Source organism: Ischnura elegans (genome assembly GCF_921293095.1).
Source record: "Ischnura elegans chromosome 13 unlocalized genomic scaffold, ioIscEleg1.1 SUPER_13_unloc_1, whole genome shotgun sequence".
Lineage (NCBI taxonomy): Eukaryota > Metazoa > Arthropoda > Insecta > Odonata > Coenagrionidae > Ischnura > Ischnura elegans.
The window spans coordinates 8,184,004-8,316,179 of NW_025791657.1; the positions used below are offsets into that span (position 1 = coordinate 8,184,004).

General features: G+C 38.0%; 2 protein-coding genes and 1 long non-coding RNA gene across 14 annotated transcripts; 2 read left to right on the forward strand and 1 right to left on the reverse strand.

Moving 5' to 3' along the window:
* Positions 1-19,489: 19,489 nt before the first annotated feature.
* Positions 19,490-57,513, reverse strand: LOC124172557 (zinc finger and SCAN domain-containing protein 2-like). The gene is made up of 10 exons (XM_046551999.1): positions 57,067-57,513; positions 56,842-56,979; positions 52,316-52,489; positions 51,458-51,574; positions 49,861-49,980; positions 45,137-45,256; positions 44,122-44,241; positions 31,666-31,738; positions 19,997-20,958; positions 19,490-19,498 (listed from the first exon to the last, which is right to left on the reverse strand). The coding sequence occupies exons 1-10, from the start codon at positions 57,232-57,234 to the stop codon at positions 19,490-19,492; spliced, it is 2,001 nt and encodes a 666-aa protein (XP_046407955.1). The 5' UTR covers positions 57,235-57,513.
* On the forward strand, positions 25,849-30,309 carry LOC124172249. 11 transcript variants are annotated; one of them, XR_006868097.1, is made up of 8 exons: positions 25,849-26,235; positions 26,536-26,599; positions 26,680-26,807; positions 27,047-27,261; positions 27,527-27,727; positions 27,814-28,243; positions 28,498-28,694; positions 28,834-30,309. It is a non-coding gene; the product is annotated as an uncharacterized LOC124172249 (long non-coding RNA). The 11 variants fall into 11 exon arrangements; XR_006868099.1 differs by having other exon boundaries at positions 26,541-26,599; XR_006868103.1 differs by having other exon boundaries at positions 25,849-26,133.
* Positions 57,514-58,061: 548 nt separating the features above from the next.
* Positions 58,062-83,441, forward strand: LOC124172372 (zinc finger protein 501-like). Of its 2 annotated transcripts, XM_046551814.1 has the most exons (3): positions 58,062-58,466; positions 58,583-58,719; positions 81,827-83,441. In XM_046551814.1, exon 3 carries the CDS (start codon positions 82,018-82,020, stop codon positions 83,329-83,331), a length of 1,314 nt encoding a protein of 437 aa, XP_046407770.1. In that variant the 5' UTR covers positions 58,062-58,466; positions 58,583-58,719; positions 81,827-82,017; the 3' UTR covers positions 83,332-83,441. The 2 variants fall into 2 exon arrangements, with proteins under 2 accessions (XP_046407770.1, XP_046407771.1); XM_046551815.1 differs by lacking the exons at positions 58,062-58,466; positions 58,583-58,719 and adding an exon at positions 68,045-68,083.
* The last annotated feature ends 48,735 nt before the right edge of the window (positions 83,442-132,176 follow it).

Below are 132,176 nucleotides of genomic sequence, written 5' to 3' on the forward strand. Positions count from 1 at the left end.
TTCATACTTTCAGAATTATCACCAAAAGTCAGAGTAGTTAACTCATCCAACTTTTTTCTGAAGGTTAATATGTGCTCCAATATACGGTGAAATAAAAATGGTGGTGTTTTGACTGCCACTGTGAGTATTTCAGGTTTTACTTTTTACTGCCTCCGTGAGAGGGATTTTGGACACGTACTGTAAGATAATAAGTCATATCTTCATGAGGATATATTTGAAATAATGGTCGGTAAATAGAAGACCAAACATGCAGTCTAGTGAATGTGGCTCTTGTTCATATATTTTTTTAAGAACAATACGTGGCTTGTGCCAGCTGAGGGGGAAAAAAGTCCAAATGGCTCAGAAACTAAGAAATGATGCCCCTTCCCTGGAATTTATCCATTTTTCAAGTGTTTAGTTTATGGAAAAATGACATCAACATATATTTAGACTCTTGCTGTGCAATAGGGGATAAATGGAAATAATAATTTAAATAAATTTCTTTAAATAATACACTTAAATCATGAAACTTACTTTCTAAGAGATGTGAAATGAGTCCGAATGAACTGCTGTTGCACACGTAAAATTGTTTTACTTATACATATGCAGCAGATTGTCAACAATTTCCACATTCCCTGATGGCAACTGGAGTATTAAATTTCTATTTCACTGGGAGAGATAATGCTGACATTATGTGCTACATTGTTTTCTCCCTGCCGAAGAGGTGGCATAAGCATATATGCTCACTGGCAGCTGGGCCGTTGCCCAGAATAAATAATGCGGTCTTAACTGGGAGAGTCGCTGTTATCTACCATGGCTTAAAAGTCAATTACTTACGTTCTGCAGTACAGGATTATTTTAGTACAGGATTTTATGGATTTAATTTTACTCTTCTTGCACCTAGTGCGCAAAGCACGAGCTTTACCTCAATTTCTCCTTCACTTACCCTTAAAAGGGTATTATATTGTAGCGACCGCAAGTAAAGCAATCAATTTTTGTGTTGTCGCCAAGGAGGCCGGGATTTTTGCTTATTTATCTACTACAACTACTAATACTACAGTACCAATCAATTTGCAATTGACCCACTGGTTTCGAAGTTGGCAGAGGTTTGCGTTGTTTATAACAACTCCGTTAATTTTAGTGGTATAACAATTTGTTTTCGGTTAATTACTAGTAATAGATGTGGCTTTGTTATGACAAAATTTCAATTTACAGGATCATAAACTACGGGAATGCCAGTGTCTCAAACTTGGGCAACTTGATTTTACACGCAATATACGGGTACTTTTGTGAGAAAAAATTGAGTGCAGGAAACTTTACGAAGCCCAAGATTTTTTAAAGTACACGATACAACGAAGAAATAAATTTTTTTCGTACGTTTTTGTTGCATTGTAATTGGTTGCTTTGTTAAGACGCTATAGCTCTTCAAACTCGGGTATCTTGCTTTTTTTACAGACAGTACGTCAGAGGACTGCAAATGTGAAGGGCCTTGCTTAATGATCAACACAAAATTAGTTGTATAAACACGGAGTTATTCTGATTTTATCCATCTCCAAACAATTCTCCTTTTCTCTCTTGAAATGCCATTACCCTCTTTGCGATGTGTAGTGAAAAGGTAGTTCAGTCGCACCGACGCTTTGCTTACTGTGAGGGACGAAAAATCCCAATTTATTTATTAATTACATAATACAATATAGGATGCACATTACATAAACCCATGATGAAATACATATCATATACTGAATGTTATGCACTCCAGCCTTGCCTACGAAATGAGGAGTGTTGCGTTTTATAAGGATGACCACTCATGGCTGGAAAATACTTTGTTCGTGTAATTTTCCAATAAAATGTTTCACAACGAATATTTGACCCATCAACGCCGTGATGCGCACCGAGTACGCAACATATAATTATGGTTCCCACACAACCGTGAATAAGCCGTGAATTTCGTCTACCGTGAAAATAACCTGGAAATAGCCGTGAAATTCTTCGTAAAGCCTTTAGAACTTCTCAAACTTGATTTTAGATCTACGATTGACGGGTCAAAAAAATAAAGGTCAGTCACTCGCAGATAATGTACACGCATTTATCCGCACACGTATATTCGAGGCGCAAATATTGGTCCGTGTGCTATGACGACACACAGACCTTAAGGCTGTGATTTGACGACCTTTAGCCAAAGCGATCATTTGCCCTGGCGAGAAATCAGACACATCTTTACTTCCCTGTCTGCCTCCATTTTCTCGCTCACAACCTTTAGCCGGCCCTAAAATTTGCTAACGATAGGCGACGTCATGAAATCCCTTTCATTGCTGCGTTTTGCATTCCCGGCGTTTATCGCGTTTGCTATATTTTTAGTTTACGTGCGGCCAGTGATATTAATGTGATCAATATTTATTTCTAAAAGGGCTCATTAAAAGGCCGTGAATTTGACGCAATTTAGACCGTGAAAACATGAAAAAAACCGTGATTTTTATAATTTAGTCTGAGTGTGAACACAGATATAGAGGATGTTAATCAAGCATCTGAATGTCTCTTCGTCCACAGAGTATTCAAGTGTGTTTATCAAAGTCGCCACTCGCGTCGCTGACGGAGAAAATTAATCCGAGTTTCACGGGGAAATAAGGTGTAATAAGTGATGACAACCGAAAGTCACACCAATGATGGTATTATCTGATAAATTCATTACTTTTCATTGCTATTACTCGCAAGTTGAGTGGATCGCATTGCACGCATCGCAGACTGTTTTGAAAACAGATTAAAATGGAACCGATGCAATCAGATCAACCCTTTCCCATCTCTTCCGCGCGGTGTGTTACTCATAATATAATATATCATGGGTGACCGTCAATATGATATAATTATAGCAGTGCATGCATGAGGCACAGAGCTCAGGGAAACATGTCTTAATCACCTAAACATGCCTTTGGTCGGAGAGTTTCCTTCAATTTATAGAGAATTTATAATCCTTATTTAAGCCAAGCGCTACCTGCTAACAGCGGTGCTTATTGCCTCGCACCTAGATGGCATCACACAGCGGCGTCAAAAACCAGGATGACGTCACACGGGCTTTTCCCAGCATTCATACTTCGCCGTCGCGTTCTCGCGCGCTTGAAAATTTTCACATTTCATTTGACCACTAAAAATAGATATCGTCATTTAAAAAGCTAAAAGCGTGAAATACGTTCTCGGAGTAATCTTCCGATTTAGGCAATAAAAAATGAAATACGAAATCACCCTTTTTTAAATTTCAAATCAGGAAATTATCTAAAAAAATATAATTTTAATATCTTCTCTAACATTTACCATTTCCGAGAAAAAGCCATTCGAAAATTAGCTGCGAGTGTATTTTCTCCGCTCTCCGAACATTATTGAACGGTTCCAATTGCTAATAAAAATACTATGAAAGGTTGCATCTCATAAAAAATGTATATTTTCATCTTATAAAATATAATAATGCATTGTGTTTCTATAGTCTATAGTTTGGTGAATTTTTTCCTTGAAACTGGGCAGGAATCTAAAAAGCCACCAAAATAACCTTGTCGAATAATCCTTTCATAAAGTTATTCGGTTCTCGCCTTATCAAAAGATAAATTAAAACACTTATATTTATTTATTTTTTATACAGCAACTCCCGATTATCCGGGCCAATAATGAGGATGAGCGACACGAATAATCGGAAAATGCGGACAATACAAACTTTCACTTAAATTTCTTGTAATTTTCATAATTTATACAAATCAAAAAATTACAACAAAACAACAATCATTAATGGTAAATGTTAGAGAAAGAAGTACACAAACAATTTCGTATATATCTGGTCTACAATTTCGATCTGAGCTATTTTTATTGAAAAAATAACCGTTTTGCCAAAAAATGCAAAAAAAAACTCATTTTCGTGACCTTTGACCTTGAATAAAATTCTTTGCACACACGGGATCGATGGGTTCTTTTCAGGATTTTATTAGAATTCTATTCCTAGCGTTTCTGTGAATTTTTAGCTTGTTGGGAATTTATGCAACGGTCGATGTCTATTTTGACCGGGCTAATAATTTTTAGGAGCATATATATTGTAGTTTCAACTTAGGCGTATCTGCATGAGGTCAAGGTTGAACAATTTTCGCAAAAAAGACAACCAATGTCTATGGAAGTACCCACTACCTACTATGAAATGTTCGCAGACGTATCCTAATGTTCGTGCAACCTCAATGGCTCAATGTTGTTTTTATTGCATAAACACAAGGATTAAAATTTGGAAGTAAAGCTCGTTGCGGATATAAAACTTCTACAACTACATAATACCCTGCGAGCCACCTCTAGGGTGTTTGGCAGGGGGTGACCAATCGCCAACATGCAGCATGCAAGAGGACCGCCACATGTACACCGCAAGGTCGTAGAAATATTACGCATGCTAGCAAAATATACATGCATGTTTATGCAAACAAAACTTACCATTGAGGAGTAGTTCTCGGGTTTCCAGCCGGGTCATAGGTTTTTTGGAACCCTAGGGCCCAGCTAGAAATCTGAGACCTCTTCCTCCAGTCTATTCGCCGGGTAAACCTTAGATCCTTCAAAGCTTAACAAGGGTTAGTATTTTCTATTGCAAATTCATGCCAGGTTAGAACCAAGGGAAAAAAACATGTAATGAGTTATCCTAGCGAGTTACGCCATCAATGCTATTAAAATACTGATAAATAGACGTTTCAGCCGTAGTGGGTCTATTTCAGAGCGTTCATTGATTCGTTCATTCAGCGTTTCTTCTTCATCATTTTTCTAACTTTCACTCTCCTCTGGATCACTTGCTAAAAATTCTTGAATAGTTCGATGTAAATTGGAAATTGTAATATTTTAATGCCGCTGAAGCCATTACGCGGTGTCCATATTTTAAAAAGAAACACGCACAGGAAGTAAACCCGACGAGAATCACAACACACAGCCTGAAAGAGAACCACACAGCAGGAATGGTTTGGTGGACCGAAAAGCATGGTTTCGAACTCCATCGAGAGAAGTGTAAGAGACCGAATGCTGGCTCTTCATGTTCGAAAGCACCTACCTAAGCATCCCACGCTCTCTCCGTTCTTTTCCTCTGCTTGCACCTTACCTGCACATCCCTCTGGTTTCCGGTCGCTCCTTTCCCACCAATAGGTACTGCAGCATCAGCGACCTACGAGCCTCACACACCACGGCGATGGCAACGAATCGGAGAGGTGAATGCCCATCACGTGGGGACGCCTAAGGTGGAATTGGGAGAGTAAGCAGCTTGGCAGCGGGGAGTCGATCGCGGGATGTAGAGACAGCAACATATACTTGGGGATCAATAAAAGACTGGTCTTAATCTCTCAAAATCTTTCAATTCTGCTCCCTGTACTTCCTCTGACGGACCAGTAGCGGTCGTAAATCTTAAAGAAGAAAAAATATCCCGAAGGAGCCGTAGTACATGCTGACTGTTAAGAAATTCTCGTTGATTACTGTCCGTGAAAGAAGAAATGCAGATCGAACCACGTGGTCCCTTCGCTTAAGGAATAACGAAGCGAGCCCAACACACTAGGGCCTTGAGGTGATGACACACAAGAGAGGGACAAAGCGAGGACAGTGAGCTAATGAGGAAGAAATAGTGTCTCATGCTAGAGGAGCTGACCCTTCCTGACGTCTCCCAAGCAGAGTAGCCGGCAGTTTTCAAGGTAGTAAAGTTTAAGAAAGGCTTTTGTATGATGGTAGGCACGATATGGTGGAAGTTCGTAATATTATTGAAATGACACATTGCAATATTTCCACTTATAGAGTGGAAATATTGCAATGTGTCATTTCAATAATTTAAGAAAGGCCCCTTATTTTGGGACGAAATTAGTCAAATCGCCGGTATGAAACGGAACTTCATCGAAACATTACAAAAAATACTTGAAGAAATAAAATCACGATGAAAACCGTATAGAAAAAAAAACATTCCTTTAAAAAACACTGTAATTTGTTATAATTTAAAATAAAATATTTGGGGGAGAAACTTTTTCATGAAGAGGATCAGTAAGCGTAGTCGGTGCGCGTCACAGCGTTGAGGGGTCAAATATTCGATGTGAAACATTTTATTGGAAAAAAATACAAGAACAAAGATGCCAGCATTTTCCAGGCATTAGTGGTCATCCTTATAAAACGCAACACCCTAATTTCGTAGGCAAGGCTGTAGTGCATAGCATTCAGGATATGATAGGCATTTTATCACGGGTTTTAGTAATCTGGAGTAATATTTCATCACTTCTCTAAATGTTGGTAACATCGATTTAACGTCGACGAGGTCCAAATAAGGTACAAGTCGTCTCACTACGCATCGATTTTTACTTTCTACCATCTTCCGATTTATATAATCAAATATGAACGCCCTCCTAGCAGCACACGCGGGATGAATTTTGCTGCATTCTAGGCGTGGGAGGGGGACAAGTGAGCGGGGAGGGGACGGGATATGCCTGCCGTTCTTGTATCCGCGACGCTGCGTGGGCGTTGGGATATTTTCTTCACGGGCTCAAATTAGACATTTTGTGGCTAAACGGTGGCAGATACGTCAAATGCACAAATTTTTTTTCGAATCATGACCCTCCCCACCAAATTGCATTAGAGCGAGGGTCAGGGGTTCACCTTTAGGTCTCAAAATTTTCAGGCCTTATTTTTGATCGGTCCCACAACTTCATTTCACTGGGCCATGGATTTGAAAAAAAATCCATTTTTCCGATCCGCTCTAATGTGCAGCTCATCGGCGGTTTATTTTTTAACAAACATAACGAGACAAATGTACGTAGTGGCGAACACATTGATAGTGAGAGGTCAAGGACTGGCATTATATTCTAGCACATAGTTTTCTTAATCACCCAGATTCTCACTTACCCCTTTCACTGCTGTGAGCGTAGCTGGTGCGTTCGCACGGCAGGCTGCTGTGAACGTACTTTTTCTTCTTCCCTGCCATGCAAAGCACTTCAAAGGGTCCCTAATCCAGGACCCTTTCCTCGACGAGCTCACCCTCGCTGGTCCCTCTCTTCAACCCTCTGAGCGGGGGGCCTCCCTCCCCAAAAGTGACCGCTCTGACTGCATTTTGAAAAGCCATCAATCCATCCGATCGTCAAAAAATGATTTTTTGCATCGCACTCCTGCCAATCAAGCAATCAAGTACGTCTTTGAACCGTGTTTCTGCGATGAAAAATAACAATTTTGTTAACTTTGCTAAAATTACCATTTTCCGGTGCTCCGCAGCCGCTTTTACAGTAAAGTAAACGGAGTCGTTATTTTTCGTCGCAGAAACATGGTTCGAAGACGTACTTTATAGACAGGAGGGCGATGCAACCAATCATTTTTTGATATTCGGATTGATTGATTAATTTTAAAAATGCAGTCAGAGCGGTCACTTTTCGATCCCGGCTGGTAGGGTCGATGAGACGGTCCTCCGTGGGTTAGCTGGTCGAGGATGGGGTCCCGCTTTAGCGACCCATCGTTGAAGTACCTGCTCCATGGCCCCACGAAACGCATTTTAACCTTTTCGCCGCAAGTGAGAAGGTTTTCAGAGATTGAACAGCAGTGAAAGGGTTAATATTATTAAATTGTTTCTCTTGTAATTGTGACTCCTCTGTAATTGGCCTCGTGCTGTTTTTTGTCTGAAATAAATATTTAAACGATTACAATCAAAGCCGTTAATATCCGATCAACTCTTTGTCGACGATGATGCTGCCATCATCGGCTTTTTGATTCATTAATGCGAACTAGACTCTTGAAAATACGATCAGTGGAATTCATCTGCATTTCACGAATCGAGCGGCACCTAACTCCACCGTTGTTTTGAACTGGATGTCACGCATCCTCCACTTTCGAAGGAGGAGGGATTTGTAAGCAGCATGCTCAACTACCATAATGTTGTAATTACGGTGCCAGTTTGGGCATTTTTTGCGTGTATGCATAAGGTTTAAAACCGTGTTTACACGATGGATTCTCCCGCTAGAGTAGATGCGTAAACATGTTTACCGTCATAATTTCCCCGTGTAAACACTCAAAATTGAGCGAATGCAAGTCCATAAAATACCCCCTCTGCTAATTACGTGCATCAAACAGAGTAATAGTTAAGTGACCAGCGAGAGGGTCACTTTTCAGCGGGGAGGCCCCATGCTCGGAGGGTCCATGATACGGGCCAGCGAGGTTGAGCCCGTCTAGAAAAGGGTTCTGAATAAGCGACCCTATGGAGGGTGTACCACGCCCATCCTGGAAGTACCTGCTCCATTGCCAAACGAAACGCATTTTAACATTTCCGCCACATTTGAAGAGAATGTTTTCGCAGATTCAACAGCAGTCAAAGGATTAAAATGGTTCCGAAAAGATCTGTTTAATTCATACAGGCACAAATAAGGAATTAGGGGGAGGAGAGCGCGGGGAATCCTCAATTACCATTAACTAATTGAGTGTTTACGATTATCTATACTCTTTAAATTGTTTGCAATGTTTATTCAAAGGAGTCTATTAATATCTTTTAGACTGTCCTATGGCATTATTGATACGCTTTTCGATCCCAGAACTCTCATTAAAAATATTTTTTCCTTTTTGAAACAACTCCACAACACACATCTCGATTCACTGGATTCGAAGATGCAACTATTTATACTTTTGAAATTTTCTTCTCGTCCCAGCGGTGATATTATATTTTTTCTTATGATGAAAACCTTTGAACTGCGTTCAGAAATGACATAAGTTAACGATTGTTCCACTAAAAATAAATTTTCACCTCTTCCCCCAACTTGAGACGGAAAATAAAAGGATCCATGACGTAAAGAAACGGAAGTTAGTGAGCGACTACTTTTTACCTAGCAAAAATCCAAATTTTCTTGTCCCTAAGAGTGCTACGTCGATATAATAACATTTTAACGTAAGTATTTAAAAAGTGAAGACCTCCAAAGCGAAAAGAGTATGAAGAATTTTGTGTGGAAGATTCAATCCAATATGAACAACGGTTATACGACAATTACGAGAAGAAGATAAAGTAATAAAACACCTTTGAAACGGAAATTTAAGAAAGTTTTTATACATCCTTTTCTATAATTTTTATCGAAAAAATATTGGCACCAATGAATGCAGCGTCTCTTTCTAGATAGGAATACAACGTTAAACAGTGCAAAGCGCAATGTTAATTCTCATACTGCTATTGAAAACACAGCGTTCCTGGCCTTATGGAAATTAACATGGGAAACGAACCCCCATAAGAGCCCACACTGACAACAGGGTGTGGAACGCAGTATACCCTCGTCGAAAAAATTAAAGGGGAGCAGATATAGTGCCTTTCGTCCGAGAAATAATATTCGTAGTTGGTCCTCTTTTTATTACGCTGGAATAGCTACGGAAGATTTTGGGAAGTGGCGAGTCCATGAGCTAGCTTGAGCTCATGATCCAGCTGCAGCTTTATTGGTTACATGCAACCAATAAAGAGTTAGGGAATATTATGCCCTCAAAATTTTAACCCTTTCGCTGCTGTTCAATCTCCGAAAACCTACTCCTCACATGCGGCAAAAAGGTTAAAATGCGTTTCATGGGTCCATGGAGCAGGTACTTTTAGGATTGGTGTGGTACACCCTCCGAAGGGTCGCTAATCCGCGACCCTACCAGCTGGGGGCCTACCTCCCGAGAAGTGGCCGCTCTGACTTCATTTTGAAAACCTATCAATCAATCCGATCATCGAAAAATGATTGTTTTCATCGCACTCCTGCCAATCAAACAATCAAGTACGTCTTTGAACTGTGTTTCTGCGTTGAAAAATAACGATTTAGTTAATTTTGCTAAAAACGTGGCTGCGGACAACCGGAAAATTTAGCAGTTAACAAAATCGTTTTTTTCATCACAGAAACACGGTTCAAAGACATACTTGATTCCCTATTCGGCTGGAGTGCAATGCAAGTAATTATTTTTTGATGATCGGATTGATTGTTTGATTTTCAAATTGCAGTCAGAGCGGTCACTTTTTGGGAGGTAGGCCACCCCGCTGGTAGGGTCGATGAGACGGTCCTGCGTGGGTGAGTTGGTCGAGGATTCCGGGTCCCGGATTAGCAACCTTTCGGAGTGCTTCGGCGAAAGTGCTGACCGCATGGCAGGGACGACGAAAAAGTACGTCCACAGCAGACTGCCGTGCGGACGTACTAGGTACGTCCACAGCAGTGAAAGGGTTAATCTATTTAGCAGTATAACTATGTAAAGTACTTCTGTTGCTGGTACAATCATTTTTACTACAACATAAGCCTGTTGAATAAAATTCCATAATTAGGAGCGAATTATGTTTGATGGATTCAGCTAGCAGCTGCATCACTTGGTTCTCTGACAATGCAAGCGAACACAACCAACTCAACTGGACTCGGCTTAATCTTCCGCCTTGAATAATTTTGATCATTATGAATATTCCACCTCTAACTCATGATTCCAATCATTGGGTATATAAATTAGTCGAATATGATCACTCGATGGGAGCGTACCGTATGCAACAGAACGAAGTCTTTTATTTGCCTCACTTATGATCCGTGGTGATCAGATGTGATCAAGACGTTTCTACGGTCACAAAAATGGGAAACCCCGTGATGTCGGAGCACTCACTTTCTCTATGAGGTACGACAAGCGCTCAGTGTGGCAGAATTCACCCATTATGTTCTTACAATGAATTGCTCCTTTTGAATGATTTGTTTATAAAATGTCACAGCTGCACTGTACTTGTTCACGTTTGATCAAGTGAGGGAAAAGGTGGTGTGCTTCTGTCCAGTTGTAAATGAATGGTCCACCAAGGAATGAATTTGTCTCGCAGCCAAATTGCACTAAAAAGTCAAGAATGCATTCTCCGAGTCATCAATTTAAGTTTACCATATGATAAAATAAATCTGATAAAATCTAACATGACTGGTAGGTGCCACGTCACATTGGGTTTTGTTAAGGCGTTTTCTAAGATTTTCCGAGAATATTACCTCGCCTGAACGATTAGCAGTCATATCAGATTCCATTTTTTCAATTTCTAGTAAGTATGCATGGTAAAGTAGTGACAGCAGAGTGCATGCTTTCAGGCAGCTTGAGTGTTCATGTACCCACAAGGAAAAAGGAATCGTTACAGACATACATAGAATACAGCGGCATGAAGCATAATTACAATAATCGTTTAAATGAATAAACTCGGAAATCAGAATGGCAAAATCAAATCCTAGCATCAACTTCTTTGCCTTGAGAAGCAACTGAGGCATAGGGATGCATAACCCACAAATGATAAATCATTAACCTCTCATTGCTGGCATATGTACCCAGTGGGCCACCTCTTAGTTCAATTTTCCACCGTTAAGCGTACTCAGTACGCGTCTTGAACTTCTGTATCTACGGATTTATCTTTTCGAGTTAAGTATTTCAACTTAAAACTAGGGATGGTCGGATCTGATACCTGGAATCCAAATATTCGCGGATACTGCACTTCATCGGATACATCGGATCCAAAGATGCGGATGACATCGGATATGGATCCGAAATTTTGAATAATAGCTTCAGTGCCCGTAAGGGTGGATATAGATTCTATTCATAATTATATCTTCGAATGTACCGTCGCATTCAATGGTTGTCCTACACATGAATCGTTTTGTTTGAAAGCTCTCGCAGAGGTTACGTAGGAGAATTTCAGCCGTGGAAAATAAAAAAAGGCAAAATACGGCTGGCACATAAATTGACTCTTCCCAAGATGTTGAGCAATCATCGGGGGAATCTCAGCGACAGGAATTTGAAAATGCATTTTTAATCCGAAAATATCCAATCCGAAAGATCCGGCTCCGAAAATCAAGGATCCGATTCGAATCCGATAAAAATCCTGGATTCAAATATCCCTAAACAAACTGATTGCTTCGCTTTTTTCAAAGAATGTTTTTCTTCTAATAAAATCTCATCATGATTTATAGGTGTTCAGGTTTTTAAAAATATTTTGATGAAATTATGTTTCAAGCCGGCGAGTTTACCTAGTTGATCTTCAAAATCACTGCCTTTCTTCAACTGCACTATCTTTTGAACGTCAGGAAGGGTCAGCTTCTTGAGTTTGAGGTACAATATCTTCCTTTGATGTTCAAAGCCTTATCTATCTTTTCCACGCTTCATAACCTAGAGCTAGCCCCACGTGAGTTTGGTCCACATCATTAGTTCACTCAAAGGGGCCATGCGCTTCGCTCAGCATCTTTTTCTTCTATCTTGGTCAGTAATTATCAAAGATGACAGATCCTCTAAACAATGACCATGTACCAGGACTCCTTTGAGATATTTTATAGTCTGTAGAAGGGATTCAAATAATATGCATTTCAGTACGGGAGAGTGGTGCACCTTAAACCTACGTGTATCTAGGAATTACGATGTTCTCAGCAATATTATGTTGGTAAAAGAGATCATCTGAGCAGCACAACATAACGTCGCCGCAAGAGGTGTCTGCGAGTTTGTGTTTGTCTGGCAAGTAACACTAGTTATTTTTTAAATCAAAGGAAGAATTTCATCCCCAAAAAGTATTTATGCTTCACGATTAATGTAATCTATTACAATGGTTCCCAGTAAGCAGTGAAACATAAATTATGTGTTAATGCCACTCTTTTTGGTCATGATAACATGTGTATAAATGGGTCTTCAGTTAACATATAAATTGTTGTCAATTAGGTTTTGCAGAAAGGTGCAACGGTGAACCTCGGTCGGAGTCTGCACTTAGTCCGCACGGGGTACCCTCACAATTCCTTCCTGAAGACTCCGATGAACTCCCACAGTAGCACTCACATTTTCACTCCAATCACTTTTTCAGGCCTTAAATCAATTTACTCATCAAAGAAATCATCCACACAGCACTCGTAAAAATTTACAAATCTTTTATAAATTTTCTGCATTGGAGTTTGTCGTGGAAATGATCGTTAAATATTTTGAACAAAATCTCTTATCTCTAAATTCGTTCAAAGTCCCTTTTCGTGGATCCACGTTTTTCCCTTGTACCTCCTGTATTTTTTCCAGCAGTACTCTCCGCGATAAAATCAACGCCTAAATTCTCTTGTTCGCAAAGGCTACACAACAGCCTACACGCTAGAAAAATTTCATTTTTAATTCAAGGGAAAACTAACGATTCAGTATCTCCCCTCATCTCAAAACTATTTCTAAAAACGGAAATAAATGACGCCAAAGTGCCAAATGACTAATCGTTGTTTCTGTGGTCGTTAGGAATTATTGAGTCACAGAACCACAAAATTTATAGTTATCCAAACTCATGAACTTCCTTGCGAGATCACTAAAAATCACAAAAAAGTATAACCAACTGAGTACTTGTCAATAAGTGGTGGGCATCGACGGAAAGCGCGCAACTGAAAGTTTCAAACGATTTCGACCGAAATTTGTAAGAGTTAAAAAAGACAATTATTCCATAGGGACCTGGGTCTTCCCCAGTATAACTTGGAGGGGTATGGCTGGACCGCATAGTAAGAAATGTGATATATTTGAATTGATTCCTGATTACCAGGTGGTCGACAAGTATCCAATTTATAAATCTCCAGCTCTTCCCTTATAGTAAATCCGTTAGCTGCAGAAGAACCACAATTTAAGATATTATTTTAATTTTGAATATGACCTGAATCAATTTTCATTAAAGCCAAGGTATTAAAAATGTAAAGCAATGTACAAAATTGGAAGTATAGTATCCTAATGAAAAAATATACCTAGCAGTTTTAAGTTAAATTACATCCAAATTATTCAAACTTCTCATATCCACCGTCAATTAGGGTGATGCCTTGTACTTCATTGTACCTCCTTCAAAAATTTGTATGGAACTATAGCCTTGAAATCTTAGCTACGAAGAATAAGTAAGCTTTTGGGCGAATATGCATTCTAGCGGCGGACCTGCAATCAAACCCATCCAAGTGGAAGTAAATGGAAGGTAAAAACCACATCTGTTAACACTAAAATTGCCGGAGGTGGACAATTAATCGTTCGCGATTTTATTTCGCGCACCTTTTTGTTATTTTCCGACCGATAACGCTGAGATTTTTGACTTCTGATATTTCGGAACACATAACCTGAAAATGAAGTTTTTTGAGTGGAAAAAATTCATGTCCAGATTAATGTCAGCTTTTACCTAGAATGACCGTGAGCGGTCAATTGGCCGTTATTGTATTTAATACCGTAATTTAGCTCACTTTTCCCATCCTTGGGGTCAGCTTCATCAAATTTCACAGCGTGCACTTTAACACACACGAGTGGTACTCAAGTTTGATTCTCATTTCCTTACGTATGATTTTACAGTTTATGTGAAGGAGAGACACATATGCAAAACCATAGCATGCGTCGTCGTAAAGAGTCACCACTATCCAAGCCTAATAGGCATTCTGTGGGCAGTGATAAACAATCATTTGGCTGAAATTCATTGTTGCGTTCGTACCGCCCGCCATATAAACGATCACGGAAATTTCCTACCACCTCCCCGTCAACTTGTTCGCTTCCACTCCGCCTTGCTTCCCCGTGATCGCTGCTTCTTCTGATGGTTTCCCTCAACATTCCTCCGTTCTGCACGTCCCATAGATATTTTCTTCAACGCTCTCATTGAACGTGTTTGAATATATTTCTGGGTCGATCGGTTCTCCCGATGTCACTCTCATTGTCCCTTCGCGCTTAGTCTCTAAAAGATATCTCACTAGGAGATTTCAGTTTAATCACAAACTCAGAGGATCGATAAAATGAAATGCATAACGCCACATTCCGAAGGCTTTCTTTTCTACCTCCTTGAGATTCAAATACGCGTCTCAATCTACAACTTCGATCACATTATATAAGCGCTGCCTCTTTTACTGTCTCGTAGTCTACCTTGGTGTTCTTGATTCGTTCAAGATTCGAGTTTGCAAAGAGTTGTTTGTAATAGGGTGACGACAGTTTCTCCTGGATCCCACTGGGCCGATATCGGCATTTTGCATCTCATTTGTACCACTTTTTCTGACCCAGAAAAATTCATCGCGTTTTTTATTTACATGGGCAAAATTTAATGTTTCTCGATGTCCCAGAAAAATTATTTCACTTGAATACTAATGAGTATTTCCCAAATACATGTTCGAACGCCGTGAACGTAATCAGAATATTTGCAAACGTACTAAGGAAGTAAAGAAATTCATACCTTGAGACCAAATTTGTAGTGCTTCATATTAATGCTGTTTTTTATTTTCTCTGATATATGTTTTTATCCCAGGAAACTTGAGTAAATAGCGTGTTGTGAATTCTTACTTGAATTCAAAAACACATGACGCATTATTTTTTAACTATGCATGTGGTACTCGTTTTTATTTTACAGAAATATTTTTTGATGTAATGGATATTTTTTGTAAAGATCATTTTATTCAAACACTAAATCTAACCGTAAAACTAATTAGAACATGAGAAAGTAATCAGAGTGTTTCTATCCTCGTTACGTAAAATACGAAGGGAAAACGAATGAGAGAGCGCTAGAAAAGAGCGAACGGTCAATAGACCGCTGGCGGTCATAACAGGTATGCGGCTTGCCCCGGTAATTCTAGTGTTAACACGTGTGTTTTACTTGCAGTCAAACTGCCTATAGTGTAGCAATCAAGTCAAGTTACGTGGTGCACCACTGTGAAATAGCAGAATGTCCCGACTGAGGACCGCTTCTTACTTCCCTTGGGTGCAGCAAGTGTTGAAGTTAGGGGTCTCCTGCCACTTTGGATCGGAAGAAATAAAAGTCAACGGTGGGTGTACCCAATAGTAGTGCAAGCAGCCTGTCGTCTTTACATCAAACGATTACCAAAACGCGATTGAAGTCGTACATGCATGCGACAAAAGAAAATATTTTCCTCCTCCTCTCCGTGTCAGATATTCGCTTTACATCGAGAAACACAATAATTTTATCGTTACATTTAGTAAGTTTGGATAATAATAAATTATGAAATAATAATTAAATGTTTAACTTCTTTTTATAAGTGATTGAACGATAAACGGCTGTTGAACTGTTGAAAGAGAACAAATTCCTCAAGGCCGTACTCTTTGGTGGGCAAAGTGGGGGTTGGGAAGAGTGTGTTTGTGAATGAGACCTTAGCGGAATTTTGTTCCTTAGAGCAAATCTGCAAGGTGAGTGTGTGAGTAGCGCGATTGTTAAGTTTCACAGTGTTTTAGCTTGATTTCCGTATTAAACTCCCCCTGTCAGCCTTTTAACTTCCCAACCCCCTCCCCACTTTGCCCACCAAAGAGTACGGCCTTGGGGAATTTGTTCTCTTTCAATTTAACTTCCTACTTTTTTATTCCTTTTCAATGAAATATAAGAAAACACATTTAACCACGTGTCCACATGCTCGCGTGTTTACTCTCAAGCGTACGGTGGATACGAAAATCGCTGTTATTCGGTTACTTTCCAATACTAACAGCTGCTTTCGTTATTATGTCTTTATAATACTCTACCTTATTGTCACAAACTTAGGTTTCCGCGGAAATCCACGTCACTCTTTTGTAACTCAACATGAACGCGATTTTTTAAAGACATTCCTCTTCACTCACTCCTGCAGCAATCATCAACATCCCTCAAAGGTTGACATCTAGATTTTAAGATGGTATAAATACTATTTTCATACAGTACGAAGTTCTTTTGTTCAAAATTATTGGCGCAGTAGAGTAAAAAGCATTATCTAAAATATGTCATTTTCGAAAAACAGAAAAAGCATTTTTCCGGAAGAAAAGCGCAACAATGACGCAAAATATTTAAGTTAACGATTTTTTATAAAAAGTACGCATAAGGTGGGGTGCACCATATTGCAACAGAACTCTGATAGTAAAAGAGGATTTCTGAAAAGACCAAAAACTTATTTTTGCCCACTTTTTTCTGGATCCGCACCACTGTGCGGCACTCTCTCGCACCATTTGGATGTCCCGTTGTGCTTTGCATTCCTCTCTCTTCTACTCCCTGTTGAGCCCCACCTACCGCTCAATATTTAGTCCAGAGGCCTGTACACTCGGGTGGATCGCAAAAATTGATTTTTTTTTCAAATCCATCTGGCTCTATGAAAAAAAGTTGTGGGACCGATCGGAAATAAGGCCTGAAAAATTTGAGACCTCTACGTGAACCCCTGACCCTCGCTCAAATGCAATTTAGGGGGGAGGGTCAAAATTTGAAAATTATAATATTTTATGGTCATTCCCTATAGATTTTGCCGAGTTACTGTCCTTTTAGGGAAAACATTTCGTGCATTTTGACGTATCTGCCACCGTTTAGCCACAAAATGTATTTGAGTGAGGGTCAGGGATTCACGTAGAGATCTCAAAATTTTCAGGACTTATTTTCGATCGGTCCCACAACTTTTTTTCACTGTGCCAGATAGATTTGAAAAAATCGATTATTGCGATCCGCCCTACCGTACACGGATAATATTTCATTGCCTTATTTAATTGTGCCCATTAAGTTTCACAATGTAGCTCAGTATCAAGTCTTCCGAGAAAAAAACATTGGCGATATTAATTCTCAATTTTGCTTATGTTCCAGTACCGCTCTGCGAAAGGCTACAGTTCTTCATCAAAGGAATCATTGTTTTTCATAGTATTACCATGCTAAATATAAAAACCACTCCAACCCTCATTCGATATTCGAGCATATCTCCTGTCACAATTTCGTAATAATCCGTGGTGGTCGAGTAAATATTTTCGTGGCTCTATTAAATTGATAGCCTATTCGTTTCGCTTATGAGTATATATATTTATAGCGCCCAAGGTCCCCTTAAAATTCACTCCCTCTTCTGCCTGGCTTTCAGACTTCGATCTTTGAAGTAGGTACATTAGGTCGTTTCAACACTTGTTCACAGCTGTATGTTGTAAAACTGTTTAAGTTACAATGATGAAAGCCAAGCAGAAGAGAATATCGATGGATTCGTGGAGGACGCAGCTCGCCAAGCGTGAAAGAAACCCTCTTATAGGACCCTGCCGCAAGGTTCCGATTCCGCATGCTGATAGGAGAGAGACTATTAGACTATTCTCTCGGTCCGAGGCGAAGATCGTCTTCCCTCAGCCGGAGGCGATGAAGACGGACGGAGAGTTTGGAAATGGGAAGGGAGTGAAGGAAGGGAAAGAAGAGAGGGAACTAGAACGACCTTGAACGATGGAACTTGTCGTGTCCTCCGTTTCTGCGTCGCTGAGGGGTCCTGGCTGGAATCGGGTCCTCATGGGTAGACTGGGAGAGATGACAAAGGGAAACAAAAAAACCACTACAATCTGGGTTGACCCAAGTGTATTTGGTCGCTTGGTGACACTTTGTGGCCCACTCTGCGTAGGCTTTATCAAAACAATATTAGTTTCCCTGAAGGGCTATCAGACCGCGGTCGGCGGGCCTAGTCGGTCCTGTGCGCTGGTCGCCTGGCGGGCCGCTTTCGGGGCGAGGGCCCGACCAGCCTCCTCACCACCCTCGGGTCGCTGATCCTCCGGGGTAGCCTGGTCACTGTTGCATACGGGATGAGCGGCGAGTCGAGTCGCAGTTCGTACGTCGGCGGCGTAGGCGGCAGCGGGCTGAGGAGCGGCTCGAGCTGGTGCAGTGCGTGCGGCGGCGGCGTGGGCGGCAGGCTGGACCCTCCAAGTCCTGGTTGGTGGCGTGCGGCTTCCTCCTGTCGCTGGCGGGCTCGGGCGGAGTTCCGGGCGAGGCGGGGTCGTCTCGGCATCCGTCCTTTTGGAGGTCTGCACCGTGGGGTGAGATGCCGTGTCGCCAAAAGTGCGAGTACGGCGCAGGGGTGAGGATCCTCTCACTGCACCCCCGTAGTGGCTGAAGGAGACGACCCGAGGCTGTGCGCACTGCGGTCCGACTTCTTGCCCTCCCTCCTCCGTTCTGCTTTTTCGGGCCCTGGGGCCCCCTTATATTTGGAGCTGGGCCCTGCTGCTAGCCAATGAGCGTTCGTCTTGGAGCCCGGGGTAGGGGAAAAAAGAAAGTCGCTGCGTCGTTGGCGTGGGTGGAAAGGGAAGTGAGGAGAGGTGAGGGGAGATTCGGGCTTCCCGGCCACGTGGCCCGATGACGTCCACCCGTCCGCTCCTTCTCCTTGGCGTGGGGGGTGGACGGTGACGCAGGGGAGGTTAGGGGGAGGGTCCACGTGGTCGTCCTTAGTGCCGGGAGGTTTGAATTTCTTGGCGCGGGCTTTGGCCATGTTGGTGGCGCACATCAAACTCTCGCCTCTTGCTCGCAAGTCCGAGGCCATCTATCGGCTTCTTGAAAATAAAAAGTAAATACGATTCCCTCCTATGCCGTAAGCCCTCTTCATTATACTTACTCTATAGTTAAGAACTCTCTTAATCAGTCGTACTATATCATCAACTTGATATTTTCATAAAAATTACATAGAAGCACTACATGAACTAACATCGATCACACACTCTAACATTAATTAACCATATAATTAGAACTGATACCACATAGAAAATTATTCTTAGGACTAAATGCCTTAAACTTTTATCAAAAGTGTTGAGATGCATGGCTTCCAATTAAATTCCAACACTTTTCTACCATTCACTCCATCTACCATTAAAAATAGCAGTTAAAGATAAAAGAATGATTTATTTTATCCTTGAAAATAAAGTAAAGTTACTTGAACATTGAGAAATTAGATCAAAAACCTAAATGAATATTATTGTATTATTTTAACATTATGAGGCAATTCTTTCATTTCAAACATGCAGTTATCGTAGTATTAAGAATTATTTACCTTGATAGCTAATGAACACTAATTTATTGGAATCCTAACTCTGTGTTTTTAAATGACAGATAATGTGAATCTATTGAGAGAAAGTCTTTTCATAATCAATGCAAGAATGAGGCTTCTTTCCTATGTACACGCATGTGTAAGACAAGCTTTTGTTTGGTAGTATAAGACTTTTCACATTCACCGCAGGAATAAGGTTTCTCCTTCGTATGAGTCCGAATGTGATAGTTTAGGTGACTCATTTGAGAGAAAGACTTTTCACATTCAAAGCAGGAATAAGGTTTCTCCTTTGTATGAATCCTCATGTGACATACAAGGTTGCTCCTTACAGAGAAAGACTTTTCACATTCACAGCAGGAATAAGGTTTCTCCTTTGTATGAATCCTCATGTGACACACAAGGTTGCTCCTATCAGAGAATGACTTTTCACATTCGTTACATGAAAAAGGTTTCTCCTTCGTATGAGTCCGAATATGTCGGATAAGGTCACTCTTTCGAGAGAAAGGCTTTTCACATTCACCGCAGGAATAAGGTTTCTTCGTCGTGCGTGGCCTATCTGTGCACGATTTTCCATCTACAATGGACCTTTTCCTCACTTTCATCACATTTTTCTTCTCCGTCGTTCCTCCAAAGTTTTCCTTAAAAAGCCCATTTCCTTTTTGTCTCACCCCTTGCCTTTTACAAAGTAGCTTACTCAAACTCTTGGAGGAGGAGGGCTGAAAAGACCTATCAGTTTCTCCTCTTAAGACAAGGGTTTTGAGGGCCAAATGTTTTCCGATTGACAAATTTGCATCTATATCCAAACTGCCAGAACCAAAATGAATCTTTTGGTGCTCGATGAGATCATATTTGGCATTGAATGCATCTCTGCAGTTGAAGCAATGATAAGAGTTGTCCTTTGATCTGGCACGCTTCCCAGGATTTTTGATCATGCTAGTACTTATCTCTTTGTTTTCTTGCACGACTGCCTTGGGGCCACTCTTTTCACTGTCAGTGACCCTGAAAACCTTTGTGGTGTCTGGATTATCACAGCCACTTATTTCCCCCGCATCAGCCGTTGTTGCTCTATCTCCTCTGATTTCAGACACGCGCCTAGATTTTGAATGAAACTGTCCATCACCAGGAATTGAGCACGAAGTTATTTTATCAGCAAGCAGGGACCCACATTTTTCAATGTCTTTATCCATCACCTTCCATGCTTTCCTTGAATGTGACGCTCTAGTTTTTTGTTCAAGGAGAGCAAAAAAAGCTGAGGCTCTTTCAGGAACTGGGAGATCTAGAAAAGAATTCCACATTTTAATTAAGTAAAGTCAGACATGTAATCTATGATTTTTTTGCCTAATTTATAATAGCCATTAGACAGATATCAAAGTAGCCACTTCAACCAATGTTACAGTTAGATGCTATGCCCATAACAAAGGTGTGAGTTAATTTTCCAAGGTGGTTTCCAAACGTTTTCACACAAATTGATTGGCGCTGCTGCTGAGAGAAATTCAGCAAAATATTACATGCTAACCTCAAATATCTACTTCAGAAAACACCCCACTGCACCATATTATGCACATTAGTAACCATTAAGTCAATTTACAAATGGCATGACATACACAATGTTAAATTAAAACAATTGCCATTATTATTAAACAAAAATATGTACTTCCTTGCAGTACAAGACTTACAATATACAGAATACAAACGGACAGGAACTGCAGGTGCCAGAAGGTAATTAAAACCCACAAACAAATGATTGCGAGCTTAACCCTCATATGGATTCTCTGCGCCTTAGCGGCGCTCGTGGTTTTAAAAGTGGTGTAAAAATTTTCCTTTCCAATGGATCATTCTGAAATTTTCAGTAGTCTATTTTTTCTGCCTTTTTCGTCTACGTATAAAATTTTGTTAGCATAGTGTCGATAGTTTACATTTTATTGGCCTCTAATGGAAAAAGTTACGTCGTTGGATTTTCGGCGCCGCTGCGGCGCTCAGTATTTCCTCGTCGCTACGTCATTGACTGCACTCCCAATGTTAATGTCAAATCATTTATGTTTCGTATGAAATGCTATAATATATTTATTATCATATTATTTATATTTTTAAACATTATAAACAAAATGAAATTGTTAAACAAAAGGAAAATTTTACCATACCTATTTTGCTTTCTATTACAGCTAAAAATCAAAATATTTGCCTCAATATGATGTTCATTGACAAAACTTCATCTTTTTACAAAATTATTCATAAAAACCTATGGCTAGTCAAAGTTGTTTTCTCATGGGCCTCCGACTTAGTTTTTCTTGGGCCGAGAATTTCCTCATCGTTACGTCAGGGTCTGCACTCTCAACACTAATGTCAAAGCAATAATGTTTCATATGAAATGCTATAATCTATTTTAATCCTATTATTTAATTTTTAACTTATAAACCTAGTGAAATTGTTTAACAAAAGGAAAATATTACAATACCAATTGTGCTTTCTCTTTTAGCTAGGAATCATTACGTTTGCTTCGTTATAATGTTCATTGACAAAACTTCATCTTTTTGCGAGAATTATTCATAGAAACTCATGGCTATTCAAAGTTGTTTTTCCGTGGCTTCCGACTTAGTTTTGCTTGGGCACCTTCTCCGCTCCGCGTCCACGTTACTGCCGTGGTGATAGTCAGCTTTGGGTAAATACTAGAGTGACTCTGTTTAGAATTACTCCAAGCAGCAATTCTAAGAAAAATTTAACACAATGCATTATCCGAATTCGTAGAATAATGCTTCCTCACCGTTGTGTGAATATTTCTCGCTGAATGAGTAACTGTAACTTACCAAGAGATTCAGAAGTTTCACCGACTACCCTTGAAGAACACATCGCACAGTTATTGTTATATGTCTTGTACTTTTCATTCGAAAAAAATCCCTTTGCGGCTACGATAGTCTATACAAAATTGCTGGCGTTTATATAGCTACTGATGACGTGACAGTTTACCATTGAGGTGAAATCAAGATAACTACCCAACTAATTTCGTGATAGAAAATAATTTCTCTTTCCTGACGATGAGTTTAGACTTTACATGGTAAAAATCGTTTCATTATGAATAGATGAAAAGACAATTTACCATGAGGTAAAAATTTGTAAACATATATCTCGTTTCTATGTGTACTGAAATGTACAGATGTTTTATGCATTGGGGGTGTTACTAACGTAAAGGGATGAGTGAGAAGGACAAAGGAGAAGGAATGCCAGGAGGTTGTTTTGAGGTGAAGGAGCGGTAGTGTGTAGACTGCCAAGGATCGGGGAATACCCAGATCGTTAGGACAGGTAGGAGTAGAAAATCCTTATCGCAAAAAAGGTTGGGAGTGCAAGGAGGCAATTAGATACAAAAGCCTGCTTTTTCTTCATCCTTCTAACGCTGCATGAAGGACAGGGAACAAAAGCCCTGTCAAAACGCCCCGCGGTGGCCCTCCCTTCATTCCAAGAAGGTCCAGCTCGGTGGGTCATTAGGGTGGTGAGAAGTTCAATCAAGTTTTGTGGGAGGGGGTAAGAAGGTGGTGAATGACGAATAAGGGAGCTTAGTGGGAAAGTATGGAGAGTCTCAATGTTTGGGTCAGTGAAACGCTAAGAAAGGAAACGGAAAGAAAATGTAAGGGGAGTCCTTTCAAAGTGAGGGTATTTTTGTCACCCCAGAGCATTCTTTCAACAGTTTCTCACGCAGGGCTGGACGAAAGAAATAAGGCAGCTGCACCTTCTCCCCTACCACCAATAACACATACTTCTAAGAATTTATTTTTTTTGGACTTCCCACCAATCCAGGAGTAAAACCTAATCTTATGCACTCCCACGCAAAACATTTACCCGTCCATATCTAAGGAAACCTTTCGCTTGGGCTACACGTCCCCAGTGGGGGAATGGGGCTCCGTGGTAGGAAAAGAGTACCGACTCTTCTAGCTCTATATCCAAAGAAGCGTTGAGTTCTTTGACACGCCGCTTATCATCCCATATTATTTATATTTCAAAAGCCATAAGACTTGATTTTTTTTAATTTCAGGACGTAAGCTCCCTGAATATTCGTAAGATTTGTCTTGAACGCCAGAATCTTGTAAAAATCACGAACGTTACACTCGTCTCTTCACACTTAACCTACATCTGTTCCCTTATTAACGTTTAATAACTTATCCTTCTATATACACTGCAAAGATATAACATGTGGGTGGACGCATTGAAGCAAAATTATGTCATATGGGCATAAACGAATTTTATTTGGTCATCATTTTTAGCATTTAGATACATAAAATTATAAACAATATAAACATTAAAAAGCGGAGTTTGCCGAGCTCTGCATATCAGAAAAATATTTCAAACAACAATTACTCACGAAATTAAAACTTTCACTCAAAAATAACATACAAAGGGAACTGAAATAAAGAGCATTACGGCAAGAAATGGAAAAGAATGCAGCGTTCAATTTTTTTTTGTTATTACTTCAACAATAAGGGTTTAAATCTAGCAAAACACGGTAAGAAATAAAGATAATAGATGTATTTACCATTATCAATCAAAAAACTTGTAAATTCAGGCTAACTTTGAAAGATAATAGCAAAAAATGACGCGGCGCCGCTGCGGCGCCGAGAATCCAACGACGTAACTAATTTTGTAAATCCATATGAGGGTTAATAAATCATTGAGGGGAAGATAGATGGGCAATAAAAAGGTATATTATACGATTTTACCTCCAAGGATAAAACGAATTCAAAAACGAAATATTTGAGGTGCATAACCAAGGACAACCATGGCAAAAGTGACGATCCATTTCTCCGCAGGGAAGTCCCTTCAATTTCTAAAGAAACTTAAGTAACCACTGTACCTTGCAATATTGATAAATTTCTTTCAAGTTTAAAAGCCTAGGGTATTATTGATCTCATACCTGGGTTAACATTAAGGATGGTCAGATGGGATTCCATATATCCAAATATTCATTGATATTGCCATTCATCAGACACATCAGATCCGAATTTGCAGATGGCATCGGATCTGGATTCAAAGTTTTAAGTTATAGCTTCAGTGAATGAACGCCCCATTAGAGTAGAGTGAAATGAGTTCTGATTCTCTCTTTGAATGTGCCCTCACAGTGCCGCCCCTATCTCTTTCTGCAAGTCTTTGTTTTAGAGCATGGATGGGTCAGGATGGATTGGTTTACGTCAGAACAGAACAGTTATGCATAATCTTAAAATGACAAAAAGCTTGTCGTGTTTGAACAATGCTCCCACCATTTTGATAAAAGGCTTTGCATGCAAACAGGAATTTAATCGGCAAACTGCAATTCGTAATGCATTCAAACCACATTACTTCCCAGCTCCATCCTAGGGCGACCTAAAATCGTTCGTTATCACTGGCAGGGTTGAATTCACCATAAATAAGGTATAGCAAGCAATCACCCTAAATGCCGGATTCATGAGTAAGTCTGCAGGAATATCTTTTGTATTTCCTCACTGTCGATTTATAGACTTAATTTGAAAAAGATAAAAAAGGCAATGATTCCTGATTACCAGGTGGTCGACAAGTATCCAATTTCTAAATCCCTAGGTCTTCCCTTTTAGTAAATCGATTATCTGCAGAAAGGACCACAATTCGAGATATTATTTTAATTTTGTATATGACCTGAATCAATTTTCATAAAAGCCAAGGTAAAGCAATGTACAAAATGGAAATATAGTATCCTAATGAAAAAATATACCTAGCAGTTTTAAGTTAAATTTTATCAGAATTATTCAAACTTCTCATATCCAACGTCAATTAGTGTGATGTCTTGTACTTCATTGCACCACCTTCAAAAATTTGAATGAAACTATATCCTTGAATTATTAGCTGCAAAGAATAAGAAAGCATGGGCTGGTTCCCAGCCAGCACACTCGCCGACGTTTATGTAAACGTCCAAGACAACGAAGCGGCAACAGTTTATCCTTTGACGTTGCGCCGTGGATGATATCAACATGACGGCAACGCGTTGCCGTGAAGTTGCTCAGTTTGGAAGGCTGCTTCATATCCTATTTTATGTGAATGCATTCGCTCTAATTAACGATCTGCTAGAAATAAAAGGTTTCACGACTTACGTAATTAACTTTGCATAATGTGTTTTATGGGATAAGTGGTATTTATTCGACTATTTTGTGGATTTATAAATTAATATGTCTCCAAGTCACTCGGTGGCGATGGAAAAAGATTAAGATAATATAATAAGCGTCTCTCAAGGTTGACGATTCTCTGGATATTTATTATCGGCGAAGTGAAATTGCTAAAATACCATTGATAATTAAAGGCTGTACCATTACGATTTCCTCCTTCGCATGAAATTTTACGCTCGATCATATCGTCTGCTCACGACAGCGAGGCCATGCGAAACCATCGTGCGCGCAATGCGAAATGCACTTTGGGAAGAACCCGTTATCCGCCGTTGCCGGTAGCCATAGTAACTTTGGTACATAGCTTTGTTGATATGTGAATTCATGCTTTGTGTTCGTCGTGATGCTTTTCTCCTTTTTGAATGGTCGAGGGACGGTTTTCGTTCACCAAACCTTTAGTAAATAGATTTTTTCAAGAACTTTAATTTTACTTAAATTGTTCATTTACTTCATCCGTCAAACTTAACGTGGTTTCAGCTTCTCCATTTTCACTTTTCATTTCATTTCACCTTCATATCCGATTATCATGTCCACCCGTCGTACTCTGACCTTATTGTATTCCTAATTTTCACTGACGTGAATCTTCGTTTGTAATTTTCACTAACTTAAGTTTTCGCGAGTGATTTTAACTCTTGTTAAATCGTGTTCTTAGTGAGAAAAGGTGTTCAGTGGTTACAAGTTTTTTGGGCTTTGGCTAGGGCAGTGCAAGTTAGAAGCCTCTTCGAGGGTTCAACCACCGTATTCCGCCAGGATTCGTGAAAGGTAAGTCTAGACTCTGTTTACCGTCGTTCATTATGAAATTCATTAACAGTACACTTAAGTTTTCATTACCATTGAGTTAGTTCTGTTGTGTTTCTATAGTATGGATCGATGTATGTCTGGTGGGTGCTCATACTTCGAGTTTGTGGGTGCACGATGGAACGCTTAAGTTTTTCATTCAATGGAGTGCAACGTTCAGTACTGCACGTTGGTGAGAACTCACCCCCTACCAAACACTCTTGAAATATTGAGTTGAGCAGTAAAATTTAGCATAATCGCAGAGATATTTCCTCAATTACTGGAGTGTGCAATCATTTAATGCATCACTATTAACTAGTCTTCATATACAATAATTAACTTTACTTTCAATGGAATTTTATGATCTCATGTTTTTAAGTAACTGAAGAGTGAACGCCTCATAGTCATGATTTTTTTTCCTCTTTTTTTCAGGATGCCTTGGCAAGTGTTAATATTTCTTCCACATAAAATTTACTGGCCTCACAGTGCAGGCTTTTGCATAGTCATGGGTAAAATTGGATGGAGATAAGATTATTGAATATTACCCTAGGCTATAACTGGTCTTCAGTGTCACAGGTCATAAAATGGCTCTCGACTCAGTGAGGAATGGGGTATCTTGGGCGTGAAGTTCTGCATGCCTCCATTTGGTGAGTTTGAAAAAATATTTGTGAGCATTTGTTTTGATTAAAGGGATGGTTAACATCTTTGACTTGCAAGGGCAGGGTGCCTTTTAAATGTATTCAAAGGGGTTGTTTCATGGTGTGTGTGTGTGAGAGCACTGACTTGGTTGTACATGTTAAACTAGTTCTCTAAGCCAAGTATTAAATATTTTTATTTTAGTTAATTTTGACATTGACTTCATGCTTTGAAATGTGTGGCTAATGGTGGCATTTTATAATAATCATCTTCCAGAGACTGTAGTGGCAGCTGTCGCTATTGAACAGAGATGGCTACTTGTGAAGACGGAGAACAGACATGGAGGCATTTTAGTCACTGAAATCAAAAAATACTGGGAAAGGAAAAGGACAAAAAAGAATTGAAAGTATCCTGATGTAAGTAATTCTTCATCTATGGAGACTGATGATGACAGAATACTGAAACCACCATCACCTGGTAAATGTTTGCATATAAGAATTTGCTTTTTTGAGTGCTTTATCATGTGCAAATGTAAGTGTAAAGCTTATCTATTCTGTTTTCAGTTGCATGAGTGCCTCCTAAGAAGGAAAGGTTGCACTTAAAGATTCCTCAAACAATGTTGGAGTGAAGGAGCCTTAAACTTTTCTATAGAATTGGAGTGTTATTTCTGAAGAATCAGTGAAGTCCAATTGTTAGCACTTGGTGCACCCAATGAGGTCAGAGGTATCGGGGAAGATTTCTCAGGATTTGCACCAGGTAAGGTCCTCCATTTCTCCTTCCAATGTTTCCGCAAGCAACTCACCAATCGTCTCCAGGGATTCTGGAATCCAAGGTTGGATTCCTAAATCGTTTGGTTCTTGAATCCCTGAAGACGATGGGTAAGTTGCTTGTCGAAACGTTTGAATGAGATCTGGAGGACCTTATCCAGTGCAAATCATGAGAAATCTTCACTGCTATTGTTTGCTGGGAAAGAACCTGAAAGAAGAGTATTTGGTTGGTATTTCATTTACATTGTCAACTGTTTGACTTCATAGCCTCCTAAGTGTTAATATGCTCATGGTACTTTGTATAGATTATCACTTTGAGTCTTAAACTTAAGTTATGGTACCATCATCACCTCCTTGTTGATATTTAATTTTATGATAACTCTGGGATGTACTTAGAAATTAAAAATGCTGTGCCACTATGTTCAATGGTTCTCAGCAATTACCATAGATAATTAATTATCTGGTCATCTCATTTTTCAGATTTTATTTCATGAAGGAAAGATCTTCGAACATCATGTTTAAGAGCAGTCAGAACAATCAAATGAGGACTGGGCTTAACAAAAGTCAAAAACAAGTGTTCTACCCTAACATAGAATGAGTTAGCTGTGTCTTTCTGTTTGAAGGGACACTCAGAAAACAAGAAGTGCATTTTAGCTCCATTATAAATGTCTCATTTGGTAAGTATTTTTTAATCATTGGTGCTTTCGATTTACTCTTCCCTTATCTTGGAATACAGTTGAATGAAAAGAGCTTTTCAGCATATGTTCATATTTCATATTCAGCATAATATCTAATCCAATTATGATTACCTTGCAGGGAGTGTAAAAGCCAAAATAAGCCTGATTTGATACTATCAGTGTGAAAAGAAGCATCAGGGAATGATCCCAGGCCTCAAAATACAGAGCAGAGAAAGGGAATAAGAAACGAGAAAGTGTTCTGAAAGGCAATTCAAAGGGGATCTCGAAGAAACATGATTCTTCCAATTTGCCTATCTCAGAACCTGTCAGTGTGGAAAGGCAGTTTTGTTTGTAGTCTCATAACATGATTGTGGGATAAGGTGAGGTCAGCGACTGATCACTGTTACGACAGATACAGCTATGTCATTAATGCTCCTTGATTTTTGCCTGACAAGGGAGAAGGAATGTTTCTTCACCTTCTTAAATGCCCTATTTTTTATGATTTTTCAAAATGCCAAATGCTGCTAGGAATAGGTCCAAGTTTGGTTGAATAGCCTTTTGTATAGCTGAAATAAATTAATTTTACTTCATTTCTTTCCTGTGAACCTAGCTCAAATGCTATAGAATGCCCTACCCTTAAACAGCTCCATGGAGTGGTGAAGCTTACGTCTTATTCCATATATGGAGGCATAAAATGCTGCAGGAACGCTAGGGTGTGTTAGCTTGTGGTGATCAGCTTCCTTATTGTCATAGAACACAGCAATTTAATAATAGGGCATTCATAATAGGGCATCGTGCTTGCTATGGCAGTGAACAACTGAATGTGTACATTGTATGAAGAAAACTTCTTTAAAAATAACATTTCCTAATTACCACATGCTAATGTTCCCTGTCACCACAACCTTGAATGTGTATGTCCTTGTATGAAATGGCTGTGTTCCATGGTAATTAAGTAGTTGACCACTAAAATGAGAGGCCACATTAAATAGTGCACACTGGTGTTGCTATTGCATTTCATGCCTCCGTGTTCGGAATAAGACTTCAATATGTTATGTCAAATATAACTTTACAAAACATTCCCCTGCCTGTTAGGATCTGCTGCAACAGAAAATTTGAAAGTAAATTAAATCTAGACTCCAAAAAATTGAATGCAAGTTTCTGTTAAGACCTCAACCCTTACTATGTAATTAATGATGTAAAACTATAATTTGTTTATTCTCCTATTTTGATATTGGAGTCATGTGTGAGATTGATATTTTTCGTACTGTTCCTCGTGGGGGATCTATTGTGCTTGAGGCTTTAACATAAATATTGCTGTAATTCTATAATTTCCACTTGAAAATAATCATGCTATCTTTTGGTTACCATTATATTTTGTTTTGTATTGATGGAGACCTATTTCTTTCCATTTTCGGTTATGAACTACCCTGTAGCTCATTGTTTTTTCCAACTGTCATTTCCCCAGGTGGGGCTGCTCTGATTACAAAATCAGTTGCTCTGTGGTGTGTTAGGTGCTTTTGATATCATTGCTGTTGTGACCTCTTAATACCGTTTGCTTGAATATCTAATGGATTTTAATGTTTGCAGCGAAAATAAAAGTTTATTTTCAAAATTCTGTGAATGATTGATTTCTCTATTAAACCCAGACCTATCAATTATTATTTGAATTTATTGGAATACCCCGCCATGGTAGCAGTATCAACGTGGTATCAAAAAATCCCGCTAGATGGCGCCACAGTCGCGATGCTGCCCAGTTAGTTCTTGAAAGTGCCGGTAGGTGTCCCTTGTGTCTGTGACGTCACCGAAAAGAAACTGTTGCTTTATCGTTGGCGACATTTAACGGCATTTTTGCCCCTTCGTTGCTGCCTCGTTGCCGTCATGTTTATAGCAACGTATTCAGCCGTTTCTTTATCGTTGATGGAAAGTTGCCGTAATTTAAGGGGCAACGTCCTGTTCTGTGCTGGCTGGGTTGTTTACGGTCATTACTCAGCAGAACTATAACTTTGGCACTCAAAGTATTGAAATTGAGTTTAGCACATTTTTAGCCCAATCAGTTTTTTCCCATGTTCACTTCTTCCATGAATAGTAGTTTGGCCTAATAAAGCACAGTTGTCATGAGCACTAAAAAGTGAATTGGATGGGGTGTGTATCAAAGCCGAATTTTCCCATTATTTTAAAACTGAAACAAACCATTTGTGCTCATTTCAACAAGTTCCATATCAACTTTGTCCATGGACGCCACAATTGACATGGGAGCTGGAATCTCATGCTTAGTATTCTTAACAAGTGATTTTTAGTACTTTTTTTCTATTGACAAATATTAAAGGTAAAATTATTAGGTAAAGTACGGGGGAAATCCCATGTGAATGCATATGACTGCAAATATTGCTTTCTATCACTGAAACATGAAGAAATTTCTAATAGACAATTGCAGACCTGATTAAATTAACCAGCAGAACTATTAACATAAACTAAAGAAAGTATAGAAGGATGACCAATTCAGATGCTACATACTTCACAAGTGGAGTGTCTGAAAACCTTGAGTCAGAGTTCAACCAAATTTTGTTGTTATAGTCCATTGCGAGTTGTTCTCAAATCATTCCCCATATGGGGTTACATGTACAACCAATATTTCAAACTACAAATCCAGTTAAACATTTGCAGGTCAAATGTATTCATGTATAGGAGCCACTCTGCTAAGGGTGAGCTTTAGTCTAGTGCTTAAGCTGTTCAGTTGTCATCTAGAGCGCCTGGTGTCAAGCCACACATAAAAATAAAATTTTCAGCTATATTTATAGAAATATTGACGAATAACATGCTTCTGTGGAATAGCACATAGAATGAAAGCACGAAAAATTTCATGCAGGGATCACAAAATTTGAGTGAATTCTGAAATCCAGTTTTGGGACATTTGCCTCATCAGAATTAGTCTTTTCTGTTAAGTCATTTTCAAGAACTTAAGAGCACTTACCCAATGCCTCCGTCATAGTCTCCATGGCCATTGTCTGTTTCTGAATCAACTCTCCATTCTCCATAGAAGTAGGCTGAAAGTAAGCATCAAAATATAAATGACAGGGAATTGGACCTACCTTGGCAGGTGATTAAATACAGCTACTTCTTAAGCCACATAAACGCACATATTAGCTTATATTTTCCATATGACCAAGAAGTAAATCAATAATATTTATGATAAAATATGAATTCTCTATGGATAACAGCAAATGTAAATAAATCTGATTTTCCATCGTTTCAAAACGATAAAAAAATCATAAACAGCAGTGGATACGTAATCCAATTGACTCTGTGGTCTACACCCATTACATTCCATTGTATGCCTTCTGTCTCGACTTCCATACTAAAAATTGTATTTATTTATACATGTATTTATCCTGTGAATTGAGAACTCTCAGAAATCGCATTACCTTTATGACATACCTTGTGACTCTCAAAACACTTTGTCTACATATCGATATCACTTTATGCTTTTTTTAGGAGGGAATATGATAGAGAACTGAAGTTTTTCAAAATTATCCATACAAATTTTGGCTATGACAGGTAACCCCATAGCTACACTATCTAATTGTTTGTAATGCCTGCAATTGAAGAAAAAACTATTTTGATATTTGCACAGCTTCAGGAGTTCACAAAGTTCACTTGTCACTGGATATGGTGTATCTGACATGATGAGGGTGATTTTCACTAAATGCACTACTTCCTTTCTTGGGATATTCGGCAATAGATTCACTACGTCCAATGAAACTAATATGCAACATGTTGTAAGTTGTTGTGAGAGCAGGCTTGCAAGTTCATCGTCACAATAAATCACTATAAAAATTCTTCCACTCACACAATAAAGGATTTCCACCAAGTTTCAGCGCTATTATAAATTATAATAATATTACACTTGATTTAAAACAATACTATTATCAGATATCATTTATAGGTTCCACATTTTACTTAGTAACACATAAGCCAAATACAATGCATGCATGCAACAATAAAAAGAGACAATCAACTTGTCTTGTGATGTGAATGCACCTCCAAGAAGTCATTTAGGCTGAAGTAACTTAAACCACACAAAGAAGTTTAATTTTATGCTTGAACTCATGTCTCAGAGGAGTATAAGTGATGCTTCGAGGCTTCACTTTTGCTGCCACATGAAAGGGTCTCTTGCTGTATACTGCTGTGTAAATGCAAAACATGAATGCATCCTCACCATGTTGAGTCAGTTTCCCATGCACTCGGGCAATGGAGATGAGCTGTTACAAGAAGTATTCTTTGAGTATAAGCAGAAGAAGAAGATGTATGAAAATAGAAACAAAGCATAAGAAGTTTAATGGTATGCATAGGACAATGTTGGCAAGTTTGAATCCATTAAGCTTCTTAAAAACCTGTGTAGGAAGTATGTATGAATCTAGTTCAACCATTAACAGTACTTAAAATTCAGCAGGTCTCCCAAACATCACTATCATCAATAAATTAAATTATGTAAATTTCATCCATATTTCATCATTATTCTCCTCCCAATATCCTTTTATGTACAGAGCATAAGAAGTTAAATGGTATGCTTAGGACAATGTTGGCAAGTTGGAATCGATTGGGCTACTGCAAAACAATTCTTCTCGACCTCTAACTTCGATAAAGTGTATTGTAAATATCATTACTTTCGATTAACAGCATTAATTGTTGCTTAGTTTATTTAATAATTAATATTTAATATGCATTGTTATCGCAACGATATTGAGCAGATGAAAACGCTCATCTATTGGCTCCTCGGTATGTGACGTAATTCTGTACTATCTCATCAGCGTTCAAGGTGTTTATCGTGTTATGATCGTGTTTATGATACAATAAACTACGTGTGCATTGGAAAGGTTGGTGGATCTGATCTGTGTAAAGGGAAATACGTTTAAGTGCTTATGATGGAATCAGGTTTTGTGAAGTTTTCTTCAAATAATACCCCGAAGGTGGATGCTTCAATTATTGACCGTGCTGATTATGTTGGACTATACCTACATGCCTCGGCACGAAGTTTTAATGTTGAACTGGATCTTTTTTGCTGTGGTGCCTCATTCATAATAAAGAGCAATCGACGGGAAATCTCATCGGAAATTAGGCCTAAGTGAATTACGTAAGATTGTTTACAGTAGGTAATTGGCCAAAAATTTGTTAGCACTATTCAAAGGTTTACGGAAGTAAAAGTGCTGGCACGTAGATAACAATCGATATTTGCATTATTATCATTTCTAATACCGATCATAATTTAATTTTTCTATTTAACTATTTTCTATTCTATTATTATTTAACCTACTGACTCGCGAAAAATAATTTTCCATATTCAGTTATGGCCCATGGTGACTAGATGAATATCCATAACTCATTATTTAATTTCCGCTACTGAGCTGGGTTCTTCTTCTGGGCTATTTAAGGTTTGAAACGTAAGCACAAATAACTGAAGTTACATTTTGGTCCAGTCTAAGCAGTAATCTGATCGTAATTTCTTTAGAAAAAACGCACTTATTTTATCGACGTATTTGTTTTTTCGTAGAATTAATGTATTCAAAAGCAGAGTTCTGATTATCTCAATGTTTCTACAAGTTATTTTCATATCGCTAACAGAGATATGTCAGTCAGATATACATTTGCTTGGTTGAGGTTTATGAATAGCATTTGTGAGGTATAACTAAAAATAATGTTATTAAAAACTTGGTCCGGATGAATGATGGAAATCTCTCTGGCTGGAAATCAAATGTTGATAGTTAGATCCCACGATTACTTTTCATTCATTCAGTTTCAATATGCTTCTCGAAGCATTTTTTGGTACAATAGAAAAATTGGTTCATTTTACATTTCTTCTCCGCATAAGTTTATTGGTTTTCAAGGTACAACTGTCTGGTTATGACTATCCATTAAGCGAGGAATCCCTGTGTGCGGCACATTTCCAAAAAGTAGTCCCGACTTGTGATACGTAATAATGAGCTTATTTCACATCCGATTTGGAAAATATTATCATCACTGTGTTTGGAATTAAATGTCTAACATATTGAAATGCCAAACTCGCTTTTTATCAAAAATTAATTTTCCATTTTTTAGTTAGTAGTACGGGTACTGTTACTAAGTTAGTTAGTTACTAATTAGTGACTAAGTTTTCACGTACTAACTAATACTATTTTCAAGGATCATCAATGTTTAAGTGCCTCTATTAATTTTAATGTCACTGTAAATCTGCAAACGACTGCAAAAGCGAGAACCGAGGAGTGAGAAATATGAATGGGTAGCTCAAGGTAGAAAAGTTGATAAGTCTTGTCGTCAGGGTAATCAAGAAATAAATTAATTAAAAGATGTAGATGATGGCATGTACACACTTTTTATCTAGTTCGCAAGCCATTCCATGGCTTGTTTCCGAACTCAGTATACGCTGTAGAGGGGCTCACCCTAAAAAACAAGGTATGCTTAAGAACAATTCGAACAAAATGACGTCACAGCCTTGAGAATATGGCCAACTGGTGTTTCAGCGCATCATTAATTTAGCAAATTTTAATAATTAACATCTCACTTAAAAAGTACCTCTCTGTTCTCAGACTCTGAATTTAGCCTAATTGAGGTTTAATTTTTTTAGATCACTTCCCAAAAACGTGCACATACTCTATTCAAGAAAAATCAAAACCCAATGGAGACTTGTCTATGATTAGGAATGCATTTCTTCAAGGACTGCAAGATAAGAGATGACAGTTTGTGACACTACCCACTACGTGGAAGAAATACTCATATGTCACCTAGATAGAGTATAAGAGATAAGGTTAACTGCATGGAGCCCATGATCTCTACTTGGAGGTGGACCAAAATCAATGATATCTTGCCATACAAAGGGTCCAGCAGGTTAGGATTGTCACAAGTGCCCCCAGATATTTTGAAAATTGCAGGCTCAGATTCTCACAATTTCTGGCTTGCGTGAAAGAATGAGAGCTTACCATATACATAGATTATAAATTCAACAAAAAATTTAATGCAATTAAAAAATTAACAAGGAAAAATACACAAATTACATGAAATTATTGCCCAATTATCTTTACTTTAATCACACTACTGGCAAGTGAAAAGAAACCAAAATCAATCAAATTTTCACAAAACAAATGACATCAAAAAATAATTAAAAAATGAAACAAGAATCTTCACTTCTAATGAATCTCTGGTGTAAATACAAATACAAATGAAGAGCCCAAACCAACATCAACCCAAAAACTATCCAATAATACATTATATCCACAATACTAAAATATACACTCAGTCGTGGGGAAAACAGGGGGGCCAAAAGAATAAAAAAAACAAAGGAAAATTTTTGTAGGGCAACGGGAACCCTTCACTGTTAGTTCTTCTAATCTTGATTGGGGAATATAGGGGAATTCTTCATGAATCTTTTTACCTTTAATAATAATAGTAATGCGGGGTAACAGTTTTACTTATTGACTCTCGGTCATGGATGGGTATGACATCCTTGGCTGGTTCCTGTCAGAGTTGCTGCATCTTCATTCACCGTGGGATGAGAGAAATGTAATAGGGTAGTTTCCTTCACCAAAGAAAACGAAAGGCATTGATTGCGATTCGTTACCCACCATTACTGTATTCATAATATACAAATTATTTTGTTTTAGAAATACTGGTTCATACGAATGGCAATGGTCCATTTTTATCCTCATTTAAAAAGGGCCAGATTGGCGCCCATGCGATGCCACTCCACGTGACGTCACAGGGACCTAGTTTCTGTACGAAAAGATAGGAGCTATACATCGTCTGACATTACCAATTCATGCATGAGGTGCAGAGCTCAGGGAGACGTGCCATAATAATCAATTATTAAAACTGGCTAAGGTCAGAAAGTTTTCTTCGTTTGATAAGGCATTAATAATCCTTATTTGAGCCAAGCGCTGCCAGCCAGCAGGGTACTCAGCTACCCACTAGCAGCCTGCATCGTATCAGCGCTAAGCCTCGCCTCAAGGTCACCTCACAGGTCGGCAGCGGGAAACAGAAATATGTCACACGGAGAGATTTCCTGGCATTCATACTTACCCGTCGCGCTTTCGCACACTTGAAAGTTTTCACTTTTCATTTAATCGCAAAAAAAGATATCGTCATTTAAAAATCTGAAAGCATGAAATACATAGTCCAGGAGTAATAATCTTTCGATTTAGGCAATAAAAAAATAGGAAACCACTCTATTATGGGCATTGTGGGTTGACTTTATTCCTCTTGGTGCAGGAAATCTACCCTTGTATTCTCCTGTTTCCTCCTTTTCACCATACTTCTTGATCTGTCTTCCAACATTCTCTTCTCTCTCTACTTCACCTCCACGTGACAGGCAAGACGCCTTCAGCTCTCCAGTATAGCCTTCGGCCGCATTATGAAGCTGAGGTCAATGCGTCTTCTAGAGATTCACATCCTATTTTCACATCGGAGAGATGCTTATTATTCTGGGTTTGGAGCAGGTGGGGGAAAAACAGGTAGAAGTGTGTTTTCTTAGAATCCTCAACATGGGGGTTGGCAAAGCATGTGGTCATTTTGTAGAGGGAAGGGGAGCAGATTACGTCATTCTCCATTCGCTGCTCACAGGTGCTGATTGGAGGGAGGGCATGGGGAAAAATGTGGACCTTTCACTGGTCACGTTCACAAAACCAAAGTCGGGAAGGCACAGAATCGTTGGGGGAAACACAGGTGACAGTGTGTTTTCTTTGAATCCTCAACACGGGGGTTGGCAAAGCATGTGCTCATTTTGTAGAGGGCAGGTGAGCAGATTCCGTCATTCTCCATTCGCTGCACACAAGTGTTGTTTGGAGGGAGGGGATGGGGAAAAATGTGGACCTTTCACTGGTGACGTACAAAACACCAAAGTCGGGAAGACGCAGAATCGTGGGGGGAAGGGGGAAACACTTTACTCTCCATTCAGGCTCCATTGCACACACACACACACTCACATGATATTGTATCAGCTCCCCTTCCCTCGTGCACACCAATTTTAAATTACCCATGAACAGTGCCAAGTGACATTGGTTAAAATATGTTTGGCCATTTTTGATAATGATAAAGGTGTCAATATCTGGACTCAAGAAGCCCATGTTTACAGTATTTAAAATTGAGGATTTCTCCCAAACATCCCTTTCTTCCAATATTTTAATTGAATTTGAATTTCGTACATACCTCAGTGGCATCAGTCTCCTTGGCAGATTATTTCTCAGCCAAAACCGGCATAGTGTCCAGGTCTATCACAATCGTGAGAGACGTGAATCTCACTACTTTCCTCTTGCCTTGGGCGACGTGGAACCACTTCTAAAGAGGATTCCCGTTCATTATTAGAAACTTCACTTCCTTCGGACACATTAGCCGTACTCCTAGCCTTACGATCCTCGCCCGTGGTTAAATAAGTTTTTTCGTACGGGTTGTCAGTACCTCCAGGCATTTTGAAAAGTGAAGTGACGACAACGACAAAAAGAGAGAGAAAGAGCGAGAAATAAAACTATCTCTCATTATTGGAAGAATCCAATAAGACAAAAGGGGTGCGAGAATAACTAGCTGCTATCCAAACTATCAAGAACATTACGAAAAAAAATGTCAAATGGCATATGACCACGAGGAAAAGTCGGCAACACTAGTCACGTAATCCCACACGAACCAAAAAGCACTTAATGGTACATAAAAGGACTCACTTTTAAGAAGAGAAACAACGAGAAACTGCAAAAAGTGGAGAATTGTCACCATTGTCTAGCACTCGGAGACCTCGACGAGAGGACAGGAAATAGAAACACGCTCTCTTCTACCAAAATATGCGGCGTTACGTCGTAAATCTAGTTGATTTTTCACGTAGGCCCAGACAAGGGAAATACTCCAACCGTCGGTCACAAGCTGGATCAGGGAAAGACTCCACAAACAAGAAAATCAGCTCACAAGAAAAAGGTAGCCAAAAATAATTTACGAGTTGTAACCGTTCGATATCTATTCAAAGTAGAGTATTCAAAAATCAGAAATATTACAGAAAACAATGATAGTAATTCATGATCCCAAAGGAAACATTACCAGCTAAATACCAGAAGAATAATTACTCTAAATTTGCCATGTCTCACTAGACATGCGTCTACGACCAGGCCACGAGCAGAAGAGGGCTTGCCTATTGCAAGACGAGACAGGATTTGAGGGGAGGGGTTTTTCCAGGGAGTGGAGGGGTAGACAGGGCGAAGTCTTGACTGGTGCGTCACTGCCCCTGTAGACCGACCGCTCCGCAAAACATCATCCCCTGAGTTTGAGTGAACAGCATACCACCCAGAATTTTCCCCTCAACTTCTGGGTTTGAGACATCAGTCGAATCAGAGGGATATTCATTGGAACACATGGAGGGGAAGGAGATTATGGGGTGAGGTGTTGGAGGGAGAGAGAGTTTTGATAAGACAATGGAAAAACTTCTCACTCCAAAGTGCAATACTATAGACTTAGCACCGATTTCCCCTTGCTTGCCAAGGAGTAAGTATTCCTCCGCAGTAGTCCTATATAAGTCATGGATTGCAGGTAGGCTGGTTTCGGGGCTCTTTCGAGGCTGTTTCCGGGGCTGTTTCCAGAGGCTGAGTTTCCAGAGGTAGGGTTTCCAGAGACAGGATTTTGCGAGACAGGGCCTTTTGCGCGAAAATCCTTTGCGCGAAAAACCTTAAGGACCAAAAAACCGCTAAGGACTTTTCGCGCTATATTCTGCGGATAAGTTCGGAGGAAGTTCGAGGTTTTCTGGGGGGGGGGGGTACCAGAAATTTTGGGGGGGGGGGAAACACTAAAAAATGCCACAGAGTGGTTCCGTACTTTCCAGGGTGGGTTGACTTAAAACCGGCGAGTGTATTCCGTGTGGGTTCAATAGAGTCCGGTTTCATTTTTATTACTTTTATTCTTATTCGTCTTCGGACCATGGCCCTTCCGAAGACACGCGTGAGAACTTTAGACTGAAAATAATTTAAGAAAAAGAAAAGAATTCGGACTAGAAATGCGTGAATATTACAGCACGCCTTGGTATGTCCGCTGGTACATGACGGAAGGAGTGGGGGTAGAGCGAGATCCCCCATGAAAACAACAAGTGGGATGAAGCCGAGGATCAGGTGGGCGTGCCGCTGACGTTTAACGCTACATTGCCTCAATCATATTAAAAATTTAATTGCAAGAAAGGAACATTTCAAATAATAAACTCTTTTTGGCCTTCGTGATCCATCTCATAACCAATCACTGCGACGGCGAAATCAGTTGTTTAAGGCATAACACGCACATTTCTCTCGTAAATACGTGTACTTGAAATGGCATTTGATGGATAAGAATTTTTACATCGGACAGAAACGCATAATAGCAGTGAAAATTCCGAGTGGAGTGAAACATTTTTTTAGCAAGGCGGCGTTCCTTCAGGAAATTTGAAAGAGATATAATCCGAATCAACAATATGGCCTAAGTGTTTCGATAAAGGAATAATATTCCTGTAATCAACTTAAATCTTTTGAATCCATTAATGAATGTCATAATTCGCAAAAATCCAGCGTTTCCTGGGACATAGGCAACCCGGACAAACATTCCCGCATTCATAGTTTTCCCGCAGTCATCGTTTTTTTCATCCATCCCCCTGAAAAACGATAAATCGAGGTTACACTGTAATTGTTTCAGGAGTAAATGCACTCAATTCATGATTAATTTTAAACAACAAAAAATGATAATTCTAACAATTTAATATAAAACTCCACCACTGATGAAGGTTACAATACCGCACGTCATTTTTAAGAGCATCTTTATTCTTACAAACAGGCTGATATGTTATGATTTATGAAGCTTTGTCACCTGTGATGATGAAGCGAGAAAGAAATAGTCAGTATAAAAGCACAGGCACAGAGAACACTAGAAAAAAGAAGACTCCCACAATTGAGAGTGCCAACACCAAAATAAGGAAACAGTATATCTGATACTACATTTCGAGCATAGTAAAAAATGGTAGCCAGGTTTCAAAATGGACAGCTGCAGTAAAGTCAAGATTGGAAGCTTTCAAAATGTGTTCTACAAAAGATCATCGATGATAAAAAAAAATGAAAACAAAAGAAGGAAGTAAAAAGAAGAGTGGGAGGAAAGAGAAGTCTTCTAAAAATCTTATCCTATTTGGCCACCTCATTAGATGAGATGGCCTTATAAATACAATCGTCAGAAAAAAAAGAAGAGGTGGACAGGTAGAAGGGAAAAGAATAGTTCTGAAAGTTCTTCATGGCCCAGGTTGATAAGGATATAAAAGAAAGACCATATACATGAAAAGATAAGCAGATGTTAGACAGGAATTGAGGGCTTTATGAAACCAATTTTCGTTTTGCTGACTTATGATGGTGCTACAGTACAATGTAAAGTTCATTAATTGTATTACCTCATCAGAAGAGTCTTGATGAGATCAGTTTGCTTGAGACACCATCAGAGCAATCATTGAGTACATGTCCTTCTTCATCATCGCTAATCTGATATTCTTTAACAGAAGAGCACTTGTATGATACCAGATCACTCTATTGGAAAGAGGGACAATGATGGATACCCATTTTTATCAATTGGTACATGAAGAAATGGTGTTCATGAACAAAGCTTGAATTACACAGTGTATGTATAAAATAAATTATTCCTGATGAACGATTCTGGCCTTTTTGTAGAAAACAGATTAACTTGATAAACCAAAAAGATTCAGCCAGTAAAATTCTTATTACTTCTCAAATAATCTAATAAGAGACATAGTATCAAGGAGACACATCTTTATTGGGAAAATCTAGGGAATAAATAGCTTTTTAACCCCTCAACGCCGTCATACGTACCCAGTACGCGCCCTTTAAATTTCGTATGCCGCCGTCATGCGTACCCAGTACGCTTCCTGACCTACTGCTTATAATATTTTTTCTCCGCCAGATATTGTATGTTAAATTAAAACTAATTACTCTATCTTTTGAAGAAATGTTTTTCCTTTCCAATAAAATATTCATAGCGGTTTTATGCCTTCAAGGTTTTTAAAAAATGCTTTGATAAAATTCCGTTTTAAACCAGCACCTTAACGACTTCGGTCCAAAAACTCATCGCCTTCTTTCAGCTGTTCTATCATGAAAACTTCCGCCTATTCTGCTTGAGAGACGTCTAGAAGGGTCAGCTACTTTAGCTTGATATACGGTATCTTCTAAGCTCAATGCCATCTCTCCATCTTCTCCTTGTTTGTCGTCACCTCGAGCCCCAAGTGTGTTTGGTCCGCCTCGTTAGTCCTAAGCGAAGGGGCCATGTGCTTCGCTCTGCATTTATTTTTTATTTTTTTCTGGACCGTAATCAACGAAGATAAGATTCCATCTAAACAGTCAGCATATACCAGGGCTCCTTCGAGATATTTTCTCGTCTCTTGAGGGAGCTTCTAAACCACGAGCTTCAGTCCACCCAGTCCACCAGAGTCATTCATGCTGTGTGGTGTTCGTTCAGGGAGTGTGCTGAAATTCTCATCGGGTGTACTTCCTGTGTGTGGTATTTTTTTATACTTGGGGATCCTACGAAATGGGAATAGTATTGAAAGGCAAAAAAGAGACTCGGAAGTCTGTTTGTATGTTAGGCTATAGTAAAATCATTGGTGGGGTGAATTTCAAGGACCTGTTATTGCATTCGTACGTAATGGAAAGAAAACGCCATTACAAGTGATGTATGAAGTTATTTAGGAGACTATAGAATGAGGCAGTCCTAAATTCATATGTTGTTCACAGGAAAAACACATATAAAAATTTGACTTATCATTTCGCGTGCCATTGGGCGAGATAATATTTTTGAAATATCCAACGTCATACGAATTGTTTGGACTTGGCCGTCACTCATTACACAATTTTATTACCACGACTCACAAAAATTGATTTCCTAAAGACAATTCCTGCAGCTGGGAAGAAATCAAAGTCTCAAAGGAGTTGTGCAGTTTGTGCGTAACATGGGAAATGAAGAGTTTGCGTGTACTGTTGTGAAAAATGTGCAGTGGGATTATGTTTGGATTGCTTCAAATCATGTCAGAGCAGATTTTCTAAGGTAAATCATTTGAATATTTGGATATTGACGTTTGAAACATTAGCATGGTATTACCTATATGAAATGATACGGTAATAATGGAACAAAGTCAGAGAAGTGGGCGGAGTGGTAAATTTTCAAGTAGGCGAAACGGGTAATCCTATCGAAAGTATCCAATCTATTATGAAATTTTCAACCCCAAATAACTAAATTACATCATGTAATTGTAATTTTTAAATGCATGGAATGTCAGAGATCTCGTACGAGATTTCGAATAAGCTACGTACGAGAACTACGTAGCTTATTCGAAACCAAATAAAAATCTTTCAAAATTGAAAATTTATTCATTAGTTCATAAAAAGAGATAAAAAAAACAATAAATATTTTTTCCAAACGATCGAAAAATTATATAAAATAAAATATAGTAGGGCATTATAATACGCAAGTTTACAAAAATTTTCAACGATACTGGTCGTATATTATGAAAGATATAAATTATTGAATGATAGTATACCAAAAAGGCGAAGATTTTTAAATCTCATCCGGCCGCTGAGATGGGATTTAATTAAATGCCTGCCGCGCTTGAGGGGTTAAGTTGTGAACTTCCCCGATCATCAAAATGAATTACCAAAGGGGAACAAGGCCAAGAGCACAGACTTCTAAAAAATAGAAAAAATCTAAGAATAAGCAAAATCTTAATATTTCATTAAAAGTGGAAGGGTTTCAAGACTATGAACATCAGCAGCAGAAAATTCAGTCAGAGTAAAGAAAAATCAGTTCAGATCAGTAAAAATTGATATCTTTTGGCAATCAACTTGCATTCAAAAATGGTATAGAAGGTTCAATCCCTAGCCCACACTATAAATTCCTGTTTGATTTCATCACAAAATCCAAATCTGCAAAAACCCGATTCCTATGAACACCAATCTCTCATAAGGAATGAGAGTTATTTAGTTGAATCTGATTAGCAGCTGCATCATGATGTCATGGTCATTCGGTCAGAGTACCAAATTCAACAGAACTCAGTAAAACTCTCAATTCTTTACCCCCCTTCTGTTTCGTGGCGAATGGATGTGAAAACTGTGTGTGTGTGTTCACAAAAAATATAACTGCTCAGTGCGGTGATGATGGTGAGCTCAATTGTCCAGTGAGTGAAGCTGAACTGTCAGTTTGGCAACGTACACCAAATGTGTCCATAGCAATTAATCATTCATTTTAAAGAATTCATTCAGGAAGGCTCTTTTGTATTTCTAAATGACTGATCAGGTGATGGAAATTGCCGTAGGTTTCTGCTGAGAGGTGTTGCCAATATTCCATTGTGGAAAGACATTGTGCCCTAGAAAAAAGGAACTATACAAGGCAAGAGTTAACTCACCAATTCATCAGTTGCCAATGGGTCTGATACATCATTTGAAATTCCAGCTGGATCTGATGTGTACAGCACAGGATAAATCTCCTCACTGAGGTGATCTTGGTTCTCCTCATTAACATGAAACTAGAATAGAACAATGGGTGTCACTAAAAGGTAAAACAATAATAACCTCATTTCAGCACAAAAAAGGAAACCAAAATAAGATCATTTGATAATAAAAGCTTTTCTTTCACTTCCAGCCACCGAATCTGGCCAACACCATTATAATTATTCCAAAATGATTTGACATTAATCTCTATAAGAGCACTGATTTAAAAAAACTTGAGATCTTTAGAAAAAATTTCTTATAGATCTAACAATAATAATACTAACTTAAAATAAAAAAAATGTTGAAAATGTTTCAAAACTTTGAGTACCTAACAGCAGCAGAAAATTGAGTAAAAGTTAATCAGAAACAGTCCACATCAACAATAATTAATATGTTTTGGCAGTGCATTGCCAACATCCAGCAACCCATTCAAAAATGGTGAAGAAGGACAGAACCCTTGTCCTGTTAATAATTCCTGTTCACTTTCAACACATAATCCAAATCTGATTCCTGTGAGTATCAATCTCTCATAAGGAACGATTTTTGTTGTCAGATTTGTCTAACAGCTGCATCACAATCTAATTGCCAATCTATTAGAGAGTACCAAAGTCAACAATACCCTGCTTTACTCTCAATTCCTAATCACCCTTCAACTCTGTGGTGAACAGAAGTGAAAACTGTTTGTATATTCACAAAAATAATAACTGCTCAGTGACTAGATGACAGCAAGCTCAATTGCTCAGTGAGCGAAGTTCAATTGTCAGTTTGGCAAAGCACACCAAACATGTTCATAGCAATTGTTCATTCTTATTAAAATATTCAAACATGAAAATGCTGTGGGTGTCTGCTGAGAGGTGTTGGGAATAATCCATATAGGAATGACATTGTGCCGTAGAATAATTAAATTTTACTTGGCTTAAGCACACTCACCAGGTCATCAGTGGCCAATGGGTCGGAGGCATCACTTGAGATTCCAGCTGGATGTGACGTGTCGAGAACAGGAGAGTTCCCTTCACTCAGAGGGTCTTCACTCTCATCTTTTACATGAAACTAGAAGTGAACAATGGGTGTCACTCAATAGAAGCAAAATATTAATAACCTCAGTTGATAATTAAAACTCCGATTTTAATTGAGACCACTCCAGTTGGTCAAAATACTCATGAGAATCTTGCAAATCACAGATCAAACTCCAGAATATAAACGCTCAACTAGGGAGGGGAGAGCTACGCCACCAACATCACATGGTTAGAATGTGAGTATTGGCCACTTACAGTAAGGGCACAACAGTGGGAACGATTCATGGAGGTTCCACCGTACATTGAATTGTCTTCATCATTTCTTCACCTAGGCTTAAAAAAAGGATCCACAATAGTTTATGCTGGTTCCTCAGTTGAAACAATGGAGGATGATGGCTTGGACAAATTGAGGGCAATCATGAGACACAGCCTTGTAATAGCCACCACTAATGGCTTGAACAGAGATCTGACAAGGGTATCCAAAATTATACTCCACGGGATAAGAGACATTTCTGTCAACAGATTATCAATGCTGTACAACTGCTATTGACTTTCATGAAAAAACATTTGAGGTTTCACTTCCTGCCGAACTAGAAGAGAAACGAAACTAGAAGAGAACAATGGGCGTCACTCAATAAAAGTAAAACAATAATAACCTCATTCGATAATAGCCCGGTCAAAATAAACATTAACCCTTGCATAAATTGCTAAAAAACTGAAAATTTGCATGAACTTCAAGAACATCACTCTGTAATCCTGAAAAGTCCCCATTCATGCATATGTCCCGTGTGTGCAAAAAATTTTATTCAAGGTCAAAGATCACAAAAATGAGTTTTTTGCATTTTTTGGCCAAACGGTTATTTTTGTAATAAAAATTGCTCAGACCAAAATTGTAGATCAGAAAATTATCTACAAAACTGTCATTTCACTTATTTCCCTAAGATTTCCCGTTTCTGAGAAAAAGTCATTCGAATATAGGATGGAGCTGTATTCTCCGTAATATGCGTGACTACATTCTTGCGCCCCCCGAACATTATTGGACACTTAACTCGCATATTGGTTACTAGCTCTCCCCTGTCCATCTGCCAACAATCGGGACAGAGGGTTTAGTGTTCTCCATACGTTTCCTCGCCACCTATGTGGTAGTGTACAAGGAGCATTTTTTTAGCTTAGTTTCCCCAGTAGGTCTACTCCATGGTTTGTTTTACTCGTAAATCAGGTCTTATTGAGCTTCTCCTCATTTATTTCTTCTTCCACTGTTATCTTCTTCTTCCTCTACATTCCCGTGAGTCGATGTAACTCGTTGTAACAGCAATGCTTTACCTGTTTGGTCGTTGATGTCTAGACTTCTTATGTTGAAAGTTCAACGTTTGAACATGACTGGGCTTGACGACTGATGCTTGCCGTTGAACAAAATAAGCCTACTTTTTGCAACTAGGTTTTGAACTACACCCTTCCTGATGATGTCGATGAAGGATGTCATGATGGTCTCATGACATCCTTCATCGACCACCAAGAATCTTTTTGTCCACACAAGCAGAAGGAGTACAGAAATGTTGATTTCATCTGTTAGAGATAATCATTATATTTTGATTCAATCAGAGTTCACTGTAATAGAAATAATAATAATATTTAATGTGAGATTTGGACTAGGAAGTCCCATCTACCATATAACCCATAAATCCATGCATAAATAAAAAATTCCCTGAAAAGCTATTCCGACCTCAGAGAAGAAGGAAGGATAAAATTATTGACTAAATAAATATGGCCCATCAAGTTACTATGCCATTTCAATTAGCCATAGGAAAACCTTCCTTAGAAGGAAGAACAAATTTATCAGCGATAATTTGAGACATGATGATCTCATGACATCATTCATCGATAACCAAGAATCTTTGCCGACACGAGCAGAAGGAGTACAGAAATGTTCATTTCATCTGTTAAAGATAGTCATTATATTTTATTTCAATCAAAGTTGAACGTAATAATAATAATTAATGAGAGATTTGGACTCCGAAGTCCCATCTTCCATATAATCCCTCATCAAACATGAAATTTATGCAGTTCAATACATAATCAAGTTGCTCATGAAATTACAGTCAGAGAAATTACATCAATAGACATAGAAGTTCCATTTTCAAACAAAAGTCAACAAAGCAACCATTTACCAAGTATAAATAGATGTAAGCAAACGTGGGAAAAACCTGAGGATATTGACTATCGTCCTTTTTGAAAAAAAACCCACAGCAGGAAAATGCCCACACAAGAAGGGGGCGTGAGAAATCTTGGAAAACCTACCAAGAAAGAGCTGATGTAAACCTGGGTATCAACAAATATAAGACATTACAAGAAAATGTCACCCAGTACAAGGAAAGAAAAAAAAATTAAATGAAGCTGGAGGAGATAAATGTGGAATCTTTCCTTCTGATCCAATGATGTTACCTCTCTCGTTGTTGTTCTCAAAGAAGTTTTCGGTGTAGTGCCTTTTTGAAGGAGCCGAGTTATGACGATTTACGTGGCGGCAAGTCAATTTTAAGTCTGATGCTTTCCCGGCGAACATATTCGAAAAAGACTAATCGGGCTTTCAGCCTGGTGGTCTCCCTCCATTCTGCTGAAATTTTGGAACACGAGTCGGGTTCCATTGTCATCCTGTTAGCCCTGAGGATGGAAGCCAACTCGTGTTCTGAAACGTCGGCGGATCGGAGGGAGACCACCTGGCTGAAAGCCTGATTAGTCTTTTTCGAGATAGTCAATGTTGTTCCATTTGCAAAATGCAGTAAAAATGAATGATTTATTGACTCTGACTAACCGGTGGTGAGGTATAACTAGTTTTTCATTTCCCCTAGTATTTGAGTCATGTATCCCACTAAGTGTATGCATACAACAAGCTCCATCAACAAATTTATACCTCTCTACAACCAACCTGGTTTGCCAACATCCAATACCCTTTTCAAAGATGGTAAAGGACAAATCCTGAGGCCCCGTATAATTTTCCCTAAACAGTCTTAAGCTTACTCACTCACATTTGAGACAGCATAAAGCTGTTGTTTTTCTCGTAAAGCCTGAAAAGCCTAAGTATTACTACAGAGTGGGTAGCTAGCAAGGTCCATTTCAGACACATGTATGACGTGAGGTGGAAAATTTAAATATCAGGGAGCCTCAGAAGAAAATTTTTACAATGTATCATTATATTTAACTGTTTGATCGCATTCAAGTCATGTGACACATTTCTATGTTACCAGTGAGACACTAGATGCATGTTGCGATCACGGTAGTGACATCATCTGCCTTGAATTACAATCCTTACACCAATAATAAGAGTGTGGCTTGGATGCTACCAATGCAGCGAGTATTTGCTGCTTGATAGTCAAAGAGGCAACATGAAGGAGGTAATATTCCATCATGTAGGAGCTTGATTTACAAGGTCATTTATAGTGCATTACAGTGAAAAGTTAAGCTGATAAGAGAATTGAGTGTAGACGTGCATGAAACCAATCTTAAGATTATTGATCAGTGATGACGATGATGGGAAATGCATTATAGGTAAATGTTTTTCAATAATGTCCACACATAGCCATTGGTACAGAGTGATTGGTGTTTTCTCAAAATTTGCAATGGAGTGGAGTAAAATACTCAATATCTGCGTTCCTAGTTTAAGATAGAAAAAAATTCCAGAATTCCACCATGAAATGGTCTCCTTAACCACTCAAGTGTTCACATGGCAGCAGATGCATCCTCGCTATTCTGTTCCCATACAGTGCTTTAATCATAGGCATTTATATCACCCAGGGTGCTTTTATTTCAGAGGCATTGAAGCTTTTGTGCAGACATTATTTAAAATATTTTTAGCACCGTAATCAATCTCCACAAAAATTTAAAAATTAAATGTAATCTCTAAAAATTGTTGGAACGTGATAACTCTTAATCCGTACTTACAATTTTCAGTGCCATTTCCTTTTGCCTGCTCTCTGTTTAAAGAGTCTTTAGTTGTTATGAAGTAAATAAAAATCAGTTCACATCACTAACAATTGATGTGTTTTGGCAATCCACTTGTACTGCCAACATCCAACACCCCCCATTCAAATATGGTAAAAAGGGCAAATCCCTAGTCCCCACAATAAATACCTGCTCACTTTCATTGCAAAATCCCAATCTGCACAACCTGATTCCTGTGAATAACAAATCTCTCATTAGGGACTCATTTTGTTGTCAGATCTGGATAGCAGCTGCATCATGATGTCATGGTCATACTGTCAGAGTACCAAATTCAACAGAACTCAGTAATACTCTCCATTCCCTAGCCCCCTTCTGAATCGTGGTGAACGGAAAAGAAAACTGTTTGTATGATCACATAAAATATAACTCCTCAGTGCCCTAATGACACAGAGCTCACTTGCTCCATGAGCAAAGTTTACCGTCAGTTTGGCAAAATACACAAAATCCGTTCATTACGTAACATTGTACACTGAATCACTCGTTTTAAATAATTATTCATTACGGCTCTTCTGTATTTGTAAATGACTGATCACGTGAGGGAAATAACTGTAGGTTTCTGCTGAGAGGTTCGGTGAATATTCCACAATGAAACGACATTGGGCCCTAGAAAAAAAGAACCATACAATGCAAGAGTAAACTCACCACGTCATCAGTGGCCAATGCATCTGACACATCACTTGAAATTCCAGCTGGATCTGACGTGTAGAGCATAGGAGAGTTCCCTACACTCAGAGGGTCTTCATTCTCCTCTTTCACATGAAACTAAAAGTGAACAATGGGTGTCAGTAAAAAGCAATACAATAATAACTACCTTTTATAATAAAAGCCTCACTTTTACTTGCAGCCACCCAATCCGTCCAAAATCATTGTAATTATTTTCAAAATGATTTAACATTTAACACTATAAGGGCACTGATTAAAAAACTTAAAATCTTCTAGAAAAATATTTCTTAAAATCTAAGAATAATATTATCTTACAATAAAAAATAGTTGCAAATGTTTCAAAATTTTGAATAACAGCACTAGAAAATTGAGTAAAATTTAATCAAAATCACTTCATGCCACCAACAATTGAAATCTTTTGGCAATCGACCTTAATTGCCTAACCCTGGTTAAAAATTCCTGCTCACTTTCATCACAAAATCCCAAGATGCAGCAATCTGATTCCTGCGAATATCAATCTCTAATAAGGATCAAGGTTTGTAGTCAGATCTAGCTAGCAGCTGCATCATAATGTCATTGTCACTCAATTAGAGAGCTCCAAATTCTACAGCACTAAGCATAACTCTCAATTCCTTTCCCCCTTCTGCTCCGAGATAATTGGAAGTGAAAACTGTGTTTGTAAGATAACAAAATTAAAGACTGCTGAGTGAAGGGATGGCAGAGAGCTCTCTGGCTCAGTAAACTATGTTGAGCTGTCAGTTTGGCGAAATACACCAAATCTGTTCATTAAAATGAATCAATCACTTTCAATAATTCTTTCATTAAAGCCCTTTCATGGTTTCTCACGATCTGGCAAGAAAAATATGCTGTTGGTTCTGCTTAGGTGTTGTGAATTTCCACTTCAAAATGACATTACCATAGCAAAACAGTACAGACAATTAACTAATAATTGATATTTTTGGGAACTGACTTTCATTGCTTGATGTCTTTTATCAATCGACTTATAATGCCAACATGCAACACCCTATTTAAAAATGGTAAAGAAGGGCGTATCTCTTATCCCCACGATAAATTCTTGTTCGCGTTCATCACAAAACCCAAATTAGCAACAACCTGAAGCCTGAGAACATCAATATCTCATAAGGAATGGGAATTATGTAGTTGAATCTCGCTAGCAGCTGCATCATGATGTCACGGTCAATCTGTTTCACTGTACCAAAGTCAATAGTAATCAGTTTAACTCTCAATTCCTAACTTCCCCCTTCCGCTCCATAGAAAACGGAAGTGAAACTGCGTTTGTATGATCACATAACAAATGACTGCTCAACGCCGTGATGACAGAGAGCTTACTTGCTCAAAGAGCCAAGTTGACCAGTCAGCTTGGCAAAGTACACCAAATCTGTTCATTACATTTAATTTAAATGAATCAAACATGAAAACTCTTCTGTAGATGTTCATGATTGAACAGGCAGGCAAAATGCTGTACGTTTCTGCTGAGAGGTGTTGGGAATAATACATAAAGGAATGACATTGTGCCGTAGAAAAATTAAATTACACTTGGCAAAAGTACACTCACCAGGTCATCAGTGGCCAATGGGCCTGAGGCATCACTTGTTATTACAGCTGGATCTGATGTGTACAGCATGGGATAATTCTCATTAAGTTGACCTTCATTCTCATCTTTTATATGAAACTAGAAGAGGATAATGGGCATCACTCAATAAAAGCATAATATTAATAACATCATTCGATAATAAAAACTCCTATTTTAATAGAGACCACACCAGCTGGCCAAAATACTCATGAGATTCTTGCGACTCACAGATCAAACTCTAGAATATTAATGTCCAAATAGGGAGGGGGAGCTACATTACCAAGATCACATTGATTGAGAGTTTTGAATGAGAATTTTGGTCACTTACAGTAGGGGCATAACAGCGCGAACGATAGATCGAGGTTTGAGAGTACCTTGAATTATCTTCATCTTTTCTTTACCCAGGGATATAAAGAGGTACCTAAACAGTTAGGTGATTCGTAAGTTAAAATGAAGGAGGAAGACGGCTTGAACAAACAGAGGGCAATCATGAGAGACAGCCCAGTTACAGCCACCACTAATGGCTTGAACAGAGATTTGACAAGGCTATGCCAAAAGTCTACTCCACGGGATGAGAGACATTTCTGTCAACAGATTAGCAGTGTTGTACAGCTGATACTGACTTGCATAAAAAAAGATTTTAGTGGTTCGGATTTCTACCTTATGTGTTACTACTAGAAAAGTACAACCACTGAAGGTTGCATATACGTTAGTGACTTCCAGTTGAAATATGTACTTACCTTTATGACGGACATACTATCTTTCTTCATACGACTGAGAAATTTGTACAACTGAAGATGGATCAATATAGGTTTCCCTGTGTATAAGAATAAAACTTACCAACTTGTCATCCCTGGGCAGTAGGCAGTCTGGCACAGGAATGTATACTTCAGTCATTTGGGCTGAGCATGTGAGCTGTGAATTGTTTTCAATCACGTCTTGAATGCAGTCCGTAGTCTCCACACTGGCCTCAGGCCCCAAATTGTCATCAACTGCCCCTCCTCCTTCAAAACTCTGCAGACAAAGTAACAGTGAAAAAACACTAATCTCCTTTAAAACACATACATGGGATGCACAATACCATTACAAAAAAGGATGCTAAACATAATGTTTCTGCTTTCATATAAAAATGGAGAGGTGTCCGCATGCCTATTAATCAATCACTGAAAAGCTACAGCACCGACTGAAATGAAATTTAGCAAGAAGATCCATGATATTCTGAGTTCATGCAGCGTCTTTTTAAAATTTATTTGGGCCATCGTAGCTGGCCCTTCACTGCAAACTGTACCATAGACAATGTAGATTCAGATGCATCATTTGTCAAATTATGAGAAATCAAACTACAGATTAATGATTCAAATTTTTGCTGTGAAAAACGAAATAATCGAGTTTCATACTGTTACACACAATTTGTTTCCGCAGTTATAATTTTTGGAGTAGTGGCTTTTGTTAGGCCAAAATCACTATATATTCTTTTCTCAACAGTACAGCTGAGGAAAAAACATGTGGAACATGTTTTCAATGCATTTATTAAGTTCTAGGCCTCCTGCTAATATTTAAATATAAACTCTGGAGGAGAATACTGGGCGTAATATTTATGCAGAAAGAAAAGAAGCCTCAAAATCATCTTGTTTTCCAAATATTTTGTAATGAAACGGTTTTTTAAATAACACTGATACTATAAGCCTTAAAACAAGCAAAACCAATCATGCAACAATTATATATAATGCACTTTGCAAAGTTCTTGCTGTCTGTAAATAGATAGCTATAGCACTGATTGCTGGTAGTTTTTGAAATAACAGAAACATCATGACTCAAGGTTAGATATTTTGTAAACAAACTGCTCCACATCAATGATGAATTTATCTTGGTAATAGATACTTGGTGTTGTGAGAAAATTTCGAAGTTTGAGCCAATTAACTATCATTTGTGGGAGGAGTTGATTTCCTTCTTTCATTCAAAGAAAACAGGGGATAAAGTGCATCTAGAGCTCCATTAAGTTAACCGAGATGCTGCTCTAAAAGACACAACGTTAAATGATTGGTATCATTGTTTCAAAAACCATAATTCCAATGATGACGACCGTCCATTTGAAGGAAGACCAAAAGCCTTCAATGAAACTTTATTGGAGGTATTGCTTGAAGAAGACGAATAGAAAACTCAAGAAGAGTTTGCTTTGTATTTGGAGTGGCCCACCCAGCCATTGCATGCACTGGTAATTTAGTATTAAGCAAGGAACTTGTGTTCCCAATGATTCAACAGTAATTCTAACGAACATAAATGCTCCACCTCACATTACAAAATCCATTAAAACCTAGCTGGAAATACTCAAATTCAAAGGCCAAAAGATCCCCGCAAATTCTCCAGGCATTGCACTGACTGATTATTACTTGTTCAATTTGATGGTACATGGTCTGACAGATCCGCAGTTGCACCCATATAAATGCATTGAAAAATGGCTTCATGCATGCATAACCTCTAAAGATGATCACTTTAACCATTACGGTATTCAAGCTCTGCCACAATGATATAGAAAAATTGCATCTGACAATGGACAACTTCCTTCCTTTTATATGTAACCCATTAGAAATTTGGATACATAGCTCCGTTTTTATCATAGGGTGGACAGAATCTTATTAATCACCTAGATTTTTAAATTATTAATTAAATGAACTATTAAAATACAAAATAAATACATACACCAAGCAAACAAAATCTTTAACTCTACAGTTACACGGAAAAGTTTCTCAACAGTTATCTGCATAAACTCAAAGGCACACTAGAAAAATATGAGCAAAAAACATTAACCATTCCAACAAGTACTTAGAAAATATTTCTGTCACCACACTTCACTCAAAGAATAAAATTCATCCACAAATTAAAACAGTGTCCCATTCAAAATATCACACAATCACTACACAAATGTCATCAAAACATAAAAAAAAGGTTTCAAGAAATTGACCTCAAAATAGATTATAGAAATTTAAATACTTTGATCATACATTATTACAACTTAATAAAGTCGATGGCCCCAAAAAATTATGCAATAACCTTGCCAGGCATGCATATCATATAAAGGGTTAACACAGGTTTTCCAAGCGTAGAGATTTGTGGAAGGTTACTCAGGAATTCCACCGGGTAAGGGGCCGTATTCCGTATCTCCAAACCAATCTGTGCTGCCCCGATTCGCCCGGTTGCACATCATACAAACTCATGGGAAGTAGTCCTGCGATTCTGTATGAAGCCGATGGGTGCAGCACTGAGGTGAAAATAGAAGATAATCGCTAGCCATACCAACACAAAAAAAATGTGTCTATACGGCGACTGACTAGTCGGTTTCATGAATACCCCATGCAAATCGTGTGTTTTATTTCGTTTTCCTCTCAACACTGAGTCATTAAAGAGGTTTGTCACAATTTATCTCTTTCTCCATTCCATTTCTATTTATCTTTTTCTTTTATTATGTGAAGGGAGTAAATAAATTATGATAGAGCGAAATAAAGCCTATTCCAAGTGAGTGACAGTGGTATCATTAATGAGAGAAAGTCATAAAATGGTGGCAGACCTCATTTTTATTAACCAATATCTTATATTTATATTAAGGTAATCAATAGTTGATGATACAGTGAATTATACTGGCCCATTTAAAGGTTGGGAAGGATTTAACATTGAGGCAAATCTCATATTTATTTTTTGATGAGGGAAAAACTAAATAAAACATACAATGTGCACGGGGGAATTCATGAAACCCCCTACTCGGTGGCCATACCAATACATTTTTGGTGTAAGTACAGCTACTCATTATCTCTCATTTTCTTGATTGTGCTGTACCTTTTGGGTGCATACAGAATCGTATGACTGCTTACCGGGAGTTGGTGTGACACCCCACCCGACGATCAGTACCACACTGATGGGTTAGGAGATACATAATACTGCCACTGGAAAACTCAAACACAGAGACATCAGCCGAGATGGAGTTGGAGAATCTGACCAGGTGTAATTACTGGGTAACATGAATTTCATATCTTTGCCACGATTTTGAAGACTGTTACATATGAAAATCTCAGTACATAAAAATGTATTTCAAAACACATGTAACCTTTAAACTTATTTATACTAACGTCATATTTTAAGTTGTTAGCCACAAAATGCCGAGGAAACTTTTAAATTTTATAATGCATTTTTAAAATCAGAATATAGATTTTACCTGAAAGATTAGTAAAAGAAACAGTTTTTATAACCACAAATACAAATAATTCTAATATAGGCACAAACAGAAATGGTTTTACCCATATATGTTGCGATCTAACTAATCAGAGTTGATGCAAAAATAAAAATAATATTAAAATATAGGAAAGTTTTATATAAAAATGGAGTTCACAGTTACAGATAATATATATCACATCAAAAATCCTAATTGCTTCCTAATTTTAAACCTATGGATGAATATATTTTCTAGGATAACTTTTGCACACTTAAACTAATTTCTAATACTTTTCCCATCATGCTTTCATTGTACCCACCATGAAAAGTCTTGAACATAAACAATCAATTTCCGAAACTTCGCAAAGATGCTTTTAATTATAAATAACCTTAGCCTCATGAGATCATCGTTAAAGGTGAGGAAGAGGCCCCGAACAAAAGAACAATAATATTTTTACATGCATATGAGACTTCATTTGACAACGCATAAACAATGTCCGGATCACTGACACTTCATTCTTGCAAATCGTCAAGGATTTGTTTGTTCACTTAAGCATGCTCCGATTACGTAATCAGATACTTAAAAAGGTAGTGTGCTATAGCCTAGTGGGTAGATTGCCTTTTTGAGTTGATAAACTGTGAATTTCAATGCCATACGTTCCTGGATATCACTGTATAGAACACACTTAGTTTTGCCGGAAGACAAAATGTCTTCATTAGTTGCCACTGAAAAACCAATTGCAAAATTAATTTGACCTTACCAAGGATTCACAGGTGAGGAAAAACCGTTTATGGGAAATAGGACTAGTATCACTTTTCCGTAAACCATGTTTGAGGGCATTTCATGTCCCCCATTATTGTAGATTAACAAAAGGTATGCTAAATTATCTTTTGACCGTTAATCGAGGTGCCTTTTTAGTTAATATTCGAATCATTGGCCACCGGCAGTTATAAAACATTATATTTCTCCAATTGTGTCACCAAGCGACTAATCTATTACCATATTGAGTTAATCCTTATGAATTTATGCTATAACTATTTCAGTCCACAGACATTTTCTTCCTAGATCCCTAACGTTGTAGCCAAAACCAAAAAGTGTGACTTTTAACTCTGCAACACTTATACACCAGTCTTCGAATAAGAAAAAATCGAAACGTACTCACCCTGCAGCAACCTTTCGGCAAACTTTTTCGCAGAACTGCGTTTGATTCTAAACAAATCTTTTTGAAAACACTGAATTCCGTCAGTTTCTTCAAACACAGCGGACACACGGTAGTGGGCAGGCCATCTCCCACAGCAATCTGAGATGTTAATAAACAAGTTATACATTAACAGAATTGGGAAACAGCAATGTACAGAAAATGGTTAACATATAATTCATAACTTACATGTAAACCGACTAAATCATGTAGGGCATCCTTCACAGCTATTTTGCATGCTACACTCGAAGAGAATATGTTGTAATAATAATCATGATTCTTCATACAAAGTCTGCAATGATCAATTTCTGAACTCCTTCCAGAAGAATCCGAGGAAATCCCACTGGCATGACTCATGTTTTCGCTTCAAAATATCAATCACTATTTAAAACAGATCTCTCGTCAAAGAAATCATCCACTCAGCATTAACCAACATCACAAAATCCCGCAAGGAAACTGCATTCACTACGAGTATATGTGAAAATGAAAATACTTTACAATGCTCAACGAAAGGGACATAGAAGCAAACAATTAATGAATCGCCTGAAAGATATATCAGGACGCAATAGCAAGGACTGAGAATATTTTCAACAATTTTTGACACGATTACAAATTCCGTGGACACAACATACGCAAATATTGATCCACAACGTTACTTGTTAATATAAGACAATACAATCAAACCTCATAAGGAGTCGAAGTTTTCTAGTTGCTATTTTATCCGCGATTAGCGTATCTATAAAACAGGCCAAACATCCGCCTTTGAAGACAATTTTCTTTCCATTTGATATAATAAATAGACACTACATTGATATTGATAGTTTTTTTTCGATTTATTGTAACATAACTGTTTTTGGTTAATAACTATTCAATAATTTGTCCAGAAACGGAATTTAGGCCCAACTTCGGATTGCGCACTGTCATATTCCATTTACGCTCTTTAAATCTGGTAATAACTGTAAACTTTCTATGATGTAGCATTAATCGTTTAAAAAATATCCATGAATCAAACATCTGAATAAATCCCAATAATATGCCACCATTCGTTGAAAATACCTCATTTTTCGATTGTAAGCCTGTTGCATACGTTATCCTCTAGTAGTACAATACGCAACTAAAGTCCGGTATCTGAACTAAACCTCGTTTGTCTGGTCAGTTATAAACGTTATAAAGTGCGGCGTCAATAAGCTTGAAATTCTCGTAAAATGTTTGCTGTTTACTTTGCTGCTATGTGATTTCTTTGTGAGATCCGACTTAAATTTGAGCTCATTACGCCCTTTTCCTTGATAAGTCTAATGTTTTTGCATTGGTGTACGTCATGAAAATGATCTTACTGTATTAGGAATTTGGAAATCACTGAGTGATACGTGGATGATTTGTTGGAGTGAACTGGTTTAGAGATTAAATTTTGCAGTGAAAGCATGAGTTTTACCATTGGGGATTTCTCGGAGTCTTCAGGAAAGTATTCGGAGAGTACCCCGTGCAGACTTTGCATGAAGAAAAATGATTATTATTACAACATATTCACTTAAATTGTGGCACGCCAGATAACTGCAGAGGATGCTTTATATGATTGAGTCGACTTGAAAGTAAGCGACGGTTTACGTTTGATTTATTTCCAGAGTTCTTTTTTTATTCCGTTCTATGAACTTATTTTCCACGATTAGTCTGAAGTGTCTTGCATATATTTTCATTGATTCCTTAGGTTGCTGTGGGAGATGGCTTGCCTGGCACTTTATGTACACTGTGCTTGGAAAAGCTCGTCGAATTCAATGATTTCAGAAATATTTCCATAAATCGGACGCAGAACTGAGAAATTTATCGTGTATAAATTACTTAAGGGTGAGTGCATCTCATTTTTTTCATTGGAATTCTAGTGTAACTTACAAATAGTGTGAAATCATTCACGTAAGTAGATATTAACTTGTTCGTGTTAGTTTACCGTGTAGCCAAGACTTCATAGTTTCACGTTCATATCGACGAGATTGAAAACTTTGGTAAGATGTTTGTATTTGTGGGTTCAACAGGTTAACACAATAACGTGAAAAAGTAACTTAATCGTGTATTTGATGAAACCTCGACGGGCAAGATATTAAGATATATGTCTGCATTAAATTAGTACATGCAAAATTTATTAAAAAGCATAGGATACAAAATTTATTATTAGGATTTTTGATTAGGATATAAAAGTTAATGGAGTATTAAATTAGTTCATTAGCAATATTAAATGATATGAAAGGACCTCGCCAATGATCGACGGAATAGTGAAATAAGTCCAGTTTGCCACGTAGTATTTCCGATTTTGGTTATTCAGTAGTGAGGACCGCAGACGTTTTGTCTTTTCGTATAACTATATGTTTAAAATTCAATCCTAGCAAAAAAAAAGTGGGTATTTGGAATTCAACTATGACCTACGAATTAAGGATATCAATAAATACGAATAATTTTTTGGGATGTGTTTTCGATATCTTTCTCTTAATTTAAGCCTCCTGTTTGGATTTAAATTTGAAGTCTTGAAGTTTAGGTCATTTATAGAATCGTATTTGCGGACGTTTTCAAAGTTCATTTGCCAGTTTAAAGTCGTATTAAACATTAAGAGATGAGAGAAATGCAAAAGTATACAAGTACTAAAAGGTAAATTAGCTACTCAAAAAGTATCCAATGAAATATTTCAGCAAAAAGATTAAAATTTGTAAGAAGAATATTAAGAAAAATGATTTGACACACCATGGCTATTTAGTGTACTTGTCCGATGTTATGTTAAAATATTATATAGTTGGTTTTATTATATATGTATGATATTTGAGTGATTTGATAACAAAATATTATTTGCTAAAATTATCTATGTCAGTGTTTTATAAATTTTTTATGTGCTTGATTACAAAAACCTTTATTCAAATTATTCTATGGTAAATAATATTTTTTTTCACATAATTAAGGTGTGGTAAGTGCTACCCCTAGATAGCATATATCAACTCTAAACTACCAAAGGAAATGTTTCTAGGCTTGTTAAATTCCTCCGATTCATTGTAAATTGTATGTATTAATAACCAAAAAAGTTTTGGATTTACATGCCTCTCTGTGTAAAGTGGTAATTTTATAATTTATTTCGTAAAGACTTCTCAAGGGATCGCATTCTCCCCGTGTATTCCTTGCTCATGATGAGAGGTAGCCAGTTCATATTGCATTTTGTTACTGTGGTAGACTACGAGCTCATCAAACAATACTGCATATCTCAAAAAACATGCAGGCCTGTCAGATTCCATTTTTTGATGTGGTGGTACATATGTATGATGAAGCAGTTAACTCCTTGGTTACATTTCATACGTGCATGCTTTCAGTCACGTTTATTGGTCACCACTAAGAAAGGATTCTCAGGAGCACTTTCAACTGCTCGATCCATCATTGGCATTGGGTTGCTACTAGAAAGGCTGTATTGCATTACTATCAGGTATATTTGCAACCCTCTCCAAAGATGCTTTTGTCACCCAATGGTGGATAGAAACTCCTATAAAAGGAGTTCCCTTTTGGTCTATGGTCGGCAATTTTACTTTCCATGTACCCTGCAATCTTAAACCTTTACATATCTCTGGTTGTAACCTCTAGCGTTCTCTGTCTATACCTATAAAAATTACCCTTCCATCATCATTTTCGAATTTCCAGTAAGCCCGTATATCCATTTTATTTATTATTTATCACGTCTTTATAAATAATCTAGAAAAAATATATCTAATTTTTCTCCATTGCCCAATTTTTACTGTACTACAATCATACTCTTATATTTATTGTTTGAGCAGAAATGAATGGATGCATTTGTTTTTTTTAAACCCATAGCATAAAGAAATTTCATGCCTTCATTCAAATTTGCCAAGCGTTTAATGTTCTGCCAATAGGGGATCTAACCAGTCTTTAAGTACTGATACACCATTTGCAATGCAATTCACAATTTTTACATTTTATACATTTCTTCAAGCCACAAAATAGTAATGATATTAGGCAATGAATGAAAACATTTGCATTAAAATGATTATATAACTATACATAACCACAAAATAGAGTTTTATAGTGCTCTATTTATAAAGGGAGGGGCCTAATTTCTCTTGTGGAGCTCGTTGGAGAATAAATATTCTTAACTCTCTTGATGCATATGATTGGCACATGTTTCAATGGGAGTGGTTGCCAGCTTCCCCTGTTCTACTATTCTCTTATTACGGTCTTTCTATCTAAGATTGAGAATGAGGTATGGATGATAGGTAACAGTATTTTCAGTACTATTGGCAAAAGGACAACATAAAAGGGGCCCCATTCCATTGTATACAAGCTTGACTGATGTTGTCATTTAAGGAGCATTGTAAACGGTTAACAGAAATGTCTGCAGCATGGAAATGAGAGCAGAGAGAGACATTCACTCCTGATATTTGTAACAGAATAAACTCCCAATTACCTTTGCACAAATTTTTGAGTAGTTGATGGACAGAATTTAAATAAATCTAAAATGAAACTGTCTTCTACAGTGAAGCTGAATGCAACTTCAGCATTTAATTAACCAAATGCTATTTTTCTTCCTTCATTTAAGCAAATCAGGACATATTCACGGAAAAATTTGCATCATCGAGTTTTAGTTCTATTTACAAATTAATTACACATGATTTTCAATGAGAAAAAATTCCCTTGGACTGCTGCAAATTAACCCTTAAACAGCGGAGTTTTATTTTGTTTTTCCGTTATAAACTGCTTAATTACTGCCCAAGCATTCAGAATAACCCTTAGTTTTAAAATTCTGTCGATTCGTTCTTGCTAGAGGGGGTGTGCCCATATGGGCACGCTAGCCGTTCCGGCCACCGGTCTGCATTCTGCAGAAGATTCGCTCGAATCATCATAGTTCTCATTTTTATCGTGATATGCCATATATTTTTGCATCTACCTATAATACTTCTTTTATTTGACAATTTGAAGTAATTTCATATCATTATACTTTATTTTTTTAGGTTTAAACATTTTTTTTGGCTGTCCATAGAAATTAACAGTATAAAACTCAGTTTTGAAAACAGTTATTGAATGAAAAAAACATGTTATCAATGAGTTTATTAACAAAATTAGTCATATATTGCTGGTACAGTCTTTGACAACTATAAATTGGGTTTTCAATCGCAGAGTATGATAGTCAGAATTCCATTGAAGGCAAATACCTGGGCACTTAGCATATTCTGAGTGCGTGCGGGAAGAATATTTTTCATAAGAAAATTGGCGTCTATGAAACGGGACAAATTGGTTATCTCTGTCTTAATACCTTATGTCATCAGACTTTCTATGATTAGTTGCACTTGATAGGGAAGGTTAAATACGACCACCAGGTCTGGGAAAGGTACATGTTCATTACAAAAACACTTGTGCAATCTCTCGCCTAAGGCTTCCTGCGGTATATTTGAACCAGAATTTTCCGTACAGATCCAGGCATTTACAATGACAGCATCAAGGAGATAGCTTCAGGTGGACCATCACCACTTTTTCCTCTGATAACATTCCTGTATCTGTTGATATTTTGATCCGTGGGATCAGTTCCGCCCATCTAAATATTGTAGCTAGAGACCACTGCTGGCTGCCTAACTTGTACAGTTTTTGAGGTAACACGTGGGAATCTCGTGACCTTTGTGAGTGGGTGCACACATTGGCAAGGTGACTTGACAGTCACTACCGAATAGTCATTCTATCTAGCAACAACAATATTCCTTTCTTTCTCCGGTGCGAAAGCATGGGAGCAGTGGGGCTGTTTAGCTAGCTGTTTTTTCGATCAATGGGAAACTTTTGGGTATCCTTTTTCTCAGAACCCTCCCAGTGCCCTCATATCCTTGAGATTTTAACTGACTTATGAGAGGAAAGCTGGTAAACCAATTGTCAAAATTAATGGAAAACATTTATTGCTTTCTCTAGTAAATTGTCCAACATGATAAGCCAATACGAAGAGAATTTACCTACCAATTTATGGTAGTTATTTTTCTCTTCAACACTCAGTCCCTGCTATATGCTGAAGTCCACCAAGTAATCTTGAGGAGTATTCAAGCACTCAATACTATATTTTAAAGCCGAAACTTATAGGTTCACCCCGTATGAACTGTTTGCAGCCATGATTGCCAAAATATTTTTTCATGGATTTATGGTATTTTAGCTCGGGGGTTGGCACATAGTTTTCTGAACAAACGTACTTAATCATATTTATTATTGGCCTAAGTGTGCACATTTTTTCACTGTTATCGTTGTGATTATTAGCTGCACAGTGAAAAACCCTCATTATATTTTGCAACCTTGTGAATTGCATTATACACCACAGTGTCTCGGACATCATCGCCACTCTCCCAAAAATTCTCTTCCTGCAGACAGCAATAACCACTCAGAAAATAATTGAATAGAACAGAGAAAAATAAATTTCTTCCGTCATGAACATTTCGGAAACGTCAACTAGGAATTTACTGGAAATTCAGCGAAATTCATTTTGAGGAATATATTCTCAGCGGATGACCCGTCATCTTGTGCTAATGTGTATGTCTCGGTCATTTTACTGTCTCCTCCATCCTTTTCAGGACTAAAACTGATGGAGCTTGAAATGGTTGCTTGTTAACTTTCGCCTTGATTGTCTCCTTGCGACTTACAACCAGGAATTGGACTTAGTTGGAAAATTTGACCACGAGTTCAATGTGGTTGATGTGATCAAGGTTCAATCTACTTTTTATTGTTACAAATTTTTATATGCGATACAAAGCGGTTACAATGAGCTTCATCATTGTATTTATCAAACATCCTTTCCCCTTCCACCATGCCCTTGATTTTTGGGTATGTATACCAGTGTTAGAAAATAGCCCTATCATTATTCATACTAGATAGTTGAGTAAAGTATAACGCAAGCACGATGAATAAAGGTGTTGAATAGTAAAAAATGTATTTTTTGCACCAAAAATTAATGGAAATATTACAAAGAAATATTGATGCCTATAAAATCTAGTGACATAAGAAAAAAATGAAAGATTGACAAAAACTTAGCGTTTTACGTCGAAATTATTTGATTACAGACCCAATAACAACGTTTGTAGCAAAGGACACCCTCAAAAAAGGCACCCCCGGCTACCGGCTAGCGTGCCCATATGAGAACACCCAAAAATAAATTCAAATTCCTTGTCTCATATGAAAGATATTACTATGCTTGCAAAAGAAACCGAAGTTGACATCATTCATTTTTAGGATAAGATTAAATACTTAGTCAAGTATAAAAAATAAAAAGGAAAAAAAATCGCATTTTTTGAAGACACATCGCTATTTTTTTTCTTTTCCCTCCTCGAACAGAGTGAGTAAGAATACCTATCATGCCATAGTCAACTGCTGGTATAAATGCTGGCCGTAAGCACACGAACCGAATAAAGTGATACATTGTCATCATTTTAGGCAAAAACAGCATGCTCCTTATTGTTTGGGTTAGAATTTATGCGAAATTCTTTAGACCGCTGCAGCTGTGCCCATATGGGCACGCTAGCCGTTCATGGGTTAAACCATTGCTGGCTGACAGTGCAGATCACAATGCAGATTCCTAGTGCAATTTTACCAAACCTCATGGTACTAGGTGTTAGGCGCCCACGGTTTATCAAGGATGGCAACACGCAGGAGAAAAGACTTAATGAACCCACAACCGGTTGAGAGCCTCATGAAATCCTTTTCTTCTTAAAACGAAATCAGGGTCACCCACAAATAATTCTTTCAATCTAATATTTGTAACAGTAACAGAAATTCCCACTGAACACTGCAGATATCGTCCCAAAAAGTGCCATGGTAACTGAGAGATGCATTATTTCAGACATTATAATTTAAATTCTGTGCACCATAGGATGAATTTACTGTGGCTATTTCACAGCCATGCACATAAAATAACCTTTATCATCCTTGCAGTCCCAAAGAGGACCACCTGATGGTTTCCTTTATGACCCTCCAGACCAGGGGCATATCCAGGATTTCTTTCTGGGGCGGGGGGAAGGGGTCATAAGCAAGGCCGTATCCAGGATTTTCTATCCTTCTTTATCCTAATTTATACAGAGATATCTTCCATAAAAAAAACTTGATGCTATTTTTATCATTAATTATTCAGCTTCTACACACATAAGCTATTTGTTACACACTTGTAAATTAATGTATGCAATTCGAATACTGTCACCATCATTAGTGAAACCAATTTCACTAAAATTCTTTCGTGTAATATCTAATTCACCAGAAGATGCAAAAAAGCCACTTCCAATACCTTGGGGAAGGTACTGGAAGTCATTGGGTTTTTAGTCAAAAGAAATGATATTAGACTGCAATTCTAAAGTTGTTTTTATAAACTTAGACCTAAGAGATTATTACTTTTAATAAGAGGCTTTGAAGGCTACTTGTTTACTTAGCATTAGATCTTAATATAAATTAATTACCACAATTAGAGGAAATCCTGGTATTGAAATCAATGCTGATATGAATATTATTGATTTATTGTTGTTTTGATTTATTCAAATTGTAGATATATTGTTCGTTGTAAATGCACTATAAGTTATTCGTAGATAAAAATATAATGTAATTATGGTAGTTATGATTATTACAATATTCAATAAAGTTCTTTCAAGTAATAGACAAAAACTCCAATACCTTGGATAAGGTATTGGAAGCGGTAATTGAATTTTTCAAGAACGGTTAAACATAAGTTGGTACCTTAAACAGCAATGTAAAGCTGAATATCTGGGCAAACTGCACTGAGCGCATGTGCCATGTAATGTGGAAATATATTGCACATCGGCCATGGGACTCACTTGCCCCACGCACGGGGAAAGTGCGATCCCTTAAGAAGGCTTTAAGAAATAAATTATAAAATTACCACTTTACACAGAGAGGAATGTAAATCCAATACTCCTTTTTGGTTATGAATACATGTATTTTAAAATGACTCTGAGGATTTTAACAACCTAGAAAAATTTCCTAAGGTAGTTAAAAGTTGATGTATGCTATCTAGGGGAAGCATTTACCACACCTTATTATGTAAAAAAATATTATTTACCATAAAATAATTTAAATAAAGGTTTTTGTAATCAAGCACATAAATTTTTTTATAAACCACTGACGTAGATAATTTTAGCAAATAATATTTTGTTATCAAATCACTCAAATATAATACAAATAAAAAAAACCAACTATATAATATTTTAACATAACATCGGACAAGTACACTAAATAGCCATGGTGTGTCAAATCATTTTTCTTAATATTCTTCTTACAAATTTTAATCTTTTTGTTGAAATATTTCATTGGATACTTTTTGAGTAGCTAATTTTCCTTTTAGTACTTGTATACTTTTGCATTTCTCTCATCTCTTAATGTTTAATACGACTTTAAACTGGCAAATGAACTTTGAAAACGTCCGCAAATACGATTCTATAAATGACCTTAACTTCAAGACTTCAAATTTAAATCCAAACAGGAGGTTTAAATTAAGAGAAAGATATCGAAAACACATCCCAAAAATTTATTCGTATTTATTGATATCCTTTATTCGTAGGTCATAGTTGAATTCCAATTACCCACTTTTTTTTGGCTTGAATTGAATTTTAAACACATAGTTGTACGAAAAGACAAAACGTCTCTGGTCCTCACCACTGAATAACCAAAATCGGAAACACTACGTGGCAAACTGGACTTATTTCACTATTCCGTCGATCATTGGCGAGGTCCTTTCATATCATTTAATATTGCTAATGAACTAATTTAATGCTCCATTAACTTTTATATCCTAATCAAAAATCCTAATAATAAATTTTGTATCCTATGCTTTTTAATAAATTTTGCATGTACTAATTTGATGCAGACATATATCTTAATATCTTGCCTGTCGAGGCTTCATCGAATAGTTTAGACTCAGGGCTTTAAGTGTGTATCTTACCACTGGAAGGCTACATATACAATGGGCCTACCATCAAAAAATGAAGAATTCTTCCTTTTGCATTAATTAATACTGACATACAATTAAGGTTGATTGCATGAGTTCTGACATGGCTATTTTGAAAAAACATATTTGAACTTTAAAATAAATATATTTGGAATCCTTTTGCTGACAAAAGGGGGTTAAGCAATGTATGGGAGCTGAAATTGGACTTAAATTCCTTTCTGGTCTTATATATATATACATAATCGTTACAAAAATAATAATATGATAATTTACAGTTAATCAAAGGAATATTCGTGAATTTCAAATGAAATGACCATTTGATACACGTAGTCTTCAAACTTTGGCCAATTATATAGGTATGCTCTCAGCGGAGGAAAAAGCAACTATAAAACCGCGATTCTAAACCAACCTTGTATACATGGTCTTACATTAATTAACATGGTTATTTCACGGATGTTGTGACCGTGTCAAATGATCATGAAAATCGTAAATACTCTACACTTATATAGTAATATAAACTCTATGTTGAAAATTGTTGATAAAATTCCCTATCCATGCTGTTGCAACGTGATATATATTTGAGGTGATTTATTCATAGCTGACTTTTATGGACCTTTCCTTGAGTATTCCTCAGTGTTTTCACTTATCATCCAAGTGAAAGTAGTTTCCTTCTGGGGTTTTGTGATCATAGTCTCCGTCAAATGCATAGGTCCTATTGCTTTCAGGTAGCTCAGCAGCTAAGGCCTTGAAATTCATGAAACGAATCATTGTTGAAATAACAGCAGATTTAATAATAAGACTGGTAATAACAGATGTTAGCACCCAGGCTGTTTAGTTTGTTTTGAGGCTGCAATGTATATGAATTCTGAAATGACCGCCGCGCGAATTCTAATATCGATGTGTTGATACGTTTTGAATTCGACTTTTGAGTCGATAACGTCGAGTCGAGTGGCCGATCGATTAGTTCGTGAGAGGGAGCATGTCGAGAAAATGTGTTTATGACGGAAATAAATAAACTACCTATTTTGTTTGCTTTGAGAGGTAGTTTTCTCGTTATTAAACATTCCTTTTGGATGTATTTTGATTCCGGAAATCTTTCTAGTCGAGGTTAGTAGTTTTTTGTTTGTAAGATTTTAGTGGTAAAGCTATGAAAGTACCTACATTAATGTGTTGTTGTTGTCCCCAAACTAAAGACGTTATCCTGCTTTTTTACTAAATAGGTTTTAAGTTGCTGCTGGATCCTTTGTTTCCTGTGAAGTAAGTTGATAAAATTTTTGGATAATTCTTTTACTGTTATGCCCTCGCCCTGAATTCGTATTCGTGTATAATATCCATATTTTTGGCGGAGATTGATGTGTATTTGGTGGTGTGTTTGTATGATGATGGGTGCCTTAAAATGCACAATTTCATGTAAGAACATCATAGTGAAGTAATGTATACAATTAATCTCCTACAAAGGTTATATTCTTGTTGTGATTAGCTAGTCTATGTAGCCTATATGTATGGGTATGATGTGAAGCGACGGTTCGATTACTTAATGAAAGGGAGTTTGAGGTAGCTTTGTGTATACCGGAGAAGAACAAAATATATTTTTTGTGTGCGTTATAGAAGATAGAGTTCTCATAATTAGACATTCTCGTTTGTACAGGACTTCCTTCAAGTCGACTTAAGTAGTTTTCGTGGGTGAACATGTTAACGTAATTATATGCATGTGTTAATTTTGTCTTTATACAAGAGGACTTAATATATCCGTCTTATTAGCAAATTAGATATTGAGGTGGTGCCGAATCCGTATTTTTTTATATGGAGATATAAGAGATAATGTTCTGTTTTCATGCCGTCGTCACTGACTTCTTATTCGTGTATCATATCCAAGAACCCTACATGTAGGCTTCTTGATCGTAGACATATTTATGGTGGAGAATACGGCGCGACTTTCTAGTGTGTTCTGTTGTTTATTGTTCTCATTAAAAATGCATAGTTACATATCCCCACCTCATAGTAAAATCATGCAAGTGGTCTCTCATGTATCGGGATTACTCTCTTGGTGTGATAGCAAGTATTTCATCTTCTAGGTAATGTTATATGCATTTAGGAGTTGTTTGGCCCTGTCGTAATGATATTATGTGTTCTAAATGTTCGCAGGTATATGTACTACATGATGTTATCATACTGTTTTGTCTTATCAACTTTTGTGTCCTTAAATACCATTATTGCTAGGCATACCGTGTGTATTAAAATCCTCTCGCGGCGATTGAAGTATCACATTCTTCTCTGTCAACGTCGCAGAAATTTTTAAACCCTCGCAATTTAAGCCTTAAAAGCTTACTTAATTTTTATATATTGGCTTTGTATGATCTTTGGGAAAAGTAGCGAAAATATGAAATTCTAAACCGGAAAACTCAAACTTCAGCAAATATAATTGATTAGAGGCGTAGTTCTCTATGAGAAGTTTCAAATCTGATTCTTTTTTTTTTATAACATAGAGGTTTGTAAGTACGTAGGATCTGTTTTGGGATGTGACATCCAAGAATATAAAATGTAATTCGAGTTTGTTTTGAACGTTGATATCTGTTTCTCCGAAAATTTGGATTTAACCTCGACAGTTTTATGAGTGACATGTTTTAGGACGACTTATTGTTAGTACTTAAGTCTGGGTATCATACAAGAAAATATAAGCTTTATATATTCGGTTTAATGTATCAAGATGCTTTATATGGAGAGCATTGGGGTTCCGTAGCGTATCCCGTTTAAAAGTATCTGCTGACTTGATATCAAATAACAAGCGAACAGAGATGACGTAATTGGTGATGGCAAAAGTTCGTTTATTAAATACAATTTATGGCTGACTTGATTTTACGTTTCATTGATTAGGATGCCTGTTTATTCATGGCAAATTATTAGGGAGTATCTTTTCAATAGTCATCACGGAGTGCCTATTTCCAATTGTTTAAATTGCTTCTTTTAATGTTGAGTTTTGTGGTATCACCATGACATTTGCTTTTAAGCTGCCCATTATTATTTTGTGCTGGTGACTTTGCTTTTTCGAGTGGTGGTAGATGCTTTTTCTAATTCCCATCATGAAGTATCTATTCCTATTTGTTCATAATGCAATATTAGTGTTGAGTATTGGGTATTCTAATGACATTTGCTTTTGGACTGCCTCATGATTGTGTTCTAGTGAACATGCTTTCGGACTGCTGATAGACGTTCCTTTTATTGTCATCATAGAGAAACTATTTTCGTTTGATCTTAATATTTATTTTAGTGCTGATTTTTGCAAGATGCTCATGGCATTGCTTTTAACCTGCATGATCATTTTGTAAAATTGAACGTTCTTTATTAGTATTAATGGATACTCATTTTAATTGTCATCATAATATCAATAATGTATTCGTTTTTATTGCTCTATTTAGTGCAAAGCGTATGAGGTTTCCAATTACAATGGCTATATAAACGAATTTTACAAAAGAAGATCTTCTAAGTAAACGAGTTTTCACCCACCATGCATTTAAATGGGTTTACAAGTCTCCACTCACGTCGGTGACGAACTAATTGATACAAGTGTCATGGGGAAATAGGGTGTAATGAGGGGTGTAAACCGAAATTTGCATTCAGGAAGATGTTATTTATCAAATGCATAGATCTTCAATACTGTTCCTTGCATTTGCAATTTCCATTGAGCAAAATATTGGGAAAATCGCATTGCTATGCAATCATCACAGCGGACATTTTTGAAAGTCGATTAAAATGTGACGGAATGGCAATAGAATGGACTTCTATGGGATGGAATTGGGCACCCTCAGTGCATTCCTCTTTTTTTAGCTGCTATAATATTTTGTATAATAGAACATGCCTTTTTAGTGCTCATAGGGGCTCTTTTCAACTGTCATTCTGAAGTACCTTCTTTCCAATTGCTCTTAAAAAGCTCTTTTAGTGCTGAGTTGCTAGGAGTGATCATGATATTTCCTTTGAAGAAGCCTGAATATTATGAATGGTGAATTGGCTCTCCAAGTTTTTAAGGATGCTCTTCTTCATTGCTCACATGATGTACCTATTTCAAAATTTTCATATTGCTGCTTTTAATACTTTGACTTGGGCGATGCTCGTAACATTTGCCTTGAAGCTGCGTGATTATTTTTTGCTTCCGATGATCCGCTTTCCAAGTTTTTTAAGGCTTCTTTTAGTGCTGATTTTTGGGTGATGATCATGGTAACTGCTTTGAATTGCTTGATCATTTTTTTCTCTTGATTATGCTTCTTGAAAGCTGATAGACTTTTAAATTTCTGTTCTGGAGATATCTGTTTCTATTTGTTCATAATTCTTGGTTAAGTGTTCATTATTGGGGGGTATTCATGGCAAATGCTTTGTTTGGCGTGATCATTTTGTGCTGTAAATATGCTTTTTTTATTTCTGATAGAGACCTATTATTTTCCATCCTATATTTTGATAGCTGAAGTAGCTCATCAAAATATTGACGAATTTATCATAGATCGCTCATCTATATGTCACGGCCGCGAGCGTTTACGGCAGTAGTACGCAGCAAACCTAAGCAGAGCATTTGTATTGAAAGATCTGGATGCAGTTACCATTTACTCGGACGGTATATTTCTTCCAGCATTGATGGGCAAAGAACTGGTGAATAGGCTTCCTGTCATAGCCACCAGTCCGAGAGCTAAGCATTTACTTGGGGTTACAATTTCATAATTAGGCAGTTGGAAATATCAAGCCGTTGCCGTTTATCAGATGCTGAAGGAGTGGAACCTACATGAAAATGTCCAAGTATTCTACTACGATTGTACTGCGACCAACATTGGGAGACTCAGTGGCGCATGCGCCTTATTAGAGCAGCTTCTCAAAAAGGATAATTTGCTTCTACCATGCCGGCACTACATATAAAAGCTGGTTTTAAAAAGTGTCTTTGACGCGAAGATCGGGAAGTCGTCGGACACTAATGTTCCTCTATTTTAAATATTTCAAAACCTATGGAGAATATATCACTAAGACCAAATAATACCCCGTTTTGGCAATAAACAGTGATAAATATAGCATTAAAGGTTATATTGACGAATATTTAAGTTTATTTAAAGAATTCTATGGTTTTACGATGAGTGAGAATGATCTAAAAATGCTGAGTGTATGCAACCCGCGTGCCACCAAAAACGTCTGCCTAGGGTGGGGCGCGCTCACTCTTGGGGCCGTATCTCGGGAACCACTGGTCACAATTGGAAAATATTTAAGGGGAATCATGCCAACTGTCCATTGTATAGTTAGTTGCCATAGAAAATCAGTTGAAAAAAACCAACGCCTACTTTTCGGCATTCATATCCGAAAAACAGCCGAAAATACCAAAATTTCCAAACTTTGAGTGCGATGCGGCACGTTTTCCCGTGATCCAATTGCTATAATATTTTACAGGATATGTTTTTACACCAATTAGCATGAAGTGAGGGGGTGTCCCGAAAGAAATTCGAAAAAATCGAAAAATAAGGACCACCCTAGTTGCAGATGGCGTGTGTCCTCCGTCTCTTTGCTTTTTAGCTGCTATAATATTTTGTACAATAGAACATGCATTTTTATTGCTAATAGGGGCTCTTTTCCACGGTCATTCTGAAGTGCCTTCTTTCCAATTGTTCTTAAAAAATTCTTTTAGTGCTGAGGCTCTAGGAATGCTCATGATATTTGCTTTGAAGAAGCCTGAATATTATGAATGGTGAATTGGCTTTCCAAGTTTTTAAGGATGCGCTTTTTAATTGCTCTCATGATGTACCTATTTCAAAATTTTCATATTGCTGCTTTTAATACTGTCTTGGGCGGTGCTCGCGACATTTGCCTTGAAGCTGCCTGATTATTTTTTGCTTCCGATGATTCGCTTTCCAAGTTTTGTAATGCTTTTTTTCATTCCGATTTTTGGGTGATGATCATGGCAACTGGTCTGAATAGGCTTGATCATTTTTTTCTCTTGATTATGCTTCTTGAAAGCTGATAGACTTTTTAATTTCCGTACTGGAGATATCTGTTTCTATTTGTTCATAATGCTTGGTTAAGTGTTCATTATTTGGGGGGTATTTATGGCAAATGCTTTGCTTGGCGTGATCATTTTCTGCTGTAATCATGCTTTTTTATTGCTGATAGAGACTTCTTATTTTCCATCCTTAACCCTACTACTGCCATCGGATCGATGTACCGGCCCTAGCTGGTTGCGTGAAAACTGCCAGGGGCCGATTAATCGGCCCGAATTATTTCACTTTATTGTCGTAATTGTGGCGTTTTCCACGGCTGTAATTAACGTAAACCCATATAATCTATCCATGGTTATAAGATGTGAATGTATCTTAAGAATTTTTAAAACAATCTAGACGTAATTAATAAAATTAAGACAATTCTCCTGCAAGTGATCAATAGCCTTAATCCCTATATTCTACTCCGGGTTACAGTCGTTACATTAAATCCTATCTCCAATTTTTAACTCTGGACAACAATATTTGACATTTTCAAATTTGACCATGACCAAGCATTCACCTGCTTTGCACTTTATTGTCGCGTTATATTTCTCTAATTTTAATCTCAAACTTTGAAGCCTGCTTGAGATTATTTTATCAATAGCCCTAATCATGATATTCTACACTGGTATATAGTCAGTGCATACCAGTGGCACAGCGATGGGGTGTTTTGGGGGATAACACCCTCCCAGAGCTCAGGCAATTTTTGAAGTTCAACATAATTTATTTATTTGGATTAATATTACTTGTAGAATAGTGCAAGGATTAATAAAATATCCCTCAGAGGCCTTAAAACTCACAATTTTTAACTATTTATCTTAATTTTTCTGGCAGAGGGCCTTCGCACCTGCCGATAACCCTGTCAGGAATGCCATACACCCAGGCGCCTCAGTAATAGTTGCGCCTGAAACCCCCCCTAGCCCTAATTCCTGGCTGTGACCCTGGTACATATTACAAATGGATGTCCATGTACCATATTGATAAGCTTGTTAATGCAGTTTTCTACTCTTAAAAATTCTTTTTCCACATGTGTATACTGCTGTTATATGAAATTAATAACAGATCAACTTGTGAAATGTGGCTGATTTTTCATTTGTTAGCCCTAACCCTAGGATTGTAGTCTCCATTTCTGAAAATGAGCGTTTGAATGCAAAAAACTTAAACAAATAATAAATGGCATTTTTGGAAAATAAAAGGACTGAGACTAAATAATTTGATAATCAAAATGAATATGTCACGAATATTGAAGTGTTCGAAATTCACTTACAACTTATGTATCTCAATGTTTTCACTGTGTTTTATATAAGGAAGGTTTTAAACAAACAAAGTAATATAGTTACAGTTAATACATAAATATGGTTAAGAAACATGAATTGGGGAAAAAGCCAAATATTTTGTTGAAAATGTTATAATATGAGAAGTCCTAACTTTAATATAATTGTTGATATTAATTTATTTTTAGTACTTTTAAAATTGACTTACCAACTGAAAATAATTCATTTTGTATAATGTCAGCATGTACTAAAATGATTAGAAGAAAATCGTATATAATGGTATTAGATTGTTCTTTCCAAGTTACTTTACATAGAAAGAATAAATTGTAATAAATTGATTACAAAGGTAAACACTGATGCATACAGGGTAATTACTATTGATACATTATCAACAGAAAAAATATTCTGAAAATTTGGACCTGACAGGCCATCGATTGATGGCCTGTCAGGTCCAAATTTAATATAATTGTTGATATTAATTTATTTTTAGTACTTTTAAAATTGACTTACCAACTGAAAATAATTCATTTTGTATAATGTCAGCATGTACTAAAATGATTAGAAGAGAATCGTATATAATAGTATTAGATTGTTCTTTCCAAGTTACTTTACATAGAAAGAATAAATTGTTATAAATTGATTGCAAAGGTAAACACTGATGCATACAGGGTAATTTCTATTGATACATTATCAACAGAAAAAAATATTCTGAAAATTTGGACCTTACAGGCCATCGATTGATGCATTTCTGTGCATTACAATATCCTTTGATAGATATCATCACGTTTTTACTCATTACCTTTTCCATATTATTATTACCCTGGAATTTACTCTAAACTCTGTCCACTTTAAAAAGCACCCTCATTGATACAGCATAATCAATGGTAAAGGTGGCAGATAGCAATTGTCCTCTGTCTCCTTTTTCCCAAGAGCAGCCATCACTGCTCTGGACTACTCCCAGCTTTCTTCCTTTACATTGCTTTGCTTAATTGCATCTTCAAATTTGAGATAAGGGATGCGAATAAAATGCTTCTGCAACTTATCATCAGCAATTCCCAACGCAATTTTCAATTCCCAGTTCAACCATCAAGCGATTACAATAGCATTATAATGATGCAGCCCTGTGTCTGGCTTTTGGGATTGGGTTGCTGTTCCCTTTTTCATCTATTTAATACAAGTTTGTCGACTTTGTAAAATAATCAATTGCATAGCTACCGTTCCCATAGATTTTTGCCTTTATCTCTGCCTTTCTTCTTCAGTCTTATATCAGCACGCTTCCTGAATATCCATACCTTCTAATTTCCTCTTTATTTTCCCCATTGATAATAACAGTCACATTTCCATCGTCATTTACTGTCATAACTTAAGTTTTCACTACACATACTTTCATTCCTTCCTCTAAACTGTTCCTCCTCATTTTTTGATGTTCGCAATTGTCATTGGCGAGAATCTCCATGTCGACGAAAACCTTGATGATTTTTTATTGCATCCTCCATACCCTTCTCATTTTTCACTTTTCTTGGTTTTTCTGACCATCTCTTCCATGCATGTGTTAAGTATTGTGAGTGAAAGGCAGCAGCCCTTGCTTACTGCCCGGCACAATTTCATACTTTAAACTTTCATAGCCACCGTCTGGTTTTGTACAATTCCCTAATCAGCCTACCATCCCTCCAGTCTACTTTCTTTAACTTATGAATACCCAATAGCTTATCCCATTTTTCCCTGTAAAATGCTGTTTCCAGGTCCATAAAGCCAACCTTTTCCTCTTCCCCAGTACATTTCTCCAATGTTCATAGATGTGCAATAGTTTGTATGGTATCCCTACCTCTTATTAAGCCAAACTGCTCGTCGCCAACATTCTTTTCCGTTATTCGTTCAAGTCTCACAAGGAGACATCGCCAAAGTGAAGATCGGGATCTGGATGCGGATGTTATTTTCTAAAACTATATAGGTAAGATAGAAAAAAGTTCACGGCTTTCTTCCACATGGGCCCGGGTTCGAGAGATATTTGCATGTAAAGATTTTGCGCAGCAAGACGTCCCTTGAGTAAGCTCTCCCTCGTAACTGCGGCCGTGGCGGTGCGATCTAGGGCGCTAATCCCTGTAGCGTTCTCTTAATTATAAAACACCAACTCCGGGTTCAACAATGTATTGTCACTGAATTACATCGAGGCAAGACGTTGAGTTGTAGACTGCTCCCCGTCATGCCGGGCCACGGCCTTTTATGCGAACGGCAGGTGATGACGCACAGGCTCTGCGTTAGTCAGCCGCCTCAGTTGACTGTCTCGGCCGGCACTTGGATCCCAACACCCTCCCTTCTCTGCAAGAGAGAAAAGTGTTAGCCTCTTATCTCTCACACATGCATATTGGTTTTCTCACCACCCGCCCGCTTCTTGTCATTATTTCACCCCGCTGGAATTCCCCCGCTCCGGACCCGCTGCTCTGCGCCGCCGATTTGGCCGCTACGAGGAACGCTCGATTTCTCCGAACAACGCCGCCGTCAACTTCCACATCGTATGACCTCGGCTCGTTGCGTCTGTTGACGATTTTCCCGTAGTGTTTCCTATCACTCCCCCAAACTCGGTCTTGTGGTTTCCGCTCGGGCAGGGGTGGAGTTCGATGTCTTCTATTGTAATTCTCGGCAGCCTTTGCTTTCTTTATTCCCATCTTTTCCCGGTGCCCCCTCAGGTTCGGCCACGATGGCTGCAATGAGTATGAAGAAATGGGAAGGTTTGTGCGTAATTTTCTTCCCATTAACAGCTCTGCTGGGCTATATCCGGTTTCCAGGGGTGTTGACCTGTAGACAAGTAATCCTAAATTTGGGTCTTTCTCCTTCAGTAAAATGTTTTTAACTATTTTTACTGCTGACTCTGCTTAGCCATTGCTTCTCGCTAATAATGGACTGCTCGTTATCAGCCGGAATCCGTATCATTTGGCGAATTCCAACATTTCTCCTCTAAAGTGTGGTCCATTATCGGATCTAACAACTTCTGGGATCCCAAACCTAGCGAAAATCGCTTTGATTTTTCCGATGACTGCTGCTGCGGTAGTGCTTGTTAACCTCGCCACCTCCGGATATCTGGAAAAATAATCTACAACAACTAAAAAGCTGTAATTGCGGACGGTTAAGATATCCATTCCTACCATCATCCAGGGTCTTTCCGGAACTGCAGTTGGCATCAGGGGTTCAACGGGCTGTGGACGCCTCTCCAGACATTCTTCGCATTTTTCAACTGCATTTTGTATGTCTGCCGATATTCCTGGCCACCAAATTGCATCTCGTGCCCTTTCTCTACATTTCCCTATTCCTAAATGACCTTTATGTAACTTATCGAGCATCTCCTTCCTTAACTCCTTCGGAATAACAACTCTGTGTCCATGCATAAGCAATCTTTCTCCCTCATTGAGATATCCTCTTTCTTCATAATATCTCCGCAGCGGCAGGTCAAGGTCTTCTTTGTGCGCAGGCCAGCCATGACGAACGTATTGCTTTATCACTTTTAAAACGTCGTTTCTTTCTTGCTTTTCTCTGACTTCTTCCAGCCTGGTGTCTGACGTTGGTAGAGCCTTTATTACTTCTTTCACCATCGCTTCATCCTTTTCTGCCATAATTATGTCCTCATCCCGTGGTCTCCTGGCCAGTGGTGCTCTGGAAAGCATATCTGGGGTATAAAACAATTTACCAGGAACGTGCTCAATAGTGTACTGGTAGCCCAGAAGTCTCATGCGAAATCTTTGCAATCTCGCGGATAAATCACTTAATGGTTTGGTACTCAATAAGGGCACTAATGGTTTATGATTCGTCCTTAAAATGAAATGGGATCCTTGGATGCATGAGGTGAATTTCTCACACGCCCAAGTCAAAGCCAACGCTTCTTTTTCTATCTGCGCGTACCTTTGTTCCGTGTCCGTTAGGGATCGGGACGCAAAACTTACGGCTTTCCACACCCCGTTTTGGTTCTGCTCTAGAACGGCCCCCAAACCATACGATGACGAATCTGCCGACACTCTGCATTTTTTGTTTGGATCATAAATCCCCAATGCGGGCGCTTCAGTGAGCCTCTTCTTGATCGCTGCAAATGCCTTATCGTAAACTTCAGTCCAAGGAAGTTTCCCTTTGCAAGATAATAATTCTCGTAATGGTTGTGTCATGTCTGCCAGGTGATCCAAAAATTTTAAGTGGTAATGAACCATACCCAGAAAACGCCGCACCGCTTCTGTTGTCTTGGGTCTTTCCATCTCGCGGATAGCTTCTATCTTCTCCGGGTCAGGAAGTAATCCTTCTTCTGCCGAGATTATATGTCCTAAAAATCGACATTTGTTTACTCTCCATTTGCATTTATTATAATTAAGGGTGATTCCTGCTTTCTGAAGCCTTCTCAACACGGCTTCCAGGCGCTCGTCGATCTGCTCCCTCGTTTAACAAAACACTAGGAGGACATCATCGAGAAAATTGGCAACACCTTCTAAACCTGCTAATGTTTCCGACATTCGTTTCTGAAAATGTTCTCCCGATGACGCCAACCCCATTGGGACGCGGTTGAAGAAATATCTTCCTAATGGCGTGATGAATGTCGTCATTTTCTTGCTCTTTTCTTCTAACGGTATTTGAAAATACCCTCTGCAGGCGTCGAGTTTACTCATTACTTTAGCTTGACCTAGACGGGCTAAAATTTCATTCACTGCTGATAGCATGTGCGTTCTCGTGCGAAGAATATCTGGAGAGGCATCCACAGCCCGTTGAACCCCTGATGCCAACTGCAGTTCCGGAAAGACCCTTGGGTGCCTCTCAGCAGCTCAGTGCTGCACCTTTTCCGCCTGACGTGCCTTCCGTAGAGCCACCTCCAGCGTTAGGCCCGGATCCATCTGCAACGCTTGCGACAGCTTCGCGTCGTAGACTCCGACCACAATTCGATCTCGGAGAAGATCGTCCTCGAGTGACCCATATTCGCAATATTGTATGAGGCGATACAGGTCTGAGATGAATTCATCCACTGCTTCTCCCTCCTTCTGGCACCGTTGGTTAAACCTCGCCCTCATGTATACGACGTTAACCCGTCCCATGTAGTGATTCTTGAGTTCTTCGTATACCTTCTTGTATTTCTTCTTATCCGCTGCTGACAGCTGTAGGCTAAGCAGTACGTCTTCCGCCTTTTCGCCCATCACGTACACCAGCATGTTGAGTTGCTCCTCGTCGCTTTGCTTCTTCAGCCCAGACGCAACCCAGTATCTCTCCCAACGTTGCGCCTATCGCGGCCAATCCTCCGCCACGAAAGAAAATTGGGAGGGCGCCGTCACGCCTGCTGTTAGCACGAACGTGCTGTTGCCTCGCCATGTCGATCTCGCCGCTGCGTTCCTGGCACCGCTGCCACCATGTAGCGTTCTCTTAATTATAAAACACCAACTCCGGGTTCAACAATTTATTGTCACTGAATTACATCGAGGCAAGACGTTGAGTTGTAGACTGATCCCCGTCATGCCGGGCCACGGCCTTTTATGCGAACGGCAGGTGATGACGCACAGGCTCTGCGTTAGTCAGCCGCCTCAGTTGACTGTCTCGGCCGGCACCTGGATCCCAACAATCCCCGAACCTGTAGTTGGTATCCTGGATTCGAGTCCCAGTGTCGGCAATATTTTTTCTCTCTTGTAATTTTTGAAATCACTGTTACATTTTATGCCCTTTCGTTTTATTTAGCTACTTCGCGAATTTTTTTTAATTTAATATCAATTTATGGATTTTAAGCGAAACTCTGAATTGTGTCGTACCACGCGAATTAGAGGACGTATATAATTACTTAAACGTGAATTTCCGTGTAATGTGCTCATCGTGTGCACCGATGCACACCTCTGTCTCGCATCAATTAACCGATTGCACATCTATTCATGAATCGTTCCTCGGTTTTAGACGCGTGTGCCTCCACTTTCAAAGTCTTTTTTTTCCATTTCTGTAGCACTGGTATTTTCTGGCTTCAACGTTTTTTATTCAAAATATCATTTACACTAGGCATTCCCTCCATTATGTTTTCTTCGCAGCCCACCCACTGTCTTCCAAACAAATCTCGATCTTTACAACAGAATTTCCTTCCACTCACCATGCCTCCCTTATGACCTGCCTTCTAGCGTCCTTCAAATACTTCCGTCCCAACAACCCTCCGTCCACACTGACCCTCGATTATCCCTGAATAAGGCGCCGAGGCCCAATTGTGTGAAAACGGGCGCGAAAGGTAAACAAAGAAGACCTCGAAAACGACTTAAGTGGGCTGCCGGAAAGCAGGATCATTGTACTGGATGGGTAGGAGGGGAAACTGGCTATACCATTTCCCCGAACTGAAGGCGGCTGGGTGGAAAATAGAAAGTAGCCAATGGGAAGCGCTGCCCCTTCCACCTCTCCGTTCCCCTCCATTCCCTTCCCTTTTCCCCTCCGCTCCCGTCCATCCGGTCGACCAGTGTTGCCAGCCTTGGGAGTAACGGTACTACTAACGAGCACTCGGCGATCTCCAAAGATTCGGCTTGGCAACACTGCCAGCTGGAGAGCGATGTGCACTCAACGGAGTTCGGAGAGAGACTGCGGGCTCTTGCACACTTTCTCCTGTCGCTCTTCTGTGATTGGCTAGAAGAGTGGGTGGGTTGCGAGCACGCTCAATGTCAGCCGCCTTCAGCTCGGGAAAATGGTATAGGGTCAGTAACTGAATGTGAGGATAGGCATTGATGTTTATTAGTTGAGAAGAAATACTTGAGATTGCGAATATACGAAGTGGCTGTGGGAGCAAGGGCTTGGACGAGGATGATCAAATTTCCCGGGAATTTGAGGGTAAGTCATTATATAAGCCTTCCAATTCGCGTGGTAAGGCACAATACGGAGTTTCGTTTAAAATCCATAAATTGATATTAAATTTAAAAATTCACGAGTTAACTAAATAAAACGAATGGGGATAAAATATAACAGGGATTTCAAAAATTGCCAGAGAGAAAAAAAATTGCCGACACTGGGACTCGAATCCAGGATACCAACTACAGGTTTGGGGATTAACGCCCAAGATCGCACCTCCACAGCCGCAGTTACGAGGGAACACTTACTCAAGGGACTTCTTGCAGCGCAAAATCTTTACATGCGAATATCTCTCGAACCCAGGCCTATGTGGAAGAAAGCCGTGATACTTTTTCTATCTTACCTATATAGTTTTAGAAAATAACATCCACAACCAGATCCCGAACATCACTTTGGCGATGTCTCCTTGTCAGATTCATAATTCTCAGCAATGCCTTAGCCATATATGAAATCAGACTAATGTTTCGGTGTTCCTCTCACTTTCTGGTGTCTCCCATATTTAGAATCGGTATCATAATTGTCTTTACAGGTTCCCTTGGCCGTGTACCTTTATTGTATATTTTGTTACACAATTTTACTACTTCTTCTTGACCTTCCTTCTATGCACATAAATGATTCAATAGGAAGCTCAACTATGACCATTATTCATGTACTTCATTTTTGTGCTATCAATTTTATTGAGTACTGGTTCCAAATTTTAGTTTTATTGTAGTTGAAAGACACAACACCTTATTGTAAGATCAAATGAAAAATGAACATATAATAAAAAGGGCGGCCCATCTTGATACTTTGAGGCCGGTATATTGCTTTCTATCAAATGGTTTGAGTTATCAACTAAAGGGCTTTTATAAATTAGACCAGTTAAGCTTTCTTTTGTGATTAAAATTCTTTTCTAGGGCTTCCAGCTGGTGAAAGTAAGTTTAGGGAAACATCTAAGTGGTGACTATTCCTTCCTCAGCCTCACTGACTGTCATTTAATCTGCGAATGGAGCATCTCATGCAGGGGAATGAAGGAATGTGATTAACGAAGACTTGGAAAAATGTGGAGCTGTTCTTGCTGATAAGTCAACATCTTGCTGAATTCCATATGATGGACAAGCAGGCATCCAAAATCAGTGGAGGCAGAGTTACAATGGGTGAGGTGAGGGGTGGAAGTGGTTGTGATGCACCAATTATCCCTAATGCCCTCAAGATGATCAGAATTAGTAGAAAGAGGAGTTGCGCAGAGGCAGTCATGGGGAACAAAGATGAGTTTAGTAATTGTGAGGCGAAAAATGCTGTAAAGGGACAAATGTCAAACGAAACTTCATATAATTGCTACCACTGCACAGGTGGATTCAGCACCAAAAGTGAGCTCAACAAACACCTTGAAACTCATTTTGGTGCCAGCAATTTAGTCGTGGATGATGAATCATCCATGGTGCTAGATATAAAAGGGACAAACAGTGGAAAACAAGGGCTGAAGCATGAAGGAAATGGGCCTCGAAAGGAAGTATCCAGAGGGACTCTGGAGAAAGGAAACGATAGAAAAGAGAGAAGGTTTGCTGTAGGAGCTGACGCATGTGTAGAAAGTGATTCCTTAAATTCCTCCTCTTGCACTAAAGACATCAAAAAGGGAAAGTGCTCCAGCGCAAGAGGGAGGCCTTATTCCTGTAGTGTGTGCTATAAGTGTTTCACTAAATCTTCTACTCTCAACAATCACATGCGTGTACATACAGGGGAGAAGAATTATTCCTGTAGCGTCTGCAATAAGTCTTTCCATCAGAGTTCTTACCTCACCAAACACATGTGCATCCACACAGGAGAGAGGTCTTATTCATGTAAAATATGCTGTAAGTCATTCAGTCGTAGTGATGTCCTTACCGAGCACATCCGTATTCACTCTGGGGATGAGCCTTATTCCTGTAGTGTCTGCAATAGGTCTTTCTCTCAGAGGAGCAACCTCAACAAGCATATGGCTACTCACACTGGGGATAAGCCTCATTCCTGTAGTGTCTGCAGTAGGTCTTTCTCTCTGAGGAGCAACCTCAACAGGCATATGGCTACACACACTGGGGATAAGCCTTATTCCTGTAGTGTCTGTAATAAGTCTTTCTATCAGAGTTCTGACCTCACCAAACACATGCGTACCCACACGGCAGAGAAACCTTATAGATGCAGCATATGCAATAAGTCTTTCTCTCTGAGTTGCAACCTCAAGATGCATATCGTTACCCACACAAGAGAGAGGTCTTATTCATGTAAATTATGCTGTAAATCATTCAGTCGCAGTGATGTCCTTACCAAGCACATGCGTATACACACGGGGGAGAAGAATTATTCCTGTAGTGTCTGCAATAAGTCTTTCTCTCAGAGGAGCAACCTCAACAAGCATATGGGTACACACAAGAGAGGGGCCTGATTCATGTAAAAATGCTGTAAATCATTCAGTCGTAGTGATCACCTCACCGAGCATATGCGTATACACCCAGGAGTGTCTACAGTGTCTGCAGGAAATCCTTCACTCAGGGAAGAACCTTCTACAACCATATGTTTACGCACACAGGAGAAAAAACTTTTTCATGTAGAATACACTGTAAATTATTCAGTCATAATTATAACCTTACCAAGCACATGCGTATACACACACACACACACACACACACGGAAGAAACACTATTTCTGCAGTTTCTGCAGGAAGTCCTTCACGCATACTAGTGCCCTTAAAAGCCATATGCATATGCACACAGGAGACTGACATTATTCATGTAACATTTCCTGCAAATCTTTCTATCACAGTAGCCAGCTAACCACACACAAACATACGCACACTGGAGAGAAACCTTATGCATTTAGCCTTTGCTTGAAATCCTTCTCTCTTAGAATCTCCATGCACCGTACATAAGCTCACGCGCACAGGAGTTATACTTTGTTCATGCAATGCCTGCAGCAAGGCTTTTGCTCACAAGTCCACCCTCGACCATCACCCATATAGGAGGGAGACCCTATTCTTGCAGGGAATGTGGGAAAACTTTCTCTGAGAAGAGCGACTTTGTGAGGCATTTCCGTCCCCACATCTAAGAGGCATTATTGTTCTAGTTGACGGTATGAAGGGTTTACTCAAATTGGTTACTGAAATGCACCTGGCATTCATACTCGCTGGAATGATACACCATTGAGATATTGCATTTGCGGACATTTTTCCCTGATAAAATCTGTGTTTAGGAGATGTGTAATTCATTATCGTTTACACAAGTAGTGTTTAATAATGATGAGCAAATACCCAATAGGGATGGTGAGGTGTAGTAGTGAATGCATGAAGAAGTCATGGATTTTTGATTTGTGTTTTGAAGGAGCTTGGTAGCAAAAAAGTGCAAGGCCACCCACTCATCTCACTCTGCATTAAGACAATATGCCACTTACTTTCACTCGAATTTTTATGCTCAAGGTCTAATATCTTCCGTTATGTTTCTCTCATTCCTTGGTTTGTCTCAATGTGAATTAATAATGAAATCAATGATGTTTTCTGGGTTGAAATCGTACAAATTGTGCCAATAGCCTAAAAATATTGCTACACTTGTATCACGATTGTTCTCATTTTACCGTTACCTAATGTATATATAGGCGCATAATTCATTGTCGTTTACACAAGTATTGCTAAAAATGATGAGGAAACACCCAGTAGGGAATGGTAATAATGATAATTTTTCATTGGTAAAATATTGTCTTTTTATATTGTAAAATATTGTCATACAACTATCACAATTCTTTCTTCCTGAAAAATTTTCCTTTCGCATATCGTAGTTATTTTAATATAATCAATCCTTTGTTAGTCTATTATTTGATTTTTGTGGGCTGCATCTCAAGAATACATTTCTCTTTATAGATAAACTAGATGGTAAAGTAGGATGGACATGGAAAGTGTCTAACTTAAGGCATCTGACTTAGGGGTCTGTGTTATGGTTGCCGCTACCATGTGCTTCCCAATAGCCTTGTGATTGTTGTGTTTTAGGGTAACCTGTTTTTACTGTAATTATGCGCCTATATGTGTTAAACAAATGACAATAAACTGCATCTGTATACAAAACATTGCCGGCCAGTATTCTACTCAATTGCAAATTATTAAAAGGCCCAGTTTCCATAAGTCATGATGGTATGGCTGCTGCATAGGGTTTTTACAGATTTTTAGGAATGGACTTTAGAAAAGTCTTTTAATAGCCACTGTAAGTAGATGAAATAAACACAGAATTTTAGGATATCCAATTTCACCCTTTGTAACCCAGAGCATCTTCAGGGAATAATATAATTTTAGACTTCTCAAATCAAAAATTTTCTAATCATTCATAATTATTGTGGCAGCTATATGTTTCGCCCTTAAACTTAACAATACAAAATTAAGGGTAGTTTAAATCTTTCCTGAACTGAGCTGAAAATGTTTTTGTTTTTGATGTGATTTTTGTAGTTGTAATTCTATATTTGTATCCCAATGTGAAGCAACATCGGGTTACAGTGGGTTAAGATTGGAACCATAGCTCATCTTTTGGCATATTCACTACAAGTTTTATGTCATCGTTGGCATTGGACCTTAAAATCCCAAATACCAATGGCTGTAGTGAAGGATGCTAGTAAGTCAACTATTGAGATGAAGTTTTGATTCGCCCATTATTCTTTCATAATGAAATGTTCATCTTCTTTACACTTATCGAATAAATACAAATCAAAGACACCATTGATTGGTAATCAGGACGAAAAACTAGGAGGGATAACACGTTCGACCGAACACCACTGTTTCAATTATATGATACTCTTTTACCTTATTTTAGCTGTAAAAATAAAAATTGTTATCCATTATTATATATTTCCTATGTTGTTTCTCACATTATCCCAGAAAAATGTGGCATTAGTTGTAAATTTTTATATTTTACAGAAACTGTTTATGAGCCTAACCATTTTCTTGAAAAAAACATCGAAACTTTGAAAATGCAACCAAACAATATGGTGGTTTTCTTTTATTTTTTAATTGCGTAAATGGAAAGACTCCTGGAGTACGTATTTCATACATTTTTTAGTTTTTTAAATGACAATATCTATTTTTCGCCATTAAGTAAAGGGTGAAAATTTTCAAGTGCGCGAAAACGCGACGGCTAAGTATGAATGCTGGGAAAACTCCGCGTGACGTCATTCTGGTTCCCGCTGTCGCCGTGTGAGGTGACCTTGGGGTGAGAATATGTGTGCCGCTGAGATGCAGGCTGCCTGCAGGTAGCGCTCGGCTTAAATAAGGATATTAATACCCTATCAAACGAAGGAAACTTTCCGACCTTGGGTAGTTTTAATTTGTGATTATTAAGACATGGTTCCCTGAGCTCTGTTCCTCATGCATGCATTCGTAATCTCAGACGACGTAAAACTCCTATCTACTCGTATGGGGTGAGGCCCAATGAATGATACTTTCGCTTTCGTAAGAACATATATCGACACATCAATTCATGCCATAAATTAAAATATGAATAAAAATAGGATATGCATGAAATGGATTAATGTTTTATAGTAGTCGTTAGCCATGATAAGTAAATATGTTTCAACTGAGAAAACGGTAGAGTACCTACTTTATCCTGTACTAGGGTAATGAGTTTCAATTAGAAGGGGTAGGCGAGGGTAGGTGTGAGAAATATGGTCCAAAGTTTATTGCTTTACTTTGTAGAACCTCGCTATTGGAAAATAAAATTCATTTAAATGATATTCGAACATATGTATCAATATTCAATGACCATAATCGCCTCCATTTTCATTTAAAACCATTTCTTCGATTTCATAATCCCAGTTTGCCCGCCCTCGTTCATTTCTGCCATTTTGACTTCGCTCCTGACCGGTCCGAAAAGATATTCTCGTAGCGAACGTAGCGCCTATGAACCGGTGCTCTGGAGCACTTTCGTCTGTAGCGTCTGCTAGCAAAAATAGCATTCATTGGGGGCGTAGTCCAGTACAAGCTCCCGGAGCTCCGAAGCACTGAAAGCGAGTCTTTGCGTGGTCCAGTACAAGCTAGAAAAGCTCCCGTGGCGCTCTCGTACGTCACGCATGACGTCACTATATTCGCTTCTCTCTCGCTACAAACGCTCCCAAAAAATAGGTAGGGCGAGCTGGAGCGAACCGGTTTTCAGCGCGAATATGAACGTGAAGGAAGGCAAAAGAAAATGGTGTTCATAACAATTATGGACCTGGCCAGCAATAATATGACCATTTGGAGTTGATGGCAGAAGTCGCTAAGACAGCCAGGATGGTAAATGCTAAAAACAAATGGTTAAAGAACTAATCGGGGGATATTACGGTGAGGCTCAATGGCTGTAACTCAATGGTTTCACAATTCTGAGTCAATGTTCGCCACGGCCCAGATCGAGGAAGAAATTGGGCGGCAAGTCCAAGATATCTTATAAACTTTGTTGTTGTGATAATTAATTATATCCCAGACGGCACAGAACCCTCCGTATCTAATTCGTATGTACAAAGTACCCATTGACTACAGGGATACTATGCCGCTCCGTCGCTTTTCGTCAATGGATAATTTCCATTCGCGGCCTGTCGACGAAGCGCGTACGCAGCATGTGAATGTCCGCTATGAAGCACGTACGATAGGATACGAAGCGCGCAGGAACACAGCACTCAGGCTAATCTCAATCGATTGGGTCAAAAATTAGATATATCGTAACTCGCACGATCGAAAAATGTATCGAACGCAACACAATCGATAGCTACCAACCATAGCGAGAATGTTATGAATTGTAAGTTCTCAATAGGTAAATAATACTATATCATGAATTATAATTACCATGATACAGTACTATTTACCTATTGAGAATTTACAAAACTTATTCGGCCACTTAAATAACTGCGAAAAATGAAATTCTCAAGGCTAATTCACGCATCCCCAGCATCCAGCATTCTTAAGTGGCTCGTACTTACTTGGAAACCTTGAGATGTTAATAAGAGTAAATTCTTATTAATTTTGACACCAAAGGAGACATCACATAGCCCACGAGCATTAAAAAGCTTACCCTAAAGCCTGCCGAAATAAAATTTTTAAATAAAAATTGCCGATGAAACAGGATTGTTGACACATCTGCTATTAGTATGATCGAATTCATCAAAATGCAAGCAAAAATTAACGTATAGTTCAGTCTCAGCTATTTAAACTTACCCATATCAGGCGCTTAAGTATTTGAAAAATTATTTGGGATGAGTAAAAGTCTCTAGGTCACTGCAGTAAATATATCAACCTATTAAAAATATGAAAGTCCTGCCAAATCACCAGCATTAACACTTGTAAAATAAAACGTTATCTCTTAGATCACACCTCCGATTTTATACTTACTTTGCATGAAGTCACCACCACAAGAAATTTTAAAGAGGCAGGAAAGAAAAAACCCACAGAAATACAATACATATATTATGTATTTTCTCTTGTCAACCACAATAATATTTCCAATTTTCTCTTCTATCCCACATCTAATTTAGCGATACAATTACTCTTACTCTCTTTCGAATAGAAAATTATTTAAAAGAGGACTGGTCGATACATAAAAACTATCTTCAATACTTTCTCCAATGAACGTCCACTATCACAGCATCAACTTGCACAAATCAAATCCACATCCACAAATATGTCACTTCTGCCACAATGTCTGTCTTCTTGGCGACAGGTAACAGTGAAGCAATGGTACCTTCCTCCAATCTGGGCACCTTCAATTCAGCAAGAATTTTCTCCTCGTCTTCTGGTCCAAGGCCACAGATTAATTTCTGATATCACAAGGTGCGATGTGAAGCTCACACACCTAAAATTAATAAATAATAAAATACCATGTAACTTATTAGGTCAAATCATTTCCAATTTTTGGTATTTCTGCATGAGAAATCAAATTACTAGGCTCGTAAATATAGTAAATATTTGTATGCCTGATGTTTTTATTGTTTTAAACTATAGCATAAGATAATTTGAAATGATGAAAGCCGACGTGTAATACACCGTAGGGCAAGCTAAGAAGCAATATTCGATCCTATAAACTTGGCAGCTTATTCCTAGTTTCTCCTTTAACCACACGTTTACCGAATGCATTAATACAAAAAAGAAAACTAAAATGCAAGAATTTTCAAAAGAATTGCTGCTACAATATTTTCAATCACAAATCACAATCACTGAATAGTTCGGGATGTTGATGCATCAACATCCCGAAGCCACTTCTAACTTAAAATTACATCCAAATAATTACAGCGAGAAAGAGTACATACCTCAGTTTTTCGTAGGGGTGAAATAATTTCTTCTTATCGCCCAAATGCACTTCTTTTTCAACTCAGGATCTTTTGGAAAGCTAAAAACTTGAACCATGTCCCGGCGAATATGCTGTCCGTGTATGTAGTATGCTGATTATTTGGCATCAACTTGACGCCATTTCCTACCAAGTGGTGTACCCGACTAAGACAATGAGTCTCCCACCACCCCCCACCCATTCAAAAACTTGGAAAACCCCAGTGTACGCACGGTTAGGGATTTTGCAAGGGGACCCCAACGGCCGCAACGGCCACCCTACCCCACCCAACGTCACCCCGGCGCCGCGCCGCCCAGGTCACTGAGCACAACATAGCCTCTTTGTTGACGGTGAGCCTTCGGAAAGGAAAAACCCTCACTTGCGACTGAAAGGGGATGCCGGCACGTGGAATTTGAAATGTGTATGTGAAAACCGAAAATATGTGGATTTTCCTCCTTCGATGTCTTGTCAAGGTTTTTCCCCCCGTCTCGTACATCCTGCGTGCCGCATTGAAGACGTTACACATGAAGACGATAACCGATCCATGGCATGATTAACTTAAATTGCTGGATATGTGGGAAAAATTTTTTCACAAAAATCAATTCCTTTCGTTTTTTCTATGAAGGAAACTACCCTATTGTGTAACCATAATCTTTTTTATTTTCTACAATCAAAACCCCAACACCTTCGAGGGTAACCTTATGTCATTTTCGGTCGAATACATGAAAAGGATAGTACTTTAAAGAAAACAAATGGCATAAATAGCGATTCGTTACCCACCATTTTTGTATTCATTATATACAAATTATTTGGTTTTATAAATCCCAGTGTAGACGAATGGCAATGGTCAATTTTATCTTCATTTAAAAAAGGCCAGATCGGTGCCCATACGATGCCACTCCACGTGAAGTCACAGGGACTTAGTTTCTATACGAATAGATAGGTGTTTTACATCGTCTGAGATTACCAATGCATGCATGAGGCACAGAACTCAGGGAAACATGTCTTGATAATCACCTAATGAAATTGCTTATGGTGATAAAGTTTCCTTCGTTTGATAAAATATAATAATCCTTATTTAAGCCAAGCGCTACCTACTACCAGGGTACTCTGCTACCTGCTAGCAGCCTGAATCTCAGCGGCGCACATATTCTCACCCCAAGGTCACCTCACTCGCTGACAGCGGGAACCAAAATGACGTCACTTGAGCTTTTCCCATCATTCATACTTAACCGTCGCGTTTTCGCGAGCTTGAAAATTTTCACTTTTGATTTTATTGTGAAAAATAGGTATCGTCATTTAAAAATTTAAAAGCGTGAAATACGCACTTCAAGAGTAATAATCTTTCGATAAAGGCAGTAAAAAAACCATATTCTCATGTTACTATTCATCGCATCAATTCTCCTTCCTGTTAAATTTTTAACCCTTTCACTGCTGTGAACGTACCTGGTGCATTCGCACGGCAGGCTGCTGTGAACGCAGTTTTTCTTCGTCCCTGCTATGCGGTCAGCACTTTCGCCGAAGCGCTCCGAAGGATCGCTAAACCGGGACCCTTTCCTCGACCAGCTCACCTTCGCTGGCTTCTCTCGTCGACCCTCCGAGGGGGGGGGCCTCCCTCCCGAAAAGTGACCGCTCTGAGTGCAATTTGAAAATCTCTTTATCAATCACTGCGTTCGTCAAAAAATAATTGTTTGCGTCGCACTTCTGCTAAACAAGTACGTCTTCGAACGGTGTTTCTGCGATGAAAAGTGACGATTTCGTTTACTTTGCTAAAATGGCCAAGTAAATAAAATTGTCATTTTGCATAACAGAGACACGGTTCAAAGATGTACTTATTTCGTCCACTAAAATCTCAAATTGCTGGAAATCGGCCGGATTCCCTTTGATAGCGCATCATGAGGATGTTCTCGAGGTTGGTAATTGATAAAAATAGCCTACTAGTAATTCTACTGCTATAATATCACGGCTATGGTTGATCCGTTACGTTATACCTTCGGGAAGCTGCAGCGGATAAAATCGTGGAGGAGATTAGAGGCTTAAAAGATGATTTGAAAAATTCTTGGAAAAAGCAGGAAAGGCAAAGCGCGCAACGTCAAACGATTATATTGCACTTTTGCATTTTCCGGTGGTCCGCAGGCTCGTTTTTATCATAGAATCATTACTTTTCATCGCAGAAACACGGTTCAAAGGCGTATTTGATCGCCTGATTGGCAGGAGTGCGATGCAAACAATCATTTTTTGATGATCGGATTGATTGATTGATAAAGATGTTCAAAATGCAGTCAAGGCGGTCACTTTTGGGGAGGGAGGCCCCTCGCTTGGAGGGTCGAGGAGAGGGACCAGCGAGGGTGAGCTCGGAGAATGAGCATGTTACACCCTTCCGAGGGTGTACCATGACCATCCTGGTAGTACCTTCTCCATGGCTCTACGAAACGCATTTTAACCTTTTCGCCACATGAGAGGAGAAAGTTTTTGGAGATCGAACAGCAGTGAAAGGGTTAACCAGCACTGTGAATATGTCACGTTACACATTCATACTGCTCCAAGGCAAAAATTATGGTACGTTTTCAACTTCAGCCGACTCCCGATTATCCGGCGGCACCGTATCCGTGTTGCGGATTATCCGTGCTGTTGATTATACGTGCTGTGGATTGTCAGTGCATGATATTCACTCTCGCTCAACATTTTCCGCGCCATTAAAAAAAATGAAATCGTACGCAAATTCATCGGAATTACTTCATAAATGCTAGGACACATCGTGCTTATTATTTCCGTTAGAATCCATTTCGTAAAACAGAAGCGATTGTACGTTACCTAGGTTCACGTAAGATCCGTGATCCTATTTTTTAAGCCTCGCAGTGCGCGACCATGCTCTTTGATCACTGATACACGTACCGCAGAAGTTGTAACCCTGGTGCCTGAATGTGTAGTTTCCGACGTCGAGCAGTGGTTTTTAAGCATTCGTGCAAACCAATTTTCTGGATCCGCGAACGCAGCCACGGATGTGTGGTTTTCGAAACCAGGCCTTACATGGAGCATTGATAATACGAGTACAAGCATGTTGTCGTCGCTTAAACGATCGCGAACTGGCGAAGAAAGCTGTCAATGAGTCCGGGAAGCACTCTGAAATAAAAATAACGGCATAAGTGGTAACAGCATATTCCCGTTTTTTGGTAAATTATGAGCATTAAAAGACATTAAAGTGAAACTTTGGGTTATCCGTGTTTTCTCTCCCCCATCATTTGCCCAGATAATTGAGAGTGTACTGTAGTTCCATTTCTGTTCCTTCTTGGCCATCTCTTCACTACAAACTAATATAAATACATTGAATATACATATAGTCATGACACTTTTTACCCACAACAGTTATTTACCCTCTCTTTACACTTCAAAATATTTGTTTTTGCATTTTGTTTTGCTATCTACCCTAAACCGCTTATGTCTTCGATCACCTGTCTCATCTGATGACATTTTTGCGTAAGTTCCTCTATTTTCCGATGAAAGAAAGTGTCCAGGATATAACTGGGGAGGGGGCAAGCCATGGTTGTTCAAGTAGTAAAGTTTAAGCATGAAACCAACATTTTAAGAAAATAAAACAGTGCCTAAATAGTTTCAAAAAAGGAGGGGGCAGCTGTCACCTCCCGCTCCTTGCTGGGTACGCCCATGTTTGTCGGATCTCCCACTATATGCCTTCTAGTACAGTGGCGGAAAAAATTAACGCAAAGCTCGTTGGCGTCAGAAAGCGGCCAGTTCAGGAACTACTTGTCCTCCAAAATTTTGCCCTCGTAATGCTCTCATACAACCGGGAGTTTTAAAAGCAATATATCCCTTATACCGGGAAAATAATCATACCCGTCGCATTATGACAAGGCGCAAAAGATCCAGCTACGAATTCTTCGCCATATTCTCCGAAGTATGCTTCGCCCTCGACTCACCTACCATGGAATCTGCTCTCGTCGGGACATCGTGGACACAGCCGACATATTGAGCATTGAGACTGCCTTAGAACCCAATCGTTCCGGTGGTGTAGTGGGTAAAGTATCATGCTTCGAATCAGAGGTTCCACGGATCAAGTCCCAGTGACGGATGACTTGATGCTGCACACACACACTGTAAAATGAATTTTCTGATCTTAAAACTTCGCAATACCTATCAATAGGTCCATAGGATGCTGCGTAGCTGTTGAATTGTCACGCGCTTATTTATTTCTTGAAATGTAACCACCAAATTGCATAGCCATTTGGGCAGTTGACTGTGGAGTGAATTTTGACTACCATTTCCGCGTCGTCCAACCCAGCTTCAAAGCCCCTAACATTAGCTGTATGTGCAATGTGTCACGGCCTACGCTTCTCCCCTTCAAGGGAAAACTCCTATAGAGTTCCTCAAAGCAGAAGGAAAGCACTTTTTGAGCCACCTCCGAGAAATTAGTTGTTTGTTTTCAGTTCAGTATGTCAATACTTTGCTCAATATTCTACGCCCAATAATAGATTCCCGAGGATTATATTGAAACAACTTGTAACATACGGCAATTGAAAAGAAATGCGAAGCCGAATTGATTTAGGTAACGGAATATGTTATGGCCATTTTAAGGTTTGATAATTTCTTTCATGTAGTTATCCGAAGATATTGATTAATTTGATCAGTAAACGATTTCTTTCATAGTGAAATAAGAGGAGTAAATAGAGTTTTTTGAACTTCATAATGTCTTTAAAATTTGATTTTTTATCACAAATATGATCCATATGAACGCATATTTGATTAATAACATCAATTAAAAATTAGATCTTCATTAAAAAAGAGGTATCTGAACTAATCGGTTAATGTTTTTCAATCTTATAAACTGACATAAAATGAGAATTAGAAAAGTATCATAATTTTCACTTATTGAAAAGTTATTTAGGAAACTGGAAAGATTACCGAAATTTGAATGGGTGGAAAGGAACTTTATGGAATTCGACTCTATTTTTGAGTTAATAGGAGGGAGTGAATTTTATCTAGAATTTGTTTCCGTAGTAATCGAATTATTATTAATATTTCCTTGCTACAAGTTGATACATCTCATGGACTGATATATTTTTCCTTGTGAATTTCTCGTTCAGGCATAATCAATCAATTGATTCTCGAATTTATTTCTTCTAATTCTAGTGAATATTTCCTTTGTTCAAATCCGACCTTTGATGCTAGCTTTCTTTATCAATTCCTGCATAATTCTCCTCTTCTCTGAAACACACATGCTGTACCTTGCAGTCATTACCTGTTTACTCCGTTTTTGTGTCCGAATCGATTTCCGCAAAATATTTAATGTCCACGATTAAACTCATTTACTTTTCTGTTGCTACGTAGCCTGCTTCAGAAGTCCATCTTTGATACACATTTCAATTATGCAACAATCATGGGAGTAAATCCTTCGTAAGATAGTGAAAAGAAAATGTCTGCTGCATGTGAGGTAAATTTTTTGTAAGCATTACGTGGCTTACTCGAAATATATTTTTTGCTAAGACAATGGAAAAATTGGACCACACACTATAATTCACGGGATGGTAAAAAAAATTCTATCGCTCCTCTTCAATGAAAAGAGAGTACTGGAAATTCGGCCATAAAATGAATATGTCGCAACGAATGGTAATTCATGTAATTACAAGAATAAAATTTCTTCATTGATGGGGAAAGGTCATGAGAAATCATTTTTATTTTTTTTAAAGTTAGTTTGTATATTAACATAAATGTCTTACAACCGCATTTCTGACGCGAAATTACCTCGAGTAATTGATTGTGAGATTTATTCTATTCCTTAACCTATGTTGAGTGCTTAAAGTAATCAAAAGTTAGAAGAAGGGATGAAATAAATAGCGGAAAACGCGAACAGTCAAATAATTCTATGACTTCGAAATAACATTAGTTCCATAATAATGATGAAATATTTTTTAAATGTATGTGTAATGCTAATTTTGCTGGAAAATTTAAGGGTAAGTCTAACCTCTGCTAACTTAACCATTTGCTTAATGTTTCTGATGAAATACATACATAGACGCCCAAAATTACACGATTGAGAACTACTGAGTTTGGGCGGTTTGATGTTCTGCCTTCGCTCAGCTCTGCAGAACTTCCGAGGAATTTTCCCTTGAAATGTGGGAGGCGAAGTAGGCCGTGACACATTGCACATACAGCTGATGTTAGGGGCCTTGAAGCTGGGTTGGACGACGCGGAAATGGTAGTCAAAATTCACTCCACAGTCAACTGCCCAAATGGCTATGCAATTTGGTGGTTAAATTTCAAGAAATAAATAAGCGCGTGAGAATTCAACAGCTACGCAGCATCCTATGGACCTATTGATAGGTATTGCGAAGTTTTAAGATCAGAAAATTCACTTTACAGTGTGTGTGTGCAGCATCAAGTCATCCGTCACTGGGACTTGATCCGTGGAACCTCTGATTCGAAGCATGATACTTTACCCACTACACCACCGGAACGATTGGGTTCTAAGGCAGTCTCAATGCTCAATATGTCGGCTGTGTCCACGATGTCCCGACGAGAGCAGATTCCATGGTAGGTGAGTCGAGGGCGAAGCATACTTCGGAGAATATGGCGAAGAATTCGTAGCTGGATCTTTTGCGCCTTGTCATAATGCGACGGGTATGATTATTTTCCCGGTATAAGGGATATATTGCTTTTAAAACTCCCGGTTGTATGAGAGCATTACGAGGGCAAAATTTTGGAAGACAAGTAGTTCCTGAACTGGCCGCTCTCAGACGCCAACGAGCTTTGCGTTAATTTTTTCCGCCACTGTACATTCCCTGGCCATCTTGTATATCCTTTTAAACTCTCTTATATCTCCCCTACTGTCCCATCCCTCTGTGCTTGTTCTTCTCTCAGCTGCCTATCTCGCCTCTCCTATTCTTCTGTGAATATTTTAGTAGTACCTGTATTTCAATTTCTCTCCTCTGTTCAGTCTCAATCGTTAATTCATCCATTTTTGTATCGAGGCCTTCTTTCACCAGTTTCAATTAACTTGAAATTTACCCCTGAATCACTGATCCTCGTTCCCTCAGCATGTTTTTCAAATCTGATCATTTGTTTTTCTCGTAAAATCTCTCGTCACCTCTTCTATTATGAAAGTTCCACAATCTACGCAACTATAATTCAGCTTTCCAATGGCAATTGTCTGAAGGAGTAGTCGTACCCTACATGTTGTGGTGCCAATAGTAAACGTTTTAGTTAATTAAAAAAATCAAATAAATAGAATGGATAAACTTTCAGGACGAATTATCTGCAGAGACAATGCATTTGACCTAACACCACAATTTCCATTCCTTGACTCCATTTTTGTTAACTTTGTAGTGGACAACATGAATTGTAGTCAATGACATTTGACCCTTGTTTTTTTTTCTTCCGTTTGACAAGGAGAACTTTAACAATGTTCTTTTTCAATCAAAAACAACTTCAAAGATCATTACATTAGTTGAAATGAAAGCATCGATTTCTAGGACTTTATTTCAAATTTTCAAGCATTGTGTCAATGACATTTTTTTCTCGTATTTATTAATTGAACTATTGTGAATGATATAAATAGACAGTCCTTCACTTCCGCCACCATTTACTGACCTGCTTCAGTCTTGCTTCACTCAAATGTCTCTAATAATTCTATCATTGTGTGGTAGTTTAATATGTCGTACTATCACCATGCAACAATTTGCTTTTCAATTGAATGTGTTCTCTTGTTTTATATTCTCCTGTGTTGGCCACGGTCTTAGAAATAGAGTGGTATTGGTGCATGTGGTTTATTAGCTGCATGTATATATTGGGTCGCAAGGTGATGACACACAAGCAAAAGACAAAGAGAGAGCAGTGAGCTAATAACAAAGGCATCTCATGCTAAAGGAGGTGACACCTTTTGACGTCTCACTAGCAGAGTAGGCAGCAGTTTTCAAGATACTACAGTTGAAGGAAGGCGTTTACTTTTCAGACCTATTTCGCCAACTCACCAGTGTGAAACCGAAAGTCATGGAAAACTACAAAATAAAATTTTTATAAATGAAATCACAATGAAAATTTATTGGAAAAAAAACGTTCCTTCAAAAAGCACAGTAATCTGTTTAAATTCAAAATAAAAAATCTCAATGAGAAAAATTTTGGCATGAAGAAGATCAGTAGGCGTACTTGGTGCATATCACAGTGTTGAGGGGTCAAATATGCCGTATGTGTAACATTTTATTAAAAATAAAATAAATGAACACACAGGTCCAGCCACGAGTTGTCATCCTTATGATATGCAAGACTCCTGTATTCGTAGGAAAGGCTTCAGTGCATATGATTCAGGATATCCTTGATGTTTCATCAAGGGTTTTTGTAATGTGTAGCACATCAGCGGTTTATTTTTACAGACAAAACGAGAAAAATTAAAAAAATGCTACAAAAAATACAAAATACCGCTCCTATGACTTGGGGGTCAGAAAATCAAACTACGAATTACTGGGTAAATACCTTTTAAAATATAAAAAACATTTATATGGAAACTAAAGAATCTTAAAAAAATATAACCTCCGTGGCAAGTTATGTATAGTTGGAAACATAACAAAACTATTATTACAAAAAAGAAGTATTCTTAGAATCATAATGTTACGGAAGTGTTATCAGAGCTACTCCAAAAGTATTTTAAAGATGTATTTTTTTATTTTAGAATGGGTAAATACCGAAACTCAGTGCATATTTGAAATGAAAAATAAAATATACACTATAAGTGCTAAGCTTAATAGGAAGGGCCAGGTTCGTAGAAGGCAGAATGAGATGACAAGTCAGACGTCTGGTTCCACATGTTTAATTCACAGAGCAAAGGTACAATCTCCCCTTCCGACATACAGCCACTAGTTGTCATCCTTATAATATGCAACACTCCTACATTCATAGGATAGGCTTGAGTGCATAAGATTCAGGATATGCTTGATGTTTTATCAAGGGTTTTTGTAATGTGTAGAACATCGGCGGTTTATTTTTTACAGGTATAACGAGAAAAATGCCACAAAAAATACAAAATGCTACTCCAAATGTATTTTAAATGGAAAATACCCAGTAGTTTTGACTTGGGGGTCAGCAAAACAAAGTATGAATTACTATTTAAACACCTTCAAAAAAAACAGATTTTCTTTAAATTCAAAATAAAAAATATCTCAATGAGAAAAATGTTGGCATGAAGAAGAACAGTAAGCGTACTGGGTACACATCAGTGTTGAGGGGTCAAATATGCCGTATGTGTAATATTTTGTTGAAAAAAATACATCTACAATCAGGCCTGCAATTTCCAGCCACGAGTGGTCATCCTTATAAAATGCAACACTGTTAAATTCGTAGGCCAGACTGGACTGCATAGCATTCAGGATATGCTAGGTATTTTGTCATGGGTTTTTGTAATGCGCACAAAATCAGTGGTTTATTTTTTACAGTCGTAATGAGAAAAATGTGAGTACAGCCGAAAACATTGATAAATAGGAGGTCAAAGGATCGGCCTCATTTTATCGCTTCTGGGGGTTTATTTCTTACCCAGATTTTCACATAAAAAGGTTCAGGTGAAACACCTCTAATTTACAGAGGTACAAATAAGGGAGTAGGGGGTAAGAGCACAGGGAATCTGCACTCATTCACTTATTATGTAGGCAATCATGTACACACTTTAAATTATTCACAATGTTTACAAAGGAAGCTATATAAATAACATAAAATATAATCTATAAATATCTATTAGATTGTCCTATGGCATTATTAATTAGTTCTTTCGATCCCATAAATCTCATTAATTTTTTTTCCTTTTTGAAATAACTCTACAACACATCTCGATTCACTGGATTCAAAGATGCAACAATTTTAACCTTTGAAATTTTCTTCTCATCCCAGCGGTGCCAAACCATTTTTCCTTAAGATCAAAACCTCGTGACTCCCTTCAGAATGGATGTAAGTAAATGATTGCTTCACTAAAAATAACTTTGCAGTCTTATGCTAATTGGAATCATCACCATTTACCCAGGTCTCCGTTGATGGGGATTCGAAGAAATGCATTTCAGTACACCATAATCATTCATGCTGAGGGGTGTTCTTTCAGGTTGTGATGTAATTCTCCTTGGGTGTACTCTCTGTGTGGGGTTATTTTTAGGCTTGGGGATCGCTATGATGACTTCAACAGGTACAAAAAGATTAGAATTATCAGGTGTCAACAAAATATTGAAGAATTAATTATTTGCAAGTTATTCTGATGAAAGTGCATCTTTGACAAGCAAGGATGTGTCACACAAGGGTGTGAGAGAAATCACAAGCATCATTTTAAGTACTCAACCACCAAAACCATTGCATAAGTCTGCACAACAGATTTTGAATGCAAGAGGAAAACTCACCTCATTCCCTTCCTTTTCAACTACCTGTTCACCATGCAAACGTATCTCAACTTTCTCAGATTCCAACGTATCCTCCTTCAAGGAATGCATCATGAATGAATCATTAGAAAAGAAAAAATTGGAACGATGTCAGAAGGAAACAGTGAAATTTGAATAATACTTTATCTCATTAGGGTACAAATACTTTTGGGTATATTCACTAAAGGGAGAATTTCCCTGCAGCATCCAAAATTCTCTGCAATAAAATCATCTACCTTCTCATGGAATTTGAAATGTGTTCCTCCATATTCTGTCAAGCAAATAAAGGTACGCATTCCAAAGTTGTCTTTACCCTTTGCAGTCCACACAAGAGGAACACGCGACACTCACCTTACCACTGCATAATGAAACACTTGCACTCTTTCACAAACTTTATCACTTTTTCCTACATACATATTAGTCTCTTGCCAAAACCTAATTTTACTGACAGTTCCGTCACAGAATAGTCTTATATTGCTTTTGCTTGACCTGAAAGGAAGATTTGGTACCAGGATGATGGTAAAAATATCCTACACTTCAGCAGATAAATCTTTCTAATTTAGAAGTTCACCATTGAGATATCCCATGCTTGACACATTCCACATTCCCTAAACATGATTATGGCTTCAAATGGACTGAATCTCAAGATAGCTAACTAACTATGCATTTGCTCCTGCAATATTCCTTCCTTAAATCAACTAAAGAAATAGCCAAAACTCATTTCACCTGTTTCTAATCATGTTACTGTTACCTAATTATTATTTACTGTGATATATCTTATGTGAAATGTATTAGAAAAACTTTTGTTAAGCTCTCAAATGTCCTGATGGCAAACCCCACAAAGTGGCACTGCTGTAGCCTGTGTCGCCTCATGTCAGAGACTGGATCACAAGATTATTTTGGTCATCTCAAGAAACCTCTCCTATTGGGAAGTTAGGATTTAAATTCAACTACAGTTGCATCAAAATTCATTAGTTTTCTCTCTGTATTGTGTTTGCGCTCACATACTACCTTACTTATGAGGTAAAGATAGTAACTACTAAGTACCATTCATTTAAAGTCAGTTTACCTAGTATGTGCATTTCATGTGGCTCATCATGACGTACTTCCACATACATGTAGTGCTTCTCCTTATTATTTAATTTTCTCTTAATTATTTGATATCTTCCAGATTTTTTTCTTCTATGATTGGATGCCCAAACTTCATGCTCATTTCTACTAAATGGTTTATTGCTCCAACATTGCTTCAATTTCCTGTCCCATAGCTGTAGTGAGACATATCTCACCTCATATCCTGTAACCCTGTCTCAACGTGTGGCATGTTTACTTAGTGATCGTATTGGTCTCCTATGATGTGGAGGTTGTCATTTATCATTTGAGTCACAACAGTTATTTTTGAAATTTTCTGTGATGATTGCATACCGCTAACTATCTATATCTCATTGCAACAACCTGTTTCACTGATATATGATGCATGTGCATGTCATATGTCCATTGAATTGTAAACTTCAAGTGAATTCATTTCCAATATGTCATATTTTAATTGATATTATTCTACTTTTGTTTTCAGTTATCTTATAAATAAATGACCATGCACATGAGTTACCAAGATTTCTCATGTTATTAAATACCAGAATGCCAATTAACTTAGGTAAAGCAAACTAAGGTAGGTAAATAACTTAGGTAAATACACTGAGTAAGTTTGTCATAAGACTACATTCATGAACATAGTTTCTAATGTTAGAGTAGCATTAGTGAGGATAAATTACACTGTGTGAAAGATCAATACTACTGATATCTTTATTCTAACTTCACAGCAGCACTATACCACAGAGTAGGGATATACAGAGATGACAAAATGGCTGAAGGCCGTAATCAGCTCATTGTGCATTTCACCATGTTCTAAATAAGGAAACGTGGCTTGAGTTGCTATTTGGTCGCTATCGTTGCTTTCATTCGCCAATACCAATTATGTGCATGCGACAGTGTATGGCACGAAATTCAAAGCAATCAAGATTTTAGCTGTAGCATAATTAATCGAGATCTCGAATATGGAATACTTTCTAGCATTTGAGCATTTGCGAAACCTGTTTGCACATCTCTACAAAAAAGGTTTCTCTCGTGAGTGTTTTTGCATGTGATTGGAGAGAGAAGAACTCGAAGTGAAAGACTTGCCACAAATCTTGCATGTAAACTGTCTCTTGTCTGTGTGTGTACGCAAGTGTCCGATGAGACTTTATTTGCTAATGAAAGATTTAGTGATAACATGAAAAAGATTTCTATCCTGTGTGCACATGAATGTGTTGGATGAGACTGTCCTTTCTAGTGAAAGTCTTTGCACAATAATTACATGAAAAAGGCTTCTCTCCTGTGTGTACACGCGAGTGTAGGATGAGTTTCTCCTTTCTAGTGAAAGCCTTTGTGCAATAATTGCACGAAAAAGGCTTCTCCCCCGTGTGGGTGCGCAAATGCATCATGAGGGTTCCTTTAAGAGAAAAAGACTTCATGCAATCACTACATGAAAAAGGCTTCTCTCCTGTGTGTACACGCGAGTGTTGGATGAGTTTTTCCTTACTAGTGAAAGTCTTAGCACAAAATTTACATGAAAAAGGCTTCTCCCCTGTGTGTACACGCGAGTGTTGGATGAGTTTTTCCTTTCTAGTGAAAGTCTTAGCACAAAATTTACATGAAAAAGGCTTCTCCCCTGTGTGTACACGCGAGTGTTGGATGAGTTTGTCCTTTCCAGTGAAAGTCTTAGCACAAAATTTACATGAAAAAGGCTTCTTCCCTGTGTGTACACGCGAGTGTTGGATGAGTTTCGCCTTACTAGCGAAAGCCTTTGCGCAATAATTGCACGAAAAGGGCTTCTCCCCCGTGTGGGTGCGCAAATGCATCATGAGGGTTCCTTTAAGAGAAAAAGACTTCATGCAATCACTACATGAAAAAGGCTTCTCTCCTGTGTGTACACGCGAGTGTTGGATGAGTTTTTCCTTACTAGTGAAAGTCTTAGCACAAAATTTACATGAAAAAGGCTTCTCCCCTGTGTGTACACGCGAGTGTTGGATGAGTTTTTCCTTACTAGTGAAAGTCTTAGCACAAAATTTACATGAAAAAGGCTTCTCCCCTGTGTGTACACGCGAGTGTTGGATGAGTTTGTCCTTTCTAGTGAAAGTCTTAGCACAAAATTTACATGAAAAAGGCTTCTTCCCTGTGTGTACACGCGAGTGTTGGATGAGTTTCGCCTTACTAGCGAAAGCCTTTGCGCAATAATTGCACGAAAAGGGCTTCTCCCCCGTGTGGGTTCGCAAATGCATCATGAGGGTTCCTTTAAGAGAAAAAGACTTCATGCAATCACTACATGAAAAAGGCTTCTCTCCTGTGTGTACACGCGAGTGTTGGATGAGTTTTTCCTTACTAGTGAAATTCTTAGCACAAAATTTACATGAAAAAGGCTTCTCTCCTGTGTGTACACGCGAGTGTTGGATGAGTTTTTCCTTACTAGTGAAAGTCTTAGCACAAAATTTACATGAAAAAGGCTTCTCCCCTGTGTGTACACGCGAGTGTTGGATGAGTTTTTCCTTTCTAGTGAAAGTCTTAGCACAAAATTTACATGAAAAAGGCTTCTCCCCTGTGTGTACACGCGAGTGTTGGATGAATATGTCCTTTCTAGTGAAAGTCTTAGCACAAAATTTACATGAAAAAGGCTTCTCCCCTGTGTGTACACGCGAGTGTTGGATGAGTTTCGCCTTACTAGCGAAAGCCTTTGCGCAATAATTGCACGAAAAGGGCTTCTCCCCCGTGTGGGTGCGCAAATGCATCATGAGGGTTCCTTTAAGAGAAAAAGACTTCATGCAATCACTACATGAAAAAGGCTTCTCTCCTGTGTGTACACGCGAGTGTTGGATGAGTTTTTCCTTACTAGTGAAAGTCTTAGCACAAAATTTACATGAAAAAGGCTTCTCCCCTGTGTGTACACGCGAGTGTTGGATGAGTTTGTCCTTTCTGGCGAAAGCCTTTGCGCAATGATTGCACGAAAAAGGCTTCTCCCCTGTGTGGGTGCGCAAATGTTTCATGAGGCTGCATTTAAGAGAGAAAGACTTTGCGCAATCACTGCATGAAAATGGTTTCTCTTGCGTGTGCGTGCGCATGTGTTGAGTAATGGGAGACTTCGAGGCAAAAGACTTGCTGCAGATCTCGCATGTAAACGGTCTCTCCCTTGTGTGTACACGCGAGTGCAGGATGAGTTTCTCCTTTCTTGTGAAAGCCTTTGCGCAATAATTGCACGAAAAGGGCTTCTCCCCCGTGTGGGTGCGCAAATGCGTCGTGAGGGTTCCTTTATGAGAAAAAGACTTCATGCAATAACTACATGAAAAAGGCTTCTCATCTGTATGTGTGCGCAAGTGTTTAGTTATGTGAGACTTCGAAGGGAAAGACTTTCTGCAGATCGTACACGGATAACATTTTCTTTCTTTGTGCAAACGCATGTGATTGCTAAGACCTCTCCTCAGCGGGAACGACTTGTTGCACACGCTGCAATTGAAAGGCCCTCATTTTGCGCCTCCTAGCGCATCATTTCTGAGGTTTCTCGCGCAATAGGTGGTGGACTCTGAGGACATATTCTGCGTGTATGTTTTCCCATCCCCATCAGAACTTCCCACTCGTTCTGCAGTTTTCCTCTCTCCAATTCCACCACAGATTTCTAACACAGGCGCATTTACTTTTTGCATCGCCCCTCGTCTTTTCCTTTTCAATCCCGTCAATGTCTCAGAGATGGACAACTCACGAGAATTATTACTTTCTTCTCTTGATGCGGGGACTGTGAATGACTCATCTTTTCCCATAGATGATTCATCATTAGGATCCAAATTGCTGGTACCAGAATGAATTTCCATGTGTTTTATCAGATCATCATTGGTGTTGAACTCATATCTGCAGTGGGAGCAATAATATAACTTTTTGTTTGAATTTTTACCATTTCTAGGATTTTTGATGAAGCAATAGCTCATCTCTTTTTTGTTTTCTATGACTGCCTCAATGCCAATTCTTCTGTTTTCAATGACTCTGATCAACCTAAGGCTACCTGTGATATTTGGTGCATCCCTTCTATCCCCTACAACAGTCATTGTGGCTCCATTTCCACCGTTTCTAGATGCTGGAATGTGTTTCATATAACTGTGTCCATCATCAGGAATTGAGTTAGACAGTACCTTGTCAGCATCATGAGCTATGTCTTCTTTCAAAACTTTATCCATCACATTCGTTCCATCCCAACATGGGGATGCCACAGTCTTGGATTGAATGTGTGTCACTGAGGCTGATGAACCAATACAATCATCGTTAAGATCAATCCATACATTTCTTTCTGCCAGCAGGTGTGAAGTTGGTGTTGTTTCTACCAGCACTTGGTCAGGAGTTGACAGCCCTAGAAAAGAAAATCATATTATAATCTAGGACTCACAGATCTAATTTTTTTTAAACCATTTTATAGATAGGAACCTATTCCTTCCTAAACATATTCCTATACCTATTCCTTAAGGAAAGGCAGGCATCCATAATAATTACTATCTTGAAATTGTCGATGAAAAAAGAAATCATCCCCTATACAAATTTGTTCACTCAAAAGACAAATGTGAGTTCAGTAATTTTGTGTTATGCATATTGTAATGTTCCAAAAACTGATATTTAAAATGACAATAATTTTTCATTTAGGAATACTTAAGGAGAGAATTATGTTTTCCTTTCACTCCTATGCAAGTAGATCAGATGTCGGTCTTTTTTGGATTTTTCAATATTGCTACAATTTTGTCCAAAATGAAAAGTCAGGCATCAAAAATTATGTCATCAAGCTTGAAAATTGCTGAAGAAAAACGAAATCATGCCCTTTAAAAAAATATATTCATTTAAACGACAAAAACGTGTGTTCAGTGGTTATGGATTATACACATCATAATGTTCCTTAAGTATATACTTAAAATGGCATAAAATTTTCTTTTGAAAATACTTGAAGAAAAAATACTGTTGACTTATCCTCCTATGTGAGAGAACAACAATTATCAAAATCTTTAAGCTTTATATAATTTCTTGAATGTTAAAGTTGCTAAAGATTTTTCAATATCAGTTTACTTTTAGCAGCTAATACTTTTGACACCAATAAGTAAATATTTTTCATAAATTACTTAGCAACTGATATCACATATGCCATGGAAGAGGCCACAATTCCTCCATTTTTATTTTGGAATTCACAGCACATTGTTGTTGAAAAAGAAGGAATACATCAACCATGAATCAAGTCTAGTTTACAATAAGAGGTAAGTCTGAGTAAAAAAAATAAAATTTGTAAAAAATTAAATAACTTCCTCCTTTTGTCCATTTGAGGATAACAGTAAAAAAAAGTTATAAGGGTAGCGGTTACATTTTTCCAGGTTGACTACGATATCCATCTAAATCATTTCCCGATCAACTTCCTGATGAGATCCACATAAGTTTATTGAAATATTAGGGATTATAATTTTTTTTATCAATAACAGCAAGCTGCTACACATAAGTTATTAAAATTGAGTTGTGCTGGATCTTATCTGCATTGATTTGTCTTCTGGCGTTTACTTCTGAAATCCATAATATATCTACTTACTTTCTGTTACAAAGTATTTTCTGACATGATTCACTGTTAAACCTAACCAAGCACAGTTGCCAACCCCACAAAAATAAATAAGACAGAGTGGGTTCCAAAGTCCATGCTAATTTTATAAGTTCGATTTGCTAATACCACTTCTGGACTTACAGTCTCAGTAACTTGTGATCACTAATTTGGCTGTAATTAATACTAGAAATCCATGTAAAATCCAACAATGCTTAAATAATATACCAGGGTATTAATAATATAAATAATATCAACATGTACCCTGGTTTTCTCTCTCTTCTTATTTGGGACCGGCTGGGTCCCAAATAAAAAAAAAGAAAACCAGGGTAACTCAACCCCAAAAAAGAACTCCGCACAGTGAGGTTTCAAATATTCTTATGCTACCCATAGCACAGAAAACGTTTTCCTTCAGTAGACGCAGGCGGGAAAGAATTCAGAATGACATTTGAGTGTCAAAACTAGGCAAAAAATAGGCAGTGGAGTAGTACATAAATGGGTGAAAAATACCATTGGTGTTGTATATTTCAACATGGACAAATCACATTTCTACCAAAAGAAGTCGGAAACAATTTAATTCAGTCATTTCACCGAATTTCACCCACATGTTTTATATAAATACCACCCTTATTTGTACAGGCACTGGTTTCCCATGCTAAGCACTCGTAATGGATCATTATTAATTAGAAATTTTTGTCCATAACACCAGTCATAAAGAACTCATTTGTTGAAGTCCATTGACTGAACTAGAGTGGAGATCTTATATGAATCTTTCACTGCCATAAATGCAGTATGTCACTAAATAAGAATGAAATTTTAGTAGCCAATATAAGTCAAAAATTGATCGACTTCAGCAGAACAAAATATTTTACATTAAAAGGACTTATACTATAAATAAATGTTGAAGGAAATTATAACATTTCTATAGAATATATTACACTTCATATTATTAGAAATCTAGACCACACAAATGTAAACATAAACGTTCTCTCATATTTAAGAGACATGTAAACTAAATTAAACAAAAGTTACACATGGATGACTAACTTAGGTTCTACATGCTTCAAAAATGTTACAACAACCTCTCCAAGCATATATAATAGCAAGACCTAGAGTTTACTCACCTATAACCTCAGTCATAGAGTCATTGGTCATTTTTGAATTACCAATCAGTTTTTCGTCCTCTGTAAACAAAGGCTGAAAGTAGGAATCAACTCATTAATCATGAATGCACATAGAATCAGTATTATTTTAATAAACGATTTTTTTACAATATAGAACTTTCTTCCAGACATACACAGCAATGAACACTTTGTTATTTCTTTCAACAATGAGACAGACTTTGAATAATGTTCATTCTAAATTGAATAACTGTTCCTTAAGGTCTGGTTACACGGTGCATTAACCCGTACGGGTTAATGTCTAAATGTATGAACGCGAGAATGAACGGAAAAATTCACCGTGTAACCACCCCAAAATGTACAAATGCATGAACGGAAAATAGAACCTGTTCTAATTTCGTTCATGCATTCGCACAAGTTGATAACAGAGCACCTGGTGGGAAACGACACATTTAGTTGTCATCTGCAGGGCTATTCCACGGCAGTCTTGGCTATTGAGTAACTCTTTATATGTATTTGTTCATTTGCACTGCATCGTAACTGCTTGAATCCTACCACAAACTCACCATTTGCATCTACACTAATATTCGTATAGATTATCCCTGTATGTATGCCGGACATACCAAGTTTAGTATTATGCCGGAACAAAACAATCGATGAGGTTGTCACAGAGTTTTCAACACGACATTTGTGAAATACAACGGCTATCATACGACTTATAGAACACATTTAAACATAATTAATATCATACGAATTAACGACGATTCTACCTTTTATACGTCCGAGGTGGGAATGCGCTGGCCCACCACAAAAATATGACTCACATTACGCAAGTTCATAAATCGACAAGACCTCTAAACCAACATCTTTTCCATCAACAGCAAATATCTTCTTAACTTTATAACCGTCCCGGACAAAAGTAGAACAAAGTATTAAAAATATCTACTCTCATACATCATCTACACTCAGTGAAACAGATGACAGAAAAATGTCTAGTAAACACGGCTTAAAAACAAGATGCGTCTACAAATGTTCAGCCTAAGTATTAACTTTGATAACGGTTTGAAATAAATAGAGTACTATTGAGATATAGCATTAAGCGAGCGATAACGATAAATATTAAATATAAATAAATATTACTGGCACGAAATGAAACAACTTCGGCAACTACAATGAAAACAACTGTTTACACGGCAGCGAAAATGTATTACCAGTATGTGAAATTTCCTGGTCCTTAAGGAAACAACGAAAAGAGAATTATTTTCTGGTGGGTATCGTCTGCTTCCTACATAATGATACTGTTTTCACATTTAAATTTTGCGCACTGTAAAGGGAATAAACAAAAACTAAACGCCTCGCGTTACGAGAAAATGTGTGAAAACTTGTGCGAACGCATGTACCGTGTAACCGCTCATTCATGCTCCTCGTTCACGCAAACGTCCATGAATTCAGACATGCAAACAGACATGCATTCACACATTAACCCGTACGGGTTAATGCACCGTGTAACCAGGCCTTTAAATACTGTGCCATTCATGTGATCATTTATACAATTTTTATCGTTGACTTCATTTTCTAATGATTCGTACTGAGTGTAGTTACTTTTATAGCAGATAGTAATTCCATTACCCAATGGAAAAGTAGCCACTGTCCATGGGAGCGATATACATTAATAACATTACCAACCCTACAAAGGTCATAATTCCTGATTCTTCATTACTTCAGTGGGTACTCGTCAGAATCCCTTGAGAAAGCAACCAGAATCAGTCGGTTATGTTGGGCCATCCCAGTAATTGATGTGGTGACATAGCCCAAAAGATTTTATTCAGCAGTAATAATTCCTGTGCTGCAAAGAATAAAGGCTATATTTTGGTACAGGGCAATCTTTTTGTAAAGTAAATATCTGTGTAAACGACGCAACAGTTCTTCTGTTTTGGTCCTTTAAACAACTAGGAGACGCCATATTTATTTAACAAAATCATTCACTTAATTGTTCACCCAACCGTGGTCTTAACAATGGTCAGTACAACCTTGGACCTACACCATCATCTGAAGAGGAATAGGAAGGTTTCCTATTATTTTTTTATTGCCTAAACGAAAGATTATACCTCTGGAGTACGCATTTAACACATATGGATTTTTATATGACAATATCTATTTTTCGGGATTAAATGAAGTGAAAATTTTCAAGTGCGCAAAAATGTGACACCTAAGTATGAATGTTGGGAAAAGCCCACGTGACTTCATTCAGGTTCCCGCTGCCATCGTGTGAGGTGGCCTTGTGGCGATGATATGTGAGCCGCTGTGATGCAGGCTGCTAGCAGGTAGCAGAGTACCCTGCTAGCTAGTAGTGCTTGGCTTAAGTAAGGATTATTAATACCTTATCAAACGAAAAAAACTTTCCAACTTTAGCCAGTTTTAATAGGTGATTTGTAAGACATGTTTCCCTGAGCTCTGTGCCTCGTGTATGCATTGGTAATCTCAGAGATTGTAATACTCCTATCCACTCATATAAAAACTAGGTCCCAGTGATGTCACATGGATTGGAATCGCATGGGTGCCAATCTGGCCTTTTTCAAATCAGGTTAAAATGGACCATTGCTATACCTCTAAACTGGGATTTCTATAACGAAATAATTCGTATATTATGAATACACTAATGGTGGGTAATGAATTGCACCAATGCCTTTCGTTTTCTACGATGAAGGAAACTACCTGATTGGTTACCTATACATATAACAGTATTTTTAATGCTACCACCAGATTATGGTAAGCAATGTTGGTGTGGCCATTATTAGCTGGAGGTATGAAGAGAAGAATGAAATTATCATTTTGAAACAATAATTGAGATAATGCACACCAACAAAGCTTCAGCGGTAAGGAGGAGATTTTGAAGGAGGAAAAGTTAAGTTATTGGTTAAGTTATGAAATTTTCCCTTGGGATTGATTGGCCACTAGAGTGCGACTACTGCTTCAAAAAACTATTCTGTTCACATCTGTCCTAGTCAGCTCTTGGTACAGTGAATGCAAAGGATGCATGTTCCTTCAAGTGCCAACCATGCAAAGTTTTCACAGACCCAGCCCCATGAGTTAAGTGGGATTTACTCAGATTAACTCCTGTTATGCCGCCAGGCGGTGGGCGGTGTGTCCCCCCCCCCCCCCCGGGAGATGCTGCCCCCTGAAGGAGTGACCGTGAACCAACTGAGGAGGCTCGAGGGGACGCGTCGAGAAGCCTTAAGGACAGTTGAGTCGAGTGAGCCGAGGGACATGGAGAGTGTTTAGGCTGGAGAGTCCTATTTGTAAAAGTAGGAAGAATGAAGTGTCATAGAAGTAAAAGAGAGCGAGGATCAGTAACCCAAGGTCACTTTAACACTCCCATGCCCCCCTCTTTTCTCCCCAGATAAACATTATTCAAATCCAAACGCAGAATTTAAAAGTCAGAGCAAACACTAGTTTCATATATTTATGACATTTTCATCGGCATATAAATGCATTTTACTGCTTTTTCAGGAGCAAAAGCCAAACATGTAGGTAATGAACAAAAGGGACAGTTTACATTACCATGTGAGACAAAAATTGAATGCTTCTACTGAATGACTTCAGGAAAGTTCCAGAGAGGAATGAATTTTTGAGACAGAAAAACTTAACATGGTAAAAGTGCACATACCTCGTCATCAACTTCCAGGGGGTCTACAGCATCACTTGAGGTGCCAACTGCATTCAGAGAGTTAAATGCAGGATAATTCTCTTCATTGAGGAGCTCTTCCTTCCCCTCTTTCTCATTAAACTAAAAGGGAATGTTGAGTGTCACTCAATAAAAGCCATATAATAATTACGACATCTCTTATCCATAATAATAGAACCATGTCCTATTCCAGAGGCCACTCGAGCTGGTCAAAACTGTGTATGCCTGAGATTCTAATGACCAAACTTAACCCTTTCACTGCCAGCCAATTTCAGGTGGGATGTACAAAGAGTGCCAAGACTATTTTCTGAAATTAGCATCATTTCAGATTTAAAAAAAATTACAGCTACTCAATTTTATTTAATGCCTATAGATTTTTTTCCCAATTCTTAAGATATATTTACATCTTATAACCATAGATAGATTATGGGGGTTTACATAAATTACAGCCATTGAAAAGGCCACAATCAGGAAAAAAAGTGAAATAATGGGGAACTTGCATGAAATTTGTTCATCATGCTAGTTAGTCTCATTGAATAGAAAATTTTCTCACAAGTCCAAATACATGAGCCAAAACTCTCCTAGTACTCTGCTTACGTCAATAATTGCTAATTAAAAATGCTCGAATATCGCTTGAAGTCACGTGGCCTGAAACGCCTCCTCACGTCATCGCATGGTACACCTTTCACTTTGCTAAAAGAGTAGAGTGGTAGAGCCTTGAATGCAAGATATCGAAGTAAAAATCTTCGTCGAGCTGTGTAGTAGATCCTAAAAGGACAAATTGACTTATGAGGGAATTAAGAAAGCAAAATACCTAGTTCCTAAAAGGACAAATTGAGTCAAGAGCGATATGAGAAAGCAAAATACCTCAGTTTACTTTCGCTCGATTTCCTTATGGAGGCTAATTTTATTTTCATTCCAAATCTCCCCAAACAATCCCCTTTATTTATTTCAACAACGCCTTGGCAACCCAAAATATTCACAGTCTGCATTTTGTCGTTACAACAGCAATTATTTTCGCCAAATTTGCATTTGAACCCTCGTAGATCGATTTTCTATCCACTTCCTCAGTGTGTCATCAGTGGATACCGTGCCATGACGTCACGCTCCGATGACGTTGTGTTTTCAAGCAGCCGATGAAGATCAATTTTTAAAGACTCATAACTCAGCTGAAAAGTATTATTCATACGCGAAATTTTCGGCAAGCACATTTGAGGTAGAGGCCTTCTTATTCCAGTACTTAAAAAAAATTGTGCATGCTCCCCATTAGGGCCGATAAATTGGCCCCTGGCATTTTTCGCTCAACCAGCGAGGGCGGATATATCGGCCCGATGGCAGTGAAAGGGTTAATACACTTGCTGACTCAGCCACAGCAAGCAAACATCGTCACCTGGCCACCAAGGGGTTGTATATTTTGTTCTTCCAGCTTCACCAACCTAGATGTTTCAACATTCTCAATGTTGACGAAAGATGCTGGTGGTCTTGACACCAATTCTCTTTTTGCTCTTTCATTTCTTTCCACTATTTCTGGAAAATTGTCATGCATTTCGTAAAATTGTAAACATTGAGACAATCCACATGCATCCTGAAAATCTACGGAGCTAAAGTGCAGAGTTTAACCCTCATATGGATTTACGAATTTAGTTACGTCACAGGATTTACGGTGCCGCAGAGATGGTGTTTCATTTTTAGTTAATTTCTTTCAAAGTTAGCGTTTATTTACAAATTTTCTACTGATAATGGTAAAAACTGTACTCTCGTTTTTACGAAGTCACGGGACCGAAAATATGAAGATTCGTAATAACGAAGTTCGTATGATCGAGTCTTTTAGGAATCGTCGAAAACTCCGTGGATGATAAATGCGATTGAATTACGCGGAAATATATATAAACAGGAAAATTCGTTTCAGTTTCGGCATGCGGCATGACGTAATCGAGGGTTGATATCCTCCCGAATACAGTAAGCACCATTTACGAACTCGATGCATTCCACGACCTTGGTCCAAAGTTGATAAACCCACGGTCCGGCCGCCGAGAGTTGTCTGATGACTGGCAGAATAGTCTAGGTTGGGGCAGCGTTGCCAGGTGAGAAAGTGAAACGCCTATAATGGCTTCCGTGAAGAAAGGAGACGAAAAGGACGACGAGCGTGAAGGACCCAGCGGAAGAATCACTTGTTTTGGGGATTCGAAGAAAAGGCATGTTTTAGTGGATCAGGCTTATTTCGCTGCTCTGTTTGCATTTGACAACGTTATACGACTAGGGGATAATGTGAGGTGCGTTTGGGGGACAGCGATTGGCTGCAAACCGTGCTGGCGAAGGGTTATCCGCACCTCCTATTGTGCCGTCATCGGACCGGTCGTACTGTATGGAAGGCATTGAGGAGTACGGTTATCCTGCACAATGCAACACTTCACAAAAATCATGCGCTAACTCACGATTGTAAAGAAGTGAACTAAAAGGGCGTGCAACGCAGCCGGAGCCGAAAAAATCATTCTCCGCGGCAAGAAACAACGGGCGAAACGCTAGTCAGTTCCTAACTTCACACCGGAATGAATGATACTTTGTTCAGATTATGCCCAGAGTACGATTTCCTCTACGCCGCACGGCGTAAAACGGCCAAATCAAAAGGCGCCAAATTCCAAATTTTAATGCTGTCATACCTAAAAATTCGTAAATCAAATGTGCGTAGGAAGAGCACTAACTGTACATCAAATTGACGAGCTGTAATGAGTCTGTCACCATGATCCCCCAGGAATGAAGGTTATGGTATATCGTTGCGCGAATGTTGAAGAAATACCATAAATGACGCTCTCGGTCACAGTACACGAGGACAACTTAAACGTGGCGTGATTATTAAAACTAAGCGTAGTGAATATCGATCTAAATGCCATAGCTTATGCGTGGAACTTCGTAATAAAGTTAATTTTGTAACCGCCAGGACCGGGACTAAGGCTCGTAATATCGTAGAAACGAAAATTTCGTAATAAAGTTTCTTTTCCTATAGCTAGGATAGGCCTTTTCGTTGAGGCCAACGATTTTCTTTGTAAAAACGGGTACTTCATAATAACGTTGTTCGTATTAACGAGAGTCTCTGAACATCTAAAGCTTTCATCATCACCTTTCCATCGGAATGGAAAATTTTTACACAAATTTTAAAACCACGAGCACCACTAAGGTGCAGCGAATGCATATAAGGGTTAAAGATCTCTGGCGACTACTATCACATGCCTCATGAGTGTGGAGACATACAGATTGGTGAAACTGGAATAACTATTTAAACCAAGATGTCAGAGCACAAACGTTGCATAAGACTTAGATACCCAGAGGGATCTACTGTAGCAAACAACTGTATCGCATACAATTACGCCATTCTGATTAATGAAGCCATATCTTTCATCTATGCAGATGGATATTGGGATCGGCTCAACAAAGAGGTGATTGGAATTGGACTCTCAAAGAATGGAATTAATAGAGATGCAAGGTTTCAACCGGAGCAAAACATAATTAAAGTAATAGGAAGCATCGCCTTTCTATGAGAAAATAAGCAGGATTTTACAACAAGGATCTAATCAGGTGAAAAAGATTCGTGTTTAGGCTCTCTGATATAGCAAATACTTTTACCTTGAAAGTAGACAAAATAAAGTTCACCACTGGAGTACTCAATGGAATGAAACACTTTTCCGTCAGAAGAATAGTGATGTTGTACAAAAAAGATTGATTTACATGAAAATCGATAAAGATCTCAATGGTTTGGTATTATATTGTACATTTGGAAAAGTTGCACAACAGAAACTCGCACATTTCAGGGTGACATCCCATACAAACGCATACATACACTCAACGCAATCCTAATTTTGTCATACAACTACGAATTTTACTCAAATAAAGGCCATGCTGCTCCTAGATGAGAATAAAACTTACCACAATATTGGCTCTGGGTAATTGGCAGTCTTGCACGGGAATGTATATTTCAGTCATTTGAACGGAGCATGCAAACTGTGAAGTTTCTTCAATCGCATCTCGAATACATTCTTTTGTGCCAGCAGAAGATCCCGCACTGTCATTAGCTGCCTCCTCCTCTTTGATGATCTGTGCAGAAAGTAAAAGTGGTAAACAAGTCACCTACATCAAAATTAACAAATGAGTCATTCTCATCAGGCAAGGCCGTAGCAAGGGCGGGGATCAAGGGGGATTGATCCTCCCCAAAATGAAAAAAATTAAATAGATACTTTATGCTCGCTTGGTGCTCACACGACGATATTATATAGCTGCGCAGGGACATCTAGTAGTCCAATGCGACTTAAGTCAATAATTATCTAAGGGAATTTGTAGGTGTAGTGTGCGTAGTTGTAGCGCAGTGTGTGAAATAATAGTGCTGTGAATTAGAAGAGAGGTAGGTGACTTAAGGGCCTCCTGAGGGACCGCAGAATTGACAACGACACCGAGGAATTGATTCATCGTTTTACATTCATTACACGTTTTTAACTGAAAAACATCTCTAATTCGCGTCATTTATCGCATGCATAGCGTAAAATGAGAAGGTTTGTTGCGGGTTGCCTACCTTCAAAACTGCTTTCGGGGACACGAGAATAGGTCATTTTCTCGAAAATTATAAGGAATAGAGCTGTCGCGTTTGGTCTAAAATATCAACGAAAGACCAATGTTATAGACAATTGGAAAAAATGAGTGCTTGCCAAAACTAAATTTAAATTATTTACATTTTTAACGTTTTTTGTTAAAAATTCGAAATTTCAAGACAAAATGGCGAAAAGAAGATATTAACCGATTTTGAAAAAAAATCATATCTGTAATACCCACTCGGGTACGCAACTTTTGCCGGGTATTACGATTCGCTCCTAAAAAAAGTGGCAAAACGAGGCACCCTAATGGTCAATCCATTTGAAGTGATCCAAGGTAGGTTGCTTAACCATTTTTCATATTTTTAACTTTTAATATGTTTTTACTACACAAATGGGAAGTTCAAAACCGATTTAAAAAATTTCATTTTACACCGTTTACATGGGGTGGTCATTTTTGTTTTGAATCACGGAGCGTTTTTTTTCCTTTGAAGACGTTTGTGTTAAATTGATTATCCCTGGACTGCATCATGCTACAAGATCGAAACTGGCATCGTTTTTTTCAGTACTTTCTTCCATACAATAGTGTTTCATAGCCATAATTCCCCATGCAAATCTTACCTGTCTAAATGGTCTCCAAAGTAGGGGGTCGAAAATTGAAGAATTCAACTCTTTAGAAATTAAAAAAAAACATGAAGGAGAAATTTATCAGAGTTAACATTTTTTTGTAGTAAGATATCATTGGGTACACATATTTTATAGAGTATCAGCATTGACAACTCACTCGTTAATTGTTTATGAATTTTTAAAATTTGGATTTTTTTAATTTTTGTTAAATTTGAGGCTGCATATCTCAGATGGGACTGGATAAAAATACACGATTTTTACACATTATGTAGTCCTTTGTGATAGCAAAGTGAAGTAAAAATTTCAGCCGTGAAAGGGACATCCATCCTGCTCTTAAGAAACCCTATGAGGAAAACATGTCAATCCTTAATAGAACAAAAAACAAAAAAAAGGAAACCAGCCCTGAGGGCTTGCCTCCCATTCATCTACACTACATCCAGTAGATTATCAAGAATTCTAGGAATAAATTGAATTGACACAATCAATAAGCCACCTTGGAAACTAATGATGTCTAAGAAAAAAGACAATGACAAGCTTGGAATAGGGAATACTTAAACAGGAACTTCAAGTACTGTACTTTAGCATAGAAGAAGTGCTCACCTTAGTTATGAAAACATGGAAATATTAGATAAGGTTTTTAATGGGTTGAGCAGTGCTGAGAAGGATAAAGATATTTGTGCTGTTTGTTGGAAGGAAAACATACAAAGCTGCTACACAATACATCAAGGATACTGTAAATCGTCCATTACTAAATATTTTACTTTTGCCATTTAAATTATGATAAGACATCATATCTAATGGAGGAAAAAATGTTTTAGAAAATCTCTAACATTTGCATAGTACTTAATCCTATGCATATCTTAGCCTCCAGATATTAATAACCTCCTCGATCATATAGGATTTAAATGTTTCATTCATCTTTGAGCGTGTCAAGAGGTGTGCCTACGTGTCTGGATTACCAGAAATTGTGCGATGTGATGTAACAAAGGGTAATGAGATAACGACGCAAAAGATGTCTCAAGACGCAACCAAAAGTTGCACTAGGGGGCTCGGGCACATGCTATGCACCTTTCTGTCTGCTTTGGTTGCGATCCATGCAACCATAAGGAAACGCAAAAGGGGACATATAAATGATGGGAAGAGACGACACGAATAATCGGAGAACACGGATAACCCAAAATTTCACTTCAATGTATTGCAATGTTCATAATTTACAGAAAACAGAAAATATATTATTATTAATGACAAAATTCCACTATTTTAAAGTGCTACCAAAACACATTGAGAGCTTTCTTTGCCAGTTCGGGATCTTTTTAGCGGTGATAACATGGTTGTACTCGTGTTTTTAATGCTCTATATAAGGCCTGGTTGTGAAAACCATACATCCGTGGCTATGTGATCAAGGAAACAGAAAATTAGTTTGAAATAATGCTTTAAAACCACTGCTAGATGTCTGAAGTTACACTGTCAGGCACCACGCCCCGTAGTCGCATCTGGCACAAGTTTAACTGTTTGCAATTGCAGCGGGACTTGTATCCATGATCACGGAGCACGGTGGTGCGCTGCAAGGCTAGGAAAACAGGAACACGGTACTCCCGTGAATGCAGCTAGCTCACTATTGCTTCCATTTCGAAGGGGATTCTAACAGAAGTAATATGCTTGGTGTATCCTAGTATTAATGAAATTATTCCGATGATTTTGCATCCAATTTTATTTTTTTATAAAGGTCGCTAAAAATATTGAGCAAGAGTAAAAATCATGCACAGATAATCCACAACACAGATACTGCAGCCGGATAATCAGGCGTCTGTTATATTTACAACCTCCTTGTACGCATTCCTTTTTCTGTCACTCGACATGCCCCTTTTCCGTCCCCGTAATCATCTACAGAACTGTCTTTCTGCCAAAGAAAAAGTATGGACACTAATAGCAACTGTAACACCATGCTTTTAATCAGGGATGGACGGATCCAGGATTTTTTTCTGATCCGGATTCAGATCGGATCCTTGATTCTCGGAGCCGGATCTTTCGGATCGGATATTATCGGATCCAAATGCATTTTATTTCATTAAATACTGAGGGAGAGTGAAAATCATGCGTGGATAATCCGCAGCCGGATAATCACAAGTCTGCTGTACTTAGTATACTAAAAAAACTGTCGATCAGGGAGTATCCCAAACTCACCACGTTGGTTCCGGCATCACTATTTCTGCACTCATCATCTTCATCCAAATCGCTCTCCAGCTTTGGACAGAAGCTCTCCTCCTCATCATCTTCCTGAGATTGCTGCTTCTCGGGAAGATCGCCTTCTGGTCCATCCGCCTCCGCACAACCTTTGAGGGCCTGTCAATGCACAAGGTATTCAGCATTTATATAAGTTCAACGAGTTCAAAGACCACACCAAAGGTTTTTGGGATTGCCTCACGGGTGAAATGGAGTTGGAACCCCTTATTTGACCATTGGTGGATTGACGGCGGTTTCTAGAACCATTTTCTGGATAGGTTTCTTCTCTGTTTTTGACTAATTTTAAAGCTTCATATCCTCCACGTTCTAGTTACCTCATTTTTTTCAACAAATCCTGGATTTATTAAAAAAAAACATTTATAAAACGTTCGAGCATGATTTTGATAGAATCTGTGGATTAAAAGTAGAATTTGAATGAATGCTTTTTGAAAGAGGTGAAATATTCTAGCTGATATTTCGCATTGTTGCCTGTTTACGGTCAAAAGTATGTGTTAGATTGGTGTATGAAAGAAGGTTTCATTGTCCAAAATCAAAGTCAAATTCATTGTTTTTTTCTATAAAATTAAAAATTTCTTATTAATTATTTCTTTTTCGTGTAAGTAAAAATAAAATTATGTATTAAAATTGTATTTTTGCAGTAATTTTACACATTTTTCAAAAGAGTTATCGTGCGCCGACCAGGGTGTCCAACTACAGTCGTGCCTGCCTCACAAAGGAAGCTATAAAGAAATAAAGCAGGAGGGAAATAACTCCTAATTGTATTCTGAATACTCCATCAGCAACACCTCAAATTATCATCTCACCTGACTGACATTAAAAATACTTTCTTCTGCTAACCTTTCATATGGGTAAAGAAGATTTGTTTGGAAAATAAATATTCATTCAACCTTCAACTTTTTCAAGATGGTGGAGTTTTTGCCTTGGCATTTCTGCTCCACTGAACTTTAGTCCGCTTCCTATGGAGCATTTTTGCAGGACATTCGTTAAGAAGGGTTGTTTGAGTGGAGTTGCCGAGCAGTAAAACCGGATAAGTGAAACTTAAATCATTATTGGGTCATTCCATGTCAGCTCATCCAGGCATGACACCCACCAACTCGGATTTTGATGAAACTTTGCAATTTTCATCCTTCCATGTAGGAATGAAACAGTGTAAAATATTTCTTGTCTATCTCTTATAGTTCCTTTGCAACATTTTAAAGTTTGGGTGAAACCACAGTTTTTTAATGAATAAGTAATCCAGAGGCACTTGTAACTCCAGAGGAAAATAATTTGTCTCAGCCATATTTTTAATCCGATTCTCTATGAAAATTTACAGGTTTACTATGGAAGTCATGAGGATTCCAAAAAGCAATTGAAAAATATCCTAAGAATGAAGAAACCGAAATGTAAAGAGGTATTATGCATGGATAAGGATAAAAACTGCATACTGTGAGAGACACAATATACTCTAGAACCAATGAACCAACAATGTATGTAGTCATAACAATGGCACAAGAGAACTTGGTAGAGGAAAAAGACAACACTATTATATTTGGATGATTAACCCTCTCCCTATTGAAGTTTAAATGCCTCATTCTCCGCTCCGTCCTAACCCGGCCGAAACCGGCCGCCGCCATTTAAGTCGCTCCTTCATAAACCGGCCGAATCCGCCCGGCCTGCCCTGCTCTGTTTGGGGCAGCCTTTTGAGCTTCATAGGCATCTGTTTTATCTTGAGAGTGTTTATCTTTGCTAGCACAAGCATCCTTCCTATCTCTCGTTTCATTAAGAAGAAGCAGAACGTCGTCACCATGAGCTAAAATCCCGAGACAATAAGGTGCTTTGTTCCAGCGTGGCACATTAACTGAGAAGTAGTGAGAGAAGATTTTTAAGCTATTACGAGGCCAGTTTTAAAATGGTGTGATACGAAAACCCTAGGCCTGCCCTGTGTTATTTACAGTGACTGTCACATCTAATGGCGATATTTCTTTCTGTGTGGTCACACACAAGCTCACGCTTTTCCTATCTCACATGGCAAGAAGGCGAAGCTCAGCTCAAATGAAAAGAAAATTAATTCCCCTCAGTTCTGTTTGTGGGTGGTTACACGCACTCTCACACTTTTCCTATCTCATAGGGCAAGGAGGCGAATCTCAGCTCAAATGAAAAGAAACCTAATGCTCCTCAGTCCTGACCATGGCTTCTTTAAGTGAGGATGCTATTGCAGAATAAGTGAACAGAAGTGAATTTTCGAGTGATTCAGATAGTTCTAGTTGTTTGAATGGAGAAGAAGGATACAGTGATAGTGACAAATCAAGTGAAGTAGAACTAAAGGATGACGTCACCCCAAGTGCGAGTGATTTAAAAGGTGATATTCAGGAGCATAACTCTTGGAGGGACACCCTGATTTTTGAAGAACCGTCGGAGTTCAAAGAAGAGAGAGAGGGCCTATTCATAATTTGGCGATAGGTGATAATGAATTTTCCTTCCTGAAATATATGCTGGGGGGCAAAGATTATTTTTACAACATTGTCAATAACACAAACAAATATGCAGAACATCTTCAACATTCCTCAGGAAACGCTGACAAACACTGGGTAGATGTTACGTGCGATGAAATGGTGGCATACATTTGAGTGCTTGTATACATGGGAATATTTGATTTGCCTGAAAGCAGGGATTACTGGCATAGCCAAGATATTGACATCTCAATTGTTCGTGGCTGTATGACCTTTAGAAGATACTCAAAAATTTCAAAATATTTCCATATTAGTGATATAACTCAGGAAAAAACAGGGAGAGGAGGGTTTTGATGTATTGCATAAAATTAGGCCGGTTCTTGATGTATTGGAAACTTTTCATCAAAAGTATAAACCAGGTAGGGAATTAAGTGTTGACGCAGCGATGGTTGCTTTTAAAGGACGTCATTACATAAAACAATACATCCAAGGAAAGCCAACGAAGTGGGGATTTAAAGTTTGGGTTTTAGCAAGCTCCCATGGCTACGTTCTGCAGGGAAATGTGTACCTAGAAAAAAAGATATAAGAAATCCTGAAATGTTTCTTGGGACGCAAGTTGTAATGAATTTAATGAAAAACTATTTAGGGAAAAATCATCACGTTTACTTTGATAGCTTTTTTTCAAGTGTGACGCTTATGACATTACCACTTACGATTAACACATACGCATGTGCTACTAAAAGATCATCTTGTAAAGAATGGCCTGAGGAATTAAAATATCCAAAAAACTTAGCCTTCAAAGAGGAGAGAGTAGAAATTTCCACTTAGCACTTTACAGGCAGATGATAGGGAAATTCTCCTCCCGTAAAGTAGTAGGACGTAAAAGAATCCTTCCGATGGGCACATTTTCACAGAGACAGCAACACTCTCTTGCAAAGTTCGTGGGGAGAAAAAAGTGTGTGCTTATTGCAGCTCCAAGAAAAGAATAACTCCTACTGGTCGGAGCATAGAAACGTCATGGAAATGCATAGGATGCGATTTACCTCTTTGCAAATTAGGATGTTATCATCAATGTCACCAAGGAAATGGAGTTGAAGGAGGGAATTAAATTCAATATAAGGTAAGGCAAACTTCTTTCAGTAAGTCAATATATTCTTAAAACGTATACGAATTTTAAAATAAAACACTTAAATATCTTTCAAGTTATTGTAAGTTAATTGAAGTAACCTGCGTCAGTTCATCATCGCGGAGAAAAATAGGTCTACCAGTGGGGCAAATGGGTATTTAAACTTCGTGCATGACGGGGAAATGTTTACGGCCGGTTTTGGGCGGTTTAGGAAGGAGAGGGTTAAATAGAAGATCTAGACAATGATGACCTCGTATCATACGCCTTAACAACTGTAGACTAAAAGTAGCATTGATAAGTAAGTCCAAAGCCATGGTTTTGTTCCACCATAGTGTGATAAATGTTTGTTTGTCAACATTAAGGAAGCTAATGTCATTAATATTCTACTTTTTAATTTGCTCGATTTTTTACGTGACTTTTGCAAATGATAGTACCTACAAAGGGAGATAATTTCTCTCAGCCATATTTTTCATCTGATTCACAATGAAAAACTACGGGTTTACTATTGAAGTCATGAGAATTCCAAAACTAATTGAAGAATACCCTAAGGGATATAGGATATTCTCTAAACTCTATGTTTTACAAGATTTTAGAAAATTTTGCCTCAAAAATATGGTTCAATAAAACATCAAAGTTTGACCTGAGGCAATATTTGAATAAAGCTAAATTATTTTTTCAAATGCATATTCCTTAAGGTATGACCCACCACCTATAAAAGTAAAATTCATGGCTTTTTGCTTGTTTTGTTGTTAAAAAAATTATTTAATCCATTTTCACAACTCTGGCAGTCAGTGTTGGGTTCTACTTCAAGTGTGATGAAATGCTTGTGTTAACTGTTTTCTTTATCTAAGTAAATATTTATGACATGAATCTTGCACATAATAAGTTCCAACATTAAACCATTTTTTATGTGCAGGTTGATTTTCTCCCGATAAGAAAAATACACTTTTGAAACAGGATATTTTAAGGAATTCATAGCACTTAGCCATCATTGCTGGGGATACCTTGATTTTTGCTTTATAGAACACATCAAAATACTGGATGCATGTGAATACAAGTTAATTTTCTCCATTTTGTATAGACAAAAACTTCACGAATATGTTTCACTCAATGAATGCTGTGCAACTTATAAGAATAATGTGAGAAGATACATTGTCTAACCTTGACAAGCATTTACTCCAATGAGGATTAGGCATTAACTTGTTGCTGTATCTTCTTTGAAGAAAAGATACTTTTTAACTTCATAGTGGTGCTGAGAAAAAGATCATATTACATTGGAATATGGCAGCAATGTAACCACATATTTTAGACCTGAACAGGGTTCATTGAACAGAAAGCGAAAATGAGCTGAGTAAGCCCTGCCACTTTCACCATTTGTACAAAGTAGTTTTTCTCTCAGGAGGTAGCTATTGTTTGCCCTTTGTCTTCCTCAGTTGCCCTCCAACTTTGGCAGTGTGAACATCAAGTTTTTTTTTCCAATAAGTTCTGTAGTTAATATTTGTGTCCATCTCTAGAAATCAGGTATGTAAACCCTAAGGAAATTATTTTGACAAAATTTGTTATTTCTATTTCAGTTAACAATAATTTTCCACTTTCGTGTATTGATTTATCATTCAGGCTGATGTCTTTATAATGGCCCATTATCAAGAACGTGGAAACTGTAGTCGAGGAGAACTTACAATTAGAGGTACAGAGTGCCATAAACTAGCTTCACTAAGTGAATCTCCTAAAATTTGAAGAATTAAGTACATTGTAAAGACAAATGATTGAACTCAGGCATGGAATAAGTTCTGGACTTCTTTTGAGTAATTGTGAGAACCAAAAAACCTACTTTTTAGAAAAATATAAAACGTATCAAATAATTTGCTGTGATCCATTTAGATATCATAGAAAGAAAGGAGTAAATCACTACAAACAGTAACACCAGCATTTTCATTCATGATAAGTAGCATACTAGAAACTGTTGAAAGAAATTCCGGGACAAAAGATACGTGATTCATGAAGAGAAAAAGTGGATAAATACATACCCCATACATATTGAAGAAAACTGTGGCATTTAAGAGCTAATCCCAATTGCTGGCAGTGATGATAGCATTGTAGATTTCGACAAAGATTCATCGAAAGAAAAGTATTGGAGGAAATGAATTCATCGTTCAAGGAAATGGATGTGTCTCCTTTGAAACTCCATGCAATTGCATCTCACAGCAAATCAATGTCTCCTAATGGTAATTGAATGTTGCAACTTCTACTCTGAACAAAAAGGCTTGCAAACTATTGGATAAAGATTTCCTTCCAGAGCATGATTCAAAAGTTGTTGATAAAGCAAGTGATATGGATGTGCTAGTGGGGTTACTAAAAGAAAAACTGGTGACAGCAGGCAGTCAGGGAGAGATAATTCAGATACTAACACTAGCTCCTACTTGAGCACGAAAAAAGTAGCCACCAGATTTAATGTTAGTGAATATGGAATTCTATACCAGATCCAACGAGCGGCAAAAACATAGAACAAACTACTGTGGACTCAGTTCAGTCATTTTACCAAAATGAAGGATATTCCTGCCTTATGCCAGGAATGAAAGATAAGATGAGTGTGTCCAAAAATGTCTAATAAATATCTAACAGTAAGCAAAATATTAAATTCATAGTGGAAGAGTCTCAAGACTATGAACAATAGCAGCAGAAAATTGAGTCAAAGTATATAAAAATTAGTTCATGTCACTAACTTTTGACGTCTTTTGGTAATCCATTTGAATTGCAAAACAAACAACACCCCATACAAAAGTGGTAAAGAAGGACAAATCCCTAGTCCTTGGTTTAAACTCCTGTTCACTTTCATCAAAATATCCAAATCTGATCTGATTCCTGTGAATATCAATCTCTCATAAGGAACAAGCTATGTTGTTATATCCAGCTAGCAGCTGCATCATGATGTCATGGTCACGCTATTTAACTGTTCCAAACTCAATAGTACTCACCTTAACTCTCAATTCCTAATCACCCTTCACCTCTGTGGTGAACAGACATAGATACTGTGTTATATAATAAAAAAAACTGCTCCATGATGTGATGACAGCGTGCTCACTTGCTCAGTAAACAAATTAGAAGTGTCACTTTAGCAAAAAAAACCGTTCATTATTACGAATAATTAATTTTAAATTACTCACTCATGAAATTATTCTGTAGTTGGTCATTATTGATCAGGTGAGGGAGAATGGTTTCCGTTTCTGCTGAGAGGTGTAGGAAATATTCCACAAAGGAATGATATTGTGCAGTAGAAAAATAGAACTGTACAAGGCACAAGTAAACTCACCAATTCATCAGTGGCTAATGGATCTGACACATCAGTTGAAATTCCTGTTGGATCTGATGCGCACAGCACAGGATAATTCCCTTCACTGAGGTTACCTTTGTCCTCGTCTTTCACATGAAACTAGGAGAGAATAATGGGCTTCACTCAATAAAAGGAAAACAATAAGAACCTAATTCAATAATAAAAAATCCTCTTTTGCTTGAAACCACTTCAGCTGGCCAATGTACTCATGAGATTCTTGCAACTCACAGATCAAACTCCAGAATATCAACGTTCATCTAAGGAGGGGGAGTTATATCACAAAGGGAATGCAGTTTGAATGAGAGTTATGGTCACTTAGAGCAGAGGTAAAACAGCTGGAACGATAGATCGAGGTTCCACTGTACATTTAATTGCCTTCATCTTTTGTTACTCAGTCTTATAAAGAGGTGCCACAAGAGTTAGAGCTGGATCCTTCATTGAAATGAAGGAGGAAGGTGGCTTAAAACAAAGACAGGGCAATAATGAGACAAAGCCCAATTATAGCTAAGACAAATGGCTTAAGCAGACATTTCACATAGTTATCAACAAGTCTACTCCATCAGATACTCTATCCGAGGATTTCCGGTGTTGTACAAGTGATATTGACAGAAAAATTTAGTGCGGTTCAGCTTTCTGCCTCATACATTACAACTGGAAAAGACCTCAACTGACAGTGGCATTACTGTGAGTAACTTCCCATAAATATACTCATTTTTATAACAGGCATACTCTCTTTCTTATTGCAACTGAGAAATTTGTATAACTGAAGGTGGTTCAAATCAGGTTTCACTGTGTACTACAACATAACTTACCCACTCATTGTCCCTGGGCAGTACCAAGTCTGGCACAGGAAGGTATATTTCAGTGGTTTGGGATGAGCAAGTGAGCTGTGAATTGTTTTCAATCACATCTTGAATGCAGCCCTTAGTATCCACATAAGGCCCCGAATTGTCATCACCTGCCCCTCGTTCTTTAAAACTCTGCAGAAAAAGTAATAGAAAAAACAATTATCTCCTTGAAAATAAATATATGGGATGCTCTTAAGCAATATGAAGAAGGATGTTCAACATACTGTCCATGCTTTCATATAAAAATAGAGTGGTGTCTGCCTGCCTGTTAATCAATCACTGAAAATCTATCTTTCTGAATGAAACAAGTTCTCGCAGGTAGATCCCTAATATTCTGAGTTACTTCTGTGCCTATTTTAAATTTATTTTGGACCATAGTAGCTGGTCCTTCACTGCAAAATATACGATAGAGAATGGGGATCATCCAGCGGTATTATTTTCAGTTTTTTTTTCAAATAACACGAAATCAAATTAGAGAATGAGGATTTAAAATTTTTGCCGTTCAGAAAATAAAATGACACAGTTTTTGATTTTTATACTTCTGATTCTTTCTTCTGAAGTCATAATTTTTGTATAAGTGGCTTCTAAATGCTGAAATGTCAATTTATTCTTTTCTCGAAAGAGAAGTATAGGAAAAAACATGGTGAACATAATGTCAATGTATTTATTACGTTCTAGACCTTCTGCTAACATTTAAATATTAACTCTGGAAGAGAATACTCGTTGCAATAGGTACTGGGTTATGTAGAAGAAAAGAAACCTTAAAATCATCTTCTCTTTCAAAACCATTTCATGAAACTGTTTTTAAATAACCCTGATATTATTATCCTTAAAACTTGCAAAAAAAATCATGCAACAATTATGTATTACCCTCTAAACAAAGTTCCTGCTGTTAGTTAATAGATGGGTATCGCACTGACAGATGGTCGATTTTGAAATATTAGTAGCATCATTACTTAAGCCTAGACATTTGGAAAACAAGCTGCTCGACGACCATGATGAATTTGTCTTGGCTACTTGGATACTTAGTGTTGTGAGAAAATTTCTGGGTTTGAGCCAATTAACCATCATTTGCAGGAGCAGTTGATTTCCTTCTGTCATTTAAATAAATCGGGATTAAGTGCATCAAGAGCCCTATAAATTTAACCATGATGCTGATCTAAGAGAGACAATGTGACATGATTGGTATCACTGCTTCAACAACGGTAATTTCAATGACGACAACTGTCCACGTAAAGGAAGGCCAAACACCTTCAAAGAATCATTATTGGAGACATTTCTTGAGAAAGATCAATGCTAAACTCAAGAAGAGTTTGCTTTTTAGTTGGAGTTACCAACCAAGCCATTTCCTAGTGATTGCATGTGTTGGGAATTAAATATTAAGCAAGAAACTTGGGTTCCCAATGATTCTATAGTGATTCCACAGCATAAAATGCTTGAGCTAATGTTAGAAAACCTAAAACATTAAACATGAAAACCTATTTGGAAACACTGTAAAACAAAGGCTGAACGCACCAGTCAAATTCCACAGACATTGTACCATCTGATTATTATTTGCTCCGTTCCGTACACACCCTTCAAATTGGTAGCCCAAGAAAAATTAAGAATGCAATAAACCTGTCAGGCATGCATAGCATATAAAGAATTATCACAGGTTTTCCCAGTGTATAGTACTGTGTAACGTAAGTCGGGAATTCCACTGGGTCAGGTTATCAAACTCCATCTAACAATCAGCCAAAGTTTTGATGAACAAGTTGTCCATCATCATCAGGGCACCTGGGCAACTGGTTCATAGAAAACTGAGTTGAAGAATCTGGCCCCGTGTAATTCCTGGGTAACCCTCTGCACACCATATCCTTAGCCAAGATTTTTAAGGCTGTTATGTAGGATAAGCATCTCAGTACCTAAAAATTGTATTTCCCAACAATGGTAACAACCAAGGTACAGGTAACTTATTAATACTGAGGTCATATTTAAACTTTAACCACAATATAATTTAACATAATATATAAAATAAACTTGTTAACAACAATATTAATAGAATACTTTCACAAATTATGATGCATTTTTTAAACAGGATAGTGTTCATCTATTAAATTATTTACAGAAACAAATAATTTCATAAAAGGCATGAACAGGAATGAATCTTCTCTATGTATTTAGCCTTATATATATTTGGGATGTAATCAATCAAAATTGATGTGAATATTAAATTTATATTCAAATATTAGAAAGTAGTATTTACTAATTAACTAATCAGCTATAGAAAAGATACATCACAACAAAATTCCTGATTTCTTTCTAATTTTACAATTTTGATGGAATTATTTTCATGGATAATTTTGGCGCAGTAAAATTAATTTCTAATACTTTGCCAAATCTTGCCTTTGTGGCGCAATATCCGCCACAACACGCAGTAGAGAAAATTGGGAATATTCCAGGAACTCCCAAAGCAGCGTTCCGCGTTTGCCGTAGTATACAAACAAGCGATCTTGGCCAACAATGATTCAGTTGGTTGAGTCTGTACTACGAAGTGAGAATAATTGATTCATAATGGAAATGACACAAGTTCGTCATTTAGCGTACAGAAGTATTATTCAGTGCAGTAAATCCCTAGCCCTTCATTGTACCCACCATCTATTCATGTAAGATGAATTGAAAATAAACAACCAATTTCTCAAATGTTGCTAAGATGTTTTTAGTTGCACATAACCTTAGCCTCATAAGATCATAGTTAAACATAAAGGAGAGGTCAGCAAAAAGAAATATAATATGTTTGTATGCACTCGGGACTATATTTAACAACCGACCAACAAACTATTTTCAAGTTCTCTCACATTTTATTATTTAGCAGCATAGGTCAGGGAATTCTTTGTTCTTAAAACAAGGAGTATGGTAGAGGAGTCATTCCATGTCAAATCAACCAATATTTTGTCCAAATGACACTCAACGACTCAGATTTTCCTGAAACTTTCCATACTTCCTGGTATAATTAGAAATTGTGTACAATATTTGCCTCCAATTTTCAATTGTTAATGAAATATGAGCAATTGAAATTTGGGAGTGACCCCTTAAGTGCCGCAACGTGCAACACTTGGTCATTTTTATTTTCATCCATAACACCATTCCTGTGAGATGAAAAGGCAAGGTTTTTTTCCTAAAGCTAAGTGGCCCATAATGATCCCACGATTATCATTAAATATTCACTGCATGAAGCAATTCATGCAGTGAATATTGAATGCATGACCATGGCAAGTTTCAAGAAAATCCGAATCGGTGGGTGTCATGGCCTGGTTGATTTGAAATGGAATGACCAAGAGCCAAGTGTGTGGATTACCTTTCTAAGTCGATAAATGGTGAATTAAAATCCCATTCTTCCTGAATATTATTGCCTAGTAAACACAAAGTTTTGCCAAAAGACGACATGTCTTCAGTCTTTGACACTGAAAAACCAACTGCAACATAAATAGCATCTTGCCAAGGGCTCACAAATAGGGAAAAACCGTTTCAGGGAAATTAGACTTTTCCGTTTACCATGGACGAGGGCCTTTCCCACACAGCACACGGACACCTTTCGGACATCCGGTGATTGTCCGCCAAGTGGCCTATGGACATCCTACGGACAGCCGAATTCATACAAAATGATGTCCGCTGCAAGTCCGCATGTCAGTAAAAAAGGTGGCCTATGGACGACCTGAAATTGTCCGCTCTGGACACCTTCAGGACACGTTTAGGTTAGGATTGCATTTTGTTCGATACTAATAAATAATAGGTCCAGACAAGAATTTAAATAAATAAGGCATCAATTTCATGCACAATATTTATTTGGCTTCTTAAAACAGTACAATGCCAGAAACTACATACGATTTATTTAACTTTCTTCTTCCCCTGTAACCTCTCCTTGGCGTGCCTTAGCCAGCTTTGGATGGCAACCTCCACATCCTTTTCAGGGGCTGTCTTGCTCTCCTGCACTGCTCCTGTAATAATGAAGTATATAAACATTTCATTGTAGCAAGAAATTGTATCTTGTACGTAACAAGCAGATTACATAAGACAGGACGCTACAGTCTTATTAGTCACATGTTTAACATTCTTAAGGTTTCAAAATTAGGAAACCTGTCCATTACAGGCTGAATACATTTTACAAACTTTTCTTCGACTTTTTCTTGTTCTTAAATAAGAAAAGATTTTGAGTAAAATTATTAATGTGTTAGTAATGTATATATTATGATTAAGAACATTTTTCATAGAACAATTGTTGAACTAGATTTTAATCCCAAATATGAGAAGACTGTTGCCTGTTAGACCCTGGTGCACCATCTAGAAAAAAATTCTTTGATCCATCCTTGCCAGACAGCTTAGTAGAGGTCTCGAAAAAGATATTGGAAAAAGCATTCAAATGGAGGATAATATTTCTGAACAATTGGTCTCCCCTTGAAGATTATGACTACACTAGAGTGAATTGTGGAGGTGAAGAAAAGTGTTACATAAGCTGGAGCTAAGGAAGACTAATGCAGAAGAGCTGAATATGATATAGGAGTAAAGGAAACTAGAAAATTTAAAGGAGGAAGTTTAAGTGAACTAGATCTCTTGGGATTAGTGTGAAAACAGCCACACTGATTTGGCACACAAACCACTTAGCTGCATTGGCCGAGATGCAACTTAAAAAAATAGAAAACTAGCAAAAACTTGCTGTAGTGAAGGCCATTCCATGATTTAGATCTCCAAATTCTTCCAATCTTAATAATTAAAATAGATCTTCTAATGTAGTCTGGTATCTAGGCAAAAGTGACAACCTAGCTCACTGGCAATATTCACATTTCGACAGAGACATAACAGGGGAATAGCAGCTAAGGCCTGCTGTGAGCTACTGAAATTTCTATAGCTCCTACAAAAACACCTACTTCAAAACATCTTAGTTAGCTAGAGCTACTAGAAAATAGTAGCTTCTGTAGTACTGTGCAACTACCATCCCTGTTGAATAAGTTATCCCATTCTTAAGTTCTACAGGTGCTATACATCGAACTTTTATAGAGCATGAGATCCTTTTCAACCACGTTTTTGGTAATTATACCTCCCATATGCAGAACAAAAATTGTTTTCAAATGTTTGAATTACTTGGTAGTGGAATCTGCATCTGAAAATAATACATAACAATACTATTTTCTCTACCTTTAGCATGGAAGGGTGAACCTTGTATTACAAGATGTTTAATAATTATTTAAATTTACTTTATATGAGCTCCCTTTACAGGAGCAACTTGCCAAAAAAGTATCCAGACCAAATTTATTCCTCCTTGCTCAAACCTATATAATAATCAAACGAATACTTACACCTCTCTCACATGCCTCGCTTTAGCATGTTCCAGCCAACTCTTCACTGTAACTTCCACACTAGAATTGGTGGCTGTATCGTCCTGGTTAAATGCAACATCTGTAAAGAATGAAGACAAATAAGTATACAGACAATTATAAGAAGAGAGACATACAAACTTATAAATAGAGATAGGAAATAAATAAAAATACAGATGAACTATTTTTATTCAACTCCACTACATGAAAGCTATAGTCAGTAAATGCCTCCAGGTAAATATATCAGGTTCACGATACTCTACACCAAAATGTGTACCGATGGCTGTACGAAAAGATGCACAAGTTCTATTTTCTGGGTATAAGATTTCATGCAGCAGTTTGAGCAAATAAATGAACCATGAAACATAGCCTTAAGGTTTGTTTACACAATATATCACTTACAATTAGACCTTGTTTAGATTCATCCCGAGTTTCTTACAGTCGTCCTATAGTTTCCACTAAATTAAATGCATGGATGACTAATAGCACAGTTACTTAGTTTGTAGTTAAATTAGTTTATATTTTATTAGGTTAGCAAAGTGTAAAAAGGCTAAACATTGGTGGTTATCCTATCATAACATTATTGTTCTTTTT

Bases quoted from the DNA above. Each gene is read 5' to 3' on its own strand.
- LOC124172372 (XM_046551814.1), top strand. From the start codon at position 82,018: ATGATGGACAAGCAGGCATCCAAAATCAGTGGAGGCAGAGTTACAATG.
- LOC124172557 (XM_046551999.1), bottom strand. From the start codon at position 57,234: ATGAGTCATGCCAGTGGGATTTCCTCGGATTCTTCTGGAAGGAGTTCA. The intron at 56,980-57,066 runs GTAAGTTATGAA...TTAACATCTCAG, and splicing joins ATGATTTAGTCGGTTTACAT to ATTGCTGTGGGAGATGGCCT. The intron at 31,739-44,121 runs GTGAGTTAACTC...GCTTACTTTCAG, and splicing joins CATTGGCAACTGATGAATTG to CCTACTTCTATGGAGAATGG.